Source organism: Abramis brama (genome assembly GCF_963993115.1).
Source record: "Abramis brama genome assembly, chromosome: 21".
Taxonomy (NCBI): domain Eukaryota; kingdom Metazoa; phylum Chordata; class Actinopteri; order Cypriniformes; family Leuciscidae; genus Abramis; species Abramis brama.
In genome coordinates this window covers 231,902-376,080 of record NC_139983.1, presented here as the reverse complement: position 1 = coordinate 376,080, position 144,179 = coordinate 231,902, and the positions used below count along the sequence as shown (strand labels likewise).

General features: G+C 45.1%; 2 protein-coding genes across 6 annotated transcripts in view; one reads left to right on the top strand and one right to left on the bottom strand.

Annotated features, from left to right (window-relative positions):
* Positions 1-22,382, top strand: part of LOC311072473 (uncharacterized protein) — a 30,725-nt gene extending 8,343 nt beyond the window's left edge. Inside the window, exons 2-6 of the mRNA XM_084097495.1 lie at positions 7,704-7,845; positions 12,293-12,419; positions 13,659-14,368; positions 14,463-15,718; positions 19,983-22,382. Of these exons, the coding sequence (XP_083953621.1) occupies positions 7,704-7,845; positions 12,293-12,419; positions 13,659-13,704 (315 nt within the window). The 3' untranslated portion in view covers positions 13,705-14,368; positions 14,463-15,718; positions 19,983-22,382. The remainder of the gene's footprint in view (positions 1-7,703; positions 7,846-12,292; positions 12,420-13,658; positions 14,369-14,462; positions 15,719-19,982) is intronic.
* A 4,835-nt stretch (positions 22,383-27,217) lies between these two features.
* On the bottom strand, positions 27,218-137,333 carry unc79 (unc-79 homolog, NALCN channel complex subunit). Of its 5 annotated transcripts, XM_084096586.1 has the most exons (51): positions 137,230-137,333; positions 130,462-130,582; positions 128,112-128,425; positions 122,065-122,235; positions 121,819-121,914; positions 121,657-121,712; positions 121,446-121,575; positions 119,729-119,793; positions 104,180-104,268; positions 102,450-102,490; positions 101,665-101,693; positions 100,363-100,592; positions 99,940-100,111; positions 77,956-78,186; positions 77,680-77,870; positions 76,962-77,085; positions 76,741-76,872; positions 76,147-76,362; positions 71,409-71,636; positions 70,238-70,373; positions 70,074-70,153; positions 69,080-69,228; positions 66,537-66,694; positions 60,482-60,663; positions 60,208-60,409; positions 59,956-60,135; positions 59,761-59,829; positions 55,327-55,616; positions 55,079-55,261; positions 53,348-53,513; positions 53,125-53,274; positions 50,656-51,735; positions 48,887-48,988; positions 48,380-48,496; positions 48,196-48,298; positions 47,982-48,122; positions 47,857-47,895; positions 43,219-43,331; positions 43,057-43,142; positions 42,361-42,534; positions 40,287-40,355; positions 40,067-40,177; positions 39,547-39,651; positions 38,743-38,820; positions 38,575-38,664; positions 35,380-35,555; positions 34,773-34,956; positions 34,494-34,694; positions 31,270-31,347; positions 31,100-31,141; positions 27,218-27,654 (listed from the first exon to the last, which is right to left on the bottom strand). In XM_084096586.1, the coding sequence occupies exons 1-51, from the start codon at positions 137,249-137,251 to the stop codon at positions 27,466-27,468; spliced, it is 7,881 nt and encodes a 2,626-aa protein (XP_083952712.1). In that variant the 5' UTR covers positions 137,252-137,333; the 3' UTR covers positions 27,218-27,465. The 5 variants fall into 5 exon arrangements, with proteins under 5 accessions (XP_083952712.1, XP_083952711.1, XP_083952713.1 ...); XM_084096585.1 differs by having other exon boundaries at positions 48,196-48,496; XM_084096587.1 differs by having other exon boundaries at positions 48,196-48,496; positions 128,112-128,266.
* Positions 137,334-144,179: the final 6,846 nt, after the last annotated feature.

Below are 144,179 nucleotides of genomic sequence, written 5' to 3'. Positions count from 1 at the left end.
TTCAATGAGCAAAAATTATCTGGTGACAATAGTGTTTCAGGCTGTTGAATCCACAGGTCACACCAAAGGGACGACAAGACAAGCGGTCACTAACAAAATCACTTAAGGTCTGCCTTCACAGGTGACAGCAGACAGGCTAGAACATACCTCTCCTGCCAACGTTGGAAAAAGACCATTTCAACAGCACACAAAGTGTCATATTGGTGAAGATGGAACGTCCATGAGGCAACGAGATGATCAACATATCTGGAGAAAATGTTGACCAATTAATGGTTGAAGAAAAGTTTTGCGATTTTATTTGATTGAATCAAATTAGGGCTTAGTATTGATATACATGAAGGGTATAACTGTTCTTGAATTAAGACTTGAATTAATTCTATTCTTAAAGATTTAATAGTAAAATGGGTTTGATTGATTTTAGAAAATAGAAATGAATTTTTATTATTTTATTGGTTATCAGAGAATGATAAACAGGGGGGAGATGTTAATGAAAAATTCATTGTTCTTGTGTCCATTCATTTAAACTTGTTGATTTCATTTGAGTGTGTGTAAAAGCATCTGACCATATATATTTCTGTGAGGGTTTTCTAACAGCTGAAGAAGGGACAGGAAGACAGGGTGATAAAACTTACACCTGAGCACGAGAAAGGATCCAGCCAGGAGAATACAGGGGTCGTTTAACAATAAACAAGGGGTCCCATGCCATCCCCTTAGGGGATAAAGAACAGCAGGAGGTCATCTAGATTGTAAATGAAGGCCTTTTGGCTTCTCAGGGATAAAGATTGTAAATAAAGGCCTTTTTGGCTTCTCAGGGACAAAGAACAGCATGACCTGCCCAGGGGGGGTAGAACCAGTCCATACTAGCTTGAGATATAAGATGTCTTTAAGGAAATTTACAGAAACTGGAAAGGAGGAGTCAAGAATGTCAGAAACCTGCATAAAATGTCTCTGTTTTATTATGTCAGTAGGCTTTCTGTTTCACATCTGGGTGGCTGCGGTTGCGAAAAGATTCCTCAAAGAATAAAGCCTTTTCTTCTTTATTACAATTTTGCCTTTTGAGTGTTCCTTAACCCTGTGATGCTGTTTTTCCCAGTGAGATAAAAATTGCTATTACACCCCGATCACCCGTGAGCTTCTCCTCCTGTCCATACGGTAATCTCTCTACTGTGCGACAGAGAGTCGCGTGGTTATGACGCAATCGTTAGCCTATTTTTACAAAAACGGCTTCTATGGGGCTATAACGTAAGATACAAGGTAATGGAGCCTTTTATACATTTTCGTGTTTCTTTAGAAATAAATAATGGACAAATGGAGTCTTTAAACGCCTCAGATGTTAAGTTATTCGCTGTCAAAGTGACGCCAAAATGAATGGGAGTCAATGGAATGCTAACAGCAGGTGATGGTCCGCTAATCAATGGCGCCGCCCGGGGAAGGTACGCTTTCCGGCTGATGGTTTACCCCCTTGCTCTGTACGCTATTGGATAGTCCTTCGACCAATCAGACGAACGATCTGGGTGACGTACTTTGCAGAGCGACACAAAAACTCCAGGCAGGAAATGTGTAACCAAACGTGTTGATCAGCAGTTTGCAGAAGCAGCAATGGCATCGAGCGATTTTTGCAGGTTTTGTAGTGATATTTACACCCACTCGAGCGATTTGTTTGCTAAAAAGAAACCATTGAGCATCATCGAGAGGTTAAAAGGAATTGGACAGAGCCGTCCCAGCTAACAAAAATAAGTTGTCAGAACATTTTGCTAACATTCCCATTAGGTTAGGAAAACATTATTTTGGAATGTTTTTCAAACATTGAAAACATCCAGTTTTTTTTAGTGTATAAAGAACTTTTTTTTTTGGTTAATGTGAACGTTACAGGAACATTCCATTCACTAATTTTGGAAATGTTCTGAAAACGTTATATTTTAAAGATTTATATTTTAAATCACCCTGAACGGGTGGGCCATCCATCAGACCGGCTTACACACTGACACTCGAGTATCGCTAACTCAAATACTGTCATTGTACAGTGATGCTTCAGGCTGTAGAGAGACCGTAGGCTAATGGTTGTCTGGAGACACTGGGTGTTTGGTGTAAAGATGGCATGGAATGGAGCGCTTGCGCACAGTTGTGAGTGATAGAAAGACAATGAGAGAATTTAGTTCAGAATCAGATGAAATGCTGTTACCAAATGGAAATTCAAAGTCCTGATTGATTAGTGTAATGCATTAGGTTCAATCCCAGCTAACAAAGAACCCAACAAACACAGAACTTCCCCCCTAACGTTCCCATTTGGTTATTGTTTTGGGAACCAAATAAGAACGTTCTATGGGGACCTAAAGAGAACTTTCTCAGGAACTTACTTTGCAGGTTATTTTTAGGTTTAATTTTATAACCCAAAGAAAACCTTCCCAGAACGTTCCCTGCAGGTTATTTTAAGGTTTTATTTTACGTTCACTAACGTTCATTAAAAGTTATGTATAAATGTTTGAACAAAATGTTCTTAAAACATTTTTAAAAAACTGTATGTTTTGAACGTTCAGAAAACATTAAAAAAATTATATTTTCTTAACATTTCCAAAATTATAAAACATTCTTAATACTTAAAAAAAAAAAACGGATGTTGTGAACATTAAGACAACATTCAGAAATAACGTTTTCCTAACATTCCCAAAATGATAGAATTGAATGTTCCTCTAATGGCGCTTTTCCACTGCATGGTACGGTACGGTACGGCTCGCTTCGGCTCGCTTTAAATGGTACCACCTCTGTTGAGGTTCCAAGCGTACCGTACCGATACTAAAATGTGACGTGAAAACACTGCAGATCACTGATTGGTCAGACAGAATCATCACTACCAGCGTCATTGTATTTACGACACGAGACACTAAACCCGCTAGATTTAAATAGCCAGTAGACAACAGCCAGCGCTGTAGCGCCTGTTTTAAAAGTATTTGCTTTAAAAAAACTTCAAAAAAAGAAATGGCTGAATCGTGGTCAGTGGACGAGGTGCACATTCCTCTCGTTGGTTGCCGAGGAGCGGATGGGGAAACACGGAATGAAAAATTCGCATTTAATATGATGATATCATGGCAGTAGAGACGGCAACTATAACGATCAGTCCCACCCACTTTGAAGCGGTACTAACTGCAGCGGAAAAGCAACCGAGCTAAAGCGAACCGAACCGTGCCGTACCGAGTCGAGTCGTACCACGCAGTGGAAAAGCGAAGCGAGCCGAACCGTTCCGCGCCGAGTCGAACCGTACCATGCAGTGGAAAAGCGCCATAACTTCACATAAACCAAGAAAATAACTTCTTAAAGGAACACTTCGACTTTTTGGGACTTTAGCTTATTCACCGTATCCCCCAGAGTTAGATAAGTCCATACATACCTTTTTCATCTCTGTGCGTGCTGTAACTCTGTCTGACGCCCCCACCGCTAGCCTAGCTTAGCACAAAGGCTGGAGGTAAACGGCTACAGCTAGCATACTGCTCCCAATAAGTGACAAAATAACACCAACGTTTTCCTATTTACATGTTGTGATTTGTATAGTCACAGCGTGCACGAATAACAAGGTCACATTAGACACAACCATCTTTTAACCGTATACATACTGGGAACTATATTCTCAGAAGACGAAGCACTGTTACTTCTGCGGAGTGATTTACTCCAATTCTGAGTGAACTCTGCTCCTCACCACGGGGCTTCTCAGGCGCTGCGAGCAAATCACTCCGCCCAAGTTAGCAGTGCTTTGCCTTCTGAGAATATGTGACCATGTTATTTGTACACGCTGTGACTATACAAATCACAACATGTAAATAGGAAAATGTTGGCGTTATTTTGTCACTTATTGGGAGCAGTCGGGTCAATTGTTTTTTTTTGTGTTTTTTTTTACAGATTGGGCTTTGGTCGGACTCGGGCTCATTTAGCTTTTCTCCTTTCATCGTGCCCATAATATACGTGCAGAGCGCAGGCTACTGTATAGAATATTGTTATATTGATAGGCTAATATTATAAATATGCAACGCAATATGCGATCACGCGAGTAACGCGACGCGCGTGCATTAGGTGACAGTTGACCATGCAGAGCATCAGGGAGAAGTTGGAGCGTAAGGAGTCACTAAAAGTTCCCAATACTTCAGGAAAAGCTGCATTTTGAAAGAGTTTTGATTTGATTTCTGAGCCTGAAGCCTTCAACAGTGGATGCTATTCTTTTTCTTCACAACGATCACAAATAAACAGTGAATGAACCTACTCAGTTCAACGGATTTTTTTTTTTCTTTATTATATTTTTATTATTATTTAACGTTAGCCAGTTGGCGAAGAGTTCTTTGAAACGTTGTTCTTCAGTAAAGTTACTTGACATCAAAAAAAGGTATGCCATAAATCTTTATTTACTGCTGGATCACATTTGGCTATATAATATTCTCTACTGCATGCTTATGCTTCTCTGTAATGGACAGTCTGTATTAATATTTGTGGGCATAATTGTAGGTGGTGGTAGTTATGTTTGAGGCCTATAATAAAATTTTACCTAGTAGCGTGTGTGTGTATGTGTGTGCGTCTTGTGTGTGCGTCTAGCAGAGACAGCGCACATCAGAGAGCGGTTCGAGCTGAAAAATTGCAGACTTTTTCGGGCTGGGGCCGGATTAGGGCTTGAACACCACGGGCCAGGTCTCGGTTAGGGCTGGATGTTTTGCCCCGTGCAGGGCTCTAGGCAGTAGGCTAGCTGTAGCCGTTTACCTCCAGTCTTTGTGCTAAGCTAGGCTAGCGGTGGGTGCGTCAGACAGAGTTACGGCACGCACGGAGATGAAAAAGGTATGTATGGACTTATCTAACTATGGGGGATACGAGGAATAAGCCAAAGTCACAAAAAGTCGAAGTGTTCCTTTAACGCCTTAAAAAAAAACAAAAAACGAATGTTTGGAATGTTCAGAAAACATTCAGAAATAAATAATGGGAATGTTAGAAAAACATTCTTAGAACATATAAGATATCTGGGAATGTTGTTCTAAGAACATTTTCTCTCAATATTATGAGAACATCAGAAAAGTACAAATAACATCACATGGACGTTCTAAAAACTGTTCCAAGTACGTTTTCACTCAACATTAGGGTTAGGGTTAGGGTTACCCTAACCCTTACGAGAATGTATTTTAACTCTATAAACATTATAAGAACGTTCCAGAAACATTATTTCAGGAAAGTTTTTAACTAACATTTACATAACCTTTACATAACGTTAGTGAAAGTTCCTGTTAGCTGGGGTAACGGCTCTGGAATTGGATTGGATTAAACCCGCCAATAGGTGGATAAGGATAAAGGAAGCAGCAGAGATAAATGTACAGGTGTCCGGCCTGAGCTTCAGGGCAGATCACGCTGGGTTTATCCAGTCTATCTCCGAGACGGATCTGAATCTGATCTTCAGGAGGAGGTCTGGCCACATTCCAGACGGAACTGGACAAGTGTAAATGCATCTGGTTGTTGAAACTGAAAATGTAAATGTTACTCCTCTCAACAAGGCTAAAATATAAACGTGTGAGAGCGTGTTATAGACTATATGTCATGTTATAGCCAGATATGACGGCGCTACTGCAACACGCACAACCACACATGAGCAGATGAGCACCTGAGCATATATTTAAGCAAGCGTGAAATCATTTGTGACTCTAATGAGAGCTGTCTCGGTACTATGGTACGGTCTAAATCCGGACGGGAAATCCTCACAGATATCATTTCTTTCTAGAAAGGAACATAGTTGTGAGGATACTGCCTTTTCTAGTATCTTTGACAGAAAAGGTAGATTCGAGATCGGCCTGTAATTGACTAATTCTGTACAATCAAGTTGTGTTTTTTAACAAGCGGTTTAATCATAGCCAGCTTAAAAGTTTTCTGTACATCTGTCACGTTTGGGGGTTTATTTAGTCATGTTTAGAGGTTATGTTTGAGTTTCTTTGTTACGCCGGTTTCACACCGCAAGCGTCAGCGGCGCGTGAGCAGCGCTTATTTTTTTCGGCGTCCATGTTATTCAATGAGTGCATTCACACCGCACGCAGAGGCGGCGCGGCAGTGCATAGCAGGAGCAGCAGTGCCGCGATCGTTTCGGCGCCTGGTCTATTTTTGCTGCGCCGCTTACGCTGAATTAAAGTGACAATGCATTGATCATGGCCAAAATACACCGCAGTTTTATCCAAAAAGTGCATTGATGATATCTATTGTAATTTAAACAGTCAATCAAATGACCAACAGCAATTTAAAAAGAAAACAAATGTCCAAAAACAAACTTGTTGCCAGAACAATAAAAACAAAGATGAACCAAAAGTTATATAAATTAAATTATTAATAAAATAAGCTTCTTGACAAGTACTTTATCTTAAATGTATTTGAAAACGAAATAAAGCAATGCCAACTTATCCATTATAGAGTACTCTGTCTGTACACAACCCGCGGTTCAGCCGTGCGTGACAAACGCTGCCAGTGTGAAAGCAAAACGCGCGTGTCCTGCTCCTGCTCACCATACGCACTGCTCCTGCGCTCTGCTAACGCGTGCAGTGTGAAACCGGCGTTAATCTTTTAGTCTGTTAATCAGTTCTCCTATGTTCCCTACCTGTTTGTCTCCTTGGTTACTGATTAGGTTCCTTGTTTCAGGTGTGTCGTTAATTAGTCTCATTAGTTCCTCTTGTTTTCCTGTGTATTTAAGCCCTGTGTTTTGTCCTGTTCAGTTGTCTGTCTTCGTTAATGTTAAGCTGGTTGTTCTGTCCTGTTTCTCAGTCTCCCGAGCGTTCCTTTAAGTTTATCGTTAATAAAGCCTGCTCTACAGAAATCCTGTTTCCTCGTTGCTGCAACCAAAAACCTAACAATATCCTAGTGTCAAAGATGAATTAATGATTTACATCAAAGAGCATCTCTTTCAGTAGCTTAGTCGGTATAGGGTCTAACATACATGTTGTCGATTTAGATGATTTAATGAGTTTAGTAAATTCTTCCTCTCCTATAGCAATGAATGAATCACATTGTTCCTCAGGGAGACTATAATGCACTGCCTGATGCGATACTGTAGTAGACGGTTGCATAGTCATAATTTTCTCTCTGATATTATCAATCTTATGAGTGAAGAAGTTCATAAAGTCATTACTGCTGTGTTGCTTGGAAACTTCTGGGCTTGAAGCTTTATTTTTTGTTAGTTTAGCCACTGTTTAAAATAAATACCTAGGATTATGTTTATTTTCTTCTAATAGGGTTGAAATATTAGCAGATCTAGCAGCTTTTAAAGCCTCTCTATAAGTAATCGAGCTCTCCTTCCATGAAATGCGAAATACCTCTAGTTTTGTTTTCTTCCAGTTGCGTTCCATTGTTCTGGCTGCTCTCTTAAGGGCCGAGTGTGCTCGTACCACAGCATTGGACTATTTCCTTCAATCTTCTTTAAGCGCAGAGGAGTAACTGTGTCTAAAGTGCTGGAAAAGAGAGAGTCACTGGTTTCTGTTGCAACATCGAGTTCTTCTAAGCTATTTGGGAAGCTAAACTGATCAAGAAGATTATTAATAAAGCAATCTTTAGTGTGAGAAGCGATAGTTCTGAAAGTTGGTTTTGCAGCCTTGGCTAAATGTAGTAAACATGAGACTAATTATCTGAAAGCCTGTAATGAGTTGATAAATGGCATCAGTGGCTGCAGTGGCTTCCTCTCATCTCTCTCTTCTCTTTTTTTATAGGCAGAGTTCCAGTCGTTTTGCTCACAGCATGACATGAACAGAGGAGGTGAAGGTCGCCAGTTGTTGTGCCACCGTCGGCTGTACCCGCCCCTGCCTCCTCCTCCTCCGCCTCCGCCTCCTCCACCTGCACTGCTCTCTATGGGTAAGGCACAGCACTCTCAGGGCTCTTCCTCCTCCTCCTCCTCCTCCGCCTCCTCCACCTGCACTGCTCTCTATGGGTAAGGCACAGCACTCTCAGGGCTCTTCCTCCTCCTCCTCCGCCTCCGCCTCCTCCACCTGCACTGCTCTCTATGGGTAAGGCACAGCACTCTCAGGGCTCTTCCTCCTCCTCCTCTTCCTCTTCCTCCTCCACCCGCACTGCTCTCTATGGGTAGGGCACAGCACTCTCAGGGCTCTTCCTCCTCCTCTTTCTCTTCCTCCTCCACCTGCACTGCTCTCTATGGGTAAGGCACAGCACTCTCAGGGCTCTTCCTCCACCTCCTCCTCCTCTTCCTCTTCCTCCTCCACCTGCACTGCTCTCTATGGGTAAGGCACAGCACTCTCAGGGCTCTTCCTCCACCTCCTCCTCCTCTTCCTCTTCCTCCTCCACCTGCACTGCTCTCTATGGGTAAGGCACAGCACTCTCAGGGCTCTTCCTCCACCTCCTCCTCCTCTTCCTCTTCCTCCTCCACCTGCACTGCTCTCTATGGGTAAGGCACAGCACTCTCAGGGCTCTTCCTCCACCTCCTCCTCCTCTTCCTCCTCCACCTGCACTGCTCTCTATGGGTAAGGCACAGCACTCTCAGGGCTCTTCCTCCTCCTCCTCTTCCTCTTCCTCCTCCACCTGCACTGCTCTCTATGGGTAAGGCACAGCACTCTCAGGGCTCTTCCTCCACCTCCTCTTCCTCCTCCTCCTCCACCTGCACTGCTCTCTATGGGTAAGGCACAGCACTCTCAGGGCTCTTCCTCCTCCTCCTCCTCCTCTTCCTCTTCCTCCTCCACCTGCACTGCTCTCTATGGGTAAGGCACAGCACTCTCGGGGCTCTTCCTCCTCCTCCTCCTCTTCCTCCTCCTCCACCTGCACTGCTCTCTATGGGTAAGGCACAGCACTCTCAGGGCTCTTCCTCCACCTCTTCCTCCTCCACCTCTTCCTCCTCCTCCTCCTCCTCCTCCTCCTCCTCCCGCACTGCTCTCTATGGGTAAGGCACAGCACTCTCAGGGCTCTTCCTCCTCCCCCTCTTCCTCCGCCTCCTCCTCCCGCACTGCTCTCTATGGGTAAGGCACAGCACTCTCAGGGCTCTTCCTCCTCCTCCTCCTCCTCCTCCACCTGCACTGCTCTTTATGGGTAAGGCACAGCACTCTTAGGGGTCTTCCTCCTCCTCCTCCTCCCGCACTGCTCTCTATGGGTAAGGCACAGCACTCTCAGGGCTCTTCCTCCTCCTCCTCCTCCTCCGCCTCCTCCACCCGCACTGCTCTCTATGGGTAAGGCACAGCACTCTCAGGGCTCTTCCTCCTCCTCCTCCTCCTCCACCTGCACTGCTCTTTATGGGTAAGGCACAGCACTCTCAGGGCTCTTCCTCCGCCTCCTCCTCCCGCACTGCTCTCTATGGGTAAGGCACAGCACTCTCAGGGCTCTTCCTCCTTCTCCTCCTCCTCCGCCTCCTCCACCTGCACTGCTCTCTATGGGTAATGCACAGCACTCTCAGGGCTCTTCCTCCACCTCTTCCTCCTCCACCTCTTCCTCCTCCTCCTCCTCCTCCTCCTCCTCCTCCTCCTCCTCCCGCACTGCTCTCTATGGGTAAGGCACAGCACTCTCAGGGCTCTTCCTCCTCCCCCTCTTCCTCCGCCTCCTCCTCCCGCACTGCTCTCTATGGGTAAGGCACAGCACTCTCAGGGCTCTTCCTCCTCCTCCTCCTCCTCCTCCACCTGCACTGCTCTTTATGGGTAAGGCACAGCACTCTTAGGGCTCTTCCTCCTCCTCCTCCTCCCGCACTGCTCTCTATGGGTAAGGCACAGCACTCTCAGGGCTCTTCCTCCTCCTCCTCCGCCTCCTCCACCCGCACTGCTCTCTATGGGTAAGGCACAGCACTCTCAGGGCTCTTCCTCCTCCTCCTCCTCCTCCACCTGCACTGCTCTTTATGGGTAAGGCACAGCACTCTCAGGGCTCTTCCTCCGCCTCCTCCTCCCGCACTGCTCTCTATGGGTAAGGCACAGCACTCTCAGGGCTCTTCCTCCTTCTCCTCCTCCTCCGCCTCCTCCACCTGCACTGCTCTCTATGGGTAATGCACAGCACTCTCAGGGCTCTTCCTCCACCTCCTCCTCCTCCTCCTCCACCCGCACTGCTCTCTATGGGTAAGGCACAGCACTCTCAGGGCTCTTCATCCTCCTCCTCCTCCTCCTCCGCCTCCTCCTCCTCCTCCCGCACTGCTCTCTATGGGTAAGACACAGCACTCTCGGGGCACTTCCTCCTCCTCCTTCTCCTCCTCCCTCCTCCTCCTGCCGCACTGCTCTCTATGGGTCAACACAGCACTCTCGGGGCACTTCCTCCTCCTCCTCCTTCTCCTCCTCCTCCTCCGCCCGCACTGCTCTCTGTGGGTAAGGCACAGCACTCTCAGGGCTCTTCCTCCTCCTCCTCCTCCACCCGCACTGCTCTCTATGGGTAAGACATAGCACTCTCAGGGCTCTTCCTCCTCTTCCTCCTCCTCCTCCTCCCGCACTGCTCTCTATGGGTAAGGCACAGCACTCTCAGGGCTCTTCCTCCACCTCCTCCTCCTCCTCCCGCACTGCTCTCTATGGGTAAGGCACAGCACTCTCGGGGCACTTCCTCCTCCTCCTTCTCCTCCTCCCTCCTCCTCCACCTGCACTGCTCTCTATGGGTAAGGCACAGCACTCTCAGGGCTCTTCCTCCACCTCCTCTTCCTCCTCCTCCTCCACCTGCACTGCTCTCTATGGGTAAGGCACAGCACTCTCAGGGCTCTTCCTCCTCCTCCTCCTCCTCTTCCTCTTCCTCCTCCACCTGCACTGCTCTCTATGGGTAAGGCACAGCACTCTTGGGGCTCTTCCTCCTCCTCCTCCTCTTCCTCCTCCTCCACCTGCACTGCTCTCTATGGGTAAGGCACAGCACTCTCAGGGCTCTTCCTCCACCTCTTCCTCCTCCACCTCTTCCTCCTCCTCCTCCTCCCGCACTGCTCTCTATGGGTAAGGCACAGCACTCTCAGGGCTCTTCCTCCTCCCCCTCTTCCTCCGCCTCCTCCTCCCGCACTGCTCTCTATGGGTAAGGCACAGCACTCTCAGGGCTCTTCCTCCTCCTCCTCCTCCTCCTCCACCTGCACTGCTCTTTATGGGTAAGGCACAGCACTCTTAGGGCTCTTCCTCCTCCTCCTCCTCCCGCACTGCTCTCTATGGGTAAGGCACAGCACTCTCAGGGCTCTTCCTCCTCCTCCTCCTCCTCCTCCGCCTCCTCCACCCGCACTGCTCTCTATGGGTAAGGCACAGCACTCTCAGGGCTCTTCCTCCTCCTCCTCCTCCTCCACCTGCACTGCTCTTTATGGGTAAGGCACAGCACTCTCAGGGCTCTTCCTCCGCCTCCTCCTCCCGCACTGCTCTCTATGGGTAAAGCACAGCACTCTCAGGGCTCTTCCTCCTTCTCCTCCTCCTCCGCCTCCTCCACCTGCACTGCTCTCTATGGGTAATGCACAGCACTCTCAGGGCTCTTCCTCCACCTCCTCCTCCTCCTCCACCCGCACTGCTCTCTATGGGTAAGGCACAGCACTCTCAGGGCTCTTCATCCTCCTCCTCCTCCTCCTCCTCCTCCGCCTCCTCCTCCTCCTCCCGCACTGCTCTCTATGGGTAAGACACAGCACTCTCGGGGCACTTCCTCCTCCTCCTTCTCCTCCTCCCTCCTCCTCCTGCCGCACTGCTCTCTATGGGTCAACACAGCACTCTCGGGGCACTTCCTCCTCCTCCTCCTTCTCCTCCTCCTCCTCCGCCCGCACTGCTCTCTGTGGGTAAGGCACAGCACTCTCAGGGCTCTTCCTCCTCCTCCTCCTCCACCCGCACTGCTCTCTATGGGTAAGACATAGCACTCTCAGGGCTCTTCCTCCTCTTCCTCCTCCTCCTCCTCCCGCACTTCTCTCTATGGGTAAGGCACAGCACTCTCAGGGCTCTTCCTCCACCTCCTCCTCCTCCTCCTCCTCCTGCACTGCTCTCTATGGGTAAGGCACAGCACTCTCAGGGCTCTTCCTCCTCTTCCTCCTCCTCCTCCTCCCGCACTGCTCTCTATGGGTAAGGCACAGCACTCTCAGGGCTCTTCCTCCTCTTCCTCCTCCTCCTCCTCCCGCACTGCTCTCTATGGGTAAGGCACAGCACTCTCGGGGCTCTGGACTCAGAGGATCTGTTTGCGGCAGTAAAACAAAACAGACCGTTACAGTCTTTATTTTTGCAGCCTTTTATAAAACTGTAGTTGTTAATTTTCTTATAGTATAATACTATATATACTATACTAATACTAAGTACAACGCATCATAAAATACATTACGTATGCCTTGCATAATAAATGCCTTAACGCACCATAGTGAATGATCCACACACTGCATGGATGTGTGTTTCAGCTCCTGAGTTTCCTGCTCCTCTGCTGAGCTCCTGGTGGATGGAGATCATCGTGGTCGGGTCGGCAGGGAGTGCTTTAACGGTCTTCCTTTTCCTAACGGTCTTTATCTTCTACAAGGCCATAAAGAGGTATGTGTATCGTGTTGAATAGTGCTCTTCTCCGAACTTAGATTGCATGGTTAAACATTGTTGTTTTGTATTTAGATGTTTACATGCACACTAATATGCTCATAACCACCAAACATCTGAGGCCTGCTGCGTGAAGCTCGTTGGGCTAAATCTGAGGAGGTTTAGAGATGACAAAACCATACAAATCCAACCTGGTTTAGATCAGGTTCAGCGTCTCACACCGCTTGGTGAAAACGTTCTCTGTCAGAGTTTGTGATTAAGCAGCTAAAGCGTCACATGTGCGGCAAACAGCCAATCACACGGAACACGGAGAGCGTCAGTACGATTAACTTCCTGCGTTTATTGACTTTAGCAGTGTTTGTTGCATCATATTCCACTGGTGACAGTTAAAAAATGGGAAAAAGCTCTTTGTATGCTTTTCCCCTTGAAAGTTTGCATGCCTGTAACCCAAGAATATTAAAATATATCTTAATATCCTTGTAGATTCTGGTTCTTAACAAAACTTTACTTTTGGTATCTTCATATTTAAGGTCCCGGAGACATGGAGATCTTAATGCAGCTCTATGTGCAAAATATCAGTGATAAAAAAACAAATGTGTGTCACTTTCATACAGCTGATACTTGTATTTAAAGTTGAATATCTGAAGAACAATTAATGTTGAAACTAGACATATCTCTTGAAACCCTCTATCAAACAGGTGCATAGAACATACACTACCTGGAAATGGTCAAGTTGAGGCACATTAACTAGCTCTCAATAGTGTATTCATTATTATTAATAATTATATTATTATCATTATTAGATTCTATATTTGAATCAGTTTCAGTAATATTTGTAAGAAGGTATTTTGTTTATTTGAACTGTTCAAATACGCAGTATCGTTTCGACATGATTCACGTCTCTTACGGCAGTGCTCTCTCCACACGCTTACAACGAGCCAAGATTTGCCTCTCATGAATTAAGTATTAGAATTTCCTCTTGTTATAAAATGTGAAGCATGATCTATTACGAGTGTTTGCATTGTTTGAGTAATTTGTTCACACCTGTTCTATGTTATGTTGATGTGTATTTAAGCCCTGTGTTTGTTCTGTTTATTGTCTGATCTCATGTATTAACGCTGTTCGTTTGCTTTGTTTAATATCCTGAAACTTATTTTGATTTAGTGTTAAACAAATGTTACTGCTGTGATGTTGCCTTCTCATCCTCGCTGCAACAGATTAAACCATCTTCTTTCATAGGGGAATCGCTTCCTCCAGGAGTACACAGGACTTCTTGGATCTCTAAGGGAAATGATTAAAAAAGCCTGCACACTCTATCAATGAAAAGAAGAGATAGAGTAGAAGAGAGAAAATCACTGTTTTAATGGCAAACGTTTCGGTCACATGTGACCTTTCTCAATGGCAAGTTGACAATAGGCTTGATGGACTTGAATCGAGCTGCCTGCTCTTTCATCGCTCTGGTGGTACTGTGATGTCATACCCCGATCATTTTGTGCAGCGCTGATTCAAGTCCAACCAGCCCAACGCTTAGTCCAGGAGCCATCTTAAGAAATTACATGATTACATGGATCACATGGTCAACCAAACTGGGGTATGTTAACAACCAAAAATATGTTCATTTTTAAACAGAATTTTACATAAAATGAACTCAATACACAATCAAGTGAATATTCAATGATGATACATTTTAAACAAGAAAGGAGAAAAAAAATAACAAAAGAATTAACAAAATAAACAAAACTAAAAAATAAACATGCTGGATCACAAAATATTGTGTTTCCTAACAGCCCATAGTAAAAAAAGAAGGGGATATAAACAATTACACAACATTTTTGTCTTTTAAAAGTCAAAAAAATAAATAGTCCTTTATTGATGGTGTGTGCAGGCTTTTTTTGAATAATTCCCTTGGAGTTCTTTGGTCTACGGACCTCATATGGACAGTGTTTAAGGTGTGGTGAGTTTTAAGCCATTTTTCAGTCTTCTTGGATCTCTACCATCTAGTCCGCTACGACAAAGACAGTCTGTGTGTGTTTTTCCGGGCAGGACTCAACATGGAACGAGAGGATGCCTGTCCGGAGACTGTCCTCGTGGGACGCTAATGAAGTTTATCAACTGGGTATAATCGCAGTGCGGATCCCCCTTCACCATCGGCGAGGAGGATTCATCAATATGATTCTTGACTGATCGCCCACCCCATCAGAACTAATACCAGAGCCCACCGCAGACTAGGAGCCAGAGCCTGCCACAATGCCCGAGCCACAGATCGTCCCGGAGCCGGAGCCCAGCAAACTGTTTGACCAGGTGTGTGAGCTGGCAACATCGTCCTTCCCCGTGGAAGTGTTGGTTGAATACGAGGGGATTCAGTGTCGGCTCTGCCTGGGTCTCTACCTCCATCAGCTCCACCTCAGTCAGCCGCCCCCCTGGCTTCACCATGGCCTCTCCCCCCCCCTGGCTCCGGCTCCTCCTGGCTCTCCCGCTCCGGCTCCTCCTGCCTTCATCTTCACCCTTGATTGAGTGTTACTGCTGCGATTAGAGGCACTGCTAAGGGGCGTATTTAATCACCTCAAGTGTTGAAACATTTCGGGCTTTCACACTTGCAATTTTTAACCCTGGGTTAAAAGCAGGGTTAGATCTATGATAACCCAGGGTCAAGCACAGTGCTTCATTCCTGATGACGTTCCTGAAGAACTGCCCAACATAAAGCAGTGGATGTCAAAAGTGCGGCTGAAGGGAGACCGTGGAGGATCCGAGCGGCTGAAGGGAGACCGTGGAGGAACTGGGTGGCTTAGGCAGAGGAGAAGGGAGAGGGACAACTTGGAACTGGACGGGGTCAGTGGAGACTGTAGACTATTAACGATTACATCATCTAGCTCATCAAATAATACTTCAGTGAGGACCAGCTCATTGATCGGCCCTCAGCAATGGGAGTGTGAGCGGGGCTCCAGTCGATCCCCTCGAACTCCACTAGTGATGCCTCGATGCTGCTGCCGGCTCATGCACCCGTTCAGTCTCCACAGTCGGCTCGGGCTCCGGGACGAAACTGACCTCTGGCAAATACTCTGGGTTTAGCCTCTTGGTGAGCTTCGAGTCTGTGTTGGGCTCTGGGCTTAAGATCTGGCTGAAGTCTGGCTGGGATCTCGGTCTCTCTGCTGGTAAATAAATAGAGCAAGATGAATCGCACTTTGGCAATTGTGTTTCTTATGTGCGTTGAAAAAAAGAGGATGAAGCGAAAGAGGAGAATATGGACGTGGCGAGGGAAGAGGCCGGCTTGGCATGACAACTTGCAAACAGAGCTTGAGGTAAGAAGTTTTAAGTTTTAATGCCATGTCACGTTGATCAATATGCCATTTCATGTTGCATTTTTATTGGCTAGTCAGTAGATGGAGGTCGTAGTAGCAAACACTACTGAGATGATCATGATTAACTTCGGACATTGACAGAAAATTATCACAGGCTATCTTTGGTCACAAGACGATCTTTGAGCCTCTCTCACTGTACGACACTGTGGGACCAGCGTTTAGAAGACATGACCACAGACATCCCCACGACTGATCATCTTTCGTCTGGGACAGGCCACAATCTTACACTGTGTGCCGCGCATAAATCCGTTCTGAGTTCTGTCACTGGTTGCATGTAGTAAAATCCACAATGATGATGAGAGATGCAGAATGAAGGTTAAAGAGAATTTCAATAAATAACAGAAACACACTACATAATAACCACTAACATTGTAGAACATAGATCTGAGGGAACAGATGGCTTTAATACACTGGGAATGATCATTAACGAAACAGGAAACAGGTGTGCACTAATCAGGAGAAACCATAGTAACCAACAATGAACTAGAACTCAGGCAAAGACAAAAGCCAGCACATAGAAAGTAAACAGAACAAGATAATGAAACTAAACATGACATGACCATGACAATTACTCCGTAAACATTCATCTATGGCTTCCTTCTTTATTTATATTTTTCTTTCGTTAGAAAGAATATTTTTTGCCAGGACCTTCTGGTTGACATGGAATGACCCAGTAGACCTTTGGGTGTCCATATGATTAAAAATGAAACTGATCTACAAAATCAAATGAAAGTGAAGTTAAAGTCTGCCTGGATTTGCAGCATGATTCCAGCATGAGCCGTCCTCTCGGTGTCCTCCAGCAGACTTCAAACGCTGCTCTCCAACAGCTGGGATATAAAAGATTGATTAAGTCTGTGAAGTGTTGTGTCACCACCTGCCACATCTATTATTGAGGAGCCCGGGCCCTGCCGAAACAGTGGGTCGTCCCGAGGGCTTCTGGGGACCCCAGGGTCATGTGACAGATCCAGGATCAATCTTAAAGCCAGAATTAGTGAAGCTGGTAATGCGTTAGAGAATATTCATAAATGCTCCGTTAACTCTCGGACTGCCTTGTGCAATTTAAGATTATTCATTGACTTCATTACGCTAAAACTAACTTTAAGATGTGTCCCCCAATATGTGATAAATGTCAGACAGAGGAAGCTCTAAGCTAATTCTATTCTGGACTAATATTTTTCAAATTCTGTCAGAAATATTAGATGTTGAATTAGAGCCTGATCCACTTGTGGTGATATCGGATCTCTCAGATCACCTCACTTCTTTTCAAAAATCTCAACAACAGTTGTTGTGCTATGGATTATTGCACAGAAACTAATACTAAACTATGGGAAGAACACCAAAGTCCCTACTGTTAAAATGTGGTTGGATGAAATGGTAAAGTTATTACATCTTGGGGGGAAAAAACTTTAAACAAACTGGATCAGTTTGATAAGATTTGGTCTCCCTTCTGCAATACTGTGATAGTGTAGTTTGAGTAGTGTGTGCTGAGTAATGTGGCGTCTGTCTTGTTCATTTTGTTTTGCTCTGTTTTTTCTATTTTATTATTATTTTTTGTATATATATAAAAATAAAAAAAATAATTAGCAAAGCCACGAAGTTCTAAATTAAACCATTCAAATGCTATTATTTTAATCACATTTTATCATTATTATTATACGCCACAATATTAACAAAAAAAACATGAAAACAAATAAAAGTATTGGCAGCATGTAATAAAAAATGTCAAACTTCAAATTCTCAGATTTGCTTTTTTTATTGGAAGGAAAGAACAAGAAAAAGCTTGCACATTTTTTGTGTTTTGATTATTTTGCTAAACATTTCTAAAGTCTTATCCAATCTGTACATGCAGGTGTTGTTCTTCATAAAGATCTGTTGCATGGCAGTCAGACGATAGGCTAGTTTTCAGTGGATTGTGGGTAAATACTCCACATTGTCCTGTGTGTATTGTGCTTTGTGTTCGCAGTAATCTCGCTCAGCCGAGGGTGCTGACGACAGGCATCTCATCTCTCACACCCACCAACACACTGTAGTCCCACATCTCCATGATTCCACATCTCCATGATCCCACATCTCCATGATTCCACATCTCCATGATGCAGCGCGTGAACGGTCCCAATGATGCACAACGAATCACTAACCCATTTACTAACTGGTTTGAGATTCACTGAACAAAACCCACTCAAGTGATTCATTCCCCAGTCATTTCAGTTCACAGAATTCAAAAAAGAAAACAGAAATTAAAATGCATAGAAACTGAAAAAGCAGACATGATCATCAAACATAGTTAAAGGATGAGTTCACCCCAGAATTAAAATTCTGTCATCAATTACTCACGTTCCAAACCTACTAGACTTCTGTTCGTCTTTGAAACACGAATGAAGATGTTTTTGAAAGTTTATTCACCCAAAACTCCTTTGCTTCATAAAGAGATGGTCCATAAGAATAGAGTGGATTAACCCAAGACTTCTGAAGAGACACGATCACTGAATAGACCTTCAGTGGAGGGACAGAAATCTCTCAGATTTCATAACATCTTAATTAGTGTTGATGAATGAAGATGAACGAAAGGCTTTTAAGGGTTTGTAACGACATGAGGGCGAGTAAATTATGACAGAATTTTCATTTTAGGGTGAATTATCTCTTTAAAAAGGTGATGATGCATGATGGGAAAAGGTTTGGCGTCCTTCATGTGTCCAACCTTGTTACACACCGGTCAACTAAACCACCTCGCTTAAGCCTTCTCACTGCCATCTTTACTCAGTCAAAACTGACAGCTAATTTACCACATTGCTAAATCAGTTGAGGCAGATGTTTTCTATGTTGGCTTGCACATATATTATCATATTCAAGGCTTTTGCTCTCAGCACACGCTAAACTTCGACAGCTGGTGAATAATGCCAGCTGTGGATCATCTCCCCAAACATCTGCTCCGACCCACCGGAGAGCTTCTCATTATCGCTAGCCGACACAAAATTTGCTCATGGACTTCTTATTTTCTAATGATTTTAGCTTATAATTGACATGAATGTTTTAGAGAAAGTGTGTATCTTCAGCAAATAGTTATTTTATCTCTCACTTAAAGGGATAGTTCACCCAAAAATGAAAATTAGCCCCTGATTTACTCTCCCTCAAGTCATCCTAGGTGTGTATGACATTCTTCTTTCAGACGAACACAGTCAGAGTTATATTAAAATTGTCCTGGCTCTTCCAAGCTTATAATGGCAGTGAATGGCTGTTTGTCTTTGGAAGTTCATTAAAGCGCATCGATGATTAGAGTGCTCCACACGGCTCTGCGAGGGTTAATAAAGGTCTTCTGAAGTGAAGCGATGCGCTTGTGCAAGAAAAATATCCACATTTAAACCTTTATCGACTAAAATAACTAATCCGATAAGCTTCCGTCAGACAGTCGAACGCACCGATTTATGCCAAAAGAGTAACATTTGAACTTGACGCACAGCGTGATGACGAACGCAGTTGCCCAGCGCTGTGTGTTTGATCCGCGAGAGGCGTCCAGTGCCGTCCTTACGTCATGCGTCAAGAGCCAGGACAGTTTTTAATATAACACTGATTGTATTCGTCTGTAAGAAGAATGCCATATACACCTAGGATGACTTCAGGGTGAGTAAATCAGGGGCTAATTTTCCTTTTTAGGTGAACTATCCCTTTAAAAAGAGCCGTAATAATGCTAAAGGAAGGAGTTAGTGCTGTTTAAATAGTTTAAGATGAAGTTTAGTGTCCCACTGCAGTGTTTCACAGTTCCTGCAGTTCTTCTGAACCCACAGAGGATGTTTAATTAGCAATAGCTCAAGGAAATGATATTCTGTCCAATGAAACTGCGCTGCTGTTTATGTAACGCTGTGTTTGATGGCCGTGTAATACGCTAGCATGGCTTTGATGTCATTCCATGCAGAACTGTGTGCTTTTCCTTCAGGGAGCGACTGTACAGAAATATTCAGGCTCACTGGAGAAACATAAAGACCACAGAGGCACTGAAACAGGACAGAAATAGGCCATGCTGAGAACCAGCATCATTTAGTGGAGGAACGCTCAATAACCAGCGGTGTAGAGAGCATCTGCAGAACGACTGAGGAACTGACTGCGTGTTCTCTGATACGGCTAGTTCTTTAGCATGCTTGTATTGTCTCAGGTCAGCGGCAGCAAATTCTAAAACTGTTCTGTACTTTTGTTTTATTGTCGTGTGCAGGACAGCACTGGAGAAAGAGAAGAGCAGGACAGTTGTGCAGAAGATGAGCTCCTTCATAAAGGCCAGTAAAGCTGTGGTCTAACCGTGTGGAAGAGCTCGAGGGATGCTGATCCTGGGCCTCCTCTCACTGGAATCATGATAGTCTGGCCAATCACACAAACACACTTATGACAAATGTCTGAATGGACTTCTTATATTCACTGGTTTTATGTCAGCATGTGCAGTGTTGGGTAAGTTACTCAAAAAAAGTAATCCACTACAAATTACTAATTACTGCTCTAAAATTGTAGTTTGATTACATTACTGATTACTGCATGTAAAAAGTAATCAGATTACTAATTACTTTACTTTCAAGTTACTTTGAAAACCTATTAAACCTACAAAAATACACTACAAAGTGAAACTCAGTTCTTTCTGTAATTTAAAATTGACTGAAAAATATTACAGAAATATGAAAACAGCAACTTGACTTAAAGATCCAATGCATTTGTAGAACTTAACATTCTTAACATAAACTTGCCTTATAATGAAAACTGTAGTATTTTTAAATGTGTCTACAGTATGTCTTATCTACAGTCGACAAGGGCAGCATTTCCTCCACCACATACGCTGCTACAGCTCTCTTCAACAAAAATGTTTATATTTCCACTTGCAGAAACAACCACCACACTTGTCTCCGTCTATTTTAGCAGCAGAGTTCTCCAGTAAATTTTATATATAAAAAACAATAATTTGACCCTTCGCAGGGAGCTTGATTGACAGGTGATCTGACCAATCATACTTCGCCATCCGCCATTTTGTCCGACAAAGCAGTCAGGAGAGTTAGTAGATTAACATGGGAGGATTTGAAATCGAAAATCGGAGTGTACTGACGCCTTTCCGTGGTTAAAACAACATTCCTTCTTATGTTTATTCATGTTTATTTGAGGCTATAAATTAACTAGAAGGAAGAGATGATCGGTTCACGAGCAGCTTTAACTGATGCTCTCTACAGCGATCTGTCACGACACATTAAAGAGCCACAAAACGGTATTTATTGTTTAAATTTCTTTTAAAAAATTACCAAATTTGAAAGGTGAGACTTTGTTTAATATGTTTAATATCAAACGTCACCGAAAAGTAACCTGGTCTGTCCTGTCTGTCAGCGTGTTGTCAGTCTCCTCTCTGCTCCGCGATGTATTTTTCACTGCGTGAGAACATGGTGTGGCGTGAGAGCAGCGTAGCTTGTCGGACATAGCGACAGTAACTAAGGGGGCGGGTCTTTGCGGCATGCTCAATAACTGACGCAGCCGCCCCAAAACGTTATTAAATTAGAAATGCATTTTAATTTATGTACTTTAATATTTTTTCTTAACAATACATTTGTAACGCAAGTAACTTAATTTTATTGACATCAGTAACTGTAATCAAATTACATTTATTTTAAATGTAATGAGTTACATTACTGCGTTGTCACGAAAAGTAATTAGAATACAGTAACGCGTTACTTTGTAATGTGTTATACCCAACTCTGAGCATGTGTTATGCAGGGGAGCACATGACTGTTTTAGTCTGGTTCTGAAGCTTGATGCACTTTACACGACACACTAACCCCACACGCTGCATACATGTAAAATAACACTGTAGAAATTAGATATAGGTTTATCTTTGTTAAAGCTGTAATTTTATTTTATTCTCATGTAAGAATTGATTTTCCTGCTAAGACAAAAGCTGAGATGAAACTCATCCTGCAATAAAGCCATAAAACGCACCCGGACAGAAGATCGCAAAGAAAGAGCAAAGAAAGAGCACAGGACATTGTCTTGTCCAAACTCTTCTCCTTCCTCATCTCTGCATCCCCCTCTCCCTCTCCCTCCTCCCTCCTCCCTCCTCCCCCTCCTTCCCTCTCGAGTCAAGTCAATAAAAGTTCACTGAGAATGTCTATATATCACATATGATGTATCTTGTGAATCTGTTTTTCCTTTTCATGTTTGGTATCATTTTAAATGCGATTGGTGAAATGGTCTTAGTTTGATTGCAGTCATTGGTATAATGAGAAAGATTGAGAACTTAGGAGAATCCTGTACTCCTCTTTGGATGATGTCTCTTCAAGATATCTGATAATTCTCCCCCGAAACCATGTGCTACCCCCTGGGGAACAGGAATAGACCCAACACAACTCTTCTGTTCTGGTCTGGGTATGGGAATTGGCAGAGCAGTCTTTGGGAATCTGTAACCAGGAAAACCCCATACAGTGCTGTGTCCGTGTTTTCCCGTCTGAACACACTCACACACCACTGTGTGTCTCTGTCAGGAATGCATTTCTTACGCTTAGAGTCATCTTTGAGTAATTGATGACATGTATTGTTTATTTCTGAATTGGCTTTTAATCATTTACTTGTGTAATTGGCATGATACATTTTTACCTGACAAATAAAATGTTATATTTGAATTATTCTGCATTATTCTGAAATCATTATTTCTAGTAGATTATGAGGAGGCTGATGCTACCGCAAATCTCTTCCAGGATAGATCAAACCATTGTAGCTCGCGACTATTAAATAACTTGCACCTTTTGTTATGAGTAAGCATAGGGTGACCACCTAAGGGTAAAATAGTTCGCACTGCATCCTCTGACTATTTCAGAACTGGCCAGTTTGCGACGTGATGTCTCAAGGCGATACCGGGTCCCTTAATGAATGAATAATTTAAAATATTGGATACTCAGAATAATCAAAGATCTAAATTAAATCATAATCAATATTTATGATTATTTTCTAATAAGAAACACAATCTAAATTTAATTATCATTTGAAACTGGAGTCAGATTAAGCGTAGAGCTAAAGTAATATTGAAACTAAATTCTAATAAATTAAGTGAACTTCACTGGAGCGCTGAGAAGACACACACGCATTATACCTTCACCCACACCGCTGGACTCCGTCGTTGGGCCGATGGGTGGCCTTTACAACATTAAAGACACAGACAACAGCAGGAATATTAGGCTGCTGTCACTTTAAGAACGACTGCACAGACCAGATAAACTGACGCATCCGGTTTCTTTCTCAACTGTTCACTTGTCACAGAACAGAGAGAATACTTGCTGAGACAGGTATTCAGACATCATTTTCATTCAAGCGCAAGTAAACACGAAAGAAGAATCAATTCGGTGTTTGAGCGCTATCTGAAATGGTTAAACTTAGCAGTTAATCCTTGAATTACACGCGTCGAACCGTGGGACAGCAGATCTTACCGCTATCTTACCGGATGGAGATCGCTATCTTCCCTCCACGCGTGCGCTCCAGTTCTGGACACCCCTGTTATGTGTGTTTAAGACTTATTTGACCATGTTTTATGCAACTTGGACTGTAAAGCCCATCGTGGAGCGAGTGAGTGTAGTGTTCACCGTTCTTCAGCTCCTGATGAGCAGATTCCAGTCTGTCGTCTCCCTCAAGGCTACAACACTAAATAAGCAACTAATATACCATGTAAACTATAGTAATTGAAGGCACAATGGACATTTGATCAGATCGAGCTCTTGGCTGTGATTACATGATAAAAGTATCCAGAAGTCAAAATGTATGAATAAATGATGAATGAGAAATCTGCCTTCATGACTGTTATTCACTCATATAGAGTCCTTGCATATGTTTCTAGAAAACGTCATTGTGTGTCATCTGTGAAAGGCTGTATGGTTAATGGAAATTAAGGAACTTACAATATTGAACACCATATCCAACAATCAATCCTATTCCTGGATAAATCGACTAATGAAGGGTTAATGAAGGCTTGTAAAAATATACGTTAGGGTCTAAAATGAACCTATTTCAGCTTTGAATTTGCACAAAATACTGAAAAACAATAAGTTGTGGCACAGTTATGAGCAGTCATCATGTTGTGTGGTGTAATTCAGTCATTTTAAGGTCAGTCCAGGTTTCTGTGCGTCTCATACCTCGTACTTCTCACTGACCTCACGCTGTCTTTACTCATTTCATTTGCCGAAACTTCCATTGTACAGGGTGGGCCATTTATATGGATACACCGTAATAACATGGGAATGGTTGGTGATATTAAAGTCCTGTTTGTGGCACATTAGTATATATTAGTACACACCACCCATCTTGAGGAGTTTGCCCCCTCACATATACTAATGTGCCACAAACAGGACTTTAATATCACCAACCATTCCCATGTTATTACGGTGTATCCATATAAATGGCCCACCCTGTACAATAACATTGTTACATGTCGATTTACATATTTGGGTTCCAATGTTGGGAATATGTTGTTTAAAAATGATTTGTTGTCATATGCAGACGGTGGATTAATTATTTTGAACAGATGTTACAGCTGAACAACCCTATGTTTCTTCACATTTTGTCATGTTGCAGCCTTATGCCAAATGTGATTACTTTGCAAATTTATTAAAAAGAAAAAAAGTTCCGAAGTAGCAGTTCTCCAGGCGGGAATGTGTGCACAGAGTCCTGGGCTATACCTGCGACATACCTTTCTTTCTTTCTTTCTTTCTTTCTTTCTAACTAATCTTTCTTTCTACCTAATCTTTCTTTCTTACCTATCTATCTATCTTTCTAACTAATCTTTCTTTCTTTTTTCTTTCTTTCTTTCTAACAAATCTTTCTTTCTAACTAATCTTCCTTTTTCTACCTAATCTTTCTTTCTTTCTATCTTTCTGATGGACTGTATTGCCTTCAAAATTTCTGGCTAGACTTTTTTCAAGCCAACTTTAAGTTTGTCTACGAACTTTACTATCTAGTTCCCTTTCAAAAGGGAACTCACACTGCGTCAGAGCGGTAGGGGAACGCCTCAGCGTGACTGATGACTGAAACACTGTATAATCACAACAATCGTATTGGCCGGCGTCAGCCATGACGTCATAGTCTAGCGCGACCAGGAAGTATAAAAGGGGCGCCTAGAGAACATGTCATCCTCTTTTCGTCTTCAGGGATTGTTTCACTGACACTGTGAGTTACGATTATAGCTGGAAACAAACGCTTTAGGAAGTGTGCCGACCCGTGTGAGAGGTAGCTCACACCTGGTGACACTCACGACCTATGTGTGCTTCGTCTGGGTGAAGAGCACGCACGCTCGGTCTTTGAGGGGACGGAGTGCGCAAATTGTGAGCGTTTCTCAATGAGAATGCTCCATTCTCGTCTGTCTCTCTTCTTGAGGGAGGAGGGACAGTCATCTCTGCCCTGCGGTTCGGGTCCCGCTCGTGCCGAGGCCGAGAGTTTGAGATTGGAGTGAATCTCTCACACTCGTCGGTGGGTGACGAGAACGAGCTGAGCTGTTGGGCAGGGATGCGCACTCTGATGCATCCTCTGGTCCAGCAGCCAGTGCTCTATTGGCTTCGAGCCTGGATGAGCAGGAGGGGGCTGAAGCGGGGGATGATACCGAAATGGCTGAACCTGCCCAGCCCCCCTGCCACACGTATGCGGAGTTGGTGGAGGTGATGGAGCGCGCCACCGCCAGGCTTGAGTTGCCATGGCAGCGCGCCATGGTGGCCACGGAGAGGCATCTGTGGGTAAACTTGGCAGGCATCGGGGAGAAAGAGAAGGATTTTCTCCTCGATGCCCCAGTTTCCCCCTCCTAGCTTTTTGGGACCTCCACTGAGGCGGTGGTCAGAAAGTTCAGGGAGGCGAAATCGCGCTCAGCGGCATACAGATCTTGCATACCGCGCCGGTCCAGGCCCACACCCAGACAGCCCTCTCGTTCTGAGGATCGTAGACGGGGCCAGTTAAAACTAACGTAGACAGGCAGTCCCTTTTTTTCAGGTCTCCTCTCATGCAAGAGTCATCATACTGAGGCCTCCGGCCTTAGAGCCCCATGCAGGCAGCCTGGCCCTGCTGCAGGTAGAGGTAGATAAGGGGTCGCTCTCTTAATGGCAGAGAGTTTTTTGGTCCTTTGCCTCTCGGGCTCTGAGCTGGATTTATCTAACCTAGTTGTTTTCTCACAAATAGAAAAACTAGTTTAAGACCACTTGGGTGTGAGTATGGCAGGCCTCCTCTTCTTAGAGTCTCTCTGCTAAGGCCCCTGCTCCCCATAGCCCCGTGGAGGCGGTATACATCTCTAAATTCGAGACAGTGGTCAAATCACCTCTCTGAGGATGACGTAGTATTCACCTAGTTAGCAGGGTATTTCTAGAGTGCTCCATCTCACGGATATCCGCCGAGTAAGCCTAGTACTCCCCTGGGTCGTTATGCAGAGTACTTCACCTCTGGTTGAGTTTCTAGCAGGCCCTCACAAAGTCTGGGCCTCTATATTCCCAGTAGGCAGGTGTGTTAAGGTGACAGGCTTCCAGTATTAGCCTCCCTTATACGGCCAGGCCGCCCCAAATGCAGACTCCACTACTCCTCTTAGTCTAGAATCATTAAGCTGAGTATGTCTCCAGTGGCCATATTTCGGAAAAAGCACATAAGGCACATCTCTCTCTAAAGGAGAGCAGTTAGGCCCCCTCGCTCCCTGAGCGCTGTAGCTGTACTCTAGCATGTGTCAGGTCAACGACTGTCGTGATTATACAATGTTTCAGTCATCAATCACGCTGAGGCATTCCCCTAGACGCAGTGTCTCGTTCCCTGTTCTCAGGGAATATAGGTTACAGTCGTAATCTGAGACGTTTTTTTATGTTGTTTTTTTTAATCCTGTCTGTTTGCTGTTCTTCCCCTGTTTTTGTTTTATTGGTCGGGCGTCCTGTATCCACAGTTTTCAGTGTTTTCAGCCATCGAGAATGAGAAAGAGTCCATATTCTCATTCAAGAGTGCATTTGCAAATATAATCTTTAAGCTAATCAGGTTAAGTGTATTTGGCAGAGGAGGGTCTCGAGGAGGCAGCTTCAGCTGGAGCTCAGATATACTGCACTACTAATGCTTGGATGATGAGTCTGGTGTAAGATGCCTGAATTATGTTGGTGGAGTTGGGGAGGTGGAGGGACACCAGAAAATCTGATGCCAGAGCAAGGTGAGCGTCTGCTTATATGATCCCACAGTTAACTGACAGATCGGATGGGTTCACGGTTCACTCCTCCCGAAATTATGCTTGTGAACTTTACTTACATTAGTCGCACACGTGATACTAGTACATCTGAAATTTAAACATGTTTAGTCAGTTTTGAATGCTTCAGATTTATTTTCTCATCACAAACTGTTTGAAGCATTTGATCAAGTTAGAGAATGCTTGTGAGCAAGTTAAAAGAATACTTGTGTTTCACTTTCAACACAAAGACAAAATTCAAGGTCCTGTTTTTAAAAAACTCTTGAATTGTTTATTTTGGTTTGAAATATGCATACTATTGATAATGCGAAAAACTCTTCCTGCTTGTCACAGACTAACATTCTTCTCTATACATGATTTCTGTAATGCATCTGATAAAGAGCAGTATGCAGTCACACACACATGATGAAGAGCAGTATGCAGTCACACACACACCCGGAAGACCACTGCGCTCAGTGAACGTTGAGCTGAAGCTCATGATGAAACACACAACAGGTCACATGGGGTAAAACTGGGACGCCGCCTCTGACGACTGGATCTCCACCTGGGCCATTTTAAACTGCGTGCACTGAAGCCACTTGCGCAGAGCGAGAGGAAAGGATCCAGGTCCGGGATTCTGGAGACACTGGTGGTTCACCCGGTTCTGAATGGCTTGCAGACGCAGCTGGAGACCCGCGGACAGATGCTGTAGACACACACGGAGCGGTTAGTGTCTAAAGGTCATGATACACAGGCCAACTTTTTGAGCAATGTTGCCGTTAACGGGCAACCAGGAGAGACACAGGGCCCATGACCGATTTTAAGTATCCAGATAGAAATTCGTTGCCCATTCTCAACAGGAAAGTGCCCGAGCAACATCGTTCAAAAAAGTTGCCCTGTGTATCATCACCTTCGCGGTGTGCTCACACTAGAGCCCTGGAGCGGTTGTCGCACCAAGCGTGCCGCACAAGTCCTGAATAGTGAAGCCAAAGCGTCCCGATAGCCCCCCGGTGACTGGACCCAGTATAGCTCATAAACCCAGAGTCTCGATAGCCCCCCGGTGACTGGACCCAGTATAGCTCATAAACCCAGAGTCTCGATTGCCCCCCGGTGACTGGTCCCAGTATAGCTCATAAACCCAGAGTCTCGATAGCCCCCCGGTGACTGGACCCAGTATAGCTCATAAACCCAGAGTCTCGATCGCCCCCCGGTGACTGGACCCAGTATAGCTCATAAACCCAGAGTCTCGATAGCCCCCCGGTGACTGGACCCAGTATAGCTCATAAACCCAGAGTCTCGATAGCCCCCCGGTGACTGGACCCAGTATAGCTCATAAACCCAGAGTCTCGATCGCCCCCCGGTGACTGGACCCAGTATAGCTCATAGACCTAGAGTCTCGATAGCCCCCCGGTGACTGGACCCAGTATAGCTCATAAACCCAGAGTCTCGATCGCCCCCCGGTGACTGGACCCAGTATAGCTCATAAACCCAGAGTCTCGATAGCCCCCCGGTGACTGGACCCAGTATAGCTCATAAACCCAGAGTCTCGATAGCCCCCCGGTGACTGGACCCAGTATAGCTCATAAACCCAGAGTCTCGATCGCCCCCCGGTGACTGGACCCAGTATAGCTCATAAACCCAGAGTCTCGATAGCCCCCCGGTGACTGGACCCAGTATAGCTCATAAACCCAGAGTCTCGATAGCCCCCCGGTGACTGGACCCAGTATAGCTCATAAACCCAGAGTCTCGATCGCCCCCCGGTGACTGGACCCAGTATAGCTCATAAACCCAGAGTCTCGATCGCCCCCCGGTGACTGGACCCAGTATAGCTCATAAACCCAGAGTCTCGATAGCCCCCCGGTGACTGGACCCAGTATAGCTCATAAACCCAGAGTCTCGATCACCCCCCGGTGACTGGACCCAGTATAGCTCATAAACCCAGAGTCTCGATAGCCCCCCGGTGACTGGACCCAGTATAGCTCATAAACCCAGAGTCTCGATAGCCCCCCGGTGACTGGACCCAGTATAGCTCATAAACCCAGAGTCTCGATCGCCCCCCGGTGACTGGTCCCAGTATAGCTCATAAACCCAGAGTCTCGATCGCCCCCCGGTGACTGGACCCAGTATAGCTCATAAACCCAGAGTCTCGATCGCCCCCCGGTGACTGGTCCCAGTATAGCTCATAAACCCAGAGTCTCGATCGCCCCTCGGTGGCTGGTCCCAGTATAGCTCATAGACCCCACCTCCCCATGTAGTCTAATGGGATGCGATTTAAACTAAACAATCATATTACACTTCAAATCATTTTTTTCCAAAGATGTTTACTTTCATTTTAGGTAGTTTTTATCACGCTGATGTAAGTTTAAGGGCCCTATCTTGCACCCAGCGCAATTGACTTTGTACACCGACGCATGTATCATTCCTATTTTGCACCCGCGCAAAGCGCGCTTTTCCCTCCACAAAAGCACGTCGCTAAACTAGGGAATGAACTTGCGCTCCCTGGGCGGTTCAGCGCAAAAAAGGAGGCGTGTTCCGGCGCAAACGTTCCTTCATGCTATTTTGCAGGTTTAGAAAACAATTGCGCCACTAACCAGGAAAAAAATAGTTTAAAGTCAGTGGCGGGTTGCGCATGTTATTCATATGCTATTTTAAGGGCGCATGCTTGGCCATAATCAATGTAGCGTGTGCACAACGCGCATACACTTTGATTCTCTCATCTACACAGAAGCAGCAGTTTTCATTTTTGCAAATCATATATTATTACGATAGATAGATAGATAGACAATTTATTATAAAAGCATACATCTAGCTTACACATTTACCCAAATTATCATACGCCTTTTTAACGGAAGTTAATTTGGGTGGGTTTCTCCATCCCCAACGTCCCTGACGAGAGCGTTGCTCTCCTTGGCTGTGAACCGCTCCTGGCGCGCGCCTGGCAAATACGCCGTTATAATAGGAATCCGCTTTAGAACAAAGCGCGCCTGCTCTTAAAGGGAATGTGAGATGTCGCTCTGATTGGTTTATTTCACGATACGCCCAAACCACACCTATGAATAATGAAGCTACTTCAGACCAACCCATTTTAGATTTGCGCCTGGCGCAAGAGTCATTTATCCCGCTGGGAAAATAGCAACAGCGCCAAGACCCGCCCACAAAGTTACTTGCGCTTTGCGCTTTGACACTTGCGTTTCAGATCGTTAAAATAGGGCCCTATGTGTTCATTTTTTTAAATAAGTCTGGTCTTAGTTATCTGATGCTATAAAAATGGAAGTGTGACATCATGATTGACAGCTGGGATTGACAGCTTCTCTAAGTCACTGAGGCACCAACAGACTTTTTTGGGGATTTTCAGATTGGAGCTTCAGTTTTAATTTCTTCATGTCCATGACTGTTTATTTCACACTGACATAATGAGTTGTGCTGCATAAACTGTACTAACGGTTTCTGCGGGAGTGTGTGTGTGTGTGAGCGGGACCTTGATATCGCGGCTCCACTTCACGTTCACTACTGCGCAGAATCAGGTCCCAAATCAGCGCAAGATGTCAGCGCCATATTCGGACTTTGGCGGCTTCACTTTTCACCAATGGAAGAGAGTGAAGGGGCGTCGTCCATCTTTTTTAGTCTATGGCCTGCACTCACATCACACTCAACATTCAGCGCCGGAGCTCGCGACCGTCATTCACCATGCAGCCTTTTGTTTTGAAGAAAAGCGCTTTCGCCAATAGACTGCCTAATCGTTTATGCTGTGCAGTGATGTTCACTTGATTGTGCTGCACGTATCAGGAGATTACTGCGGAGGCAGCTGACGCTGATGCAGGAGTTTGCAGCTTTTACTCGCAAACTACAATTCCTGTTCATCAATCAGACCCATTATAAACCTGAATATACTCGATTACATTAAATTAATTAAAAAGTGTACTTTCCGAGTAGTAATATAAGATGTTTGCTGTCGTAATGATGACAGTAGAAGCTGTTCTGTGCTCCGGCGCGGTTAGCGATCACACTAGCCAAACGAACTAGACTTTGGGGTCAAACGCTCACGCCTCGGTTCAGTGTGAGACACCCTAACAGGGAGATTTTGAAAGTTTACTCTAGAAAGAAAGCAAGAATCACTGCCTGACTTGATAATCAATATGATGAACACTTACATTTAAATTCGACTGGATCATTGGCAGCCACATGGGAATCAGCTAAACAGAGTGAAGAAGACATTAAAAATAATAAACACCTTAGACTGCATAATGTAGAAGTGCAAATACAGTTTCAAGCACTACAGACCCAATCAGTTTGAGCATGTGTGGTAATAAATCCCTCTTACTTTGACAAAGATGGTTGAGTTGCACTCCTGCAAGGCCTCCATTAGACTGATGACATGCAAACACACCATCTCCACCATCTGAAACACACACAAACACCTGCCGCGTCACACTTCTGTCAGTTATGATGGGTCATGATCAGGGTTTGAAATTAACTTTTTCATTCACTGGCCAATTTGGCTACTAAAGTTTTAAGTTACCAGCCATTCAGAACTTCTACTAGCCAAAAAAAGAAAAAAGAAAATGAACTAGATTAACTATGTCACAACATATATATAATCAAACAAAATCCTGTCATCCAGCATCTCCTCCCTTCCTCTCTCATCTTCATCCTTTTCACCAAAAATATGTTTTAGGTGAACAGATCAATACAGTACAAAGAACATCAAAAAAATGCAGGATGTTGGAAAATAACAATGTTTTTTCTGTTAACCCCCTGGGATCGGCTGTTGCCCCCGGTGCGGCGAACTCGCTTTTTTTCTTATCAGTGCAAAAGAGACTCAAAATACTCTGTTGATTTTGATCTTACATACAAGTGTTATACATCATTCGATCCTGTCTATTTTTTTTTTGTGTATACTCACAATAAAAACAAAGTGTTGTGCTTTTTGCCAAATAAAGAAAAATAAACATGATGCGAGTTCTGCCTTCTCTCTGTCAGTGTAGTCCATTCTGAAACACATCCGAAAATAAACTATAACTCAGTGAATACTCAGTCACACAGGAACGAGTGATATGTCTTTATAAAGCTTGAATTCTCTTCTTTTAAATTAAGTAATTTATATAAAAAACAAATATTCTCAGTATGAAAAGAGAGAGATGTCAGTCGTTCTCAGTTCAGCTCATTAACTGCTAATGCGCGCTATTCAAACACAAATGATCTGAGGCGATCCATGCAAACCTGTGAACGCCCACATCAGCTCGATAAAACACATCAAGTTTAATCAGACTCTTGTACTTTACATCGTCTTGCGATGCTGTGAGGAATAATACTATCATAATAACAATCCTGGGAAATTTACCTCAGAAGTGCTGGTTTAGTTTAGTTTCGAGCAGCAACGGATCCAGCTGAGGATTGTGAATAGTAAGTTCTTTATTCTTAAGTGCTTTGTTCTGATCGCGATATGGAATACTGTCTGTAAACCGCAAAAAGACTGTTTAAATATGAATCGCATGTCTGTGTGTGAATGAATGAACGGCACAGATGTTTACTACAGCTATAGTAGGCTAAACAACAGTGCGCATCTGTGCCATACATTAGTAAACACATGAACACATCTACTAGTTTAGCTTTTACCTAACTATATTGCTATACTGAGATGAGTAAAAATCAAATGAAATATGTTGAAATAAAATGTCTTTGTATAAGCAATGTATTAAACTGCAAATTAACATTTATATGCTAATATATCATAAAAATTGTTACAGACGAAATATGCATGTTTAGACAAGATTTGTCACATCAAATAAGCTTTTGTCCGCCAATTTCTGCTCGTTAAATATATAGTATGTGATGTTTTGTCAAAAATAAAGTAGGTATATTGAATTATCAGCTAAGATGTTATTATAGTGTTTGTTCCAATATTCAAACTAATGAATCCTTAACTTTGAAATACGTATGATAAAATGTATACTTTTTACAAAGAAAGATTACACTTGAAATATTGTTAAAATTGTAATTGTTGTTGTAATGTTAACCTTTTTAATAAAATAGCAAATAATATATTTACAAGGTAAATCTAAACAAATCTAAATCTAAATCGGTCAATATTATTGTGTTTTATTAGTGACAAATTTGGGGAAATTATATAATTTTTATATATTTATTTTGTCCTCGCATTCTTTCTTGTGGTTCTCTCAGTGTCACACCTGAATGAAAGGCTCATTATGCAGTTCATTATGATTGTTCATTATGATGCAGTTCATTATGCGGGTCATTGTCTTCTCAGGTGTGAATCACAGCATTATTCATGATCATTCACGCCCCTATGCACATTGCCTTTCCAAACAAAATGTGTCTTACAAAGTTTAAATCAATGTATTGTTTTATGTGAATGATTAGGCAGGATGATTTTCAGATCATTTTGAAGAAAAAACTCTAGGTTGACAACATCCATTAGTCAAAAGTATTGTGGACACATATTTAGTATGTGTTTTGTGGCCTTATTTCAGAAACTTTAATTTTTATTTTTTTCAATAACCGTGCATAAACATTATTCTCTCAAAAATACAAACATGTACATACATGTTGCTCACATATTATGGTAGCCCTGTTTGTACTAAATAGAGTGTAATTACACCTTTGCCATTAATATGTTTATAAGCAACTGAAAAAAGCACAAATGTCAGGGCATGTGTTACGACCCTGCGCTTTCTTTTCCCGCCTGCTGGTGGCGGTATGATTCAGGAGAGTGTGGAGGATTGTACACCCCTGCCGACTAATCTCCTTTGATTGCGGAGAGGATAAAACATGGGACTTATCCTCTAACCTTTACTTCATCCAGGGGATCGGCAGTCCTCAGGAGAAGTCACCTTTCGAACCCTATTGCTTTTTCATAGCCTAGCAACATTTTCTCCCCCATCTGGATTATTATTTTCCCCTTTGATTTAAACCCTAGACATTGTCATATTATTTTGTGTTGTATCATTTTGAGACCGAATAAAGATCTTGCAAGTCAAACCATCTCAGCAAGTGCATATTTTATGTTACGGTCGAGAACGAGCTGGCCGTGACAGCATGTCAAAACATCTCAAGGACCCCAAAAACACCTCTGACCCCAGAGGGTTACGCCTTTCATGGTTTTTCTACTTCACTATTGCTTCAATGCAAATGAACAAGCACGTTGTTATTTGTTGTGTAGTGACGTGTGTGTTCAAAAATGCCAGATATGAGCAGATTCTGCGCAATACGCTGTATTTAATATATCATGATGTCTCAAGAGTATTTGTGCTAACTCTGTGCAGATTTGTCTTACACGAACTTCCCCAGCAAAGTGAGTAAATATAATAACACGCCAAATTGGCTTGTGATTTGACAGCGTTACCCGCCACTGTTGATTTTACCCGCATTTGGCGGGTGTTAATTTGAAACCCTGGTCATGATTGATTGTCTTTGCTCATTAGCATGCAGCCTAAAATTAATTGCAAAAAGGAGTAATTTTATATCTAATAGTGTCGTATCAAGCCCATTGTACAGATGGTGTGTGTGTGTGAGAGAGAATCGTACCACTCTGTTGTGGGCCATGAGCTGCAGGATGCTGGGAGTCACGCGGCTCCAGAACTCCAGGCCTGTCAGGATGGCCCCCGAGCAGAACTCATTCTGGTTCTGGTTCTGGCTGGACGGGACGGCCGCCTGCTCACAGTAGATGGTCCACAGCTGGGCGAACATGAAGGCGTGGAACAGCGAACACATGTGCAGCACTGACGTCTGCACACACACACACACACAGAAGAGCTTCAGACTCACAGACCTGAAGATCCTGCAGCTCAACGATCCGCTTCATACCTTGGATTGCTCCGGGAACCCGATCAGGATGACGATCAGATGGTCCGCGATGTGAGACCCAGCGTCCAGAGGGATGGGCATACAGCACGAGGAGCCCTGCTGCAAAGCACTGTGGGTAAGAGAGCCCAGCAGCAGCCAGGACAGCTGACGGATGTGCGACACACACTCAATGAACTCTTTGGGTCTAAAGCAGCAGAAGAACAGAGTAAAAAGATGCCGATGCAAACACACACACACACACACACACACACACTCACACACTCACACACTCACGTCTAGTTCGCTATCTTTGTGGGGACTCTCCATAGACATAATGGTTTTCATACTGTACCAACTGTATATTCTGTCCCCTTACACTAACCCTACCACTAAACCTATCCATCAGACACAACGTTCTGCATTTTACATAAAAAAAACAAACATTTTATTATGTTTATTAATCATTAATTCAGCAAAATCATTAATCAGTTTATTAATCAATTTAATATTAATCAGCAAATAGTCCTCATAAAGTAGAGAATCTCAGGTTTTACTATCCTTGTGGGGACATTTGGTCCTCACAAGTATAGCTAAACATGCCCACACACACACACACACACAGGTTTACCCCTGCTGCATAGCAGAGGGTGGGTGGTAAAGCCAGGGCAAGTAGCGAGTCACTGCTTTGTTGTCTCTGTGGTTTCCTTTGCTGATCTCCATCGCCGTGATCTGAGCCAGACCGACCTTCAGATTCCCACCAAACGTGTCCTCGTGCAGCGGCTGGCAGCAGGCCTTCATGTGGCTCTGAGACACACACACAAACACACACATCATGCTTTCAGCATTTTACATTCAGGCAGTGGCACACACTTTTATCCCAGGAGATCTGAGACTTCTCACTAGCAGTTTTCGGGGTTCAGTTTGTGAGGCACATCTCTCTTTTCTCAACTCCATCCACGAAACATCAACTTCCAATCTGTCTGAAAACTTGTGTTCTGAAGAACTGAGAAGCAGCTGTTCGTTTGCACCCAGTCCAAAACATTTCCCATCAGCAAACACAAAACTACATAAAGGTTTACTTTGAATAAAGGTTTATTTTGTGGACTGTTTCAAAAGAGTTTAACTTGGATATTCTATAAGCTTTTCACTTGTATTTGGAGGGAGGGGCCATGGTGGAGCCGATGGAGGGAGGAGCCATGGTGGAGCCGATGAAGGGAGGAGCCATGGTGGAGCCGATGGAGGGAGGAGGAGCCCTGGTGGAGCCGATGGAGGGAGGAGCCATGGTGGAGCCGATGGAGGGAGGGGCCATGGTGGAGCCGATGGAGAGAAGGGCCATGGTGGAGCCGATGGAGGGAGGAGGAGTCATGGTGGAGCCGATGGAAGGAGGAGGAGTCATGGTGGAGCCGATGGAAGGAGGAGCCATGGTGGAGCCGATGAAGGGAGGGGCCATGGTGGAGCCGATGGAGAGAAGGGCCATGGAGGAGCCGATGGAGGGAGGAGGAGTCATGGTGGAGTCGATGGAAGGAGGAGGAGTCATGGTGGAGCCGATGGAAAGAGGAGCCATGGTGGAGCCGATGAAGGGAGGAGCCATGGTGGAGACGATGGAGGGAGGAGGAGCCCTGGTGGAGCCGATGGAGGGAGGAGCCATGGTGGAGCCGATGGAGGGAGGAGCCATGGTGGAGCCGATGGAGAGAAGGGCCATGGTGGAGCCGATGGAGGGAGGGGCCATGGTGGAGCCGATGGAGGGAGGGGCCATGGTGGAGCCAATGGAGGGAGGAGCTATGGTGGAGTCGATGGAGGGAGGAGGAGCCATGGTGGAGCCGATGGAGGGAGGAGCCATGGTGGAGCCGATGGAGGGAGGGGCCATGGTGGAGCCGATGGAGAGAAGGGCCATGGTGGAGCCGATGGAGGGAGGGGCCATGGTGGAGCCGATGGAGGGAGGGGCCATGGTGGAGCCGATGGAGGGAGGAGCTATGGTGGAGCCGATGGAGGGAGGAGGAGCCATGGTGGAGCCGATGGAGGGAGGAGGAGCCATGGTGGAGCCGATGGAGGGAGGAGCCATGGTGGAGCCGATGGAGGGAGGAGCCATGGTGGAGAAAGGGCTGACGACTCCAGGGGGCTGACTGACGGAGGTGGAGCAACTGGAAGAGGAGACGAGGGTGTAGAAGGAGAGCCGACGATGCGACCAATGCGATGCTGAGGATCCGGAAGGACATGGCGATGACGACAGCTCTGCAATCCAGAGGGCCATGGTGGAGTCGGAGAGACAGAGGACCACGGTGGAGCTGGAGGAGTGTAGTCCTGAGGCGAGGGCAGGTCGACGAACGACCAAGGCGGAGCCAGACGGACGAGGGAGCCTGGACTGATGGGCCACGGTGGAGATGAGGGAGGTGGGAGCCAAGGTGGAGTTAATGGACCGACGGGCCGAGGTGGAGACCGGGGATCCACCGACCATGATGGAGCTGGAGACTGGCAGACCCGCAGCAAGCCCACATCACTGATGGTGGAATGAGGGTGAGCTGAGGGGCTGATAGGAAGCAGCAGAGGCGGTGATGAGGAATAGATGATGATGATGGGAGGAGGTGGGAGAGGGAGGCTGGGTAGGAGTTTGGAGCTGACAGATAGTTCCGGGCAGACAGATAAAACATATGATGGAGGAAAACAGGGTATTTCAGTATCGAAATCTATTAAGTCCAATTCCTCTGGACTCTGGTCTAGGACAGGGACAGGAGACTCAGGCGCAGCGGCGGCCATCTTAGCTGAAGGCTCAGAAGCGGCAACTATTTTGGCAGAGGGCTCTGGCGTGGCGGTGACCATGACGGGACGAGACTCTGGAACGGCGGCCATGACAGGACGACACTCTGGAATGGACTCTGAGATGGGCTTGGTTCCAGACCGGGACCACACGCTCTCCAGACACCGAATCAAGGTTTCCCTCCAGCCCAGCCCTGTGGTGTCTGGGAGGTTAATGGGGTGATGGAAAGTCCCCGATCTGGAACAGGGTCCTCAGGGTGTCATTTTCGAGGGAGCTGGTGATGGCAAGCCGGAAGAATTCCCTCGAAAATTATAAAAGGTTGTGGCTCTCCTGAGCCACGGAGATGAACATTACCCGTTCATCCATTTGGGTTGGTCCGATCTTCTGTCACACTGTGGTTTCCTCAGGAACAGACTGAAGACTCCGATTATAGATACAAACTCAAACTTTTATAATAGTACTCTGGAACAAGCTGACAGGCAGGGAAGACACACATAAACCCAACAGAGACTGGATAAAGACTTAAGGGGTGCATCTTAAATAGCAAACAGAAATGAGATAATTAATCATACACAGCTGGGACAAATTAACTCATAGTGATAGTAACCATAGAAACAAAGGAGTGGCGGGAAAAGAACAAAGGAAAAGAGGAACCAATCAAAACACAAACTGAAACTGAAACTCCAAACATGAATTGACACGTGACAGTTGGTCACTGATAACTCTGAAAATTATTTCTTTGTACTTCTGTCAGTTAAATAAAGGTTAAAGAGAATGAACACATCACAGATTCTTGATTTTATTGGATTTTACAAAATGTCTCAACTTTTTCTGGATTTGGGGATGGACATCTTATATTTGTACATGATGACTGTGTGTAAACGGACATTTCTCAGGTGACTGACGAGAGACAGCGGAGGCGTAACGCTCTGTTTGAACTGAATTCACTTCTCACTGAAGCTGCAAACGCACATCACACACATTCACAATATCAAGCTGCATTATGAATTACATCATGATTCAGTCCATTACGACAGTGAATGTTTGAGCGCTTGTGTAGAGGAATACCTTTAGTTTAGTCAGCGTGTGCATGTCTGCGATGAAGTCCAGCAACTCGCTCAGATACTGCCTCAAACACTCCATGGCCGCGGTCGTACACTGCGGGACAGACATCCGTCACTAACACACACACACACACACACACACACGGCAGATGTGATGAGAGGCGAGGCTCACCCCGGGCAGAGCGGTGATCATGTGCTTCTGGATGATGGTGGACTCAGCCAGCCTCGTCCCGATGTCTGAACACACAAACTGAGGACAGCAGAGGACATTACTGACTCTCTCTCACACTGATCTCATCAGCCTGTGTATTTCTAATTTCTTTATTAGATTTTTCTGCAGGGAACATCAAATCAACAGATAATAACACTGATTTTATGAAATTATCTTTCCACACTGTTAATACCCCAATAAGAACCTCCCTCAAATAAACAACCTACAGCTTCCAGTAAGGAAAGAAAAGAAAAACAACAACGCAATACTGATATCTTAACAAACAAAACATTTTGCAAAATAAAAATAAAATAAATAAATGTTGGTTCTTCTAAGAACAGATTATATAATTATGCCACAGTTTGTCAAAGGTCCTTAAAGAACCAGTGAGTGACAATCTGATTCTTTCCAATTTAATGCAAGTGAACACTTCTTTCAGCCATGTATCAGAAGAAGGGGGTGAGGCTCAACAGCGTGTTTACAGATGTTCACACACCAGCACGTGACACCAGACCAAACACTCGTCTTTAACAAACAGTGTTTCTGGACATAATATGTGCAGCTGTCATATTAGTAGTGCTAGCAACAGAAAACTAGATATGCGCCCAAATGGCTTCATGGTTGTTTGCTCTACTGTGAGACGGGATAGATCTGAATCTTGTCTTCTGTAGAGCTGCTTATTGCTGAAATTGAATTCATTTCATAATCGCTGAACTTTCCATGAGCCCGTGCAGTGAATGGAGCTGTGACAGACGGGGGCTGTACCTGCACCAGCAGCAGCAGGTTCGTATCGGGAATAGAGGACTTGAACTTCAGAGCCTGAAGCAGCTCCAGGACCACGATACGCGACATGTAGAACTTGTCTCTTTCCTGCAGCAAACGGGGGAAAATGTCATTTTCAAAAACAGTTCAATTCACATTTATTTGTATAGCGCTTTTCACAGTACACATCGTTTCAAAGCAGCTTTACAGAAAATGCATGAGTCCACATTACAATTTAGAGTGATCTGTTATCAGAGGAGACTGTCTTAGTTATGTTTTCAGAAATGTACATATACAAAATCACAGCTAAAAATGTATAATTTTAAACAATGTCATAATTTAAGACAGAAACAATGAGCTCATTGAAGTAATGAAAACATGTTCGTTAACAAATGATTATGACAGAAAATTGTAGCATTGGTGCAACAAGCGATTGTAAAATCTCTGTAGGGCATAAAATCATGCTAGCGGACATCAGATCCTCTCTTGTGGAATAAACACTGACAAATAAAGGCTTGCTCACCTTGCTGAAGTTTTTGTAGCATAAACCACAGATCTCTACGAGATACGAGAGACTGAACACACCGTACTGGAGAACAAAGCTCAGCAGTTTGGAGAAGGGCTCCAGCAGACTCTGCAGGATGAACGGGAGAAGCAGTGAGATTTATGACCGTAACACACTTTCGGTTCATCCGAGGGGAACCTTAAACGACACACAGAGCCACAGAAATGTACGAGCTTACTCTTGTTGCGTTAGTGACGGGAATCTTCAACAAACAGATGATTATCCTCAGGCTTGAGTCCAGCGGACACTTCATAAAGGAGAGGAGAGAAACCGTGAGCACTGTGAGACTGATCATATACGGCTCAGAGAGACTGAAGCTCAGAGAGACTGAAGCTCAGAGAGACTGAAGCACAAATACCCCTTTTCCACCAAGGCGGTGCTGGTGCCGTGTCAGTGGAAAAATAAACAGGTTCTGAGAAGGTTCACAAGTTGAACCAACTTTGAACCAGCACCAGTTCCGAACCAGTTCTTTTTTGGTGGAAAAGGGGTAAGAGAGACTAAAGCTCAGAGACACTGAAGCTCAGAGAGACTGAAGTTCAGAGAAGCTCAGAGAGACTGAAGCTCAGAGACACTGAAGCTCAGATACACTGAAGCTCAGAGAGACTGAAGTTCAGAGAAGCTCAGATACACTGAAGCTCAGAGAGACTGAAGTTCAGAGAAGCTCAGAGAGACTGAAGCTCAGATACACTGAAGCTCAGAGAGACTGAAGTTCAGAGAAGCTCAGAGACACTGAAGCTCAGAGAGACTGAAGTTCAGAGAAGCTCAGAGACACTGAAGCTCAGAGAGACTGAAGTTCAGAGAAGCTCAGAGAGACTGAAGCTCAGATACACTGAAGCTCAGAGAGACTGAAGTTCAGAGAAGCTCAGAGACACTGAAGCTCAGAGAGACTGAAGTTCAGAGAAGCTCAGAGACACTGAAGCTCAGATACACTGAAGCTCAGAGAGACTGAAGTTCAGAGAAGCTCAGAGACACTGAAGCTCAGAGAGACTGAAGTTCAGAGAAGCTCAGAGACACTGAAGCTCAGAGAGACTGAAGTTCAGAGAAGCTCAGAGAGACTGAAGCTCAGATACACTGAAGCTCAGAGAGACTGAAGTTCAGAGAGACTGAAGTTCAGAGAAGCTCAGATACACTGAAGCTCAGAGAGACTGAAGTTCAGAGAAGCTCAGAGAGACTGAAGCTCAGATACACTGAAGCTCAGAGAGACTGAAGTTCAGAGAAGCTCAGAGAGACTGAAGCTCAGAGAGACTGAAGTTCAGAGAAGCTCAGAGACACTGAAGCTCAGAGAGACTGAAGTTCAGAGAAGCTCAGAGACACTGAAGCTCAGAGAGACTGAAGTTCAGAGAAGCTCAGAGACACTGAAGCTCAGAGAGACTGAAGTTCAGAGAAGCTCAGAGAGACTGAAGTTCAGAGAAGCTCAGAGAGACTGAAGTTCAGAGAAGCTCAGAGAGACTGAAGCTCAGATACACTGAAGCTCAGAGAGACTGAAGTTCAGAGAAGCTCAGAGACACTGAAGCTCAGAGAGACTGAAGTTCAGAGAAGCTCAGAGACACTGAAGCTCAGAGAGACTGAAGTTCAGAGAAGCTCAGAGACACTGAAGCTCAGAGAGACTGAAGTTCAGAGAAGCTCAGAGACACTGAAGCTCAGAGAGACTGAAGCTCAGATACACTGAAGCTCAGAGAGACTGAAGTTCAGAGAAGCTCAGAGACACTGAAGCTCAGAGAGACTGAAGTTCAGAGAAGCTCAGAGACACTGAAGCTCAGAGAGACTGAAGTTCAGAGAAGCTCAGAGACACTGAAGCTCAGAGAGACTGAAGTTCAGAGAAGCTCAGAGACACTGAAGCTCAGAGAGACTGAAGTTCAGAGAAGCTCAGAGACACTGAAGCTCAGAGAGACTGAAGCTCAGATACACTGAAGCTCAGAGAGACTGAAGCTCAGATACACTGAAGCTCAGAGAGACTGAAGTTCAGAGAAGCTCAGAGACACTGAAGCTCAGAGAGACTGAAGTTCAGAGAAGCTCAGAGACACTGAAGCTCAGAGAGACTGAAGTTCAGAGAAGCTCAGAGACACTGAAGCTCAGAGAGACTGAAGCTCAGAGACACTGAAGCTCAGAGACACTGAAGCTCAGAGACACTGAAGCTCAGAGAGACTGAAGCTCAGAGACACTGAAGCTCAGAGACACTGAAGCTCAGAGAGACTGAAGCTCAGAGACACTGAAGCTCAGAGAGACTGAAGCTCAGAGAGACTGGAGCGCACCTTGAGCGGCAGCACAGCCGGCAGTTTGGCCAGGAAGGTCTGGAACTGGTTGCAGATGGTGGTCCACAGGTTGCTGGGCGAGTCCATGGGAAGAGTCTCCATGAAGGTGGCGATGTTGTCCAGACAGTGCAGGATAGCGCCGCCTGCTGGCAGAGACTTCTTATTGTTCAGACCCTAGGACGACACCAGCAGCTTTACTGCAGTTACCCAGCAGCCACAATACAACCATAATACAACCATTCACAGCTCATGCACACACTATAAAGCAGAGAGTCTTAATAATGAAGGCTATGATGAATGTCCTGGTAATTAAGCTCTAATTGAGGAAAGCATGACTCTCCGTTACAAAGGAAAGTCAGAAGGCTTTAAGCAAAGCTTTCCAGACTGTCCTCTGCTGGAAGACGTGAGTGTGTGTGAGTGAGCAGGTGTGTGTGTGTGTGTGTGTGTATGTGTGTATGTGTGTGAGTCAGCAGACGTGTGTGTGTCTGTGTGTGTGTGTGTATGTATGTGTGTGAGTGAGCAGGTGTGTGTGTGTGTGTGTGTGTGTGTATATGTGTATGTGTGTATGTGTGTGAGTCAGCAGACGTGTGTGTGTGTGTGTGTGTGTGTGTATGTATGTGTGTGAGTCAGCATGTGTGTGTGTGTGTGTGTGTATGTGTATGTGTATGAGTCAGCAGGTGTGTGTGTGAGACGAACCTCCAGCAGCTGGCTCAGCGCGGCCACAGAGCTCAGCTCATTGAAATCCACCAGAGCCATGGCCAGTGTCCGCAGGAAGCTTCCGTCTGAAACCAGAGAGAGCAGTGCCAGTGAGCTCGAGTCTCTCTGTGTGTGTGTGTGTGTGTGAGCTGTGTCTCAGACCTTTAATGTTGCTCTGGAAGAGCTGTGGTAGGATGCCGTTGGGCGCGAGCTGATGGAGGACGCAGCGCAGGAACTGCTTGGCCACGCCAGCGACGTTCCCGGGAATCAGCATGCTACACACACACGCGCACACACACACACCCCAGTGACGGGAACGCCGGCTCCTTTTATGGAGCTGGATCGTTGGAGCCGGCTCTTTCGGCCCACAAATGGCTCTTCATTTACAGATTTTTACAATCTCTAGGACACATTTCTCAATACTCAGGTCACTTTATCAAACTCTTCATTGGCTGGTCCAGTGGTGTGGCACGACATCCGAGACGGGTGACGTCACCAACCAGGAAACTATAAAGCCTGCCCAAACTATGTAACGCTAGCCTCTGTGTCTTCAGCAAGCATTCTCTGTGAATCGTGTTTCTTATTTGGTGTTGTCTGTCTCATTATATATTATATATATCACTGTGGCGAGCAAACAAAGTTACAGGTTGTGTGTGCATCCCTGCCCTCGCTACATCACACAATCTGTGTGTTGTTTGTTTGTGAGTGGATGCACAGGCAGCGCTCGAGGGTGTGCAGACTATGAACGGCTTCCTCTCAGGCTCGCGTTCCTCACGCTTCGGGTCGATCCAGATCGTGGGGATCGCAGATGGATCTTTCAGAGGGTTTTGAGACGGGTCCAGTCTTATCTCAGCCCTCACCTGATCGATCCAGTGCCATTTCTTGGTGTCAGCAAGCACGCATTGCAGTTCCTTCCGCACCGGGTGAGGCACATCTATCCAGCTCTGAGGAGTTGGATGTAGAAAGCATCAAAGCAGAGGGTGATGACTCGCCATCTCACTCTCCTGCTTATGAGGAACTGGTGGAGGTTGTGTCTCGCGCTGTCGCCAAATTAAATATCGACTGGCCAGCAGAGAGGATGTTCGTCCTAAATCCAAGCTAAATGAACGTTTTCTGCCCTCGCAAGCACAGCTTCCGCACCGGGGTCTGCAGTTTTTTCCAGATCTCCACACCGAGGGGTCGCGATTGTGGAAGGAACCGGTCTCGTATAGAATTCATAGTGCACAAACCACCCACTATACATCTATAATAGGCCATAAAGAACATGGTTTTGGGGACTGCAGAACCGGTCAGAACAACGTCGGCATTGGTGGGCAAAGCTTAAGCTGCCTCTGGTCAGGCTGCAGCATGTCTCCACACTATGGGCGTGCTGCAGGCCCACCAGGCAGAAATGTAAGGAGACCTGACTGAGGACGGGGGAATTGGCCCGGACGCTGTAGCCGAGATGCGCCAGGCCACAGATCTTTCTCTCTGGGCCACCAAGAAGACATCAGAGCTGTTGGCCGTGCTATGGCAGCCCTAATGACCACAGAAAGACACTTATGGTTAAATATGAGCGCAATAAAAGAGAAAGATAGAGCTTTCTGATGGATGCCCCGCTTACACCTCCTGGCCTCTTTGGCGATGCTGTTATAACAGTCGTCGAGAGGTTTCAGGAGGCTAATAAGCAAGCGGCGGCGTTCAAGAAGCTGAGCGGGAGCAGCCCCAGGCAGCAAAACCCAGTTCCTCGTACCGAGCGGTACAAAAACAGAGCGTCACTACACGTACTCCCACCCAAATTTTTTTTACCTGTAATCCATTGCAGTTACGTCAAAAAACAAAGCAATCAGAATACAGTTACATTTAGTAAAATACTAAATCTGATAAAATACTAAATACTATCTGGATTACAATGGTTTAATTTAAATCCAAATAAATTGGTATTTTGACATAATAAAGCTATATTAATTGCTGCTTGAGCTTGATTATAGTTCCTGGTTCTGTTGCCAGTCATGACTCACGTGAGCCATCTGCTGGTGCACGCGCAAATAACATCTGTCCACAATCTACATCCGTCTACAATCATTCTCCTCAGACGCAGGTTGAGACGCAGCTAAGTTATTAATTATGATGCTTCCCACAGGGAAAACCGTTTTCATGTCTGGAAATCGCAAACCTTGCCTTTCAGCAATGAAAACACTTTCTTTATCAAAGGACTCAGCATCCAACTTAAACATTCACAGGTACGACTAGCACGGACATCGTAGCTAAAACTTAGTGTTTGTTAGTGATTTAAAATTCCATAGTTTATTTCTGATCGCAGTTGTAAGATTCTCGCGGAAAATGAAAAGAAAACTCCCACCACTAATGCGCAGGGTCAGTCAGTGAAATTAAGAAAGATCACAGCCTTGATCAACATGTATTTTAAAGTAGACTAATATGTAGATGGTGTAGACCAGTGGGTCGGCCAAAACTGGCCCGCTCCCGCAGCCAGATTATTCTGATAGCGGCTGGTTCTGAAATAGATCTGTCATGACAGCAACAGTTACTCACAATCACTTCGTCTTTAGTGATTTTGCCTTCAAAATAAAAGTACGAGAATGTTTTTGCAGCAATGTTTTATTTGAGATGAATTGAGAGCTTTTCATTTGAAAAGAAATAATTTAAAGAAATAATTTGCTTTGCCCAGTTAGGGCATTGGATGCTTACGTCCATAGTAGAGATGTGCGGTTGGCGTTTATAGCCGCGGATTCTGCGGACAAACCGCGGATCGAGCGGATAACGTGACTAAAAATAATATTTTAGTTAAATTCGGTCGGGTGGCGGTTGAACCAATCAATTGATTGTTAGGCCTGCTGGAATAAAATGAACTGCACTGTCTGCCTGAAAAAGACGCGCTCTCTTCCCATACAGTCAAAATGAACAGGAGTCTTCAGAACAGGCTCGTCCTCGTCGTCACCCTGACATGACAGAGTTAATTAGCCTATAATGTGAATGACTTGTTATTTTATTTGAGCTTTCTTTCTTTTTGCAAAAAAACAAAGTGCAATAGGCATTAATTAGTAGTAGGCTAAATAGCAGCATGTTGAAATTATGTGCCAAATTGCGTTTTTTATTACAATGATAAAATTGTACAGTTGTCTACTCAGGTAAGGTCAGGCTTGCCGATGTGCGTTTTATTTAGGCTATTTATTTATTTTTGTCCCTGTGCGCCGATCGGAGAAGGAGTTCACTGCTGATATTCTGGGGACACAACATAGCGAGTAGGCTGTACTGGTAGGGACTTTAGCCTTTAAATATCTTTGCTGCAGTGGATCAGTATCCTTTCTAGAACAGGCAAGAGCTTTCTAGCCTCGCGGCTCGCGTCAACAGCGCCTTGCATCGCCCATAGACCTTAACATCAGCGGATGGCGGGCGGGTGCGGCTTTGAAAATTGGTCAAAAAACGTTGGCGCGGCTGGATGGCGGACAGATGATGAGTTTTGTGAAGCGCTTGCGGATGAAATAATAGCCCATCCGTGCATCTCTAGTCCACAGAGCTGCCCTGTGGCGTAGATCAGAACAACTGTTCGTATGTTTTGGACCTCCGGATAAATGGTCACCAGCATCTAAGCAGAGAATGAGCAAATGGATAGTCGAGGCTATCTCGAAGACACCTAACCCCAGCTGCTCCCGACGAGCTGGATGGCGCCTTGCATGGCTGACACCGCCGTCGGTGTATGAATGAGTGAGTGAATGGGTGAATGTGAGGCTAAATGTAAAGCGCTTTGGTGGCCATAGGTCTGTGAAAGCGCTATATAAATGCAGTCCATCTCTCTTGCCTATGAATCGGCCGGACTGCCTGCCCCTTTGGTAGTACGGGCCCATTCGACTAGGAGTATAGTGGTCTTAGTGTCAGGAGTCCCACTTCAAGATGTTTGTGACGCGGCGGGCTGGTCCTCACCACACACATCATGAGGTTTTACGACAGACTTGGGCTCCACTCCCAGGGCTCAGGTGCTCTCGTCTAGTCAAGTGCTTTCTCGAGTCACACTAGACAGTCACTGGTCGTGTGGGTATAGATGTTCCCATAGCGTCAATCGACGCAACACGAGTTCCCTTGAAAGGAAACGCCTCGGTTATGACTGTAACCTCGGTTCCCTGAAGAGGGAACGAGACGTTGCGTCACCATGCCATACTCCCTGCATGCCTGTTGGCGACTGTTTGGCGTTACACTGTTTGGGCAGGCTTTATAGTGTCCTGGTTGGTGACGTCACCCGCCTCTGACGTCGTGTTACACCATTGGACTGATTTAATTTGCGCTTCATGACGCAATCAATCAGAGCGTTCCCACAGCATCAATCGATGCAACGTCTCGTTCCCTCTACAGGGAACCGAGGTTACAGTCGTAACCGAGGCGTTTTGGTAGTTTTAGTAAATGTGAAATGAACTGCTGTGAAGCTGAGAGTTAGTAAAGAGAACTGTGTGAAGTTTCGAAAAATGTAAAATATTGAGAAAATGATTGTAAAAAACTGCAAATTATTCAATGTAATTATACTAAACCTTTCCAGAATACCTTAGTTTTACATTATTTTTTTATATAAAATCTTTAATATTGAAAAAAAAAAAACATTACAGATAATCATCTCATGAACACACATCAACGCAACAGTCAGTACAAAAGTCATCCTTTTACTCGTAACAATTAGTCGTAATAATTCACAAAAACAAAAAGAGAAATCAGCTCTCAGACAGGAGACAATTTCCATTGTTCACGAACGACACAAGCTAACTCAGTCAGGAGAATAAGCCTCAGACGTACAGCTGTAAAACAGTAACTCACCTTTCAGCCTGACCTGTGAAATTGGAGCTCGAGGCCAACCTGCAGAATTAAAGCAGAAAACTGAAAGAAAGCCATAGAGATGGCAGTGAACGTGTCTGCAGTCAGCGGCTGTGATCCGAGCGTACCTGCCCACAGACTGCATGATCTCCAGCAGCAGCGGAGCCGCCAGATCGGGACTCAGGTGGATGAACATGGACAGAACCACCACGGCCAGAGCCAGAGTCTCCTCGTCATACTCCTCCAGAACGGCCCCGCAGTCCCGGCACCTGAGCAGACACACACACAGATGAGGCACACTAAACCCTGACGCTCGCTCTCGCTCTCGCTCGCTCTCCCCACCTGTCAGCCATGTTCGTGGGCTGCTCGTCACTGAAGTCTTCCGGCGCTGGAACAAACATACTGGCGGTGCTCGGAGCCGACAGCAGACTCGTCTTGGTAGGACCTGCAAGAGTGAGGTGTAGAGTTGGGGACAGACTCCAGCACACAGGACTGGTCATGATTAGTGGTGCTAAAGAAGACCGACCCGTGTCCCACGTGCTGATGTTCTGCGGCGCGCTGGACTGATGCTCGAGCTGCCGCTTCATCAGCTGACTCATGGTCACGGCACCCAGAGAGCCTCGCTTCACCTGGCGATACTGAGCTGGAGCAGGACACACACTTCAGTAGATGCTCATGCATGACAGACACTTCACATTCAGAAATACTATCAATTTGAACTGAAATGAGCTGAAGAATGACACTATGGTCTTCAGTAGAGCTGCTTTACAGCAGAATTAGTCTTATATTTGATGAAATTTGCATAATAGATTCTGTTATCTTCCTATTTATTACTGTGAAGATGCTTTGAATCATTCTGTATTGTATAAAGCGCTGTAGAAATAAAGCTGACTCGACTTGAATAAGCCCACATCTGGATCTGATCAAATCTCTCACTCTTACAGCACAAATGCAGCCTCATGAAGCAGAAGCAGTGGGCCGGGTTCATATTCACACAGTTTCAGTGGAGTTGAGTTAGTGTGAGGGGATTTACTGGACACTGAGGAGCGATGGCTGGTTTCGGGGACGGCCGCCTCCAGAGCCGGAGCCGAGGCCGATTCTCTGGGCTTCTCCAGGTTCGTCAGGGATTTCTCATCTGTGTGAATATCAAGACCTTCAGTCTCTGAACTTTGTGTGCAACCACTTCTGAACAACGGCAGAACACTGCAACATGAACACGTTCTCCAACAGGGCCGTCTCCAGTGGTCTGAATGTGCACTGTGCATTATGTGAACTAAATTAGTGCCAGGATAGTTAGTCTCACTGGTTTTCTTCTGAAAGTCTTCTTATTCAAATTCATATTGTGAAAGACTTATTATCAACTGAAACAGCACAAACTAGGGGTGTAACGGCACACAAACATGTCGGTACGAACCTTGGTTTTGAACTGGGTTCGTACAGATACTATAAAAAGATATTCCAGGACTTTCAAGGACTTTTGGTAAATAAAATGAATATATAAGCTAATATAACATGCTGTGGACAGTGAGTGACTTGCTTAAGGTAAATGTAGTTACGTGAGATATTATTCTTTAACTGTCTTTCTGCGCTTGAAACACTGTTTGAGAGATTACAAGTAAACATATCTAAGCATAGATCGGGTGTTTCTCAAACGAACAACTGTGTCCTTCCTAGTCCAGTCTTTCTGAGGCTTGAAGGCTAGTGTCCTCCTCAGCATCAAACGCTAGAATGAGACGCTCTAGTAAGACCGCATGGCTACATCACACATGTTCCCTGCCCCTGCGGTCACGGCACGAAAATACTATTAAAACTGTCTCCTAGTGGCTTATTATTGTCAGTTTAGTGTTAGCGATTAATTTACAGCAAAACAAAAGATAATAATCTATGCTTTTATGTCCGAAAACATTATTTTAATCTTACATTTCATAATAAACTCAGATGAGCTCAGTACGACTCGTTTTCCATCAGTTTATTTTAGTTAATTGGAATGTGTGCAAAGGATTGTGGGTGATTTAAGGCCACAAAGGATACATCCGATGCATCCTTCAAAACAGGCCGAATGAAGGACGCGAAACGAAGGCCGAGATATGCAGCCTTCCGTCTGAGAAACACCCATAGTGTGCTCTTCTTCTGCACTTTTCCTGTTGTGGCGGTTAGCAGCGTTCTGTGTGTGTGTGTGGTGTGTGTGTGGTGTGTGTGTGTGTGTGGGGGGGGGGGTTGCTAATACATTGCTAAATCAGATATATGTGCAATATATGTGTACAATAACATTACAATGTCCAGCAATCGATTTAAATAGTACATTGGATTTAATTTGTCGTTTAATGAAATCTAATGTTGTTAGTGCCGAGAACTTTTGCCAAGCGTATCAGTGGTTCTGGGTTCTAATCCGCACTAATTTTAATTTTAAAATTAATCACTTTTTTTTTTCTCATCAAAACCGAATATGTTCATCAGTGGTTGTATATCAAGCAGGCACATGTTTACCGGAACAAATAGAGTCTCCGCAGCGGATTGAAGCGCGTGTCCGAGTGAAGACTGTGCGCGAGCCACAAGGGAACACAGTATCCGCACCACTGATCGCAGCAGCAACGAGCACTTTGATCACTCGATTTTAAAAACAACACATTTCAGCGCACCTGCAAATGATGCCTATACCTGTGACTGACTGTATTCGTCATCTGACTGTATGACCGAACCGTGACGAATACATGTACTTTTACACCCCTAGTACACACACAAATCCACAAAGACGTAGCATAAAACGTATCATATAACGCTGTATAGCCCGAGCTGACTGACCTGACTCTGCAGTCGTCTCGCTCATCTTGTCCAGAGTGTTGAAGGTGATGTCCAGATATTCCCTCTGGATGGCGCTGACGGCGATCTTCCTCTCTTTGCGCTGGCGTGGCACGATCTGAATCTTGAATTCGGCTTCGTCACTCTCATCGTCGGGTTTGGGCTCGCTGTCTCTCTCATCGGTCTCCTCAGCGTCCTCGTCTCCTGCCCGTTCTAGAGACTCCATGGGGATGTGGTGCAGGACCGACCGGCTCGAGGGACTGGGACTCGTCCCACTGCTATCCTTCCTGCAGGAATCCTCCAGGGAAGCGTTTGGCATGTGCGAGGTCTTCCTGAAGAGATCCCTCTTCTGCTTCAGGGTCATGGTGCTCTCCTGCTGAGCCGTGGAGTCGGGCAGCTCCAGAGTCGCCGCTATCCGCTGGTCCCCGCTGCAGTCCTCGACGCTGACCTGCACCACAGGAGGAGAGCGGCCGGCCGGCGGGTCCTCAGCTCGGCTCAGCACTCCGCCGGGGAGCTTCAGCGCCTCGAACAGGTCCTCGTTGCTCTCCACAATGCGCAGGGGAGGCAGCGGCTCGAATATCAGCGAGTCGCTGTCGGAGAGCGAGAGGATGGAGCGCTTCTCAGGGATGGAGGTGCAGTCTGAGGAGAGGTCGATGAGATCCGGGTCGTCCTTGTCCAGTGGCGAGTCCAGGCCGGCGGGTTTGTCTTCAAAGGTCTCCATGCAGCTGAGCCGCACCTCGGGGATGATGGGCCTGACGCTGGAGCCGCTGCGGTCGATGACGGAGTGGCCATTGGAGGAGTCCTTCCCATGGTGCTGTGCTCTGTGCTGCTGCCGGCCGATGGAGGAGGACGAGGAGGGCTGGAGGGCCGGAGGACCCTGCAGGTCACAGCGGTCGATGCAGGACTTGCGCCGGTGCTCGTCCAAGTTAAAGAGGATGGAGTCGGTGTTGCCGATGTCCAGAGACTTCTGCTTGTGCATGGCCTGCAGTCTCTTCTTCCGGCTGCTGCCGTCCTCTCGCCCGGAGTACAGCAGCGTGTCCTGAAGCGCGCCGCCCTCTTTGTACTCCGCCAGCTCAATCTCACCTGAAGAAGAGGAGATGAGATGAAGATGAAGGCATGTGAGAGCACACGCATCAGTCCAGGCTAGAGATGAGCTGGTAACGAGGTGTGTTCAGGTGAACTGATGGTGCGTTGCTATTTTGAGGAACTGACATAGACTGCCTATAGGCGCACATTACTAACGCGCTCTTTAAATGCAAAAATTGCGCAATATATATATTTTTTTAAAGAGCGCGTTAGTAATGTGCGCCTATAGGCAGGTCCACAATGCGTGTACACTGTGGTTATTACACACGCTCTGCTTATTACACACACACAAACACACACACACACACAGGGATGCGCAGCAGCACACAAACATGCCAAATATTAAAAATAAACATATTACAATGTTCTGCTTGTGCTTTAACCAAGCGCACGAGCAGATCCGTTTCCTCGCTAGAGAAGCGTTCAGTCTTTCCGCCTGAATCCTCCATGGTGCGAGCGCAACTGGCTTTTAGAGGGAATGGGAGATGAGACTCTGATTGGTTTATTGCACGTTATGCCCAAAACACACCCAATTACTCATTAAGAGAATAGGGACGACCCTTTTAGACCATGCACCGGGAGCACCGACCATTTTACCCGTCGTTAAACTAGCAAAAGTGGATTCGGACACGCCCTAAGTGCACTTGCGCTTTAGACCATGAGCTTTGATCATTAAAATATTAAAATAGGGCCCATCACATTCACTCTCGGCTACTTCTACACTCATCTGGATCGGCATGGGCGAAATTACCAAAATCACGAAATTAGTCAATTTATTTCATGATAACGATATATATATATATATATATATATATATATATATATATTACCCTAACTAGGGTAAATAAAACTCACACTCAATGAAGACAAGTAAACAGTCAGAGATAAAATAAGACAAATAAACTAATAACAAACAACAGCACAGCAAACTACAATAAAACGAAGACACAAATGAAATAGACCTGACTGAAAAACTTAAGCACTAGAAATAAGAAATACTACATAAATTGAATAAAGTTATCAAATGTATAAAAAACACTGTAGTCTTTACAGTGTAAATTACAGTGTAGATTAATCCTTATTAAAGTTACAAAAGTTATTCAGTCAAGAGCAGTGAGTGATTCTCTCTTTTTCTTTTGTCCTTTGATTATCATTAATGACAGAAAGCCACAGGTTTATTATTAGGCTGCTGTCACTTTAAGAGCACAGTATACTCACACACATGCTTTTTCTTTCTCAACTGTTTACAATGTAATTTTTCTAGTCATATTTACATATTTTACTCAGAGATCAGTCCTCCAAATTAAAAATTTACAAAAAACGTTTTCCAATGTAACGTGGACTGAAATATGAATAATGACTCTGGAAGTGTGATGCGTCACTCACTCCGTTGAGCGCTGAGCTCCACAGGCTGATACTTGACAGACTTGCTGCCGCCGATCCTCTTGAGACGCGCGAAGAAGGTCTGCGACTCCTTACTGCCGGCTCCGGTCGGAGTGTCGTGGATGTCGGACTCGTCGAACACACTGTCCTCCTCTGCACGGGAAACACAGGGCATTAATGCAGCCGGACGGCGGGAGCGCTCAGACCTGAGCCGGCGGTCTCCTACCTTTCTCCTTCTCGCTGTAGCGGCTGATGTTGGAGTTGTCGCTGTACAGCGGGCCTGCGGACACATGCGACCTGCAGCTGTGGTACTGAGCGTTCAGCGTGTTGATGGTGATGTGGATCAGGTGGAGCACCACATCTTTACTCATGTCCATATCTCTGTACGGATACTGAAACACAGCAACACTGAGTAATGATGACTGACTCTGCGACTGAGCACAAGCACAGAAACACAAAACAACACTAAGCCGGTGTTAATGCTTTCAGGTGAATAAAATGCATGTTCTTTTCACGGGAGAGATCACTCATATTGCACTTATATTTAGGTTGAAGAGAAATCAACAGTTCTGCATTCGGCTCACTGTTTCCAGGAGGTTTCTAGATCTTGTCATGTGAGGAAATCGATTCCGGATGTGACCAAAACTAATGCATCATATTGAGTTGATTTCATGTCATGTTGTTTAGTGTGTGTCAGCAGGAGCGTCATTAACCAGCATTAATCGCCTCTGATTACTACTAATTATTAATCAAAACATCGATGTCTTTGGTGTCTCTCCTTAAACCGTACAATCCCTAAATAAATTTCACAAAATAATAGTGGTCAGTCCATTTATCTATTCTGAAAGGTCCCATTCGGTTTACAAAGCTACATGTGGGACTTTGAGAGGTTGGTTTCCTGTTATTTTTTTTTTGTTGTTAATTGTTATGAAGAAAAATGTGAATCCGCTGCTATAAATATGAGTGTGCAACACGGTAAGATCAGGCGTTTCCATAACTGATCTGGTGTCTGTCACCAGGTTAGCCGGACCGTCCCAGCGGCCGCAGTCACGATGAATGCAGGGCCTAAAACTGACTTCTTGCCACACCTACCAATGGCCGGTGACTTCAGAAAATGTGCCGGACATTAATATTTTTTACCGGCCATGAAACAAAAACATTGCAATTGGACACTGCAAAAACAGGCAGTTATGACACCAACATTTTAGATATCAGGGAAATTTCACATATCTCCATTCCAGTTTTGATACCACAGCTCAAACTATACTAGCCTAACTAATACAAATGTAATATATTATTATTAAAGACAAGTGAACAGTCAGTAATAAAACAAGAACAAATAATCAAATTAGAAGCAAAAGCACAAATAAATACAAAATAACAAAGATACCAATGAAATGAACAGTGCTTTTCAGGCACAGAAATGTAATAAAGTAAGCAATGTAATAAGCAATGTCTTTATTAATTCATCCTTATTAAAGTTACAAAAGTTATTCAGTCAAGGGCAGTGAGTGATTTTTCTCTGTCTTTTGTTGTTTGATTAACATTAAACACAGATCGAGCAGGAATATTAGGCTATGTTTACGTTCACTAAAGACGGTACTGACTATGTTTACTAGGATACTCGCTCTTTTCTGATATAATTTTGTGTGAATTTGTCTGCTCAAGCACAAGACGACATGAAAGAAAGCTCAGTATTCACGCGCTGTCTGAGATGCGGCGTTCTGTGTAATGGAAACGAGTGATGGAACGAGCCCCTGCTGCGTCTCCTTGCACTGCTTAAATTGTGCAGGATTAAACTCGTGATGATGCAGTGGTGTCAAGTCAGCTGTACCGCGCATCGTTACGTTACAACTCATAAAAATGTCACCTGCCATTTGGCGATTGACACCGTTTCATTTACTCACCAACGCCGATTTCTACTTGCATTTGATAAGTTCATGCCCTGGAAGCATACCTTGTAGAGGATGACGAGCAGGGCTTTGAGCCACATCTGGCGTATGTGCGGCTTGAGGGCCCAGAGCGAGCAGCGCGGCGGCTCCTGGAAGTTGGGCCTCAGCTGAGGACACGTGCAGTACTTCAGCACCTGCACCACCAGCGGCAGCAGCTGCTTCCCCAGGCCGATGTTGTAGTCCATGACCTGAGGAGACCAACACAAGCGTCAGACCCCCGGCCCGCTGGGAGCGCGCACACAGCCGAACTCACCTGAGCGATGCCGGCGATGAAGGCGTTGAAGCAGGTGGAGGAGCGCATCTTCTGCGGGGTGATCATGAAGCAGCCCATCTGCTGGTCGTATCCCAGCAGCACGTACAGGTGCCGCTTCACCGTGTTGAAGGCTTTGGCACTGCCGATGTCCGCCTCGGCACTGCTTTTGTCTTTGGCCATGAACTTCATGAGCACCATGATGAGCTGGTGGACGGTCTGGTGGTCGATCCCGGCGTCCTCTGGCAGCAGGTCTTTAATGATGGAGTCTTCCTCTAGAGGAGAGCTCTCCCCTGCAGGGCAACAGGAGGCGTTACGGTCTTCTGCAGAGACTGTGTGTGATGATTAACATTAGTGCTGTCAAACGATTAAAATATTTAATCGTGATTAATCGCATCAATGTCATAGTTAACTCTCAGTTAATCGCAATTAATCGCACATTTTTATCTATTCTAAATGTCCCTTGATTTCTTTTTGTCCCATTATTTTTTTCTCATTTTGCTCTTATCAACATGGAAAAGTGTATTGGCTTGCTTTGTGCAAATGTTTTTTTATTGAAAACCACATTGGCATATACTGTAGTGTTCAATTTCACACTAACATTCACACTCGAAGCAAATAATCGCATCAGAGAATTCGCATTCGCGTCATGTGGTGTTTCAGACTGGACGTGCTGCGATGATAGCTCAGTTCACAACGACAAAATCAAATCAAATCAAATCAAATCAAGTATATTTGTATAGCGCTTTTCACAATACAGATTGTATCAAAGCAGCTTCACAGTATTAAAATAAAATAATACAACAAAGTTTGTTTCTAGTGGAATTTATTGATTGATAGAATAAAATTAAATATCCCCAAAATATCCCCAACTGAGCAAGCCAAAGGCAACAGTGGCAAGGAACCGAAAAACTCCATCAAGTGACCTAATGGTGTCCTAAAACTCCATCAGGTGACCTAATGGAGAAAAAAAAACCTTGGGAGAACCCAGGCTCAGTCGGGGGCCAGTTCTCCTCTGGCATTTATGAACTAGAGGCCGGATTGTAGTTTGAAACTGTGAGATTAACAATATTATATGAATGCCTGGCTGAAAAGATGCGTCTTTAATCTAGTTTTAAACTGGGAGAGCGAGTCCGAGCAACGAACAGTATCAGGAAGGCTATTCCAGAGTTTTGGAGCCAAATGTGAAAATGCTCTCCCTCCTTTGGTTGATCTGGATATCCTAGGTATGACCAAAAGCCTTGAATTTATTGATCTTAAAGAGCGCGATGGATTATAGGGTGATAGAAGATCCGTTAAATAGACTGGAGCTAAGCCGTTTAGGGCTTTATAAGTCAGTAGCAATACCTTATAATTAATACGGAACTTTATAGGTAGCCAATGCAGTGATGATAAAATTGGTGTTATATGATCATATTTTCTTGATCTAGTAAGAACTCTAGCAGCGGCATTTTGGACTAACTGTAGCTTGTTTATTGAGGATGCAGGACAACCAGCTAATAAAGCATTACAGTAATCTAGTCTCGAGGTCATGAATGCATGAACTAACTTTTCTGCATCAGAAACTGATAGCATATTACGTAGCTTAGCAATGTTTCTAAGGTGGAAAAAGGCTGTTTTTGTAACATACGAAATATGATTTTCAAAAGACAGGTTACAATCGAGTATAACACCCAGGTCTTTTACTGTAGAGGATAAAGTAACAGGACATCCTACGATGTCAAAGTTGTATTGTGAGAGGTTCTGTGGGCGGTTTTTTGAACCGATAAGTATTACCTCTGTCTTGTCTGGATTTAATAAAAGAAAATTACGCGTCATCCAATCTTTTATATCTTTAACACACTCTGTCAATTTGGATAATTTAGCGTTTTCATCCGGCCGTGATGAAATATATATTTGAGTGTCATCAGCATAACAATGGAAACTAATTCCATGTTTCCTTATAATATTTCCAAGTGGTATCATATATATTGAGAATAACAGAGGGCCCGACACAGATCCCTGCGGCACTCCATAGTTTACTGGAATTATGATCGATTTTTCTCCATTTAAATAGACAAAATGGTAGCGGTCTGATAAGTATGATCTAAACCAGCTTAATGCTTGTCCTTGAACACCAGTATAATTTTGTAGTCGATCTAAGAGTATTGTGTGATCTATAGTATCGAACGCAGCACTTAGATCAAGTAAAACTAGTATTGAGAAACAGCCTTGGTCAGAAGCTAAGAGTAAATCATTTGTGATTTTAACGAGCGCAGTTTCAGTGCTATGATGCGGCCTGAATCCTGACTGAAACTTTTCATAGATATCATTTTCTTGCAAGAAAGAGCCCAGTTGAGTGGACACAACTTTTTCTAGTATTTTAGACATAAAAGGTAGATTTGAAATGGGTCTATAATTTGCTAGATTATTAAGATCTAATTGTGGTTTCTTAATGAGAGGTTTTATAACTGCCAGTTTAAATGTTCTTGGAACATGACCTAAAGATAAAGATGAGTTAATAATATTGAGGAGAGGCTCTTCCACTACAGGTAACACTTCTTTCAGTAGTTTAGTTGGTATAGGATCTAATAAACATGTTGTTGTTTTAGATGTAGTGATAAGTTTATTTAACTCTTTTTGTTCTATAGTTGTAAAGCACTGTAATTGTTCTTGCGGGGGGATAATTGAGGCTGAATTATAAGGTGCGATTGAGGATTGAACGTTTACAATTGTGGTTCTGATGTTTTCTATTTTCTCAGTGAAGAAGTTCATGAAATCATTACTACTAAACTGTAACGGGGTATTTTGTTCGGGTGACGTCTGTTTGTTTGTTAGTCTAGCCACGGTGTTAAATAAAAACCTAGGATTGTTTTGGTTGTTTTCTATTAGTTTGCGGAGGTGCTCAGCCCTGGCCGCTTTTAGGGCCTTTTTATAACGTGACATACTGTCTTTCCACGCGATTCTAAAGACCTCTAAATTAGTTTGTTTCCATTTACGCTCTAAATTACGGGTTTCTCTCTTTAGAACATGCGTAGTATTATTGTACCATGGTGCTTTAATTTTCTCTCTGACCTTTTTTAATCTAATGGGTGCAACAACATCCAATGTTCTAGAGAGAATGGTGCTCATAGTGCTAGTTAGTTCTTCTAGTTCATCTGTTTGTTTGGGTTCAGGCAGCAGCTGAGACAGATTAGATAAGCAATTTGAGAAATTATCTATGGTGGATGGAAGGATTGTTCTGCCTGGTCGATAACGCGGCACCGCATGACATATTACAGCAGTACGTAATATGCAAGTTACCAAGTAATGGTCAGTGACATCATCACTTTGTGGAATGATATCTATATCGGTTGGATCGGTTCCATATGATATAATTAAATCGAGTGTGCACACATATCACTTTGGTCTTGTCAATGGAACCATTTGCCAACTTTTTAAAAGTAAACTTTCCATTCAGAATCTTATTGGCATCCATTTCGGCGTCTCACGCTCGCCATCCACTCAAAACGTAGCGTTAAGGGGGTCGCACACTGGACGAGAAGCGCAGTCTAGGACAACTCGAGATATCGCACACCGGACGCACACTTTCTCAGTTTATGGCCAGCAATATTGTTATGTTTAAGGACATTATGGAATTAAGATAATGTCTGTACTATGTTATGATTGTACTGTACAATTAAATACAATCGTTGCTTAGTCTGCAGTCTGAACACTTTACCTCAGAGCGTCCGTTAACTGAATGATTTGAGAATATCTCCTGAAAATCCGATAACATCAGCAGTTTTCATCCACGCAGCTGATTTCTGTAAATTAATGTAAAACTAAATGTATATTGCAGCACAGGGTGAAGTCAGTATATAAATTAACGACGATTTGAGACAAATCAATGTAAATTTAATATAAAACTATGTAAATGGCGTTCTGTGTCGCAGGATTTTGAACAAGGTCCTGAGCCGTAGCCCGACCCCCTTTACCTACTACTCTTTGGCCGTGTGTGCGGCGTGCCTGTTGTTTCCGGTCTAGCTAGATCTAGTGTGGTGTTGTAGTTTTTCTAACGTTACTAGTTGTTGCAACTGCATGTGAAAAAAACTACAAAGTTTGGTAGGCCAAAAAGAACGTTAATCTCGCGATAAAAAAAATTAAGCCGTTAAAATGGGTTTGCGTTAATGCTGTTAATAACGCGTTTAACTGACAGCACTAATTAACATACAGCACGGTTACGGTCTTCTGCAGAGACTGTAACATACAGCACACGCTCAGTACTAATTAGTAACTATAGTAACTATTATACGACATATGTCATTGGTTTTCCTTTCTTCCGCTGCACTGCGTTGTGTTGAGTCGAGTCACTGTACACACATTCCTTGACCCACCAGATAGCATATCTGTGTCTGTGAGCCATGACTGACTGTCAGCGGTGTGTGTGTGTGTGTGTGTGTGTATGACATGCTCTACCTGTCAGCACTTTCTCCAGCATATTTCCCAATATGGGTGCCGACTGCTCCTGTCTCACGAGTCTTAGAGCTGGAAGAAGAGAAACAGGACTTCTGAATCCACAGACAAATACTTGAGCAAAACACTGATTCCACTGTTATTCTCTGTCAGTGAAGAGTGTGTGACAGACACTAACGGTCAGATTCATAAACTCACGCAGTTTGTTGCACAGCGTCTCCGGGAGTGAGAAAGCCCGTTTGGACTCGGCCGGACCCTTGACGCTGTCCCGTAGCGAGCGGACGCTCTTCTGCCGGTTGCGGGCGAAGCGAGCGCGGCGGATCTTCCACATGGCGGCGTCACTCAGGTTGGCCACGTTCGTCCTCACCGCAGTGATGGCTGACACAGGAGATCACACATGTGAGATCCATACACACGCTACGGATGCCTGACACGTCTCAACACACTCACTTGTAGGGAAAGGGAACTCCTTGTTGCAGTCCAGGTGCAGCTGCGCCTCCAGCGACAGCGTCTCGAAGCGGTTGACGAAGAACTCCCAGCTCAGAGCGGGAATCTCCGGCTTCAGCGAGTGCAGCAGCAGCAGCTTGCTGAGGATCACGGGACGGTCCCGCACCACAGTGTCGAACTGGAAGTCCAGGCACAGACACAGGCCCTGGTGGGGAGACACACACACACGTCTGGCTCTGTGAGGTCACATGACTCGAGGCGAGGCGTCGGTGCTCACCTGCAGCGCGGGCCTCTTGACGGTGTCCAGCAGCAGCCGGGCTCGGGTGGCCACGGCCGGGTTGACGTCCTCCACGCTGGCCAGGAAGCAGCAGAAGGCGTGCGCTAGAGAGTACTTCAGCACGTGGCTCTTCGTCACCGAGCCGATGTCCAGGAACCGGCACAGCACCGCCACCCGCTCCACTGAAAGACACGGACACGTCAGCAACATCTGCCTGATGCCGTCACTGAGGTTAGGCCTGTCACGATTATGAAATTTGGCTGACGATTAATTGTCTAAAAAATAATTGCGGTTATGCCGATTAATTGTCAGTTTTAGGGCTTTGACGATTAATTGTCTGTGTTAGGGCTTTGGCGATTATGCCGATTAATTGTCTGTTTTAGGGTTTTGTGCTTCATTCATTAAATAATTGTGATGAATTTAATCCTTTGTAAGTTATCATTTTGCAGTGCAAGATTACAGTTAACACTTTTAAATATTAAATAAATATATTCAATAGCTATGACAATTTGTTTATTAAACTTAGTGAGTGTATAAATCAGCAGCAAAAACAATTTTTGAAAACATCTGCACAGTAATTTAATAAAATCTAAACATGTTAATAAAAACAAATGTGCACAAACCATGATAATATGATACGCTTCAAAACAGAGCGGAACAAAGCGCGTATGCGCATCGCGGGTGCAGAATGATGTGCTTAATGCAGTGGTTCTCAAACTTTTTTGGTCGCGCCCCCCTTTAAACCTTTAAAAAAATCTGGGCCCCCCCTCCCAAAAAAATTAAATAATATATATATATATATATATATATATATATATATATAAGCGGAAAGTTTTTTTACAATGAAATATGTGCAATGATAAACTTACAAGTGATTTAGGAAATTATTGAAGGCCTGCTTTCTGTATTTCTCCTTGAAAAATAAAAAATTACAAAATAAAATAAAAACGTGCAATGAAAAACAGGAATAGTTTTAATTTGTCATGTCATTGAATCAACAGTAAGAGAGAATAATAAACCAGAACTTTAACTTTTAATTTATAATTAAAAGTTAATATATAGCAGCTTTGGAGAGTGCCTCACGAGCTCAGCTTCTGGTTGGTCTTCTCACCAGAGCGCGCACAGCAGCGGAGTGCCGCGTTCACAATAGCAGCTCGTGATTCGGTCCGCTGAAGAGGTTTTTTTCTTTGGCGAGCAACTTCTAGGTTGGGCTTGTTCCAACGGTCTGAAGAAGAACGATTCAGTGTAATTGCCGTTCGTTGCCGATTTATAAAAGAAAAGAACGATTCAGTGTAATTGCCGTTCGTTGCCGATTTATAAAAGAAGAGCGCTATCACTACCGCTTTCACGCACTTGAACGCCGTAGTAACGTAACGGCTGTATTTTTATTTTTTATTTTTTTGCAGATCTCCCGCGCCCCCCCTGCAGTAACTTTGCGCCCCACACTTTGAGAACCACTGGCTTAATGCAACATGGAGTCACAGTGCTTCAGCGAGTGCGCATTTAAAAGTTCACGGCACAAAGCGAAGAAATGTCGAGGGCACAAATCCTAGTGTATATCAGTCCAACAGTTTATTGATCATTTGTTTCTTCACAGTTTTAAACTCCAGTTATTGTGCGTCTGATGCCAATTCATAGTCCTTGTGCTGCACACGGTAGCAAGCGAGTCATTTAGAAACAGCAAAAAACTCAAGCAAAATAAAGTCATTTTATGCAAATCCACAGCCCTTTATCTACAGATCAAGCATTATAACGTCAATATCACATTGGAGAAAGTTTTACCGTGTATCCTGTCGTAACCGGACGACGCGGGCTGTATGAATGCTGAACGGAATGATTGACAGCTGCAGACGAGTTTGTGAACTTTAATTTAACAATGTAAATATACTACTGTCCCTCACATTAAGCTATGGAATGGCTTCAGATGACTTTGAATATATTGCTGGAAAACGTAATTAGTGCTTGTCTATTTATTTTGGTCCATGACTCCCCTTGTGCCGTAGGCCTATAAAAGAGCGTAATAATCGCGGTTGTCTGAAACAATCGCGGTTAGATCAAATAATCGCGATCAGACGGTTATTTAATTATCGTGACAGGCCTAACTGAGGTCATGAGCACTAGGGTGCTGCAGCCGCGGTTACTGAAGGAGGTGAAGTGAGGCAGGGTCGGGAAGGCCTCGGATCGCCCGAAGCACAGCTGCGCTACATGACGGAGCGCTGCTAAAGTGTTTTTGTGTGGTTATTATTGTGTTCTAGGTGTTTTCTGCATGTCTGGTTTCCAAGAGTCTCTGGCCCTGTTAACTTCTGGTGTTAAGAAGCGTTTTGGTCGATCGGATCACAAGTGGACGACACTAAATACAGGTGTAAACAGGGTCTAGTACGTTTTGAGCTTGTCCACTTTCGACCACTTCCAGAGGTCGTTGAAAACGTCCAGGTATGGTTATAACCTCGGTTCCCTGAGGGAGAAGAGTGAGACACTTCACTACGGTCATCCATGAAGCCCTATACAACCACGCCTGTCAGGCCAGCGCTACGGGGAGGCCCCAGCCCTTCCTATATAATATTCCTATATATATCATCATTTGAAGAATTAAGAAGTCTATATGAATGATGTAAAATGACAGAGACCTGCATGACATGTGGAAAATATTGTCTACTATCAGCCTATAGAAAATATCTCTCCTTTGCAATGCCAGTAATTTCATGCGGTCCTGCTCATTGCTCACTAAAAGTGGCACTGACTTATATGCTGGGTAAATTAGTAAATAAAATATAGCTAAATCTCAAACAGTGTAGCATTTATATTAGCAACATATTTCGTGATATGACCTATAACTGCTCAATATTAAAGCTTATACAATATGACCTTTTGTAAAGCTGCTTTGAATCGATGTGAATTCAGCGCTATACAAATAAATCTGACTATAAACAGCAGCGCTGGCCCAAAATGGCATACGTTTACAGCTCTTCAGAGCGGATGAATAATGAGCCCTCTGGTGAGATGTCTCCCTCATCTCCCTCAGAGAACCGAGGTTATAACCAGAACCGGATGTTCAACATCCCACTATGGGATATAGAAAACGCCCAATATGCAGGTATCACTTTTTACCACCTGTATTCAGGGTGCCTGCCTTTAGCAGGGTCAAAGCAGGCTCTCCCCCCTTTTTTATTATTTTTTTTTATAGCCGTGCTCCCAGCACTGCCTGTGTTAATGTGGACTTTGTGACATCCAGTTTATAGAATTTCACGAAATGTTTAATTCCTTTAAACAAAGCCCAGGAAGCAGCCATTCCCCTTGTGGAACGGGCTCTCAGATTTGCCAGTAATAGTTGACCCTTTAGTAAGTAAGACCCTCGAGTAAGCCCATTTGATACTCCACTATCCAGTGAGATAGCCGTTGTTTTGTAATCTACTTATGATAGGATGTCTAACTTCTGTTTCGCCTTTAACCCTCTGGGGTCTGCTGTGTTTATGGGCCCTGGAGGGGTTCTGACATGCTCTGACATGCGTTCTTATTTCTGTTACTCGTGACATTTTCATGGCTAAAGTCTGATTACACTGTATTCAGCACAAACTCTGCTACAATAATATGTCAGCGGCATGTATGTAAAAGTTTGTAGGTTTGAGATAATGACGTTTATGCGTGGTTTGTGAAAAAGAATAATTTTTCACTGAAATAATGTCATGAAACCCATACTGATTATTTCTTCACAAGACTTTTGAAAATTGTATCACGTAGCCTAGAATATTATAGAATATTGCTTCAAAACTATGTGAAACTCTCACTTGTCTGCTTACAAGCGATCAGTGTGTGTAACGCTGCTTGGGCATGTTCTAGGCCCAGACACGCCGGGATGTACACGCGGATGCCTAGCTGAAACAGTGAATCCGCATCCCCCAGGACAAGTGTGAGAAGGTGCACTAGATCTGTTAATCTATACAAATATAGGCCATATTCAACCGGTAAGTTGATCAATTTTATTTGCTTGGTAAGAGTTTCACTGTGCTTAATGCTTTACTCGGCTTGACGCCCTCTGACAAGTGGTAACTTGCCTTTCGGACAGTAAAGTCTCGCCACACTAACACTAAGAGCACTGAAAGAAAGGGTTCGAGTGAGGAGATTTAGGATGGCATGTCAGGCCAGCGCTGCTGTTTCTATAGGCAGGAGTGGGGCTTCCCCGGAGCGCTGGCCTGACAGGCGTGATTGTATAGGGCTTCATGGATGACAATCAACAATCAACGCAAGAAGCGTTTCTCATTGTGAGATGTCGAAGAGAACTCATTCGACCGGATTGCTTTCGTAGTGTAAACACTCATGTGGGTGAATGTGTTCAAACAGCCACAAACGACCGTCTTCTCTCCGTCTACTGACCCGACGCGTAAACATTATGGAAGCACACTGGCCAGACAGGACTCAAACTTTATCGGCTGAAGACCCAAGTCTGGTTTGAAGACTTGCATCGGCATTCCTGATTCCTCACACACACTCACAGCGTTCGGCTGATTCCTCACACACACTCACAGCGTTCGGCTGATTCCTCACACACACTCACAGCGTTCGGCTGATTCCTCACACACACTCACAGCGTTCGGCTGATTCCTCACACACACTCACAGCGTTCGGCTGATTCCTCACACACACTCACAGCGTTCGGCTGATTCCTCACACACACTCACAGCGTTTCTAACACACACTCACAGCGTTCGGCTGATTCCTCACACACACTCACAGCGTTCGGCTGATTCCTCACAAACACTCACAGCGTTCGGCTGATTCCTCACACACACACAGCGTTCGGCTGATTCCTCACACACTCACAGCGTTCGGCTGATTCCTCACACACTCACAGCGTTCGGCTGATTCCTCACACACTCACAGCGTTCGGCTGATTCCTCACACACACTCACAGCGTTCGGCTGATTCCTCACACACAAACAGCGTTCGGCTGATTCCTCACACACACTCACAGCGTTCGGCTGATTCCTCACACACACTCACAGCGTTGGGCTGATTCCTCACACACACTCACAGCGTTCGGCTGATTCCTCACACACACACACAGCGTTCGGCTGATTTCTAACACACACTCACAGCGTTCGGCTGATTTCTCACACACACTCACAGCGTTCGGCTGATTCCTCACACACACTCACAGCGTTCGTCTGGTCTTGTGTCTGTCAGAGCAGAAACTAAAGCTGCTGCTCTCCGTGTGTTTCTCCGTCTCCGGGCGTGTTCATATGTAAATTGCATGAGCTTATTTTGTATATTAGATCAACAGATCTGAAAAACCCCACAGATTAACCTGCTCACAGACCCTCACCTCGAAGAAATCAGGACAGAAGTGGTCGAAAGTGAACAAGAGACGGATTAAGACACCAGCTGTAAACGAGTGTGTGTGTGTGTGTGTGTCTCCCTCGTCCCCCTGTGCTCCACCTAACCCTAACCCTAACACCAGCTATAAACGAGTGTGTGTGTGTGTGTGTCTCCCTCGTCCCCCTGTGCTCCACCTAACCCTAACCCCAGCTGTAAACGAGTGTGTGTGTGTGTGTGTGTCTCCCTCGTCCCCCTGTGCTCCACCTAACCCTAACCCCAGCTGTAAACGAGTGTGTGTGTGTGTGTGTGTGTGTGTGTGTGCGTGTGTGTGTGTGTCTCCCTCGTCCCCCTGTGCTCCACCTAACCCTAACACCAGCTGTAAACGAGTCAGAGATCTTCTGGACTGCAGACCCGGCTCAGGTTGTCCCTGAATATAAGCACTAATAATGAGCACATGTCAGATCTAGTAGTTACTGTTGATTGTTAGTGATTCATTAATGAAAATGACACGTTAGGTTTAACGGCCAGACGTTCTCCATCTGGAGCTGATGTTGATAACAGCAGTTTAGCGATTAGCAAACACTAATCCTCTTTATCGGTGGTGTTTGTGTTAGTCGAAGCGCACAGGTCTGACTCCAGCTCAAGGTCACAGCGTCTGTCAATCACCATAAGAGGCTCCCACTAATCCTGAGGCGGGCGACAGTAACCGTGGCAACAGTGATTTGGGAGAGATCAGTCAGACCTGCTTGGAAGCGGATCTTCCAGTCCTGGCTGTTGAAGCTGCCGTCCACCAGCCTCCAGAAGATGTCGGCTCCGTGAGACAGAGTGAGCGCGTGCAGGAGCTGCGGGACGGCCAGAGACGCCAGCTGGCAGAACTCCGACCTCAGCATGGCCCACAGGCTGCACACACACACACACACACACACACATGTCTGGTTCGCTATATTTGTGGGGACTCTCCATAGGCATAATGATTTTTATACTGTACAAACTGTATATTCTATCTCCTTACACTAACCCGATCCCTAAACCTACCCATCACACACAACTTTCTGCATTTTTACATTTTCAAAAAAATATAATTTAGTATGTTTATTAACCCATTTCCCTCGTGGGGATCCACTGGCTGGTGCCCACAATGGAGGTGATCTCAGGTTTTACTATCCTTGTGGGGACATTTGGTTCCCACAATGTAATATAAACCACACACATACACACACACACACACACACAGCAGTGGATCAGACACAAACACACACACACACACACGAGCAGTGTATCAGACACACACACACACACGAGCACATACTCAGACACACACACACACACACACACACACACACACACACACACACAAGCAGTGGATCAGAGACACACACAGGCACACACACACACACACCACATGAGCAGTGTATCAGACACACACACACATCACACATCACACACACATCACACACACACGAGCAGTGGATCAGACACACACACACACACACATATATCACAACAGCAGTGGATCAGAGACACACACACACACACAAAAATGAGTTTTGAGAAATTATTGTAAAAAAAACTGTAAAATGTTTTTTTTTATGAAACGTACCCACATTCATAAAAAGAATGTATGAAGTTGCTAAAATAATTTATTATTTTTTTTTTAAGCAGAGGCTTTGTTATTTCTTTTGATATTTTGCATATTCAGATATTCACACAGAATATTCTAAGGGCCATGAAAGTTTTGTGAAAATGATCTGGGCTGGGTTTCCCGAAACCTTCTTAACGCTCCGTCGTTCTTAAGTTACACCTTAAGCTGTACCTTATCGATAATACGTGTTTCCCGAAACGTTCTTAGTTAAGTATACCTTCTGTAAGTCATACGTTGGGAAGGTTGGTCTGGACCACTCTTAGCTTTACCTTATCACTGTTGCAGGGCTACATGAATATCACTCTGAAGTTTTAATACATACAGTACAGACAGTGTTCAGTTAGGCTAATTCAACTGTTTTCATGCAAAGAATAAAATTGTCATTACACTGATTGTCGTTAGATTTTTAATTATATACTTCAAATCAGCTGGCAAACCATTAAAGGCTTAATAGTCTATTTAAAGGGAATGATTGTGGTGGGAGTTTGCTCAAACTATGGCAGCGATACAGCGAATAGTTGTGCTAAAAGACGCCGCCATCCGCGGAGCGCTTTCAAAGGCCAGTGAAAGCATAGGCTACTGTCAGTCAAGTCCTATTCGGACGCTAATTGTTTCTCATGGGCTCGTACGGTATTTTAAACATTTACAGGGGTAAGTGATTTTATTGCCGTCCGAATCTATAATATCAGTGTTTTTTCTCACCCAACCCACGTAAAAATCCCTGGCCAAATAGTTTTTTTGACAAACAGGTCGTGTGGGAATTTGATTGCCGTCTGAATCCACATCTCTGAGTTTACAAGAAGAGATTCAAAATTCACTGTTTAAATCCTTTTTGATCACTGCCAAGCACCGTATGTAAGATGTACACTTTTATTACTGAAATGCTGGAAAGTATTTACAAGAACCATATTTCATCGCAGCTCCACCTCAGCGAACAAAAATGGGAAAGTGAAGAAAGCACGTGAACATGTGAAATGGTTATTGTGGCAGCAATATATGTTACAAATTTAAAATATGTAGGCTAGGCTATTATAGGCTATTATAGTTTGGATTATTTTTTATAATATCCCATGAGTCCTAATAAATGCAATTTCAACTATTTCTGAAGTGCTTCTTTTATAAAGAACACCGCTTCCTCACATAAACAGCCCCTGCTCGAGAGAATAACTGATTCTCCAGCCGTCGATATCAGCAGATTCAGCAGCAGACAGACACGCGTCACACACAAGAAGGAATATCTTAAGCAGTTTCCTAAGGTATGGTTCGGGGAACACGCCTAGTAATGGTATACCTTTAGTTAAGTTATACCTTAAGAGTCTTCGTAGCGCGCTAAGAGACAACGTTATCGGGAAACGCAGCCCGAAAATGCTGGCGGGGAAAGAGTTCAGATCTGATCATGAGTCTTTAAAGCCCTCAGTAACCCGATGCCTCTGTATTCAGCTGATCTGATACTTGTAAAAGTTTGGTATGTTGATTGTATGTGTTGCTTTCCTGCAGATAGCTCAAATTTATTGCACAGCAGTTTGGTTGTTTTTTAACATGCTTTATAAATAATCATTGATAGATTAAATGCGACCCGATTATAATCAGTCATGATGTGCTTTTCCTCTGATGGCCGTTCAGTGAGTGGGATAAAGGGATACCTGGGAATGAGCATCTTCTCCTGTATGTAGGCCAGGAACTGGGGCTGGTCTTTCCTGGCGTGATACAGGCACTCTCCGTGCAGACACAGGATCTTCAGGACGCTCAGCATGTTGAAGAGGATATCCGGCTCTTCGAACTTACTCATCTCCTGTCAGAGAGGGAGAGCAGACTCGCGAGTCACAGGACGCAGCAAGCGCCCCTTGACCTCAACATGACCTTTACCACCCTGACCTCAGCATGACCTTTACCCCACTGACCCCAATGTGACCTTTACCACCCTGACCTCAGCGTGACCTTTACCACCCTGACCTCAGCATGACCTTTACCCCACTGACCCCAATGTGACCTTTACAACCCTGACCTCAGCGTGACCTTTACCACCCTGACCTCAGCATGACCTTTACCCCACTGACCCCAACGTGACCTTTACCCCACTGACCCCAGCGTGACCTTTACCCCCTGACCCCAACATGACCTTTACCCCACTGACCCCAACGTGACCTTTACCCCACTGACCTCAGCGTGACCTTTACCACCCTGACCTCAGCATGACCTTTACCCCACTGACCCCAACATGACCTTTACCCCACTGACCCCGTGACCTTTACCCCACTGACCCCGTGACCTTTACCACCCTGACCTCAGCGTGACCTTTACCCCCTGACCCTAATGTGACATTTACTCCCTGACCTCAGTGTGACCTTTACCCCCTGACCCTAATGTGACATTTACCCCCTGACCTCAACGTGACCTTTACCCCCTGACCCTAATGTGACCTTTACCACCCTGACCCCAACGTGACATTTACCCCCTGACCCTAATGTGACCTTTACCACCCTGACCCCAGCGTGACCTTTACCCCCCTGACCCCAGTGTGACTTTTACCCTCTGACCTGTGTGACATTTACCCCCTGACCCCAGCGTGACCTTTACCAGCTGCCGCCCCCTGACCCCAGCGTGACCTTTACCCCCTGACCCCAGCGTGACCTTTACCTGCAGCACGGTGTACAGAAGCTTGAGGGAAACAGGAAGCTGCAGGTACGAGAACTTCCTGTCTGCACAGTTCTTCAGCGCTAGGGAACAGAACACACTGATGCTCAGAAACACAGATCTGTGAGTGTGTGAGTGTGTGATGAAGGGAACGATGAGACACGTACGAGGGATCTCAGGAGAGGGATTGTGGCTGCCGGGGTTTTCCGAGGGGGCGTCTCCTTCATCGGCTCCGTTCTCAGACCGCAGACTGAAATCAGCTCGAGGGAAAACCAAGCTGTCCTCCAGACACTCGGAGGGTTCCTGTCGAACACACACACATGCTGAAACACCTACACCATCCTCTCACACTCAGGAGAGTGATGTGATGTCTGGCAGGATCAGTCTTTTCCTGACCTCATGATGAAGATCTCACACTAAACTAGAGAACATGCTCTCTGCCTAGTTAAGAGGCGATCTGATTGGCTGGCTTACAGCTCTGCCTGGAGGAGGAGCACGTGTTTGACAGTGGCTCTGGAAGCTAAGGCTGCGCTCCACTCACCCATCAGCAGAAGAGCAGGGCACTGCACAGGGCACATGCACACACACTGTTCCTCAGGTAACTCTAGCTCTGAGTACAGTATAAACTACAGCACGGCAGAAGAACTACATAGTGTACGTAAGTAAATAGTTTACTTTTAGTTTGACTTTTTATTCTTCTCCCAGTTCACCGGCCACTTACTTTCATGTCATGGAGAAGTGAATGAATTTGCGTGTTGTGAATCCGACAACGCTGAAGAGCAAACTATTACATGGCGGCGCCGATCACCCGTTATCATCTATTATGATGATTATAAAAGTGTTAAAAAAGGCAAAATACAATCAATAACACATATTTGAGAATCAGAATATCAGATTATCAGAATATCCTATTTCACAATAAGAAGACAATTGTTCAAGCTAAAACCAAGAGGTTTATTTTCTCATAGCTAAATGGACAAATGTAATTTTGAATATTGAAGACAATGGACAAAATGAAGACTCTTGATTAATCCAAAACCAAGAAGGTTTATATCTAAAAGCTTAAGGGAGCGAGTACCAAAGTGTAGACAAATGTTTATGCAGTTTAAAGTAAAATAAATATATTTTTTAAATCTCTCACTAATTCAATATTGTGTACTGTTGTGCAATTCAGAGTAAAATATTACGTGATGTTGGGGTGGCCTGAGATCCTGACTTTGCCTGGGTGTGTGTGTGTGAGAGAGAGAGAGAGAGAGTGTGAGAGTGTGAGTGAGTGAGTGAGTGTGTGTGTGTGTGTGTGTGTGTGTGTGTGTGTGTGTGTGTGTGTGTGTGTCTCACCACCAGGCGGATCTCCTCGCGCGGGGTCAGTCTCTGCAGAAGGTCACAGGCCAGCTGGTAGCAGAGGATGCTGGACTGGCACAGGCTGCACTCCAGAGCCTTCTCGTCCTTCTGACAGGTGTGTGAGCCGCCCCACGGGGCCTGAAGAACACTGTTGATGATGCCCACCACGTCCCGGCCCAGACTGCTCTCCAGGCCCGGCGTCAGCGTGTCCTCCTGCAGCTCCATCTGCACACATGTGCAATGCATTGGGATTGGCATTTAAAGACATTCTGAACTCAATTGGAGTTAGACAACTCGTGTCAGGACTGACTCATTGTCGTAATCATACTCTAGTTCTAATATTATCACACGCAATCAATGTTGATGCCGTTGAAATTCTCAGCAAAGCGATGACATCCCAGATCATTATCTAGTCTCGTGTATACTTCATTTAGCCAAGGCTGCAAAGCCGACTCCGTGTTTTAAATATGTTAGACCTATCACTTCTGCCACTAAAGATTGCTTTATCAATAATCTTCCTGATCAGTTTCATCATCTCTGCATCCCAGATAGCTTAGAAGAACTCGATATTGCAACAGAAACTTTTAACTCTCTCTTTTCCAGCACTTTAGACACAGTTGCTCCGTTGCGCTTAAAGAAGATTAAAGAAAATAGTCCAACGCCGTGGTACAACGAGCACACTCAGGCCCTTAAGAGAGCAGCCAGAAAAATGGAGCGCAACTGGAAGAAAACAAAACTAGAGGTATTTCGCATTTCATGGAAAGAGAGCCTGATTGCTTACAGAGAGGCCTTAAAAGCTGCTAGATCTGCTTATTTTACAACCCTATTAGAAGAAAATAAACATAATCCTAGGTATTTATTTGAAACAGTGGCTAAACTAACGAAAAAGAAAGCTTCAAGCACCGAAGTTTCCAAGCAGCACAGCAGTAATGACTTTATGAACTTCTTCACTCATAAGATTGATAATATCAAAGAGAAAATTATAACTATGCAACCGTCTACTACAGTATCGCATCAGGCAGTGCATTGTAGTCTCCCTGAGGAAAAATTAGATTCATTTATTGCTATAGGAGAGGAAGAATTTACTAAACTCGTTAAATCATCTAAATCGACAACATGTATGTTAGACCCTATACCGACTAAGCTACTGAAAGAGATGCTCCCAGAGGTCATAGATCCTCTTCTTACTATCATTAATTCATCTTTGTCTCTAGGATACGTACCGAAAACTTTTAAGCTGGCTATGATTAAACCGCTTCTTAAAAAAACGCAACTTGATCCTACAGAATTAGTCAATTACAGGCCGATCTCGAATCTCCAAATGTCAAAGATACTAGAAAAGGCAGTATCCTCACAACTGGGTTCCTTTTTAGAAAGAAATGATATCTGAGGATTTCCAGTCCGGGTTTAGACCGTACCATAGTACTGAGACTGCTCTCATTAGAGTTACAAATGATTTGCTCTTATCATCCGATCGTGGTTGTATCTCTCTATTAGTGTTACTCGATCTTAGTGCTGCATTTGACACTATCGACCACAACATTCTTTTAAATAGACTAGAAAACTATATTGGCATTAGTGGAATTGCACTAGCATGGTTTAAATCACACTTATCTGACTGTTATCAGTTTGTAGCAGTAAATGAAGAGATATCTCATCGATCACAAGTTCAGTATGGCGTACCACAAGGCTCAGTACTAGGACCGCTGCTGTTCACTCTGTACATGCTACCCTCACACACACACACACACACACACACACACTCTGTACATGCAACCCTTAGGAGATATCATTAGGAAACATGGCATTAGCTTTCACTGTTATGCTGATGATACTCAGCTCTATATTTCTTCAACGCCCTGACAAAACTTACCAATTCACTAAATTAACTGAATGCATAGCTGATATAAAAACTGGATGACTAGTAATTTCCTACAACTAAACTGAAAAAATAGAGATTCTAATTATTGGACAAAAAACGTCCTCACGTAATAACCTAGAATACTGTCTAACACTTGATGGCTGCTCTGTTAAGTCTTCGTCGTCGGTTAGGAACCTGGGTGTGCTCTTTGATACCAATCTTTCATTTGAAAGTCACGTCTCTAGTATCTATAAAACTGCATTTTTCCATCTTAAAAATATATCTAAATTACGTCATATGCTCTCATTGACAAATGCGGAACAGTTAGTTCATGTGTTCATGACCTCAAGGCTAGATTACTGTAATGCTCTACTGGGTGGTTGCCCTGCACGCTTAATAAACAAACTACAGCTGGTCCAAAACTCAGCAGCTCGAGTTCTTACCAGAACCAGGAAGTATGACCATATTAGCCCAGTTCTGTCAACACTGCATTGGCTGCCTATTAAACATCATATACATTTTTAAACATTGCTGATTACTTACAAAGCACTAAATGGTTTAGCTCCGCAGTACTTGAGCGAGCTCTTAACGCATTATAGTCCTTCACGTGGCCTTTGGCTTGCTCAGTTGGGGATATTTGGGGATATTTAATTTAATTAATCAATCAACAATACTATTGATCAGCATTACCAAACGTGGACGTTTTCCACTAGAAACAAGCATTGATGTATTATTGTAATTTAATACTGTGAAGCTACTTTGATACAATCTGTATTGTGAAAAGTGCTATATAAATAAACTTGACTTGACTTGACTTGACGTCTATTGCGATCTCAAAATTCCGGCCAGTTGATAATACCTAGAATATCAAAATCGACTGCTGGCGGTAGATCCTTTTCCTATTTAGCACCAAAACTTTGGAACAGTCTTCCTAACATTGTCCGGGAAGCAGACACACTCTGTCAGTTCAAAGCTAGACTAAAGACACATCTCTTTGACCTAGCATTCACATAACACATTATAGACTTCTATAATTCAATGTTAGGCTGCATAGATTAGGTCAGCCGGAACCGGGAACACTTCCCATAAATCCTACAATTTTATCAAACAGAATCAAAGCACAAACATTTGCTTGACCAGCAGCAACAGCAGCACATTGCAAAATTATTTATTTTCCCCGAACTCTCTTTGCAGAACACAATCCTTGCTCCCCTCGTCTCTCCAAACACTTCCTCCTGCATAATCTTTTTTTTTTCTCCTTTTCACTGCAAATCAGTGCACAGAAAATTTGGATCGCAATCTTCTTGCAGGCTATCATTTTTAATAACAATTTCAGGCGTGATCTTGGATGATCTCTTCTCACGTGTGTTTGGTTGTTAAAAGTAGTTTGCGGACCAGGCAGAAGTTGTCGGCGATTCTTTCTTTTGTAAAGTCATGCAGTGTGAAACCCCCTGTCGCCGATCCATCATGCAGTGTGCACACACCAGCAACTGATGTTACCCCGGATAGTCACGCAGTGTGAAAAGAACAGTGACCCGACTACTTAGAAAATCGTGCAGTGTGAACTCGGCATAAGTTAATAACTAATGATCTTTGCAACGGAAGTGAATCAATCAAAACTAACTTTATCTGGACAATAACTTTATTCTAGAGCTGCTGTGAAGTAACAATCTGTTACTGTAATTTTCTATTATCACTGTAAAGCTACTTTGAAACAATCTACATTGTTAAAAGCGCTATATAAATGAAGGTGACTTGACACACACACGCCAGAGATCTCCGTCTGCCTCAGTGTCACACACACACACACATACACACAGAGGTGGGCACAAATACATCAAAAACTATTTTGTTACAAACTACAAATACTGGCTCATGAAATGTAACAAAATAAAATACAAAATACTGATGTGAAAAATGTATTTAAATAAAATACAAGTAATTAGTATTTTGAAAATACAAAATACTCCCACAATAATCTTAAAGGGTTAGTTCACCTAAAAATGAAAATTCTGTCAGTAATTACTCTCCCTCATGTTGTTCCAACCCCGTAAGACCTTCGTTCATCTTCGGAACACAAATTAAGATTTTTTGATTAAATCTGAGAGTTGTCTCACTCCTCCATAGGCTTCTAAGACACTATAACTTGCTGGCCAAGAAAATGTATTAAAGACATCGTTAATATAGTCCAAGTGACTCCAGTGGCTCAATCTTAAGTTTATAAAGCGACAAGAATACTTTTTGTGCGCAAAAAAAACAACACAAAAATAACGACTTTATTCCACTATTCATTTCCTTCTCTCTGGGCCTCGAGTTAGTTCACGTAGTGTTTTAGCGCAGCGCGTCTGTGTTACATGTCACCACGCATCACACACATGACCAGCGTCGGCCAATAGTGAGCCTACGTGTGACGTACAACACAGACGCGCTGCGCTAAAACACTACGTGAACCAACTCGAGGCCCAGAGAGAAGGAAATGAATAGTGGAATAAAGTCGTTATTTTTTTATTTATTTTTTGCGCACAAATCTTTGTGCATCCTGGACATTGCCATTGCCAACATCAGACCGAAAATATGGCAAAATCATTTACTATGGTGATAAGCATATGGTGATTTTTCTTAAGTATTTAAGTATTTGAAATACTCTTAATACACTCCCTCAAAATATTTTGTTACAAACTACATTTTATTTTTTCCACAACTGCAAAATACAAATTACAAAATATACTAAAGTAATTAAATACGTATTTAAAATACATTTAATTGAAATACTGCCCATGTCTGCATACACACACGTCAGAGATCTCCGTCTGCCTCAGTATCACACACAAACACACGTCAGAGATCTGCCTGAGCATGTGTGAGTGACGTCACCTGTTTGAGCACCAAGTCAAACATGAGGATGAAGCAGCCCAGGTTCATGTCGTCATCATCACAGTCCAGGTCCAGGGCACAGTTCCCGGCGGCGTGGCCCAGGTTCCTGAAGGGGCTGCAGCGCAGAGGGCTCCGGAACGGGCTCCGGAACGGGCTGGGGAACGGGCTCAGGTTATTGTGCTGCCCTCGTCTGCCGGGGTCTGAAACCACACTGACCTGCGGGGAAACAGTCAGCTGAACAGGTGAGTTCTTAAGAAGAAAGAAAATATCACACACACCAATCCAACACACATCTGAGAAAACGGCTGCCTTTCTACTCATTAGGCCACATGTACTGCTTCATGTAGCTTTCAGCTTTCTGCCGTAACAACCGTCTTTACTTGGTGATGAATTTCTCCAAATATAGTTCACATGTAAAGTCTGTCATCAGTTACCTATGCTCACGTCAGAACACAAATGAAGATATTCTTTATAAAATCTGAGAGATTCCTGTCCCTACATTAAAAGTCTGTTCACCCAAACCTGAGCGTGTGTAACTGATGCCAGAACTGAATGTTTGTCTGAACTGTCCTTTTAAGGAGAGGCGTCTCTCACCCTGCGGGGTCCTGACAAGTCTGCAGCACGAGCTCTTCTCTGATTGGCCAGTTCCTTCAGTGAGTTCACACCGTCAGAGAACATGCCGATGAGAAGCTGCAGAGGAACCACGATATCCAGCTCCGACAGAACCTGCAGAACACGGATACAGCACCAGCTCACACTCCACAGACCAACACAGACGTGTGTGTGTGTGAGTGTGTGAGTGTGTGTGTGCTCACATGAAGCCACAGCAGCGCTTGCTCTTGCACTGATGCTGGATATCCAGTGAATCTACAGCTGATGAATCCAAACATCTCCTCCATGGAAAAGGGCAGCGGACACAACTCAATATCAAACATCTTACTGCAAAGAGAAACAAAACCACGAGATCAGATGATAAAGCTGTCCCTCCTCAAATACCCACAAGCCTCTCCTCTCAGAAGATATCAGTGAAACCGGTTTGACTAGAAACTCAGCAGGACATAAAATTAACAGAAACAATTGTGATCAAACACAGTGATAATGAAGCTCAGTGTAATCAACGTCCACTGGAGGCAAGTGTGAAGAACCCAAGTGCAGTTTAATTATACTCAAACATGATCAAACATTAAACAAAGACTTGGCTTGGCTTTTTCATGGCTTGAAAAACATGGACTTGAACATAAACATGATCTTACCCAACAGTGGTTACATATAACAACACTTGACCGAGACACACAGCAAACACGAGGGCTTAAATGCAAACAAGGACTAATGACTAAACAACATGAGAAAAGAGACTAGGGAAGCACATGGCAGGATCACATGAGGGCAAGGGAATCACAAGACAGAAAACATGACTGACATGAAACATGAACCAAAAACCAAACCAACCTGTGACACTCAGATGGAGATTATGGAGACACAGACAGGTGTCACTAGTGTGTTTGCATGGAGCAGTAACATGTGCGTCTGTACCTGAGGACCTCACGAAACTCTTTGAGCTGCTGGTCAGGAACTTCAGTGCGAATGGCCTCCAACCACTCAGGCATGAAACACTCCCACAGCGGCTGACTGATCACGTTATAGGGAATCAGACACAGGATGCGATTCAGTCCTTCCTTCAGCTGCGTCACCGTGCTGCACGACTTATCCCAGTATCCTCCCACCTGCACACACACACACACACGCTGAAACCACAGAGCGCATCAATCATGGCAGTGTGTTTGTAACACAGGCGCTCAGTTCACTCACCCTGGCAAACTCCACTGGTTTGGGCAGAAGGCACATGACCATGACGTCAAAGCGCACGTCACACACCGTCTTCAGCCACTTGGTGACAAACTGAGGCTTGAGCTTCTCCACCAGGCTCCCCACCTCATCGTCCATCATGTAGGCGGTGGAGTGGAACCACTGGAAGACCATGCTGACCAGCCGCGCCAGGCTCTCGGTGGGCGTGTTCTCGCTGGGCGTGCACAGACTCACCTGCGCCAGCAGATATACATCTATCAACTATCACAGTTAAATCATATTTGTTCTGTATTTATCTTTATCTGAGTTGTGAATGTGAGTTTGCGGACCGAACAGATTGTGATGAGATACAAAGAACTGCATAATAAAACAAACATTCAGCATGAGCAGTCTGAACACAGACACATGAACAAATCACTCTAATGAGCCGAAGCTTTGAATGATTCGAGCTGAATCGCTCAAAAAGACACCTCAATTCAGGAGTTACTGGCTTGAATCTTCCACAGAATTAACTGAAATTAAAATTCCTATAGAGTAGGTTCACTTGGTACAACACGCGACTATGGGATATTTGCTGAAGAAACCTTTATTCACGCCTGAAGGCCAATGGCACACGACGATGTGGGCCAGGCTCCTGCCCACAGCATTTGTATTCCCTTTGTTCTTCAGCTCCTCATCATACTGCTAGAACACCATCACGCCACATTCACAAGAAAACAAATGGCTAATAATCTTTTTCATGAGAAATATCCGAGTATAAGTTATCGCCCCATGATGTAGTCAGCCGGATCCGGGCCGTATCCAGATCAGATGGAGGACCTGCGCTTAGACACGACCACAACGCATGATGTAGTCAGTTGGATCCGGGCCGTATCCAGATCAGATGGAGGACCTGCGCTTAGACACGACCACAACGCATGATGTAGTCAGTCGGATCCGGGCCGTATCCAGATCAGATGGAGGACCTGCACCTAGACACGACCACAACGCATGATGTAGTCAGTCGGATCCGGGCCGTATCCAGATCAGATGGTGGACCTGCGCTTAGACACGACCACAACGCATGATGTAGTCAGTCGGATCCGGGCCGTATCCAGATCAGATGGTGGACCTGCTCCTAGACACGACCACAACGCATGATGTAGTCAGTCGGATCCGGGCCGTATCCAGATCAGATGGAGGACCTGCGCTTAGACACGACCACAACGCATGATGTAGTCAGCCGTATCCGGGCCGTATCCAGATCAGATGGAGGACCTGCGCTTAGACACGACCACAACGCATGATGTAGTCAGCCGGATCCGGGCCGTATCCAGATCAGATGGAGGACCTGCGCTTAGACACGACCACAACGCATGATGTTGTCATTCGGTCTAAATGAGTCTACTCCATCAGGATACTCCTATAAGCACGAACCCCGTCTGATTGGTCGTGGCGGCGGTGTTGCAGCGGTCTATAGAGATATTCTCAATGTTACTCAGAAAACGGGTTATAAGTTTATTTCGTCTGAAATACTTGTACTAAATGTTACGCTCTTAGATGTTAGAAAAAAATCCATATTATCTCTAGCCTTGGCTACCGTATATAGACCGCCTGGGCCTTACGCTGATTTCCTAAAAGAGTTTGCAGATTTTCTCTCAGATCTATTGGTCAATGTAGATAAAGCATTAATTGTTGGAGATTTTAACATACACGTAGATAATTCAAATGATGCGTTAGGGGCTGCGTTTATAGATTTATTAAATTCATTTGGGGTCAAGCAAAACGTCACCGGACCAACTCATCGTCTTAATCATACACTCGATTTAATTATATCATATGGAACCGATCCAACCGATATAGATATCATTCCACAAAGTGATGATGTCACTGACCATTACTTGGTAACTTGCATATTACGTACTGCTGTAATATGTCATGCGGCGCCGCGTTATCGACCAGGCAGAACAATCCTTCCATCCACCATAGATAATTTCTCAAATTGCTTATCTAATCTGTCTCAGCTGCTGCCTGAACCCAAACAAACAGATGAACTAGAAGAACTAACTAGCACTATGAGCACCATTCTCTCTAGAACATTGGATGTTGTTGCACCCATTAGATTAAAAAAGGTCAGAGAGAAAAGTAAAGCACCATGGTACAATAATACTACGCATGTTCTAAAGAGAGAAACCCGTAATTTAGAGCGTAAATGGAAACAAACTAATTTAGAGGTCTTTAGAATCGCGTGGAAAGACAGTATGTCACGTTATAAAAAGGCCCTAAAAGCGGCCAGGGCTGAGCACCTCCGCAAACTAATAGAAAACAACCAAAACAATCCTAGGTTTTTATTTAACACCGTGGCTAGACTAACAAATAAACAGACGTCACCCGAACAAAATATCCCGTTACAGTTTAGTAGTAATGATTTCATTAACTTCTTCACTGAGAAAATAGAAAACATCAGAACCACAATTGTAAACGTTCAATCCTCAATCGCACCTTATAATTCAGCCTCAATTATCCCCCCGCAAGAACAATTACAGTGCTTTACAACTATAGAACAAAAAGAGTTAAATAAACTTATCACTTCATCTAAAACAACAACATGTTTATTAGATCCTATACCAACTAAACTACTGAAGGAAGTGTTACCTGTAGTGGAAGAGCCTCTCCTCAATATTATTAACTCGTCTTTATCTTTAGGTCATGTTCCAAGAACATTTAAACTGGCAGTTATAAAACCTCTCATTAAGAAACCACAATTAGATCTTAATAATCTAGCAAATTATAGACCCATTTCAAATCTACCTTTTATGTCTAAAATACTAGAAAAAGTTGTGTCCACTCAACTGGGCTCTTTCTTGCAAGAAAATGATATCTATGAAAAGTTTCAGTCAGGATTCAGACCGAATCATAGCACTGAAACTGCGCTCGTTAAAATCACAAATGATTTACTCTTAGCTTCTGACCAAGGCTGCATCTCAATACTAGTTTTACTTGATCTAAGTGCTGCGTTCGATACTATAGATCATACAATACTCTTAGATCGACTACAAAATTATACTGGTGTTCAAGGACAAGCATTAAGCTGGTTTAGATCATACTTATCAGACCGCTACCATTTTGTCTATTTAAATGGAGAAAAATCGATCATAACTCCAGTAAACTATGGAGTGCCGCAGGGATCTGTGTTGGGCCCTCTGTTATTCTCAATATATATGCTGCCACTTGGAAATATTATAAGGAAACATGGAATTAGTTTCCATTGTTATGCTGATGACACTCAAATATATATTTCATCACGGCCGGATGAAAACGCTAAATTATCCAAATTGACAGAGTGTGTTAAAGATATAAAAGATTGGATGACGCGTAATTTTCTTTTAGTAAATCCAGACAAGACAGAGGTAATACTTATCGGTTCAAAAAACCGCCCACAGAACCTCTCACAATACAACTTTGACATCGTAGGATGTCCTGTTACTTTATCCTCTACAGTAAAAGACCTGGGTGTTATACTCGATTGTAACCTGTCTTTTGAAAATCATATTTCATATGTTACAAAAACAGCCTTTTTCCACCTTAGAAACATTGCTAAGCTACGTAATATGCTATCAGTTTCTGATGCAGAAAAGTTAGTTCATGCATTCATGACCTCGAGACTAGATTACTGTAATGCTTTATTAGCCGGTTGTCCTGCATCCTCAATAAACAAGCTACAGTTAGTCCAAAATGCCGCTGCTAGAGTTCTTACTAGATCAAGAAAATATGATCATATAACACCGATTTTATCATCACTACATTGGCTACCTATAAAGTTCCGTATTAATTATAAGGTATTGCTACTGACTTATAAAGCCCTAAACGGCTTAGCTCCAGTCTATTTAACGGATCTTCTATCACCCTATAATCCATCGCGCTCTTTAAGATCAATAAATTCAAGGCTTTTGGTCATACCTAGGATATCCAGATCAACCAAAGGAGGGAGAGCATTTTCACATTTGGCTCCAAAACTCTGGAATAGCCTTCCTGATACTGTTCGTTGCTCGGACTCACTCTCCCAGTTTAAAACTAGATTAAAGACGCATCTTTTCAGCCAGGCATTCATATAATATTGTTAATCTCACAGTTTCAAACTACAATCCGGCCTCTAGTTCATAAATGCCAGAGGAGAACTGGCCCCCGACTGAGCCTGGGTTCTCCCAAGGTTTTTTTTTCTCCATTAGGTCACCTGATGGAGTTTTAGGACACCATTAGGTCACTTGATGGAGTTTTTCGGTTCCTTGCCACTGTTGCCTTTGGCTTGCTCAGTTGGGGATATTTTGGGGATATTTAATTTTATTCTATCAATCAATAAATTCCACTAGAAACAAACTTTGTTGAATTATTTTATTTTAATACTGTGAAGCTGCTTTGATACAATCTGTATTGTGAAAAGCGCTATACAAATATACTTGATTTGATTTGATTTGATGATGTAGTCAGCCGGATCCGGGCCGTATCCAGATCAGATGGTGGACCTGCGCTTAGACACGACCACAACGCATGATGTAGTCAGTCGGATCCGGGCCGTATCCAGATCAGATGGTGTACCTGCGCTTAGACACGACCACAACGCATGATGTAGTCAGTCGGATCTGGGCCGTATCCAGATCAGATGGTGGACCTGCTCCTAGACACGACCACAACGCATGATGTAGTCAGCCGGATCCGGGCCGTATCCAGATCAGATGGTGGACCTGCTCCTAGACACGACCACAACGCATGATGTAGTCAGCCGGATCCGGGCCGTATCCAGATCAGATGGAGGACCTGCGCTTAGACACGACCACAACGCATGATGTAGTCAGCCGTATCCGGGCCGTATCCAGATCAGATGGAGGACCTGCGCTTAGACACGACCACAACGCATGATGTAGTCAGCCGGATCCGGGCCGTATCCAGATCAGATGGAGGACCTGCGCTTAGACACGACCACAACGCATGATGTAGTCAGCCGGATCCGGGCCGTATCCAGATCAGATGGTGGACCTGCTCCTAGACACGACCACAACGCATCCCTGAAGTGTCAGCAGAGATTGTATCAACTACACTATCCCCTGTGAAGGCCTCATCGACGCGACAGCCATCAGCACTGATCCTCAACAATCCTCAGCACTGATCCTCCCTTGAGTTCCTTTCAAGGGAACTCAAGCTGTGTCGAGACGCGGTGCGTGAATGCCTCTGTGTGATTGCGTAGTGAAGCACGTGTATAATCAGTCCAATGGAAAGACGAGACATCATAGGCGGGTGACGTCATCGACCAGGAAACTATAAAGCACACCTGAAAACTGACCGTGTTAGCTTCTGTGCCTTCAGCAAGCACTCTCTGTATACTGAACCTGTCTATTTATTGTTGTCTGTCATTCCAAGCACACCCATACACAAAAGAAATATATTTTCAAAATATATTTTTGGAATAATCCAGTCGTATGTTTTAACTTTTGCAAATTGTTTCATTTGAAATATATTTTGAAATTTAAAAAGTTAACATTTTCACAAACAAACAACACATTTTTTAATTTATTTTTGGCGTGGATGCCGTGGATGTGGGCATGGGAGAGCAGTGCTCTACCACTTCCCCCGCCCACATTTTTCCTACTAGTCGGGGATCGAACCGGCAACCCTTCAGTTACAAGCCCGAAGCCCGAAGCCCTAACCAGTAGGCCACGGCTGCCCCTTTACTGACTTTATTGGCCTAAAATGACAATTTTATGTAGGAAATAACACACAGAATGTTTTTTTTCCCTATTTTTACAGAATTGAATAGTTATTTAATAGTGTGTGTATGCAGTGTTAGACACTGAGTTCTATCTATTGTTTAAGTGCACTTCACTGTTGGAGTGTCACTGTTATACTTGCATCATAAATATTGTGCATATTTTCAATATTTAAATGACTTCAGGAAAGATGTCAATAAAACAACAATAAATCTAATAATTGCACTTAGTGTTAGGTACGTGCCACCTAATATGGCCTAATAGTCCTAGGAAAGCAACTATCTGTCATTTTACATTGCAGTCATTTAAATGTAAGTACAGTATTTATTATAGCTGTGTGTCATAATACAGTAGTGAAATATGGTAGCCTACTGTTGTGTATAGGGGAAAAGGTAGAGGAATTACTATGATCAAAATACATTTTCGACCCTTCTTTAGCAAGCTAAACATTTTATGACCATATATTTTGTCATATATTTTACATTACATGTTATAAATGTAAATATATTTCACACTTAACATCATATATTTTTGTTATATTTCAGAATATATTTCAAAATGATAAATATAAGTGAACAACAATGCAAATATATTTCAATGTATTTGGAATATATGCCACATATATTTTTGACACTTTAAAATATATTTCAATAATTTTTTTTTTCTGTATGGGCAATATTTCACACAGATATATATATATATATATATATATATATATATATATATATATATATATATATATATAATTATTATGACGAGCAAGCAAGAGTTCAAGCGATGTGTTGTTCCCTGCCCTCGTTTCGTCACGGGTGGAGACACACATCAGCTTTGTGTTGCTTGTTTGGGAGTGGAGCATACCCAGTCAGTCCTCGAGGGGGCCAGTCAAATTAAATATTGAGTTTGGTTCTCGGACCTGGTGTCCCTTCTGACGGCTCTCCCATGGAGATTCCGATCAGGAGGGACCTGCTGTCCCAAGCAGGGGGCACGATTTATCACCCTCACCCGGAGTTGTGGAAACTATGGGCTTGGCCCCTGAGGGTATTCTATGGCCCCAGCTCATAGAATCAGGTCTCTTACTCCAATCTAGAGCTCCCTCCACGAGAAGACTGTATGCATTGAAATGGAAACTGTTCTCTGCCTGGTGCGGAGAACGCCAACTGAATTCTGTTATCTGCCCTGTTGGTACAGTACTTGATTATCTGCAAGAATGTTTCTCTGCAGGGTTATCTCCTTCCACCTTAAAGGTGTATGTGGTGGCTATATCTGCTTCCCACACTCCTCTGGGTGGTGCATCATTGGGGAGAGATCCTCTCATTACTTGTTTTCTTCGTGGCACCCTGAGGCAGAGGCCTGCACTGCGCAACAGAGCACCGCTTGGGATTTGGCCATTGTACTAAAGGGCCTGGCTTTGGCTCCCTTCGAGCCCATTGAAGAGGTTTCAGAAAAGTGACTATGACGCTATTTTCTTACTTTGTTGCAAAACAAACTTTGTTGCATTATTTTCCTGTTTCAGTCAGGACCAATTTGCCAAGTATATAAATTTATTACAATTATAGCATACAGTTAGCTATGCCTGGCCAGAGCGGGGAGAGCAAGTCAAACCCCCCTGGGGTACAGAACAGAACCAGTATATGCATACATAATTACAATTCTCAATTACATGAGTTGTAAAAATACAAAAACATGATAGAAAGCTTACAATGTATGACTGTACAGGAAAAACAAAAAGACAGAATGATTAAAGGTTCGGTTGGGTGGAGTTGGGGTTGGAGGAGGGAGTTTAAATGCGAGCAGAGATGCTATGGTGGAAATGCTGAATGAATGGGAGTTTATATGTGCCGCTGTGATAGATGTCGACACTGGATTGGAACATGTCATGAACAGCTGGCTATCAGCTAATGCGAACTTGGCTGACGTGGTCTGCCTGAACTAATGCGATGCTTGATTATCACTGTAAAGCTGCTTTGTATTGTATGTATTGTAAAAAGCGCTATATAAATAAAGGTGACTACTTGACTTACAAACACATGCACTTGTTTTCCATTTATAAACTCTGGGATTCCAAATAAATTTCAAAACAGGCTGTTATAACTCAATCTGGATTCAGAGCTGAACAGAGGGCAGAGGATTTTTGTGGCTGTCTGACTCAGTTTTGGCTGGGGAGAGAAGCACGTTTTCTTCTTACAGTACTGAGACTGCTGGGACTTATGGCCTCGATAATAGTAGTACGACTGGATTCTCCTCTTTGTGGGTACACGTTCTGGCGCTGACCACTCGTTACCTTGCTGTACATTTAAGCAGACAGGGGTGGACTGGGGCAAAAATTCAGCCCTGGCACTGTAGCCACACCAGCCCACATTACCCCCCAACCCATATTAATGAATATTAATGAATCTATTTATTAATTAATTTATCTGAGGTGCTGGAACACAGTTCCGGACCATTCTGGCCCACTTTATCCCTTGGGCGCGTGCACACTTGAATAGTGGTGAAGATCTGGGATCAGTTTCTGCAGGATCTTTTCACGTCTGCAGAAAACACACTGCCCACTGTTTTCTTGATTGTGGACAGGAGCCCCGCTGGGGGTGGATGCCCTGTCGCAGGTATAGCCCAGGACTCTGCTGTATGCATTCCCGCCTGGAGAACTGCTACAGCCCCCCCATGACAGGGTGCGGCAGAAAGGGTATATCAGTGATTTTGGTCGCGTTTTGCTGGCCAGGGAAGACCCGGTGTGCGAGCATAATGGCATTGCTGTTAAGGACACAGCGGTGTCTTACCCTATGCAGGGACCCAGATTCTGCACCCTCAGCCAGCACTGTGGTCTCTAGGGGCCGACCTGTTGAGGGAGGGAGAATCTGATTGGAGCAACAATACAGAGCGCTTGCATTTTGAAGTGCATTGTGTTAAGTTGAAATAGAGCGTATTTGAAGCTTGGTGCAAGCCAAGGCTTTGAAGCCTTTCAAAGTATACTCCTTTGGGTGAAAAGACGCATTCAGGTTGCGCACTTGCTACAATTGCTAGTGGACTTTGTTCCCAAGCGATCAAGTCACTTGCACATGCACTGAAGTATACTTTGGGCTTTAAGGGGCTCTGAGTTTTAGGCTTGTTACAAAATGTAATGGTGCCGTCATGACCTGATGGTACTGTGTGAACATCCGTTTGAGCCTTTAGAACCCTTGAATATAAGGATGCTGGCCTGTCGTTGGAACTGGCATCAGCGAAGCGCGTCTCTTTTGCATCGATGGACTGCATTTATTTAAATAGCACTTTCAACAGACCCATTGCCTCCAAAGCGCTTTACACATTGCCTCACATTCACCCATTCATTCATACACCGACAGCGGTGTCTTGCTCATGGACACCTCGACACTTGGTCAGGTGGAACGGGGGATTGAACCACCAACCTTCTGGTTTGTAGACAACCTACCTGAACCACTGACACCTTGGCCATTTTGCATCCAATTTGCTTTTGGTGGTGTTGCGTTCGAACGCAGTGTATACACCTGAAGTCATGTCGGGAGTGTGTCGGGAGTGTGGGGGGTGTATATGGAGTGTGTCGGGGGGGTGTCGGGAGTGTGTTGGAAGGGTGTTGGAAGGGTGTCGGGAGTGTGTCGAGAGTGTGTTAGGGTGTGTTTGGAGTGTGTCGGGAATGTGTCGGGGTGTGTTGGAGTGTGTCGGGAGTGTGTCTGGAATGTGTCTGGAGTGTGTCTGGAGTGTGTCGGGAGTGTGACAAAAGTGTGTCGGGAGTGTGGGGGGTGTGTCTGGAGTGTGTCGGGAGTGTGTCTGGAGTGTGTCGGGAGTGTGATGGGAGTGTGTCGAAAGTGTGTCGGGAGTGTGGGGGGTGTGTCTGGAGTGTGTCGGGGTGTGTTTGGAGTGTGGCGGGAGTGTGTCGGGAGTGTGTCTGGAGTGTGTCTGGAGTGTGCTGGGAGTGTGTCTGGAGTGTGTCTGGAGTGTGTCGGGGGTGTGTCGGGGGTGTGTCGGGAGTGTGTCTGGAGTGTGTCGGGAGTGTGCTGGGAGTGTGTCGAAAGTGTGTCGGGAGTGTGGGGGGTGTGTCTGAAGTGTGTCAGGGTGTGTTTGGAGTGTGGCGGGAGTGTGTCGGGAGTGTGTCTGGAGTGTGTCGGGGGTGTGTCTGGAGTGTGTCGGGAGTGTGCTGGGAGTGTGTCGGGAGTGTGTCGGGGGTGTGTCTGGAGTGTGTTGGGAGTGTGCTGGGAGTGTGTGGGAGGTGTGTCTGGAGTGTGTCGGGGTGTGTTTGGAGAGTGGCGGGAGTGTGTCGGGAGTGTGTCTGGAGTGTGTCGGGAGTGTGCTGGGAGTGTGTCGAAAGTGTGTCGGGAGTGTGGGGGGTGTGTCTGAAGTGTGTCGGGGTGTGTTTGGAGTGTGGCGGGAGTGTGTCGGGAGTGTGTCTGGAGTGTGTCGGGGGTGTGTCTGGAGTGTGTCGGGAGTGTGCTGGGAGTGTGTCAAAAGTGTGTCGGGAGTGTGGGGGGTGTGTCTGGAGTGTGTCGGGAGTGTGTCGGGGGTGTGTCGGGAGTGTGTCGGAAGGATGTCGGGAGTGTGTCGGGAGTGCATCGGGAGTGTGTAAGGGTGTGTTTGGAGTGTGTCTGGAGTGTGTCAGGAGTGTGTCGGGAGTGTGTCAGGAGTGTGTCGGGAGTGTGTCAGGAGTGTGTCGGGAGTGTGTCAGGAGTGTGTAAGGGTGTGTCGGGAGTGTGTCAGGAGTGTGTAAGGGTGTGTCTGGAGTGTGTCGGGAGTGTGTCAGGAGTGTGTAAGGGTGTGTTTGGAGTGTGTCGGGAGTGTGTCGGGAGTGTGTCTGGAGTGTGTCGGGAGTGTGTAAGGGTGTGTTTGGAGTGTGTCGGGAGTGTGTCGGGAGTGTGTCAGGGTGTGTTTGGAGTGTGTCGGGAGTGTGTCGGGAGTGTGTCAGGGTGTGTCGGGAGTATGTCGGGAGTGTGTCTGGAGTGTGTCGGGAGTGTGTCTGGAATGTGTCTGGAGTGTGTCGGGAGTGTGACGAAAGTGTGTCGGGAGTGTGGGGGGTGTGTCTGGAGTGTGTTGGGAGTGTGCTGGAGTGTGTCGGGGGTGTGTCGGGAGTGTGTTGTGAGTGTGTTAGGGTGTGTTTGGAGTGTGTCGGGAGTGTGTTGGGGTGTGTCTGAAGTGTGTCGGGGTGTGTCTGGAGTGTGGCGGGAGTGTGTCTGGAGTGTGTCGGGGGTGTGTCTGGAGTGTGTCAGGGGTGTGTCTGGAGTGTGTCTGGAGTGTGTTGGGTGTGTGCTGGGAGTGTGTCTGGAGTGTGTCGGGGGTGTGTCGGGAGTGTGTCGGAAGGATGTCGGGAGTGTGTTGGGAGTATGTCGGGAGTGCGTCGGGAGTGTGTAAGGGTGTGTTTGGAGTGTGTCGGGAGTGTGTCTGGAGTGTGTCGGGAGTGTGTCGGGAGTGTGTCAGGAGTGTGTAAGGGTGTGACGGGAGTGTGTCGGGAGTGTGTCTGGAGTGTGTCGGGAGTGTGTTGGGAGTGTGTAAGGGTGTGTTTGGAGTGTGTCGGGAGTGTTTCGGGAGTGTGTCAGGGTGTGTTTGGAGTGTGTCAGGGTGTGTTTGGAGTGTGTCGGGAGTGTGTCAGGGTGTGTCGGGAGTGTGTCGGGAGTGTGTTGGGAGTGTGTCTGGAATGTGTCTGGAGTGTGACGAAAGTGTGTCGGGAGTGTGGGGGGGTGTGTCTGGAGTGTGTTGGGAGTGTGTCGGGGGTGTGTCGGGAGTGTGTTGTGAGTGTGTTAGGGTGTGTTTGGAGTGTGTCGGGAGTGTGTTGGGGTGTGTCTGGAGTGTGGCGGGAGTGTGTCTGGAGTGTGTCGGGGGTGTGTCTGGAGTGTGTGAGGGGTGTGTCTGGAGTGTGTCTGGATTGTGTTGGGAGTGTGCTGGGAGTGTGTCTGGAGTGTGTCGGGGGTGTGTCGGGAGTGTGTCGGAAGGATGTCGGGAGTGTGTTGGGAGTATGTCGGGAGTGCGTCGGGAGTGTGTAAGGGTGTGTTTGGAGTGTATCGGGAGTGTGTCTGGAGTGTGTCGGGAGTGTGTCAGGAGTGTGTAAGGGTGTGACAGGAGTGTGTCGGGAGTGTGTCTGGAGTGTGTCGGGAGTGTGTTGGGAGTGTGTAAGGGTGTGTTTGGAGTGTGTCGGGAGTGTGTCTGGAGTGTGGAGTGTGTCTGGAGAGTGTCGGGAGTGTGTCTGGAGTGTGGAGTGTGTCTGGAGAGTGTCGGGAGTGTGTCGGGAGTGTGTCTGGAGCGTGTCGGGAGTGTGTCGGGAGTGTGTCGGGAGTGTGTCTGGAGTGTGTAAGGGTGTGTCGGGAGTGTGTAAGGGTGTGTTTGGAGTATGTCGGGAGTGTGTCTGGAGTGTGTCAGGAGTGTGTCGGGAGTGTGTCAGGAGTGTGTAAGGGTGTGTAGGGAGTGTGTCGGGAGTGTGTCGGGAGTGTGTAAGGGTGTGTTTGGAGTGTGTCGGGAGTGTGTCAGGAGTGTGTAAGGGTGTGTTTGGAGTGTGTCGGGAGTGTGTCGGGAGTGTGTCTGGAGTGTGTCGGGAGTGTGTAAGGGTGTGTTTGGAGTGTGTCTGGAGTGTGTCGGGAGTGTGTCGGGAGTGTGTCAGGGTGTGTTTGGAGTGTGTCGGGAGTGTGTCGGGAGTGTGTCTGGAGTGTGTCAGGAGTGTGTCTGGAATGTTTCTGGAGTGTGTCGGGAGTGTGACGAAAGTGTGTCGGGAGTGTGGGGGGTGTGTCTGGAGTGTGTTGGGAGTGTGCTGGAGTGTGTCGGGGGTGTGTCGGGAGTGTGTTGTGAGTGTGTTAGGGTGTGTTTGGAGTGTGTTGGGAGTGTGTTGGGGTGTGTCTGAAGTGTGTCGGGGTGTGTCTGGAGTGTGGCGGGAGTGTGTCTGGAGTGTGTCGGGGGTGTGTCTGGAGTGTGTCAGGGGTGTGTCTGGAGTGTGTCTGGAGTGTGTCGAAAGTGTGTCGGGAGTGTGGGGGGTGTGTCTGGAGTGTGTCGGGGGTGTGACGGGAGTGTGTCGGGAGTGTGTCTGGAGTGTGTCGGGAGTGTGTTGGGAGTGTGTAAGGGTGTGTTTGGAGTGTGTCGGGAGTGTGTCAGGAGTGTGTAAGGGTGTGTTTGGAGTGTGTCGGGAGTGTGTCGGGAGTGTGTCTGGAGTGTGGAGTGTGTCTGGAGAGTGTCGGGAGTGTGTCTGGAGTGTGGAGTGTGTCTGGAGAGTGTCGGGAGTGTGTCGGGAGTGTGTCGGGAGTGTGTCTGGAGTGTGTCTGGAGCGTGTCGGGAGTGTGTCGGGAGTGTGTCTGGAGTGTGTCTGGAGTGTGTCTGGAGTGTGTCGGGAGTGTGTCAGGAGTGTGTAAGGGTGTGTCGGGAGTGTGTCGGGAGTGTGTCTGTAGTGTGTTGGGAGTGTGTCGGGAGTGTGTAAGGGTGTGTCGGGAGTGTGTCTGGAGTGTGTCGGGAGTGTGTCAGGAGTGTGTAAGGGTGTGTTTGGAGTGTGTCGGGAGTGTGTCGGGAGTGTGTCTGGAGTGTGTCTGGAGAGTGTCTGGAGAGTGTAAGGAGTGTGTCGGGAGTGTGTCGGGAGTGTGTCTGGAGTGTGTCTTGAGCGTGTCGGGAGTGTGTCGGGAGTGTGTCGGGGGTGTGTCGGGGGTGTGTCGGGGGAGTGTCGGGAGTGTTTTGGGAGAGTGTCGGGAGTGTGTCTGGAGTGTGTTGGGAGTGTGTCTGGAGTGTTTTGGGAGAGTGTCGGGAGTGTGTCGGGAGTGTTTTGGGAGTGTGTCTGGAGTGTGTCGGGAGTGTGTCGGGAGTGTGTCGGGAGTGTGTCTGGAGTGTGTCGGGAGTGTGTCTGGAGAGCAGGGTGGGAATTATACCGCGGCCATGGCCGCCGTTGCCCTACACTTTGGCCTTCATGCCCCGTGAAAAAAAAATCATCGTACGGCCACAGTGGCCTGTGTGCCCTGGCCCTGTCCAAGTTCCACCCAAGTAGTCTCTGAACTTCAATTAGTTTGTGGATTCGCGCAGGTGCAGTGTCATAATCACATCGATGATCTCACGCATCAAAACAGCAGTGCAAGAAGCATGTAACGTCAGCACCAACAGAAGAACGACACTCTGTTGTCTACACTGGTGCATAGATATATACACTAGATTTCGCCTTGGCTACGGCATTCGTTCATGAACTGCCGTAGACAAGGCGAAATCTATATGTCTATCTATGCACCAGTCTGCGCACACGTCACACAGCAGGAAGCGCGGGCGCCCTCAGATCACTTGGACGTCGCTGTGTTATAAGAGGTAAAAACGATATAAATACTGTTCGTTTTCTCACACAAACCGCTCGTTTCGTGTCTTAGGCCATCAATGTGTACTTACGATGGGGAATTGTTTTAATTTGGACTCTGTGGATGGCTGCTCTTTGAGACCGTGACCATAGACCTGCATTATATGACTGACAGACAAGAACGGTTTGACCTAAAAATATCAAAATCTATTTGCTAGTAGATAAGTGCCCTTTTCAGAAAAGGGCCCTATGCAAGGTTCCAGAGGTAACGGCGTCGGCGCACTAAAGCGTTTTTTTTTTTAATAGTTCAAAGTTACTATAAGATTTAATGTTATTACCTTGACAAACTATAACTTACATCATTAAAAAGATATAAGACTCACGTTTCAGTATTTGACCACTATTGTATTCTGAGAAATTTATATTGACAGTTATGTCTTAATTTGTGTCAGGAGTTATGAAATGCAAAAATGAGTCGATACCTTTAATATGAATTATGAGCGTCAGATGCTCCCATTCATAAAAAACTCCTGTGCTGTCGTCATGAAAGCGATTCACAAAACAACGTCCCTCACGGCTCTTAGCTCAAAAGTGTGCAGATTTGGAGAAATATTGATATATTCTCAGTTTACATCAGATTTCTATTGACAGGAATAATATTTTATTGAATTTATAGCCAAATGCGTCGATGTAATCATTATGAGCGCTGTATACTGATGTGCTGTGTTTTCAATTCATACCAGCAGCCTGAGGGCGCTCTACTGAACATTATAGTCCATATTTGAAACGCATGAAGAAGAGCGTTCGACAATGCAGGAAATTATTAATTTATCGGCATTTGTGTTGTTTCTGAATGCTTTTATTGGCATTTGTGTTGTTTCTGAATGCTTTTATTGGCATTTGTGGTGTTTCTGAATGCTTTTATTGGCATTTATGTTGTTTCTATTGTTGTGTGAGGGTGTATACCTTCTGGATGTAATGGCGTTCTCTCTATCTCTCATTAAAAAATGTTTTTTTTTATTAAAAAAGTCATAATCCATGTCTTATTCCAAATTAGGATGTTATGGTATCAATCTGAATGGGAAAACCATCGAATTGTACGATGGCCTTTGTGCCCTGTCATATGGCCTTGGTGCCCCTAAAAAAAAAAAAAAGGTGGAGGCCAAATGGCCTTGCCCCTAAAATTACATAATTCCCACCCTGCTGGAGAGTGTCGGGAGTGTGTCTGGAGAGTGTCGGGAGTGTGTCGGGAGTGTTTTGGGAGAGTGTAGGGAGTGTGTCGGGAGTGTGTCGGGAGTGTGTCTGGACTGTGTCAGGAGTGTGTCTGGAGTGTGTCGGGAGTGTGTCGGGAGTGTGTCTGGACTGTGTCAGGAGTGTGTCTGGAGTGTGTCGGGAGTGTGTCTGGAGTGTTTTGGGAGAGTGTCGGGAGTGTGTCGGGAGTGTGTCGGGAGTGTTTTGGGAGTGTGTCTGGAGTGTGTCGGGAGTGTGTCTGGAGTGTGTCGGGAGTGTGTCGGGAGTGTGTCTGGAGTGTGTCGGGAGTGTGTCTGGAGAGTGTCGGGAGTGTGTCGGGAGTGTGTCGGGAGTGTGTCGGGAGTGTTTTGGGAGAGTGTCGGGAGTGTGTCAGGAGTGTGTCAGGAGTGTGTCGGGAGTGTGTCTGGAGTGTGTCGGGAGTGTGTCTGGAGAGTGTCGGGAGTGTGTCTGGAGTGTGTCGGGAGTGTGTCGGGAGAGTGTCGGGAGTGTGTCTGGAGTGTGTAAGGGTGTGTTTGGAGTGTGTTTGGAGTGTGTCTGGAGTGTGTTTGGAGTGTGTCGGGAGTGTGTCAGGAGTGTGTCGGGAGTGTGCAAGCACACTTGGCAATAAAGCTCTTTCTGATTCTGATTCTGATTCTGAGTGTGTCGTGAGTGTGTCTGGAGTGTGTCGGGAGTGTGTAAGGGTGTGTTTGGAGTGTGTCGGGAGTGTGTCTGGAGTGTGTTTGGAGTGTGTCGGGAGTGTGTCAGGAGTGTGTCAGGAGTGTGTCGGGAGTGTGTCGGGAGTGTGTAAGGGTGTGTCGGGAGTGTGTCTGGAGTGTGTCGGGAGTGTGTCGGGGTGTGTTTAGAGTGTGTCGGGAGTATGTTGGGGTGTGTCGGGAGTGTGTCTGGAGTGTGTCGGGGGGGTTTCGGGAGTGTTTTGGGAGTGTCTCTGGAGTGTGTCTGGACTGTGTCGGAAGTGTGTCTGGAGAGTGTCAGGAGTGTGTCTGGAGTGTGGAGTGTGTCTGGAGAGTGTCGGGAGTGTGTCTGGAGTGTGTCAGGAGTGTGTCTGGAGTGTGTTGGGAGCGTGTCTGGAGTGTGTCGGGGGTGTGTCGGGGGTGTTTTGGGAGAGTGTCGGGAGTGTGTCTGGAGTGTGTTGGGAGTGTGTCGGGAGTGTGTAAGGGTGTGTTTGGAGTGTGTCGGGAGTGTCAAGTCAAGTCAAGTCAAGTGTATTTATATAGCGCTTTTCACAATACAGATTGCATCAAAGCAGCTTCACAGCATTAAACCAAAATAACACAACAAGGTTGTTTCTAGTGTAAATTTATTGATTGATAAAATTAAATTAATATCCCCAAAATATCCCCAACTGAGCAAGCCAAAGGCAACAGTGGCAAGGAACCGAAAACTCCATCAAGTGACCTAATGGTGTCCTAAAACTCCATCAGGTGACCCAATGGAGAAAAAAAAAACCTTGGGAGAACCCAGGCTCAGTCGGGGGCCAGTTCTCCTCTGGCATTTATGAACTTGAGGCCAGGTTGTAGTTTGAACAGTAAGATTTAAAATGTTATATGAATGCCTGGCTGAAGAGATGCGTCTTTAATCTAGTTTTAAACTGGGAGAGCGAGTCTGAGCAACGAACAGTATCAGGAAGGCTATTCCAGAGTTTCGGAGCTAACTGTGAAAATGCTCTCCCTCCTTTGGTGGATCTGGATATCCTAGGTATGACCAAAAGCCTCGAATTTAGTGATCTTACAGAGCGCGATGGATTATAGGGCGATAGAAGATCCGTTAAATAGACTGGAGCTAAGCCGTTTAGGGCTTTATAAGTCAGTAGCAATACCTTGTAATTGATACGGAACTTTATAGGTAACCAATGCAGTGATGATAAAATCGGTGTTATATGATCATATTTTCTTGATCTAGTAAGAACTCTAGCGGCTGCATTTTGGACTAACTGTAGCTTGTTTATTGAGGATGCAGGACAACCAGCTAATAAAGCATTACAGTAATCTAGTCTCGAGGTCATGAATGCATGAACTAACTTTTCTGCATCGGAAACTGATAGCATATTACGTAGCTTAGCAGTGTTTCTAAGGTGGAAAAAGGCTGTTCTTGTAACATATGAAATATGATTTTCAAAAGACAGGTTGCAATCGAGTATAACACCCAGGTCTTTTACTGTAGAGGATAAAGTAACAGGACATCCTACGATGTTAAAATTGTATTGTGAGAGGTTCTGTGGGCGGTTTTTTGAACCGATGATTAGTACCTCTGTCTTGTCTGGATTTAATAAAAGAAAATTACGCGTCATCCAATCTTTGATATCTTTAACACATTCTGTCAATTTGGATAATTTAGCGTTTTCATCCGGCCGTGATGAAATATATATTTGAGTGTCATCAGCATAACAATGGAAACTAATTCCATGTTTCCTTATAATATTTCCAAGTGGCAGCATATATATTGAGAATAACAGAGGGCCCAACACAGATCCCTGCGGCACTCCATAGTTTACTGGAGTTATGATCGATTTTTCTCCATTTAAAGAGACAAAATGGTAGCGGTCAGATAGGTATGATTTGAACCAGCTTAATGCTTGTCCTTGAACACCAGTATAATTTTGTAGTCGATCTAAGAGTATTGTGTGATCTATAGTATCGAATGCAGCACTTAGATCAAGTAAAACTAGTATTGAGAAACAGCCTTGGTCAGAAGCTAAAAGTAAATCATTTGTGATTTTAACGAGCGCAGTTTCAGTGCTATGATGCGGCCTGAATCCAGACTGAAACTTTTCATAGATATCATTTTCTTGTAAGAAAGAGCCCAGTTGAGCGGACACAACTTTTTCTAATATTTTAGACATAAATGGAAGATTTGAAATGGGTCTATAATTTGCTAGATTATGCGGGTCTAATTGTGGTTTCTTAATGAGAGGTTTTATAACTGCCAGTTTAAATGTTCTAGGAACATGACCTAAAGATAAAGATGAGTTAATAATATTGAGGAGAGGCTCTTCCACTACAGGTAACACTTCTTTCAGTAATTTAGTTGGTATAGGATCTAATAAACATGTTGTTGTTTTAGATGTAGTGATAAGTTTATTTAACTCTTTTTGTTCTATAGTTGTAAAGCACTGTAATTGTTCTTGAGGGGTGATAATTGAGGCTGAATTATAAGGCGCAATTGAAGATTGAACGTTTACAATTGTGGTTCTGATGCTTTCTATTTTCTCAGTGAAGAAGTTCATGAAATCATTACTACTGAACTGTAACGGGATATTTTGTTTGGGTGACTTCTGTTTATTTGTTAGTCTAGCCACGGTATTAAATAAAAACCTAGGATTATTTTCTATTAGTTTGCGGAGGTGCTCAGCCCTGGCCGCTTTTAGGGCCTTTTTATAACGTGACATACTGTCTTTCCACGCGATTCTAAAGACCTCTAAATTAGTTTTTTTTTCCATTTACGCTCTAAATTACGGGTTTCTCTCTTTAGAACATGCGTAGTATTGTTGTACCATGGTGCTTTAATTTTCTCTCTGACCTTTTTTTATTTAATAGGTGCAACAACATCCAATGTTCTAGAGAGAATGGTGCTCATAGTGCTAGTTAGTTCTTCTAGTTCATCTGTTTGTTTGGGTTCAGGCAGCAGATGAGACAGATTAGATAAGCAATTTGAGAAATTATCTATGGTGGATGGAAGGATTGTTCTGCCTGGTCGATAACGCGGCGCAGCATGACATATTACAGCAGTACGTAATATGCAAGTTACCATGTAATGGTCAGTGACATCATCACTTTGTGGAATGATATCTATATCAGTTGGATCGGTTCCATATGATATAATTAAATCGAGTGTGTGATTAAGACGATGAGTTGGTCCGGTGACGTTTTGCTTGACCCCAAAGGAGTTTAATAAATCTGTAAACGCAGCCCCTAACGCATCATTTGGATTGTCTACATGTATGTTAAAATCTCCAACAATTAATGCTTTATCGACATTGACTAATAGGTCTGAGAGAAAATCTGCAAACTCTTTTAGGAAATCAGCGTAAGGCCCAGGCGGTCTATATACGGTAGCCAAGGCTAGAGATAATAGGGATGTTTTTCTAACATCTAAGAGCGTAACATTTAATACAAGTACTTCAAACGAAATAAACTTATAACCCGTTTTCTGAGTAACATTGAGAATATCTCTATAGATTGTTGCAACACCGCCGCCACGACCAATCAGACGGGGCTTGTGCTTATAGGAGTATCCAGATGGAGTAGACTCATTTAGACCGAAATAATCATTTGGTTTAAGCCAGGTTTCAGTAAGGCAAAGTACATCGAAGCTATTATCTGTGACTATTTCATTTACAATAACTGCCTTAGATGTGAGTGATCTAATGTTTAGAAGACCTAGCTTTAAAAATTGTTTTTGTTTACTAATAGCAACATTTTCTGGATTAATAACAATTAGATTGTTCCTAGATCCTGCAGTAGATTTATTATTTGGTCTCACTAAACGAGGAATAGACACAGTTTCTATGCAATGTTCAACACTAGTATTTATATCAGTTAAATTGGTGCAGCAGAGACTATGATTTGGACTTTTGGTTACTAGTCAAAAGGTATTTAACATTTTGGAGATGTTATCCAACAAAAGATCTGCTCCGAATCTGCTTGGGTGTAAGCCATCAGCACGGAAAAGCCTAGGACGCTCCGTGTCGGGGGTGTGTCAGGAGTGTGTAAGGGTGTGTTTGGAGTGTGTTGGGAGTGTGTCGGGAGTGTGTCTGGAGTGTGTCGGGAGTGTGTCTGGAGTGTGTCTGGAGAGTGTCAGGAGTGTGTCAGGAGTGTGGAGTGTGTCTGGAGAGTGTCAGGAGTGTGTCTGGAGTGTGTCTGGAGAGTGTCGGGAGTGTGTCGGGAGTGTGTCTGGAGTGTGTCAGGAGTGTGTCTGGAGTGTGTTGGGAGCGTGTCTGGAGTGTGTCGGGGGTGTGTCAGGAGTGTGTCTGGAGTGTGTTGGGAGTGTGTCTGGAGTGTGTCAGGGGTGTTTTGGGAGAGTGTCGGGAGTGTGTTGGGAGCGTGTCTGGAGTGTGTCGGGGGTGTGTCTGGAGTGTGTCTGGACTTTGTAAAGAGTGTGTCTGGAGTGTGTCGGGGGTGTGTCGGGAGTGTTTTGGGAGAGTGTCGGGAGAGTGTCGGGAGTGTGTCGGGAGTGTGTCTGGAGTGTGTCTGGAGAGTGTCAGGAGTGTGTCTGGAGTGTGGAGTGTGTCTGGAGAGTGTCGGGAGTGTGTCTGGAGTGTGTCAGGAGTGTGTCTGGAGTGTGTCGGGAGCGTGTCTGGAGTGTGTCGGGGGTGTGTCAGGGGTGTTTTGGGAGAGTGTCGGGAGTGTGTGTGGAGTGTGTTGGGAGCGTGTCTGGAGTGTGTCGGGGGTGTGTCTGGAGTGTGTCTGGACTTTGTCGGGAGTGTGTCTGGAGTGTGTCGGGGGTGTGTCGGGAGTGTTTTGGGAGAGTGTCGGGAGAGTGTCGGGAGTGTGTCGGGAGTGTGTCGGGAGTGTGTCTGGAGTGTGTCGGAAGTGTGTCTGGAGTGTGTCGGGAGTGTCTCTGGATTGTGTCGGGAGTGTGTCTGGAGTGTGTCGGGAGTGTGTCGGGGGTGTCGGGAGTGTTTTGGGAGAGTGTCGGGAGTGTTTTGGGAGAGTGTCGGGAGTGTGTCTGGAGTGTGTCGGGAGTGTTTTGGGAGAGTGTCTGGAGTGTGTTGGGAGAGTGTCTGGAGAGTGTCTGAAGTGTGTTGGGAGTGTGTCTGGAGTGTGTCGGGAGTGTGTCGGGAGTGTGTCTGGAGTGTGTCGGGAGTGTGTCGGGGTGTGTCTGGAGTGTGTCGGGAGTGTGTCGGGAGTGTGTCTGGAGTGTGTCTGGAGTGTGTCTGGAGTGTGTCTGGAGAGTGTTGACGAGGGACACGGAAACTCAACGAGGGACATAGAAACGTCATGGGAAGTGTCACTGCGCGCCGGTGCCGATGCAGCGATGGTAGCTGAGTTCGTGCTCAGCACAGGGGTTCTTTAACCCGAGGCCGTCGCTCCCTTGAAAGATAGGTATGTGGCAATGCTGGTCCCTTGAGTTTAACCGGGCTGGTCTCGCCCACGAAGTCATGCGTCATTGGCCTTTCAGGCATGAATAAAGGTGTCTTCAGCAGATGGCGCAAGAGTGCGATCTCATAGTAGACAACACACTCCCATAGTGTTGTACCGACTAAATGGGAACAGTAGTTATATGCACAACTCAATATTTTCATGGTTTTCACTCAATAAGAAGCAGGTGTAATAGATGTGATGGTGCAGAAGCAGCTTGTGTGAAGGATGGGAGGTCAAAATAATAGTCATTAATAGAATTATCCTTATATTCTATTAAATCAGGTCTTAAATTCTGGAATCAGCAGTTGAAATAATTTCAGAAAATTCTGAAATTAGAATACAACTACACTAATGTCTAATGTTAACACACTTGTAAGAAAAGGGATGATTCAAAATCATAAATGATTATGTATGTTAAAAATAATTGTTCTGAACAACAGCAGGAGACTGAATGAAAATCCAAGCGCGCTTATGGAACAGCAGAAATAAAAGTACATTTTCATCAAATTTGTGTCTACTGATACTTTGGAAATGAGTATAAAGACTATTCGTTTTTTGAGTACTAATTATGATGTATATGGTTGTGTTATTAGCTGTGATGAGAGCGTAGAGAGGGTGTTTTGAAGTGAGTGTGTGCAGAAACACATGTATGTAACGTGTCACACACCAGGAACCAGATGCCGAACTGACTGAGCAGTCTCTGGTCATGCTGGTCGTCCTCTTTGTTGTCAAACTCCAGGTTGTCCAGGGAATGATGGGAAGAAGACAGACCCATCTGACGCCGGCGGTTCAGCTCAAACTCCCGCAGCTCCGCGTGGATCTCAGCCTCTTTCAGCAAACTGCCAACATGCATCAGATCACTCTCATTTATGCTTGTTTTATATCAAAAAGTATTTCAGACATGCAGTGGAAATGTGTCTTAAAATAATGTGTCTTATTCACAATCAAGCAAACTGAAATATATTAATCAAGAGTATTATTACTGCAGCTTTAGACCTGGTGATACTTAGTTTGCTAACAGCTCTGTAGCTGTATGAAATAAAGAAAGGCCTGAGTGAAAGTGCTCTCAGTGACAGGAGCATGTGATGACCTGATGACGGCCTCCACGGTGCACACCAGCTCCTCCGCGCCGCACTCGCGCGTGTTGATGGGCGGAGGTGACGTCTGGTACAGGTGAGTCTCCGCCGACGCCCCCACCTCACTGCTGTGGTGGTTCACATGGCAACGCTTGCAGTAGCGCACCGGCCGGTTGCCATGGCGACCGCAGCAGCCTGCCGAGAAGCAGGTGACGACAGCGCGCCGGACGTGAGAGCTGCAGTTCTGAGAGGGAGAGAGGGAGAGAGGGAGATCTAGTCATGTCCCTTGTGAGTATACTGTAGGCACAGATGTTTTATATTGACCTTCCCTATGTCTAGGGCTGGGCGATATATCGCATGACATTGTTAGGCGCATCTCATCAGCAAAGCCGGTTCCTTGATTAGTAGTAAATCGCCATCACCTGCTTTCAAATGGAGCGGCATTTACTACACAGAGCCGTAGTTAACTGACAAGCTGAGCCATATCGCATTAATTATCGCAGAATTATCTTTAACATGAGTCCAAGTATACTGACGCTGAGTAATATGAAAAAGCCTCCAAACATCACATAAATCATTCGTCTCAATTAATTTAACAAGACAGTTCTTGCTGGCCTCATGTGGTTCTGGTGCTGTCTGTCTAGAGCTGCATTTTCAGTACATTAAAATCACAGTATTTAGAGTGTTTAAAAAGACCTTTCTGTGCCTACAGATGGAGCATACACACTGATGAAAGTCATTTTTACACTTTCGAATTATACATTTAATTTCTTAACTTTAAACCAACTGAAAAGGGAAACTCTCTTCGCATCCTCTCTGGCACCAGCTTTATGTCATACATATCAAATGTTAATTTGCATTTAAACAAAACAGAGAGGTTAACACAAAACACAAAAACAAAAGACACAAAGGCCTGAATGTTGGTGAGAGAGTAATCACTCTCTACATCTGTGTATCCACTAACATCACCTCAGCCTCAGTGCTCATCAGCCCATCATCTGACGGAGAACAGCTCAGAGGACTCAACTTTGACTTTTGTAACTTGATCAGTGTTTGATTTATTTTCTGGATATTTTGTCTTGGTTGGTAATTTGGAAACGTCTTGAAAACATCTTCCTCATTAAACAACACTGACTCGGCTCCTCTAGAGTTCATCTGGTCAGCCAGAGTCGAACAGCTCTTTGCTTGGGTCTATATTGCTTTAAAAACGTGAGATGATGCAGTGATTGACAGATGAGCTGATAGTGATGACCCCCCTCTCACGGACACACACACACACACACACACACACACACACACACACACACACCTCTTACCTTCTTCTGGCATATAGCAGAGATCTCCGCTGTGAAAGCATGAGCACATCGTTAAGATACACGAGCAGAAAAAGATATGTTCACTTTCACATCAACTAACAATCACAGCATTTATTAATCTATTTCCTACACATCCTAATACATTCAAACATGAACAGTTCACATCCTAATGAACGAACATGAATTAACAATGATTTATAAATTAACATTAACCGTCCTAGATCAATAAATGATGTAAAAATGTGTTTTTGATTGACAGTTCATAAAACTAAAGTGATGTATTGGGAAGCGTAACGCAAGACTGCCGTGAGAAACATGCAGACTGATGTATTTCTCTGTAGATTTGAGCGTTGGGTTTATAGAAATACAAGAAGTCTATGACATATCCTCGTTTTAGACTAAACTGATCATTCTGTTCATTTTCATTTTCCTGTGTGACTTTCTTTCTTTTAACACAAACAAAAATGAAGATATTTTGAAGAATGTCTCAGCCAGCGAAACTGTTCCTAACATTCCTCCAAGTATCTTCCCATGTTCCACAGAAGAGAGAGCTCACACTGGCTCTATATGACGGAGGACTGATGTTCAGATGAGTGTGTGTGTGCAGTGTAGTGTGTAGTGTGTGTGCAGTGTAGTGTGTAGTGTGTGTGTGTGTGCAGTGTGTGTGTGCAGTGTAGTGTGTAGTGTGTGTGTGTGTGTGTGTGTGCAGTGTGTGTGTGTGCAGTGTGTGTGCAGTGTGTGTGTGTGTAGTGTGTAGTGTGTGTAGTGTGTGTTCTGACACTGACCTTGCGGCAGGAGCACGTCCACGAGCCACTCGGCATGATCGCTGTGAACATCAACAGAGCTTCAGGAACCTTCATACACACATTCTCTCATTCTCTTCCTTCTCTGACGCTGATCATCTAATCTGAGCTGAAAACACACTCTTCTCTTTCCACGGCGGATAAAAAGACATACAGAATCAAATATTGCCTGATCTTTTGGAGTTCATTATTCTAGAGCATCATGAGGGCTCAGAAGGGCTTCATTCCCTGCTGCAGATCGTCTTGTTCTCTAGTGCGCTCCTGTGCCGTCTCAGCGTTACAGTGCATTACCCCTAATCTCCACCAACTGTGGATCGGCTGCGGATCTGCTCCAGAACAGCGGCGGAGTCAATAGGTTTCCATTAAAGTCAATGTGTGTATTTTCACTGACTGCGGAACGGCTGCGATCCCCAGCCCTCCGGAGCAGATACGCAGAGCTTCTGTTTTTGCCGGATGCCGGAGAGGATACCGGAGAGGATGCCGGAGAGGATGCCGGAGAGGATGCCGGAGAGGATGCCGGAGGGGATGCCGGAGGTGATGCCGGAGGGGATGCCGGAGGGGATGCCGGAGGGGATGCCGGAGAGGATGCCGGAGGGGATGCCGGAGAGGATGCCGGAGGGGATGCCGGAGGGGATGCCGGAGAGGATGCCGGAGGGGATGCCGGAGAGGATGCCGGAGGGGATGCCGGAGGGGATGCCGGAGGTGATGCCGGAGGGGATGCCGGAGGGGATGCCGGAGGGGATGCCGGAGAGGATGCCGGAGGTGATGCCGGAGGTGATGCCGGAGGGGATGCCGGAGGGGATGCCGGAGGGGATGCCGGAGAGGATGCCGGAGGGGATGCCGGAGGGGATGCCGGAGGGGATGCCGGAGAGGATGCCGGAGGGGATGCCGGAGAGGATGCCGGAGGGGATGCCGGAGAGGAGGGGATGCCGGAGAGGAGGGGATGCCGGAGAGGATGCCGGAGGGGATGCCGGAGGGGATGCCGGAGGGGATGCCGGAGAGGAGGGGATGCCGGAGAGGAGGGGATGCCGGAGAGGATGCCGGAGGGGATGCCGGAGGGGATGCCGGAGGGGATGCCGGAGAGGAGGGGATGCCGGAGAGGATGCCGGAGGGGATGCCGGAGAGGAGGGGATGCCGGAGGGGATGCCGGAGGGGATGCCGGAGGGGATGCCGGAGAGGAGGGGATGCCGGAGGGGATGCCGGAGGGGATGCCGGAGAGGATGCCGGAGAGGATGCCGGAGGGGATGCCGGAGGGGATGCCGGAGGGGATGCCGGAGGGGATGCCGGAGGGGATGCCGGAGGGGATGCCGGAGAGCTCCGCATAAAGTCAGCACTTATATCGCACCATCATACGAGAATTCGCGAGATCTCACGTGGGTCCTCGTGACCTCAGCTGTCAGTCATGGCCGCAGCCGTGCCGCAACAAATCCGGACCTGGTGGGTACTGAAGGACGGCGGACGCGGAGCCGACACGCAGCCGTTCCACAGTTTGTGGAGATCCGGGGTGAGTGTTACGCTGTCCGATCAACTGCTGCTATTGTGTATTATACTTCAAGTTAAACATCCCTGACATACAGATCAAAAGTGATTGAGTTACCCAGTCCTGTCTCTCTGACACTGTGCTATCTAAACCTATTTTCTACAGTAATTTGACCCCATGACCCCTGTAATTTGACCCCATGACCCATGACCCTGTGATGAGGACGGCTCACCCGGCGATCCTCTGGCTGCACTCCTCACAGATGTAGAGCGGCGGGGGCTTGTCTCCCAGCGCGACCGAGAGCGTCGGGTCAATGCACATCTGGAAGACACACACACACCGTCAACACACACCACACACTAGAGCACACACACACCGTCAGCGCACACTACAACACACACACACTAGAGCACACACTACACACTAGAGCACACACACACCGTCAACACACACCACACACTACAGCACACACACTAGAGCACACACACACCATCAACACACACCACACACTACAGCACACACACTAGAGCACACACACTACACACTACACACTACAGCACACACACTACACACTACAGCACACACACTAGAGCACACACACTACACACTAGAGCACACACACACCGTCAACACACACCGCACACTAGAGCACACACACACCGTCAGCGCACACTAGAGCACACACACACCGCACACTAGAGCACACACACACACCGCACACTAGAGCACACACACACACCGCACACTAGAGCACACACACACACCGCACACTAGAGCACACACACACACACACACACACCGCACACTAGAGCACACACACACCGCACACTAGAGCACACTAGAGCACACACACCACACACTAGAGCACACACACACACCACACACTAGAGCACACACACACCAGAGCACACACACACCGCACACTAGAGCACACACACACCGCACACTAGAGCACACACACACCGCACACTAGAGCACACTAGAGCACACACACACCACACACTAGAGCACACACACACCATACACTAGAGCACACACACACACACACCAGAGCACACACACACCGCACACTAGAGCACACACACACCACACACTAGAGCACACACACACCGCACACTAGAGCACACACACCGCACACTAGAGCACACACACACCGCACACTAGAGCGCACACACACACCGCACACTAGAGCACACACACACCGCACACTAGAGCACACTAGAGCACACACACACCACACACTAGAGCACACACACACCAGAGCACACACACACCGCACACTAGAGCACACACACACCGCACACTAGAGCACACACACACCGCACACTAGAGCACACACACACCACACACTAGAGCACACACACACACACACACACCAGAGCACACACACACACTGCACACTAGAGCACACACACACCACACACTACAGCACACACACACCGCACACTAGAGCGCACACACACACCGCACACTAGAGCACACACACACCGCACACTAGAGCACACTAGAGCGCACACACACACCGCACACTAGAGCACACACACACACTAGAGCACACACACACACCACACACTAGAGCACACTAGAGCGCACACACACACCACACACATGAGCACACACACACCGCACACTAGAGCGCACACACACACCGCACACTAGAGCACACACACACCGCACACTAGAGCGCACACACACACCGCACACTAGAGCACACACACACACCACACACTAGAGCGCACTAGAGCACACACACACACCACACACTAGAGCACACACACACCGCACACTAGAGCACACACACACACCACACACTAGAGCACACACACACCACACACTAGAGCACACTAGAGCGCACACACACACCACACACTAGAGCACACACACACACCGCACACTAGAGCACACACACACACCACACACTAGAGCGCACTAGAGCACACACACACACCACACACTAGAGCACACACACACCGCACACTAGAGCACACACACACACCACACACTGGAGCACACACACACCGCACACTAAAGCACACACACACACCGCACACTAGAGCGCACACACACACCGCACACTAGAGCACACACACACCGCACACTAGAGCACACACACACCGCACACTAGAGCACACTAGAGCACACACACACCACACACTAGAGCACACACACACCGCACACTAGAGCACACACACACCGCACACTAGAGCACACACACACCACACACTAGAGCACACACACACCACACACTAGAGCACACACACACCGCACACTAGAGCACACACACACACCGCACACTAGAGCACACTAGAGCACACACACACCACACACTAGAGCACACACACACCAGAGCACACACACACCGCACACTAGAGCACACACACACCGCACACTAGAGCACACACACACCACACACTAGAGCACTCACACACCACACACTAGAGCACACACACACCGCACACTAGAGCACACACACACCACACACTAGAGCACACACACACACACACACACACACACACCAGAGCACACACACCAGAGCACACACACACACTGCACACTAGAGCACACACACACCACACACTACAGCACACACACACCGCACACTAGAGCACACTAGAGCGCACACACACACCGCACACTAGAGCACACACACACCGCACACTAGAGCACACACACACACACACCACACACTGGAGCACACACACACCGCACACTAAAGCACACACACACACCGCACACTAGAGCGCACACACACACCGCACACTAGAGCACACACACACCGCACACTAGAGCACACACACACCGCACACTAGAGCACACTAGAGCACACACACACCACACACTAGAGCACACACACACCAGAGCACACACACACCGCACACTAGAGCACACACACACCGCACACTAGAGCACACTAGAGCACACACACACCACACACTAGAGCACACACACACCAGAGCACACACACCGCACACTAGAGCACACACACACCGCACACTAGAGCACACACACACCACACACTAGAGCACACACACACACACACACACACACACACACACCAGAGCACACACACACACTGCACACTAGAGCACACACACACCACAGCACACACACACCGCACACTAGAGCACACTAGAGCGCACACACACACCGCACACTAGAGCACACACCGCACACTAGAGCACACACACACCACACACTAGAGCACACTAGAGCGCACACACACACCACACACTAGAGCACACACACACCGCACACTAGAGCACACACACACCACACACTAGAGCACACTAGAGCGCACACACACACCACACACTAGAGCACACACACACCACACACTAGAGCACACACACACCGCACACTAGAGCACACACACACCACACACTAGAGCACACACACACCACACACTAGAGCACACACACACCGCACACTAGAGCACACACACACCGCACACTAGAGCACACTAGAGCACACACACACCACACACTAGAGCACACACACACCGCACACTAGAGCACACACACACACCGCACACTAGAGCACACTAGAGCACACACACACCACACACTAGAGCACACACACACCGCACACTAGAGCACACACACACCACACACTAGAGCACACACACACCACACACTAGAGCACACACACACCGCACACTAGAGCACACACACACCACACACTAGAGCACTCAAACAGGTACACACATCTTTGTGGGGACTCTCCATAGACTTAATGGTTTTTATACTGTACAAACTGTATATTCTATCTCTTTACACTAACCCGATCATCACACACAACTTTCTGCATTTTTACATTTTCAAAAAAATATAATTTAGTATGTTTATTAACCCAGGGGTTCCCAAACTTTTCCATGCCAAGGCCCCCCAAATACCACTAGGTTCTGGCCAAGGCCCCCCTTTTGCAGGATGTGTTATTGAACCCATCGACAATACGGCACGTGTAGAAATAAATAAATAAAACATCTAGGTGAACAACAGATTATGTGATGGTGTTTTAAAGATTATAGAGATGCACCGATTACAATTTTCAAGGCAGATTCCGATTTTTCATTGAGTTTAACCTGCCGATACAGATTTTAGCCGATTCTGATTTGATTTTTTCTAACCACTTTACAGCACACACAAATATTTTATATACTGTATATATATATATATATATATATATATATATATATTTATACTACAGGGCCGTTGAATGCTTGAATCTGATTGGTTGACGAACGTTCTAAGGTGTGCATTATTTTCAGGGAAACGCACGGCTAAAGTAGTTCCAGGCAGGTCTTGACCGCATTACAGCTCCATATCACTTCGCGTAGTTAACTGTAATAACGGAAAATAGGATACAATTCATAACAAGAAAAAACATGCAGCCTCATGCGCTTGATCTGCAATTTTCAACGTCTAGCTTCACAATCAATGGAAACATGCAGTTTAATTTTAATAAAGTATATAGGCCTAGGCTATCTATAATCAGTAGAAAATTAAACTGAATATAGGCTAAATAAATAAATAAATGGATAGTCCTGCAGCACGGATTTTTATTGCAGATAATATATAACAAATAAATAGTTATTGATAGGCCTACTTGTTAAAATGGCTTTGTGTTTAATTTATTTGGTTTAATTAATTAATTTATTTATGTGTTTTATAACATCTGTCAATAATAGAAAAAAGAATGAACAAATTAATTATAACGAATTGAATTAATAAATAAATAATAATATTGACGCACATGCTTGTCTCATTATTGCAACATATCTCTCTAATTACTGCATTAATAACTGCATAAAGCCGGGGACACACTTTAAGGCCGGTTATGAATGTTATTTGATTCTTATGACTGATCATGACCAAACGCGTGTTCAGCGCATTCAGTCTGTGTTCAAAGTCGGTGTTTAAAATCTGCTGCAGCGATGAAAACAGTCAGAGAATGTGTCAGCTAGTCGTGTGTCTCCAGCTTTAGTCTGCTATCAGAGGCTCAAACCTCCGTTACTAACTCTAAAATGACGTTTTGGACTTAGCAACGGAGACACTGGATTAGATGCGTAAGAAATTAGTCCTACATACAAGAGCGTTTTAATGACAACAACTTTACAAACGTCTTGAAATACATAATCTGAACAATGTTTCGATGTGTGGCAACTGTAGTATAAGCGGAATAATTGACTTCAGGCCGTTGAATTATTAGAAAAATAATGCACACCGAGGTGTAACGGCCACTCCGCTTCGCGTCGTGACCGCATTACCACCTCGGGTGTGCATTATTTTTCTAATAATTCAACGGCCTGTCGTCAATTATTCCTTACATATATATATATATATATATATATATATATATATATATATAATACAACACCACTTTTACCCAAACTGATTAATAAAAACAAGTTTAAATGGATACACTTTCTATAAATATTTTTGTCTTCATTTTCTTTAGTAGGCTATGTCAGAAAAGAAAATGAAGACAAAAATCCTACTCCAGTTCTTGTTCAAACACACTATACATGCAAATTATGTGCATTTTAGGTACTTTTTGTGTGAAATCATATTTATTTTGTCCATCAAAAGTGTGCTTTCACTTTAATTGAGCGTGAGCAGCGCAGCAAAAATAGACTCGGCGCCGAAACCCTCCGCTTCACTGCTGCTCATGCGACGCTCCTGCTTGACGCTCACGCGCTGCTCCTGCTCGCGGTGTGAATGCACTCACTGAACATGCACGCCGAAAAAAATCGCGGTGCTCACGCGCCGCTCGCGATCTGAAACGGCCGTAATTCACAAGGTTTCCACATGTGCGTTCTGTGTGCATGTGTGATGCTGATGTTGCGCGATGTTATTCATGCGGCGCCCGAGTGCATTTGAATCGGCATATGTCAGACTGAAAATCACGTGAAAATCGGCCAATTCTTGTCACTAGCCGATCAATCAGTTCATCTCTAAAAGATTAACATTAAAAGTATAATGTTCAGATAGGCTATGCAACAAATTATTATAATGTTATTTCATAACAATACTCATATTAGCAAATATTTAATATTTTATATAAATATAATTTTTTTTAAACTTTTTTCCGCTTTTTTTTCCAACTTGCTGCGGCCCCCCTGGCGGCCCCCACTTTGAAAACCCCTGTATTAACCCATTTCCCTCATGGGGATCCACTGGCTGGTGCCCACAATGGAGGTGATCTCAGGTTTTACTATCCTTGTGGGGACATTTGGTTCCCACAATGTAATATAAACCAAAACACACACACACACCACACACTAGAGCACACACACTAGAGCACACTAGAGCACACACACTAGAGCACACTAGAGCACACACACTAGAGCACACACGCACCACACACTAGAGCACACACACTAGAGCACACACACTAGAGCACACTAGAGCACACACACTAGAGCACACACACTAGAGCACACACGCACCACACACTAGAGCACACTAGAGCACACACACTAGAGCACACACACTAGAGCACACACGCACCACACACTAGAGCACACACACACCGCACACTAGAGCACACACACACCACACACTAGAGCACACACACACTGCTCACAACACACACACACCACACACTAGAGCACACACACCACACACTAGAGCACACACACACCGCACACTAGAGTACACACACTAGAGCACACTAGAGCACACACACTAGAGCACACTAGAGCACACACACTAGAGCACACACGCACCACACACTAGAGCACACACACTAGAGCACACTAGAGCACACACACTAGAGCACACACACTAGAGCACACTAGAGCACACACACTAGAGCACACACACTAGAGCACACACGCACCACACACTAGAGCACACACACACCGCACACTAGAGCACACACACACCACACACTAGAGCACACACACACTGCTCACAACACACACACACACCACACACTAGAGCACACACACCACACACTAGAGCACACACACACCGCACACTAGAGCACACACACACACCGCACACTAGAGCACACACACACCACACACTAGAGCGCACTAGAGCACACACACACCGCACACTAGAGCACACACACACACCACACACTAGAGCACACACACACCACACACTAGAGCGCACTAGAGCGCACACACACACCACACACTAGAGCACACACACCACACACTAGAGCACACACACACCACACACTAGAGCAGGGGTTTTCAAAGTGGGGGTTTTCAAAGCCGCCAGGGGGCGCCAGGGGGGCCGCAGCAAGTTGAACAAAAAAAAAGTTAAAAAACGTTAAAAAATAAATATTTGCTAATATGAGTATTGTTATGAAAAAACATTATAATTATTTGTTGCATAGCCTATCTGATATCTGATTGATCGGCTAATGACAAGAATTGGCCGATTTTCACATGATTTTCAGTCTGACATATGCTGATTCAAATGCACTCGGGCGGCGCATGAATAACATCGCGCAACATCAACATCGGCGTGCATGTTCAGTGAGTGCATTCACACCGCGAGCAGGAGCAGCGCGTGAGCGTCAAGCAGGAGCGTCGCATGAGCAGCAGTGAAGCAGAGGGTTTCGACGCCGAGTCTATTTTTGTAGCGCTGCTCACGCTCAGTTAAAGTGAAAGCACACTTTTGATGGACAAAATAAATATGATTTCACTCAAAAAAATGCACATAATTTGCATGTATAGTGTGTTTTAACAAGGAGTAGGCTATGTCAGAAAAGAAAATGAAGACAAAAATATTTATAGAGAATGTATCCATTTAAACTTGTTTTTATTAACCAGTTTGGGTAAAAGTGGTGTTTATTATATATATATATATATCATTATATAAAAAAAAAATATTTGTTTGTGCTGTAAAGTGGTTAGAAAAAATGAAATCAGAATCGGCTTAAATCTGTATTGGCAGGTCAAACTCAATGAAAAATCGGAATCTGCCTTGAAAATTGTAATCGGTGCATCTCATCTTTCTGATTGGCTGGTATCAAACACCATCACATAATCTGATGTTCACCTAGATGTTTTATTTATTTATTTCTACATGTGCCGTGCCGTAGTATTGTCGATGGGTTCAATACGGGGGGCCTTGGCCAGAACCTAGTGGTATTTGGGGGGCCTTGGCATGGAAAAGTTTGGGAACCCCTGCACTAGAGCACACACACACCGCACACTAGAGCGCACACACACACCACACACTAGAGCACACACACACCGCACACTAGAGCGCACACACACACCACACACTAGAGCACACACACACCACACACTAGAGCACACACACACCGCACACTAGAGCACACACACACCGCACACTAGAGCACACACACACCACACACTAGAGCACACACACACCGCACACTAGAGCACACACACACCGCACACTAGAGCACACACACACCGCACACTAGAGCACACACACACCACACACTAGAGCGCACACACACACCACACACTAGAGCGCACACACACACCACACACTAGAGCACACACACACCACACACTAGAGCACACACACACCACACACTAGAGCACACACACACCGCACACTAGAGCACACACACACACCGCACACTAGAGCACACACACACACCACACACTAGAGCACACACACACCGCACACTAGAGCACACACACACCGCACACTAGAGCACACACACACCGCACACTAGAGCACACACACACCACACACTAGAGCGCACACACACACCACACACTAGAGCGCACACACACACCACACACTAGAGCACACACACACCACACACTAGAGCACACACACACCGCACACTAGAGCACACACACACCACACACTAGAGCACACACACACCGCACACTAGAGCACACACACACCGCACACTAGAGCACACACACACCGCACACTAGAGCACACACACACCGCACACTAGAGCACACACACACCACACACTAGAGCGCACACACACACCACACACTAGAGCGCACACACACACCACACACTAGAGCACACACACACCACACACTAGAGCACACACACACCACACACTAGAGCACACACACACCGCACACTAGAGCACACACACACCGCACACTAGAGCACACACACACCACACACTAGAGCGCACACACACACCACACACTAGAGCGCACACACACACCACACACTAGAGCGCACACACACCGCACACTAGAGCACACACACACACCGCACACTAGAGCACACACACACACCGCACACTAGAGCGCACACACACACCACACACTAGAGCACACACACACCGCACACTAGAGCACACACACACACCACACACTAGAGCGCACACACACACCGCACACTAGAGCACACACACACACCGCACACTAGAGCACACACACACACCGCACACTAGAGCGCACACACACACCACACACTAGAGCACACACACACCGCACACTAGAGAGCACACACACACCGCACACTAGAGCGCACACACACACCACACACTAGAGCGCACACACACCGCACACTAGAGCACACACACACACCGCACACTAGAGCACACACACACACCGCACACTAGAGCGCACACACACACCACACACTAGAGCACACACACACCGCACACTAGAGCACACACACACACCACACACTAGAGCGCACACACACACCGCACACTAGAGCACACACACACACCGCACACTAGAGCACACACACACACCGCACACTAGAGCGCACACACACACCACACACTAGAGCACACACACACCGCACACTAGAGAGCACACACACACCGCACACTAGAGCGCACACACACACCACACACTAGAGCGCACACACACCGCACACTAGAGCACACACACACACCGCACACTAGAGCACACACACACACCGCACACTAGAGCGCACACACACACCACACACTAGAGCACACACACACCGCACACTAGAGCACACACACACACCACACACTAGAGCGCACACACACACCGCACACTAGAGCGCACACACACACCACACACTAGAGCACACACACACCGCACACTAGAGCGCACACACACCGCACACACTAGAGCACACACACACCGCACACTAGAGCGCACACACACACCACACACTAGAGCACACACACACCGCACACTAGAGCGCACACACACACCACACACTAGAGCACACACACACCACAGACTAGAGCACACACACACACCGCACACTAGAGCACACACACACACCGCACACTAGAGCGCACACACACACCACACACTAGAGCACACACACACCACAGACTAGAGCACACACACACACCGCACACTAGAGCACACACACACACCGCACACTAGAGCGCACACACACACCACACACTAGAGCACACACACACACCGCACACTAGAGCGCACACACACACCACACACTAGAGCACACACACACCGCACACTAGAGCGCACACACACACCACACACTAGAGCACACACACACCGCACACTAGAGCGCACACACACCGCACACACTAGAGCACACACACACCGCACACTAGAGCACACACACACCGCACACTAGAGCACACACACACCGCACACTAGAGCGCACACACACACCACACACTAGAGCACACACACACCACAGACTAGAGCACACACACACCACACACTAGAGCACACACACTAGAGCACACACTAGAGCACACACTAGAGCACACACACACCGCACACTAGAGCACACACACACCGCACACTAGAGCACACACTAGAGCACACACACACCGCACACTAGAGCACACACACACCGCACACTAGAGCACACACCACACACTAGAGCACACATTAGAGCACACACCACACACTAGAGGACACACACTAGAGCACACACACACCGCACACTAGAGCACACACACCGCACACTAGAGCACACACACACCACACACTAGAGCACACACACACACCACACACTAGAACACTCACACACCACACACTAGAGCACACACACACCACACACTAGAGCACACACACACCACACACTAGAGCACACACACACACCAGAGCACACACACACCACACACTAGAACACTCACACACCACACACTAGAGCACACACACACCACACACTAGAGCACACACACTAGAGCACACACTAGAGCACACACTAGAGCACACACACACCGCACACTAGAGCACACACACACCACACACTAGAGCACACATTAGAGCACACACCACACACTAGAGCACACACACACACCACACACTAGAACACACACACACACCACACACTAGAGCACACACACCGTCAGCGCACACTAGAGCACACACACACACCGCACACTAGAGCACACACACACACCACACACTAGAGCACACACCACACACTAGAGCACACACACACACCACACACTAGAGCACACACCACACACTAGAGCACACACACACCACACACTAGAGCACACACACACCACACACTAGAGCACACACACACCACACACTAGAGCACACACACACCACACACTAGAGCACACACACACCACACACTAGAGCACACACCACACACTAGAGCACACACACACCACACACTAGAGCACACACCACACACTAGAGCACACACACACCACACACTAGAGCACACACCACACACTAGAACACTCACACACCACACACTAGAGCACACACACACCACACACTAGAGCACACACACACCACACACTAGAGCACACACACACACCAGAGCACACACACACCACACACTAGAACACTCACACACCACACACTAGAGCACACACACACCACACACTAGAGCACACACACTAGAGCACACACTAGAGCACACACTAGAGCACACACACACCGCACACTAGAGCACACACACACTAGAGCACACACACTAGAGCACACACACACTAGAGCACACACACTAGAGCACACACACACTAGAGCACACACACTAGAGCACACACACACCGCACACTAGAGCACACACACACTAGAGCACACACACTAGAGCACACACACTAGAGCACACACTAGAGCACACACTAGAGCACACACACACCACACACTAGAGCACACATTAGAGCACACACCACACACTAGAGCACACACACTAGAGCACACACACACCGCACACTAGAGCACACACACCGCACACTAGAGCACACACACACCACACACTAGAGCACACACACACCACACACTAGAGCACACACACACACCACACACTAGAACACACACACACACCACACACTAGAGCACACACACCGTCAGCGCACACTAGAGCACACACACACACCGCACACTAGAGCACACACACACACCACACACTAGAGCACACACCACACACTAGAGCACACACACACACCACACACTAGAGCACACACCACACACTAGAGCACACACACACCACACACTAGAGCACACACACACCACACACTAGAGCACACACACACCACACACTAGAGCACACACCACACCACACACTAGAGCACACACACACCACACACTAGAGCACACACCACACCACACACTAGAGCACACACCACACCACACACTAGAGCACACACACACCACACACTAGAGCACACACACACCACACACTAGAGCACACACCACACCACACACTAGAGCACACACACACCACACACTAGAGCACACACACACCACACACTAGAGCACACACCACACCACACACTAGAGCACACACACACCACACACTAGAGCACACACACACCACACACTAGAGCACACACACACCACACACTAGAGCACACACCACACCACACACTAGAGCACACACCACACCACACACTAGAGCACACACCACACCACACACTAGAGCACACACACACCACACACTAGAGCACACACACACCACACACTAGAGCACACACCACACCACACACTAGAGCACACACACACCACACACTAGAGCACACACACACCACACACTAGAGCACACACACACCACACACTAGAGCACACACCACACCACACACTAGAGCACACACCACACCACACACTAGAGCACACACCACACCACACACTAGAGCACACACACACCACACACTAGAGCACACACACACCACACACTAGAGCACACACCACACCACACACTAGAGCACACACACACCACACACTAGAGCACACACCACACCACACACTAGAGCACACACCACACCACACACTAGAGCACACACACACCACACACTAGAGCACACACACACCACACACTAGAGCACACACCACACCACACACTAGAGCACACACACACCACACACTAGAGCACACACACACCACACACTAGAGCACACACACACCACACACTAGAGCACACACCACACCACACACTAGAGCACACACCACACCACACACTAGAGCACACACCACACCACACACTAGAGCACACACACACCACACACTAGAGCACACACACACCACACACTAGAGCACACACCACACCACACACTAGAGCACACACACACCACACACTAGAGCACACACACACTGTACATCTTGTGTTTCGCACAGTTTGCTGCTTCAGTTGTTGTGTTGATTCACATGATTTCTTGATTGTTGTGATCAGATACAATGTTAACCCTCTGGGGACCAAAAACGCGCCCGCGCGTTTTGCTCGTTTTTTTTTTTTAGCAATGAAAATAAACACTAAATGCTCTGTTAATTTTGATCTTTCATTTTCGTGTAATACATCAATCGATCCTGTTCAGTTTCTATTTTTTTTCTGTATACTCACAATAAAAATAAAGTGTTTTGCTTTTTGACAAATAAAGAAAAAATAAGATGATGCGATTTCTGCCTTCTCTCTGTCAGTAAACTCCCATTTGAAACGCGTTCGAAAATGATCTATAACTCCGCGAAAATTCAGTCAAACAGGCAAACAGACCCACGGGCATAAAGCTTGAGATCGCAGCTTTTAATTGAAGTCATTTATATAAAAAACAAATATTCTTAGTTTCTGTAATCTGTATACAAAGAGAGCGACTCCAGTCGACCTCATTACGAGATGATTCACAGTAATTTGACCACTCCCCGGAGAGCGCGCGCTATTCAAATGCAAATTCTGAGAACCATTTCAGTCTGTGAAACGCCCCCACATCAGCTGTAAACAAAGCGCGTCGCGAGCATGGTCGCGAGTGAGACATTATAGCCTTTATGGAGAAAAGATTCCTCAGTGCTGATGAGGCGAAATATCTCCTGATATGAGCAGCAGATCGCGCTGAGGAGTGAGGTAGGCTGTTTTCTTTTCTCAAGTGTGGAATAACGTTATAACGTTAGTGTAGGCCTGTAAACCGCAAAAAGATGAATCGCATTTCTATAATATGACTCGCGTTTCTGTGAGATGAATGAAGGGTACATATTTGTAAAGAGTGTTTAGCCTAAATATGAATCGCGTGTCTGTGTGTGAAAGAATAAACTGCTTTGCCATAGCCTACTGAGATGAAATAAAATGTATTTGTATAAGCAACGTAAATTAACATTTATATGCCCTGATATTTCAATAAAACAACGTTAGTCAGGCGTTAGTCACACTATTTTTGTCAAAAATAAAGTCATAGACTAAGATGTTAGATGTTCCAATGTTGGCTATATTCAAACTAATGAATACATATGATAAAATGTAGGCCTATAATCTTTTTTTTCTTTCTTTTTTTTTTTTTTACAAAGAAAGAGTACACTTGAAATATTGTTGAAATTGTAATTATTGTTGTAATTGTAACATTTTTAATAAAATAGCTAAACATATTTACAAGATAGATGTAAGCGAAATCTTAAATGGTCAATATAAGTATTCTTCTATATAGGCATTGTCCTTGCATTGTGGCTCAGTCAGTGTCACACCTGAATGAATGGCTAATTATGCAGAGTCATTATGCAGAGTGGGTGGGACAACCCAGGTGTAAACTACTCCTTCACGCCCCCCTCGCATATTGGCTTTCCAAGCAAAACCTGTTTTACACCATTTAAATCAATGTATTTTTTTTTGTGAACGATAAAGCAAGACTATTTTCACATAATTTTGAAGCCAGTACTCAAAGGTACAACATCAATTAGACAAAAGTCTTGTGGACACATATTTAATATGTGTTTTGTGGTCTTAATTCAGCCACTTTCATTTTTATTTTTTCCAATAACCACGCATAAACATTATTCTCTTAAAAATACAAACATCTACATACACGTTGCCCGCATATTTTGGTAGCCCTGTTTGTGCTATATAGAGTGATTTTACACCTTTGCCATTAACATGTTTATAAATAACTGAAAAAAGCACAAATTTCAAGGCATGTCAGAACATCTCAAGGGCTCCAAAAACACCTTGGTCCCCAGAGGGTTAATAACTGCAAAAAGCTTCATTGGCCAAAACAATTAACTTTATCCCAGAAACCCAAATTTCACTGTTTTTTGGGATCGTTTCACTGATCACATCTGTTGACTGTTGATTTGCAGGATCTTGTGAAGTGTGTCTCTGTGAAGGATGATGGTTATGGGAACGGTAAACGAGTTACAGCTCGGCTCTTCCGGCTCTACTTCTGTGTTTGACCGGGGACAGTCTATCCACCCTTTCCTGGGAGCATTAGTGTACTGATTCTGGGATGTTCCTGCTTTTACTTTGAGGTTCTTGTTTCTAGCTCATGTTGTGTCTTTGTTCATTTAAAGCCCTCATGTTTTCCCAGGCTGCGTCTCAATCAAAGTCTTGGCCATTTTAAGGGCCGTCTCATTCACACAGTCCTTCCCTAATAAACACACAATCCCACTAAACCCTCAATATATCAGACTATATTACAGTAAGCCACAGCCGTGGTCAGAGGAGAGGAGCCACAGTACCTTCACCGCCGGCTTGTTGATGGAGTTCTGGCACTCGATGTGCTGGCAGTGAATGGGGTTCCAGGCTGAAACACACACATAATGTCTAGATGTCAGGAGAAGGTCTCGAGCCACTGGAGCAGTGACGTCTGCAAACAAGACATGCTTCAGGACGGCTATTATCTGGGAATCTTTGATCAGAGGAGACAGCGGAGTCAGTGAACCGGTCTCTCCAACACATCCGACTCACAGAAATGTGATCTAGAGCTGCTTCTGCAAACTCTGCTTTGGACACACAGTTCTGATTCATAACCCGACCTCTCTCGAGCAGTGCTCGGCTCAACAGTACACTGACCTGAGAACAGTCTCGTGTCTGAAGCGCAGAGGAGAGTCCTAATCTATTGGCCAAATGGTAAAACTTAATCAAGACCTAATCAATATTAGTTATTCACATTTCCTGATGACAATAAAATGATGACGGCCCAAATTCAGATATCTGAGCAACAGGAAAACCCCAGAATAACTGTAAATTAGAGATGCACCGATGTATCGTCAATAATCGGTCTCGGCTGATAAAAGCTATTATTTTCGCTATCGGCTATCACTAAGAAAATCTCTCGTGTTGAATTTAGGGCGTTAATTAAGTTGAATTAAGTTAATGCGACAATAAGGCTTTAACAGTTAAAAACAGCTACATAAAAGTAGGCTTTATTTGACCCTATGCATCACCCGTAGTTCAGGCCAGGGTCTGCAGTTTTTCCCTATATTAAACATTATTTGTAGCGCCTCTCATCCAATAATCGCAAAGAGCTCTGTGCTCGGTTACTTCTGAAGAGAAACAAAGTGTCATCTTTCAAATTCTGTCCTTTTTATCACGAAATTCAAACAATAACAGGCGTTTTGACGCTCTTAAATGTGTCGTGAGATCGCTGTAGTGCCTCAGCTCAAGCAGCAGCGTGGAGCGCAAGTGTTTTCTTCCACTTTAATACATATTATATCTAGAAAAACATGCATGAATACCAGAAGATATGTTGAGAGATATAGTACAACTTAACGAAATCCATATCATGTCTCATTTATTATCTCAATCAGTGTTTCAGCCGTGGAAAGATGCCAATAAAACAGCTTGAGAACAATTATCACTTAAGGTGGTATTTACCTCAGGAAAGTCACCCGTTTGTTAGTTAGCTATAGAAAAACACTAGAGTAGAGCTTATTTACTGTTAATTATATATGAATGTTTGAAAAAATTTGCCATGAAGACAAGTGCTTATGAAAACAAACTTATATGTGCAACTGAGTTGTATACAAACATTTAAGCTTTTATTTGGGTGTAATTATTATATCTATTATTTATAATATTACATATAATACCTCTGTTGTTAATTGCAACCAATATTACAGTGTACCAAATGAGAGGGTTTATAGTTCCCTGTATAGTTTGCAGCATTATTTGGGAGAGTTTTTTAAAAAAATCATTTTTCATTTTTTTCATTTTCATTTTTTCATTGATTTTTTTCATCATTCATTTTTTTTCATCTCGGCATCAGCTGATATCATTCAGAATAATGGGCTATCGGTACTGGCTGAGAAATGTAATATCGGTGCATCTCTATTCTCAATACAGGTGCGTTCCTGCGTATGGCTTTGCCTGAGTTTGTTTGAGCACGTAAACCGTTATGCCGAGACGTTGAACTCGACGGCACTGAGCCGAACTGCGGCGAGTGTGGCGTCTCACCTGTGTACTGCAGGCCTCGGTACTCACTGATGGCACCTGGAGGCTTGAGGTTGGGCCAGTAATGGAAGAGCATCTGAACCGCCGGAGGTTTGACTTGGGACGGGCCGTACGAGATGACGTACAGAAGATCCTTTAAAAACACAGCCATCTCTAAGTCAGTGGGAAGTGCTCTTGGAGAAATCTCCAGAAAGACATGAAGAACCGATCATACCTTCCACACTTCCTGCTTGTATTTCATGAGACACTCCAGAAGCTGACAGTGGTACACTGGAGACAAGCAGAGGAACATGCACAACATTAGAGCCCAGAAACCATCCTGAAACTGCACTGGGGCAGAGACGGCGAGCCCTGAGGCTGAGCGGGGCGCATGTACCTGGGTTTGAAGTGTACTGCATGGCGATCATCAGCATGGAGGAGGCGGACAGATTGACATACGCTGGAACGCCGGCCTCTCTTCGAGTCGAACCCACTGCAACACACAACGCATTTCCTCACTTCAAAGTGCACGGGTGTCACATGATGCTGCATGTATTGGTGCTTACTGCTTATCAAATACGTCTTTCAAACGCAGCTCTAATACTCTTCTCTGAAGAAAGCTCTCTCGGTCAGATATACTCACGTATGGCCATGGGCAGGAAGGATGTGCTCAGGTACTCTATGATGTCTTTGTGCAGGAAGGGAGGGAAGGTGGCTAACGTGGAGATCATGGTGTAGGGTAAAGTGCTGAGAATATCATCACTAAGGAAAGGCAGAAGGCATGTTGTGGTGTAAAATATGGCCTGCCCCAGATCTGAAAGACAAGCAGATGAGCAAATGAGCAGCACGTCCTCCACAACCGCAAACCAAGATCCATGCAGCTTCACAAACGCCCGTCTCCGATGTCACGATGGCATTTACAGCTTTGGGTTTTCTCCAAAACGCATCTAAAGTCTATATAATGAAACACTAGCAAACACATCTTTAGCTGTTTCTACTGTACGAGCTGTTATCCAGTCAAAGCTCTGCGCTGACTGACAGAAGACTGAGATAGAAGAAAGCCAAGCTCAGACTCCAGTGTTTCGATCAGAAAAGGAATTGTAATTGTAAAATGAAAGCAATCGATGGCAGAGTTTGAGTTTAGATATGACTCCAGGAACTAGAGATCAAACTGTCTGAAAGCAGCTTTTATTGGCAATGTCACTAGATGGAACGACCGATTTCTGCTGATAATCTCAAAATGGTCAAATATTGGCTGATTAATTAGCCAGGGGTGTTTCCAGTACAACGCCGTAACTCGCTGCCTAACTACCGTCGTACGATGTATTGTGGAAGAAATCAACTAGCTAGTCACGACTGTTTCCCGAAACCACGTTGTCGCAAATTGGTCGTTCAACCACGTTGGTTAATGATGTCACGCAGATGTAGGAGTAATTACTTCTTTTAACGAATCTGTTTGAGATGGAATTAACGCTAGATGTTTTGCTATAAATTAGACATGGCATCTGAGGACTATTTCTCATTTTTCTCAGTTATTTTGCTTTATTTCCAGATTCAATCAGTCTCGTTCTTATGTACTAGAGCACTTACGCACATGCGCACTCTTCAAAAACAACGCTTTAAATCCCTTGACAAACTAAAAGACGTAAATTAAATTTGTATGTATTCTAAATAAAAGATACAGATCGTACTGATTGTACTGTACTGATGTCAGCTTGTTTATTTGGCTCAAGATCAGGATTTATTGAGCCCACATGTCATGCAAACAAGAAACTCTTCTTCTAACCGCAGGCCGAGATCTGTCGCTCCAAACACACAGCTTTGCGATGCTGTTTGCGAATGTTCGTTGGAACTATGTTTTCTGGAAACATTGACTCGTTGAACTGTTATTTTCATTTCCTGAGAAACAAACCGAGGAACTTAAACAGACAACACACCGAAAAACTATCATTCTGCCATCATTTACTCGCTCTCAATGTGGCTCCAAACCTGTAGGGCTTTATTTCTTCTGTGGAGCATAAAAGAAGATATTTTGAAGAATGTTGGCAACCAAACATGACAAACCATGACTGTGAGTAAATGATGACAGAAAAATGATTCTTGGGTGAAAAGGGCCTTTAACTCTTTCTCCGCCATCGTTTACAAACAACAATAAGTTGAGAAAATAGTGTTTTTTTCAAAGCTTTCATCCGGATCAGATTCAGAACGATGATCAAAATACAGATGGTATGGACAGAGTTATTATTTATATGCTGTTTAATGACCACATTATTTTACATGTGCGTCAGCAATGCTTTGCTCCGTCTCATTTCAGAGGCTGCATCCTCCGGAAGGCACATTTGGAGGTTGCAAACGGAAAGTATTCACAGCGCTTCACTTTTTCCACATTTTGTTATGTTACAGCCTTATTCTAAAATGGATTACATTCATTATTTTCCTCAAAATTCTACAAACAATAGCCCATAATGACAACGTGAGAAGTCTGTTTGAAATCTTTGCAAATTTATATAAAAAAAAAAAAAATCACATGTGCATAAGTATTTACAGCCTTTGCTCAATACTTTGTTGAAGCACCTTTGGCACCAATTACAGCCTTTAGTCTTTTTGAGTATGATGCTGCAAGCTTGGCACACCTGTTTTTGGGGCAGTTTCTCCCATTCTTCTTTGCAGAACCTCTAAAGCTCCATCAGGTTGGATGGGGAGCGTCGGTGCACAGCCATTTTCAGATCTCTCCAGAGATGCTCAATCGGGTTCCAGACTGGGCTCTGGTGGGCCACTCAAGGACATTCACAGGGCTATCCCGGAGCCACTCCGGTGTTATCTTGACTGTGTGCTGAGGGTCGTTGTCCTGTTGGAAGATGAACCGTCGCCCCAGTCTGAGGTCCATCAAGGATGTCTCTGTACATTGCTGCATTCATCTTTCCCTCGATCCTGACTAGTCTCCCAGTCCCTGCTGCTGTTAAACACCCCCACACCAGCACGCTTCACTGTAGGGATGGTATTGTCCAGGTGATGAGCGGTGCCTGGTTTCCTCCAGACATGACACTTGCCATTCACGCCATAGAGTTAAATCTTTGTTTCATCAAACCAGAGAATTGTGTTTCTCCTCTCTCCACAGAGAAACACTGGAGCTCTGTCAGAGTGACCATCGGGTTCTGGGTCTCCTCCCTGACTGAGGCCCTTCTGCCCCGATCGCTCAGCTCTAGGAAGAGTCCTGCTGGTTCCACACTTCTTCCATTTACGGATGATGGAGGCCACTGTGCTCATTGGGATCTTCAGTGCTGCAGAAATTGTTCTGTACCCTTCCCCAGATCTGAGCCTCGACACAATCCTGTCTCAGAGGTCTACAGACAATTGCTTGGACTCCATGGCTTGGTTTGTGCTCTGACATGCACTGTTTACTGTGGGACCTTATATAAACAGGTGTGTGCCTTTCCAAAGCATGTCCAATCAACTGAATTTAACACAGGTGGACTCCAATCCAGTTGTAGAAACACCTCAAGGATGATCAGTGGAAACAGGATGCACCTGAGCTCAGTGTTTCATGACAAAGGTTGTGAATACTTGTGTACATGTGATTTATTTCGTTTCTTATTTTTAATAAATTAGCAAAGATTTCCAACAAACTTCTTTCACATTGTCATTATGGGCTATTGTTTGTAGAATTCTGAGGAAAATAATGCATTTAATCCATTTTGGAATAAGGCTGTAACATAGCAAAATGTGGAAAAAGTGAAGCGATGTGAATACTTTCACGATGCACTGTACATCATCAAGGTGGTCTCATTTAAGAAAAGTAACCACTAGATTGAAAAGTAAGAAAGAAATTACAGTATTTTTCACCTCACAAGGAATAATAGTCAATTTTATTACGGTTACTTTTCTTAAATAAGAAAAAAAAAAAAATCCTTGATGACGTATGCACCCTTCAAATGCGCCCTCCGGAGGACGCAGCCTCCGAAATGAGACGCAGCTCTTTTATGGCCCTGTCCCAAATGGCACCCCAAGCGGCACCCCAAGCACTCACGGTCTTCCTACGAGTCTGCACTTTCTTGACGCAACGCCGCTTTGACTGTTGGGAAGAAGTCTGATGCGGAGATCGCATCAGTGCAGGCTCAGCAAAAGTGCGAATCGAGGGAGCATATCGACCGCAAAAGGGGCCGTTCGCGAGCACCCATCTGAAACCTAAAATGACAAATGGAACACCCCATGGTCTCTGGGACTTAACGGACACGTGCACGCAGCAGCCATTGTAAGTTCACAAGACCGAAAGTGCATATGAAGTGTGCCATTTGGGACAGGGCCTTTATCTCTTGTTTCTTTTTATTATTCTTTGCCTTACACTCTTTCAGAATTGCAAAACAGCGACCCCTACCGTATAACAGTAAAACATGGATTGACGAGAAATTCAGTGAATGGCGGAGGAAGAGTTAACAGCAGCCACCAGTTCTTAGAGCGCTGAGCGTATTTGTTTGGCTCGAAAGCTCCGCCCATCTAGTTGTAATCTTATTAACACACGTTAAACTGGATCTCACTCTCAGAGACGAGGCCAGGAGCACTTGAGGATTAATCTGGATCTCACTCTCAGAGACAAGGCCAGGAGCACCTGAGGATTATCTGGATCTCACTCTCAGAGACGAGGCCAGGAGCACCTGAGGATTATCTGGATCTCACTCTCAGAGACGAGGCCAGGAGCACCTGAGGATTATCTGGATCTCACTCTCAGAGACGAGGCCAGGAGCACCTGAGGATTATCTGGATCTCGCTCTGAGAGACGAGGCCAGGAGAATCTGAGGATTAAACTGGATCTCGCTCTCAGAGACGAGGCCAGAAGCACCTGAGGATTAAACTGGATCTCGCTCTCAGAGACGAGGCCAGGAGCACCTGAGGATTATCTGGATCTCGCTCTCAGAGACGAGGCCAGAAGCACCTGAGGATTAAACTGGATCTCGCTCTCAGAGACGAGGCCAGGAGAATCTGAGGATTAAACTGGATGTCGCTCTCAGAGACGAGGCCAGAAGCACCTGAGGATTAAACTGGATCTCGCTCTCAGAGACGAGGCCAGAAGCACCTGAAGATTAAATGGATCTCGCTCTCAGAGACGAGGCCAGAAGCACCTGAGGATTAAATGGATCTCGCTGTCAGAGACGAGGCCAGAAGCACCTGAGGATTAAATGGATCTCGCTCTCAGAGACGAGGCCAGAAGCACCTGAGGATTATCTGGATCTCACTCTGAGAGACGAGGCCAGGAGCACCTGAAGATTAAATGGATCTCGCTCTCAGAGACGAGGCCAGAAGCACCTGAGGATTATCTGGATCTCACTCTGAGAGAAGAGGCCAGGAGCACCTGAAGATTAAACTGGATCTCGCTCTCAGAGACGAGGCCAGGAGCACCTGAGGATTAAACTGGATCTCGCTCTGAGAGACGTGACCAGGAGCACCTGAGGATTAAACTGGATCTCGCTCTGAGAGACGTGACCAGGAGAACCTGAGGATTATCTGGATCTCACTCTCAGAGACGAGGCCAGGAGCACCTGAGGATTAAACTGGATCTCGCTCTGAGAGACGAGGCCAGGAGAATCTGAGGATTAAACTGGATCTCGCTCTCAGAGACGAGGCCAGAAGCACCTGAGGATTAAACTGGATCTCGCTCTGAGAGACGAGGCCAGGAGAATCTGAGGATTAAACTGGATCTCGCTCTCAGAGACGAGGCCAGAAGCACCTGAGGATTAAACTGGATCTCGCTCTGAGAGAAGAGGACAGGAGCACCTGAGGATTAAACTGGATCTCGCTCTGAGAGACGAGGCCAGAAGCACCTGAGGATTAAACTGGATCTCGCTCTGAGAGACGAGGCCAGGATAACCTGAGGATTAAACTGGATCTCGCTCTGAGAGAAGAGGACAGGAGCACCTGAGAATTAAACTGGATCTTGCTCTCAGAGACGAGGCCAGGAGCACCTGAGGATTAAACTGGATCTCGCTCTGAGAGACGTGACCAGGAGCACCTGAGGATTAAACTGGATCTCGCTCTGAGAGACGTGACCAGGAGCACCTGAGGATTAAACTGGATCTCGCTCTGAGAGAAGAGGCCAGGAGCACCTGAGAATTAAACTGGATCTTGCTCTCAGAGACGAGGCCAGGAGCACCTGAGAATTAAACTGGATCTTGCTCTCAGAGACGAGGACAGGAGCACCTGAGAATTAAACTGGATCTTGCTCTCAGAGACGAGGCCAGGAGCACCTGAGGATTAAACTGGATCTCGCTCTGAGAGAAGAGGCCAGGAGCACCTGAGAATTAAACTGGATCTTGCTCTCAGAGACGAGGCCAGGAGCACCTGAGAATTAAACTGGATCTTGCTCTCAGAGACGAGGACAGGAGCACCTGAGAATTAAACTGAATCTTGCTCTCAGAGATGTGACCAGGAGCACCTGAGGATTAAGCTGGATCTCGCTCTCAGAGACAAAGCCAGAAGCACCTGAAGATTAATTTGGATCTCACTCTGAGAGACGTGACCAGGAGCACCTGAGGATTAAACTGGATCTCGCTCTCAGAGACAAAGCCAGAAGCACCTGAAGATTAAACTGGATCTCACTCTGAGAGACAAAGCCAGAAGCACCTGAAGATTAATTTGGATCTCACTCTGAGAGACGTGGCCAGGAGCACCTGAGGGTGGGAAGCGGCGTGGACTCACCGTGCTGACCGTGCTGTAGCAGGGGCACCAGGTCAAGCAAGGTGACGAGGGTGGCATAGAGCCCCTGATAGTCCAGTGAGGGGTAATCTGAGAGCTGAACCTCCCGACTCTGCTGGGGGGCGCCAGCCCGGTCGGCCGGGGCGTCCCGCAGAACGCTGTAAAGGAGGGATCGAGTAACTGTAGGGTTGATGGAACTGACTTGTGGTCTTAGAGATGGGGTGAGTGGGAATGGCACAGGAAAAAGACACATGGTCATGGGCACGGCCAAATTGGAAGCTTCCTGGCTCTCCTTTCTGCCTGTACGGGACAGGATGCTGCTCCGAGGGAGGGTGGGGGAGGGAGGGGAACAGGGGAAAAAAAGAGACAACAAAGACACAAAGAAACAGCACATTACATTGAAATGGCTCTACAGAGACAGCGTAAGTAGAAAAGAACCAAAGCCAGATATTTCCCACATAGGATGCAGTGTCTCCACAGACTTTTGGATGTGCCAGAATCATCTTTGCACTTGAAATTTGGTTTTGGTTCAGATCGAAACTCAAGCAGCCACCAAACGGGCGCTTGGCAAATACGCACCGATCACTGCATCTCATGCGTATCTGGTGACAAGGAGCAAAACTATAAAAAATGGCATGTTTTCAGTGGCAGCCCCGTACTTCGCCTTTGACGCGCACGCAACGCGCCCTCCGAGCGGCCAATCCCCGGAGGACGAGCGGCGCGGGCCGGTCAGCCGTAGGGAAATACTGAGCAATGGAGGGGCTGTCAGAGATGAGAGCAATCTCGAAATAATTAGTTTTGAGGACGATACAGAGATGACACTTCAGAAACATGCTTCAGCCAGTAATAAACATGTATGTGAGGTTAGACTAAAAGCTCCCTGGTCACAACACATGTTTATTGCACCGTCAAAAAGAATGTCTGTATGTAAATACATTATGATACTGCCTCAGTATCATTTCAGGGAAGAGAAATAATGGTTCGACAGGCATATGGATTTCAATTCTAACAGAAATGTAGCTAGTCTAGGGCTGGGGAAAACTGTAATGGAAAAGGAATACACTGGTTTCGAAAGCAATGTGTCATGTTTGTGGAGGGATGTGGAGGGTGTTTGTGTCTGCTGTCCCCTGTCAACTTCTACCTCTGCAGAAATTTGGTCTGTGATGGTCTTGGAGGGAGAGGAGAGGAGAGCGTAGTTTGATGTGCGTTACATAAAACAGGATGGTGTACTATTTCTCTGATCAAAGCTAAAGGCCCTGTCTGTCAGGGAATGAGAGGTGGTTCGACTTCAGAATGCTACATGAAGAACAGCTTCTTGACATTTTAAACCCACTGAAAACTATGGAAATCAGTCCCTGCATACTCACAGACATACACTCATTATTAACTCTTTATGACAGATACTTTAACACACAAACACTGATAAAAACACAACAGGAATCACATACAAATACTGTATGCGCAACTACACAATGTTCTCAGATGCTAAACTTTCTCTACAATATTGAGCACGTCTTCTAGTGTCAACGCATGCTCCTTCATTAACTCTTTCCCCGCCATTGACAGAGTTTTCCGGCTTTCCGTGTTTTCACTGTTATACGGTAGGGGGCACTATTACTATTGCACTATTCTGAAAGAGTACAGAATCTCCAGATCAAAACACAGGAGAAGAAGAAATAAGCAATAAAAGCACTGCTTATGCACATTGTAGTCTTTGTGCTTTTTTATCAAAATTTTGCTTTTTTTATAAATAAAACTTACCCACATTCAAGTGTTGCTAAAAACGATTGCATGAAGTTGCTAAAATATAATGTTTTTTGTTTAAAAGAAAAAGTTTGGTTCTTTCTTTTGATATATTGCATGGTTAGAAATTCATACCACAAATATTCTAGAGGCCATGAAAGTTTTGTGAAAATTATCCAAAATACTGGCGGCGGCTGGACACTTAAATAAAAAACGCTGGCGAGGAAAGAGTTAATTGTTTTAATTGATATGTGAACAATAAACATGAAAAAGTGCTTCTACACATAGGCCTAAATAACATGAACTCGTGAGTATAACTATAATTCAGTAGTAGCCAATATTATAGTTTAAAAGCTTTGACATTTAAAAGACAAAAATTAAGGACAAACAAAACAATACTCGAGTCAAGACTTCCTTGACTGAACTGGAAAACAAGTTGTTGTTTGTCTCTCTTCTTGAACAGTTTGTTTACAATGTGTCCTTTGCATAACTTTTGCCATGATGTCCCTGCATATCGAATGTCTCTGTGGCGGCTGAAACCCTGACTCTATCGTTACTGTTAGAGCGAATGCAGTGTGTGTTTGCCCTATCTCCAGTGTAGTGCACTTACCTGAGCAGCGTCTGGGAAAAGTATTTCAGAGTGTTTGCAATGTCTGTTCCCGATGGCACTGGGTAAATATTGTGAAGCACACGGTTGTGATACTCTTGCAAGTATCGAATCTTAGAGCCAACTAAACAAATAAAGAGCAAAGTGACACATAATTAACATTCAGCAATGTTCAACAATCCACTGGCTTTGACTGAACAGTAAATCAGTAAATCAGTCCATCTTTCTGAAGCATTCAGGTCTGTATTTCTACACCGTTACAGCTGAACGAGACATGTTTTCTAACTTGCTGCCATTTGAAGTTTGTTTTCCACATCAGATAGTTCGGGACGTCGAATGAACACCGTGAACAGAGATCAACAACACACTTCTGAAGGGGTGATTCTGGAATCCACTGCTGCTTCAATGTATATCTAATGAGTAAGGGATAATGTATAGCGAGGCGGTTGTTATAGCGAATAACAACCCCGACAGGAGAGAAGCGGAGGGGTCTTGAATCAGCCTGAAGGGGTTGTTATTCACTATAACAACCACCTCGCTATACATTATCCCGCTTATTACATGGCTACCTACAAAATAAATCAATAATTTGATACAAAATATTGATTTAAAAAGGAGTTTATTGATTTAAAAACGATTGTATTGCTTCCGCTAAAGAAAATAGTCCATTCCGCGTCCATAGCAACGCTCTGTTTTTCATGGCAACGGTGTGTTATACTTCGCAGTGGCTGTTATCAAGAAATAACACACCGCATTCTACATTGGAATTCAACCAAGCCATGTAATAAGTGATTATAATTAAGGTATTAATCAATATTTTTCTTTCTAAATAGTTGAATGACTTCTCTAAGCTTATGAGATTTTACTTTGTTATAGAAGTTAGCAGTGTGATTACTGAAATGTTCTTTCATTTTATTATTCTCTAATGTCTGTTTTAAATATCTGATACCCCTTTTCCACCAAAAAAGAACTGGTTCGGAACTGGTGCTGGGTCAAAGTTGGTTCAACTTGCGAACCTTCTCAGAACATGTTTGTTTTTGCACTGACTAGAGAGCCCAGCGAACGAGGTCGTTACGTCACTGTGTACGTCAGTGCCATACGTCTTAGCTTTCAACTTCAAGCATAACAATTACAATGTTGGACTACATCGTCTTTCTGCAGCTGTTTCTCCTGGCTTTGCGATCCTATACTGGGGTCAGAAGAAGACGTTTAGAACACATTTGTGCTGCTCGTCTGGATTACTATAGACGGAGGTTACGTTCGAGAAGAAGTTCGACAATAACCCACCCCCAACCCCCGACGTAAGCATGACGTGGTAAAAGAACGGTTCTAGTCCAGCAAAGAGTTGGTGCCGCTTTGGAACCAATTTTCCTGGCCGAGAACCGGTTCTTTGGCTGTCGAAACACAAAGAACCGGCACCAGCACCGCCTTGGTGGAAAAGGGGTATGAGAGGTGACTGAAGGGTCTGGCCCATGCTAGGAATGCAGTAACAGTGCTTGCTCATTTAGGCCGGCTTCCAGAGATGAAATATGGACTCGTTTTGTTGAGAAAGGTCTTCAACATGTGTGAAAACTGTATGTGTAAAACATGTGTGAATATATCTGCTCTTCTAGCTCACCATGACAACTATAGGTCACAGGGGTCATTGGAACCAATAGTTTCAGTGACCATTTCTTAGCATTTACTTTACTGTTCTATATTAAAGTGTCCTCTCATTGAGAGAAAGAACAATGTCCTGTTTATAGTTAGAGCCCGACCAAATCCAACCTTGAAGAAGTTGTTTGTCTGTGTGTGTGTTAGTGTTCTTGGTTACAGGTTAAGGAACAAGTGGCATTATTGGAGATTGACTGACTTGTTTTCTTCGACATGCTGGCGCCCGGACACACAGTCTTGTGACCTCGAGGACCACTGGTGCCTAACTCAGGGTCCTGGGGGCAGCCGTACAGACTATGGAGATGTGCTACTGCCTATCTGTCCATGTGTTTATCTATTTCTTAGCCAATCAGAATCATTCAACCTGACGCAAGGATGTAGCTTAGACCTTGGTGAAGGGTATAGCTGATGTGATCTTTGTAACTGTAAGCGGGGCGGCCTACGAACTGCTTGAGTCTTGAAGCTGACTTCTGCTGATGAAACTGCAAACTATCTTCAGTAAAATTGTTCTTCAATTTGTTATAATTCTGACTCATGTCTTAAATCCTGAAAGAGTCATAACTGTAGTTCAATCTCAATCTATATTCCACGTTCCCTTTCGATACGGTTCACTCACACTGAGTGAGAGATTTCCTCTCTCTGGCTGTGGGGAAACTCCGCTTCTCATAACACTAAAGCCTGACTGGTTCACGTCTGTGAATTTCAGACAAATCAGACATTTCACCTTTCAGCCCGCCATTCTTCCTCTTCAGCTTCCCTCACCACGGCTGTGGAGAAAAGGGCTATATGGAGCGACCCGCAGTGGAAGAAGCTGTCGCCGCACATCTGTGCCCGCTCACGGCCCACGGCTGGAAGACCACGGCTTCCCATCGGCCCAGGCCGTGCAGGACGGCGTCTGCGCTCGAGGGCACAGCGTTTGCTGTGAGCGGCCAGGCTGGCTCCACCCTCCACACGAGTAAACCAGGCCAAGCTCCTCGTGGACGAGCACGCCAAATCCGGCGGCCTTCAGAGTAGTGCTGGGTGGTATACCGGTTCATACCGAGTACCGGTGTTTATTTTTGTTATGATGTGAATTTTTAATTTTTGGTCATACCGGCCAGCACTACTTCAGAGATCTGCGCTACTAAAGCCACAGCAGTCGGGCGCACCATGGCCAGTCTGGTGACATCGAGCGCCAACTTTGGCTCAGCTTGACGGAGATCAAGGACGCTGACCACACAGCTTTCGGCGTTCCCCCTCAGGCTTGTTCGGTCTTGCAGTGGACGACTTCACAGCAGCGCAGAACACATCGCAGGCCATGCAGCATTTTCTGCCCGAGAGCGAGTTCCTCAGCGGCTTCCAGTCGCCCAGCAGCGAGCCAGCGCTCACGCCAGCAGAGGGCAGGACCCGTTTCCCAAGCGCCAGGACCGCCCTGAGCTAGAGCTGGACCCTGAGCCACGCAAGCCGCCGGATGTTTCGGGAACAAGGAGAAGGATAACTCCCGCCGAGGCCGGACCGCCTCCAAAGAGACCATGTGATCTTCTCCAAACCCCGTTCACTTCAGGCGTGGGAGGCGGTGTGTTTGCTGCCAGTACTGGAGCCCAGACCTCTTTACACTGTTATAGCGAATCAAATAAATACCAGACAACTCACGAAAAGAGCATTTCTCCTCCGTTCCATGCAGCAGCCAGAGTCACAGACGTCATCCAATCAGGCTTCACAATTCACAGGAAATGGAGTTTCCCATAGGGCGAGAGAGGAAATCTCAGGGAACCGAGGGTACGTCAGTAACAAAAGCATTTTGAAGTTAGCTAAGATAACTTAAGTTAAAGCTACAATATGCTACACTTGCACAGTGTGAAATATTTCCTGCAGTTCTGCACTTAAAATATTCCAAAAGATCCCAAAGATTTTTAATTTCAGAGAAATTCCAATTTTAAATAATGGCTCGTCCCTGACTCCCTGTTCACTTGTCGCCTGTCAATGATGTAATATCCGCGTTATCCCTGGTTTCCGCTCGTACTGCCGTAGTAACCATGGCGACAGACGTGGACAACTGTGTTACGTCTAGCGCATGCTCACGCTGTTGTTGTTTCGTTCAAACATTATGGACCATGGCAAGCAGACTTTGGGACAAAAGGAGAACTAAAACGAGGATCAATATCAGAGTGGCGTTTTCAAGATGCCGAGAGCTAGCGTCCGCGACTAACTTCCACTTGACAGACACGTAGAGACAGAGACAAATGTAGAGGTGAGCAAATGTACATTAAACTAATCAATGTTATATAGCTCAACATGATGAAATGTTAGAATATGATCAGTGTGTTATGCTAATGTTGATCTTGCTCACTGCTAGTCTCATACAGACAAACTAACACACAGAATAACATTATAACTTTAACACACTCAAATGCAGTTTAGTGTGATAGTGTAGAGCAAGTGGAGCAGCGCTGCGTTCCCTCACACGTTTCATTAATCTAATAAACTGATCAGTGTGAGTATTATTCAGCACTTGAGGGTAAGTTAGTTCGGCAGAATGAAATGTCCTTATTCCTTTATATCCGCAGGACTCGCGTGTGGCGCTGAGATCTGTCTCTCATTAGCACTCGCGCTCTGCTTCACACCACAGTCATGCTAAAAAACATCAGTGTATTCACTCATAAACTGTATAAACATTATTAACGTTAGATCCATCGGCATGACGACAACTTCCGTGATTCCACGCTCATTTACAGCGTCACCAATCTACGCCTTTGTTGTTGTAAGAGGTTAGCGACCCCTAGCGGCGAAAGAAATTACATATTGCAGCTTTAAGAGTTACACTGAGAGGAGTGGACAGATTCACCTCTGTCTGGAACAGGTTAGGAACATGATAAAGACTCAAATCTGTCAAACGACATAACATGGCACTGTGCTTCCGTGGCTCATTATGAAAGAAAAGAATATGGACTACTGTAGAGGAATGCAAAAGGCTTTCTTGTATATTTTGTTTCCATATTACATTTTTCATAAAAAGTGTTTTGTTGAGTTCAAAATGTAATACATTATTCATAATTATAATAACCTGTTATATTATGCAATTAGATTTTTACAGGATGCACATGGCATTTTGAGAAAAGTATTACATAATGAACATTTATTGCATTTAACTTAGATTATGCAGTTACGAAATTATGCTTTATTATTAAATTGAGTTACTATAATGAGTCAAAAACTTTACATAATATGCTCACAATTTTGTTACATTTTGAGAAAATGATTACAATATGAACAATTATTATATAATTTGTTAACAAACATGTTCATTACTTCAATTAGCTCATTGTATCTGCCTTAAATTAATATATTTTTTAAATGAATCATTATTAGCTAACTGAATGATTTGTGTACTTTTCTGAAATGCAGAGCTTAGCCGGTCTCCTCTGATAACAGATCACTGTAACTGTAAAGTGGACTCATGCACTTTCTGTTCAGATGTGTTTGTGAAAAGCACTAGACAAATAAATGTGAATTGAATTGAATTATTACAGTCAACTTCTATATTTATGTATATAGTGTTTACATGATGAGTTGCAGCAGATCTCTTTATCTCAGGACAGATTCTCCAGCCCATATTCAGCTCACACAGACCCAGAGTCCTGTATATACACTCCTCATGTCTGCTAAGATTATAGAGTAAATGCTTATATAACAGGGTAAATTAAGGGTAAGATGACCCTCCTTAATTATGTCTCCTGACCATTCAGTAGATGATGCAAACTCTCATCTCATCACTCTTGATGAATATGCTATTTTTAATTTTGTCATTTCATCTGGATATCAACATTTGTGAGATTTAGTCAGCCGAAACAGTTTTGAGGTTAATTTGTATAATTTTGTGTCTCTGGAAAATAAAATAGAGATGTATGACCTTAAATTATGTTGAATAACAAAGTTTTTTTTGTGTGTCTGCTTGTTAATGAGGGATTTGTGGACACATCAATGTTTTATTGTGAGGTAAAAAAGATTAAATTAGACCCTTGGGGTAAGATGGGCCATCCAGAATTGGCACAGAAGGTCCTGAGTGTCATGATGTTACAAGCGTTTTATTTTTTTTACATTTAATAATTATTGTAATTAATTGGGTTATTAGGCTATTTAATATTTCCATGAATTATATGTACAGACATCTTCATTTTCATTCAAACCTACAGGTTCATTGAGTGAAATCGTTAAATGTGCATACCTATTGTTGCTATTATGACAAATGTTCAATTAAAATATGGAAATTTCAATGAGTAGGCTAAATATTCATATACACAACATAAGTAATAGAATAATTTTACATTTCCGGTGAATCTCTTTTACAGTGATTCTGCTTTCATTGGTTATTCAATCATTATCAACTAAATTATCCAAATTTAAGTTTTAAAATAGAATAGTTAATTTAGTATTTTACATTAACACTTTAAAAAAAATATAAATATTAATAAGAATATCAAAAGTCATACATTCTGTAATAACACATTGGCTGATGAATCACCATCCTGCACATACTAAACTTCAAATATCTAGATATGTTACAATTTATTGCCATTTATGTGCAGAAGTAAATGCACTTGTTCTTCCCCTATCTAAGCCTGGTTCATCGGTTATGAGTCTTCTCTGTGAGACTGGGTTAGATGTGTGTGAGCCCAGATCATGAGTCTAAGCTCAGTCTGCAGGTCTAGTGTTTATGATGGAGGAAAGCAGATGGCGCCCCGACCGACCAGCTGATCTTCATCATCATCATCATCATCATCTGTTTCGCCACAATAACACTTCAGATGTGATCAGATGAACAAACACACGCAGGTGATCTGCGTTTAAAACCCCTCGAGCCTCTGCTTTACTGCAGTGATGATCTGATTACTCGACCTTGACTGAAACACACCGCATCTTCTGCATGATCTATACTCTCCGACACTGTAATCGTGTTTTACTGTATGTATTTAAGCCATATGTTCGTCATCATTTGCCCTCGCGCTCGTTCAGACTGTTGCCTTGACAACGTCGCTCCCATCGCGCGCGCGCGCGCACACACACACACCCTTATTAAAACATTATATTATCTGCTATTACATCTATATATGAGAAAACAGCGAGCTTGATGATACTTACATTGCTCTGCCTTCGTAGACATGATAGCGCGTCTCCGGGTTCACGGAGCAGATCTGACGCGGTCACGCGCAGAAGCGGATGAGGTGTTCAGGTGAAACCACTGAAGAGAAGCTCAGGAGAGATCACCTCGAACATCTGCATTACACACAACCTCGAACATCTGCATTAAACCCGCTTCAGTGAGCATCTGCACATGATTAAACCCCTCTTCACTAATGCATCACGAGTCCAGGTTTAGCGCCCGAACAGGCTTTCTCCTGTGCACTGAATAATGGACTCTCCCGCGAGCAGATCAATGTTGACTATCCGCCTTTACACCTATTCCTTTAAATCAATCGTCTCTGTGCTTGATATTTCTGCAACAGTTGGCTTGAACTGGTGTCTATTTGATCTAGATCTTTTCCATGAGATCTTAATCTTAAACATATATTAAACATATTTAGAAAAAACAAAATCACGATTTCCCTTCCAGACCCCATTTGACACTTTTCATTGTTTGTTCAGTGTTTTTGCCTCTTTGGGATGAATCTATTGTTGTTCTCCTCGTTTGTAATCTGCTTTGGATAAAAGCGTCTGCTAATGAATGAATGCAAAAATAAACATTCTCTCTTTGACTTTTAATCTTCATCACTAAACATGGATTTTAAAAAGAAAGATTAATTGTTTTATTTCCTCAGATCAGATCATCACTGAACATGTCAAGATCCTTCATCCCTCATGAAACATAAACGACAACATCAGTATTTATTGGATCAACGGAAAAATAAGCAGAACTTCACTGACATCTTGTTTCTCATTGGAAAGAGATTAAAACAATATGGAAAAGAGAACAAAGTAAAGAAAATAAGTGATTAAATATAGCAGCAAGCAGCCATTAATGGGCCAAGCACAAAGAACACGATCATGCAATCATGGCTGGCATCAGACTAACTGCAGAATGAGGAATTAAAGACACTAGTGCAAAGTGCCCGACTGCCCGTGCAAAATCAGTTTTTGTGTGTGTTTTTAGTAATTGTTGGTTTGGTGTGTTTGAGTGCTCATTGTTACAATTGCACAGCAAAAGTTCAGTGACATTTTTATTTGTGCATAGAAAGCAAATACTGATACTGACATAATGACATAGGCCTACAATAAATGTGGAACATTGAACTACACGATTCAGGGAGCAGATACACAGGGAACTCCGACTTAAGCTCCGCTGCTTTCTTCCACCCTCTCTGTGAGCGGCAAAAGCCAGTGTGTGCTTCTTTTACCGATATATATTTACCGATATCTTTTGCATTTCTCATCCAAACAACGTCAAACTTGGCACTGCACTTACTCGTGCCCGTAGCGAGACACCTGTCAAGTTTGAAATCCATCGGACTAACGGTTCGAGAGATATGTGAATAACACACACACACACACACAATGAAAAGACGTTCCCGTAATTTATAGATAGGCTACACAGTGAACTCCGAAAAAATGCTACGCTTGAGCAAACAGTTTGTGAATAGGTTACTTACTACAAATGATGGCCGTGAATAAAATATAATATTCAGAAGTAAACAGTGTAGCTGACAGAGTGTTTATATCAGAATGTTTATTTTTAAACCACAACCTTCTTAAGTGCTTCTTTTACTGGTATATATTTACCGATATCTTTTGCATTTCTCATCCAAACAACATCAAACTTGGCACTGCACTTACTCATGCCCGTAGCGAGACACCTGTCAAGTATGAAATCCATCGGACTAACGGTTCGAGAGATATGTGAATAACACACACACACACACACACACACACACACACACACACACACAGACAGACAGACGTTTCTGTAATTTATAGAGAGATATTAAGATGATTTTAGGCAAAATGGCTGAAAAATCATAAATACAGTCACTATGATTTAAAGGTTTATCACTTTCGACCAATAGGTGGCGCTGTGACAGTGGCTACGTGTTCATGCACAACTTCTGTTTCAGTCGGACTGAATTCGCTCTGTTTGATGAATCTGAAGTGTTTACATGAACACTGAACATGTGATCGGGTTGATGTGTGTGTTTATGTCACAGGCTTCAAACCGTAATATATTGTCTGACATGCGCTCACTGCACACATACACAGAGTTTCCGCTGTTTGTGCAGAACAACTGTTCTCCTACAGTTCTTTATTGGTTTTATCCATTTCTGGTCATAGTTTGGAGACAGTGATCATATGAGTCGGTGTGCCGCTGCTTATACTGATCACGCAGTAAAACTGCCCAGACCCAGTCGTGTGTGTGTGTGAGCGTCTGAAGCAGCGCTGGAGGTGTGTGTGTGAGCGTCTGAAGCAGCTGGTGGCCATCGTCCCGCTCCACTCCACACACGCAGGGTTAACTCCTGCTCCACAACAGGAGGATTACAAAAGCACGGGACACTCGTTTATAAGACACTTTATTCATCGGGAACAACAGCTCGTTCCGCACGTCATTACGCTATTTCTACGTCATTACGCTATTTCTACGTCATTGCGCTATTTCTACGTCATTGCGCTATTTCAACGTCATTACGCTATTTCTACGTCATCGCGCTATTTCTACGTCATTGCGCTATTTCAACGTCATTGCGCTATTTCTACGTCATTACGCTATTTCTACGTCATTGCGCTATTTCTACGTCATCGCGCTATTTCTACGTCATCGCGCTATTTCTACGTCATCGCGCTATTTCTACGTCATTGCGCTATTTCAACGTCATTGCGCTATTTCTACGTCATTGCGCTATTTCTACGTCATTGCGCTATGTCTACGTCATTGCGCTATTTCTACGTCATTACGCTATTTATACGTCATTGCGCTATTTCAACGTCATTACGTTATTTCTACGTCATCGCGCTATTTCTACGTCTTTGCGCTATTTCAACATCATTACGCTATTTCTACGTCATTACGCTATTTCTACGTCTACGTCATTACGCTATTTCTACGTCATTACGCTATTTCTACGTCATTGCGCTATTTCAACGTCATTACGCTATTTCTACGTCATTACGCTATTTCTACGTCATTGCGCTATTTCTACGTCATTGCGCTATTTCTACGTCATTGCGCTATTTCAACGTCATTGCGCTATTTCTACGTCATTGCGCTATTTCTACGTCATTGCACTGTCTACGTCATTACGCTATTTCTACGTCATTACGCTATTTCTACGTCATTACGCTATTTCTACGTCATTGCGCTATGTCTACGTCATTACGCTATTTCTACGTCATTACGCTATTTCTACGTCATTACGCTATTTCTACGTCATTGCGCTATGTCTACGTCATTACGCTATTTCTACGTCATTACGCTATTTCTACGTCATTGCGCTATTTCTACGTCATTGCGCTATTTCTACGTCATTGCGCTATTTCTACGTCATTGCGCTATTTCTACGTCATTACGCTATTTCTACGTCATTGCGCTATTTCTACGTCATTACGCTATTTCTACGTCATTGCGCTATTTCTACATCATCACACATGCGCAGTCTTTCAGTTTCGGTTTTCAGTCTGATCAAGTGTTCACATGTTCTCTGGATCGGATTAGAAAAGGAATAAACCAATTCAGTCCGATCGTAATCTCATTGGGGTCGAGCTCAGTCGGATCCATTATGGTGTTTTACACGAAGGCTTTTCAGTGCGACTGAGCCGTCAGTAACGGATGATTTGGTTGCATGTAAAGGTAGCCAGTGACACATGTGAAGTGTATTATCCGTACGCCTCAGAGTTTTGGCATCATGCCATGTGTTGACGCACTCTATGAAAATGTTTTCGTAAACTTTTATATATAACTGTTTGTCGCGCGGTCTGAAGATGAGTCGAGTTTGGTGGAAATCGGATAAACAGTCTAGGAGAAGATTGAAAAAGTAGGTTTTAAAAGAAAACAAATTGGTGGACAGGAAGTTTGACCGAATATGGTCAAAATATGCATTTTACGGCAAAATTTTAATGACCGGTGCCAAAAATGGCAGATATGGGAAAAGTGTGTATTGTTTGACTCGGCATGCCACACCGAATCTAAAGAGATCAGTTTTGTGATTTTTGGCCAAACCTTTCAGAAGTGAAGCAAAAATGTAAATTTTTCATACCTCCTGACCACTAGGTGGCACTGCACTGAAACTGCTCAGCTAGCCTCAGGTCACGGGCGTCATAACACACACCAAGTTTGGTCAGAATACGCTAAGCATTGTGGAGATATAGCCTCATGTCCATTTTGGCACACTCTTCGCCACATTCAGGAAGAGTTTGACGAATCAAAGTGAATTCCATTACTTTTTGTCAGCATGATCTGAAGATAGTCTTGTTCAAAACATCATATGGTGCAAGCAAGGAATCAGAGGAAATATTATTTGTTTCTCACCCTTATAGTTGAAAAGTTATTAGCATAAACAAGTCAAAATGTGGACAGTTGGTGGCGCTAGAGGGACTGAGATAGAGATGGTGATATTTTTGGGGTTTATTTTAATAACCTACAGAGAACGTCATCAGAGGTTATTCAAGCCTAACTCTAGTCGTGTTTAACACACGTGTTCACAACCGATCAAACAAAGATGTTTTCTTTGAACAGAACCTGCAGGTTATTTTGGTGTTTTATTTTAAAACCATGTAAACTAATTAAAACGTTGCAGATGATACCAATAGGCTACAGATATTATCCTAATGCTGAAATGTGTAATTTATTTATAAACAAACTATATTATGCTCGGACACACTCGGCCTCTGCAGTCCGCGCCTCATAAACACACACACACACACACACACACACACACACACACACACACACACACACACACAGACACAAAAAACACACACCAGAGCGGAGAGAGAGCCGATCGGATGAAGACCGCTTCAATGAGCTCAAGCGTTTATTGTCAGTAACGGTAACGGCGTTGTAACGGGGGAAACAGTCATTCGTTTGATTACTCGTTACTGAAAAAATAACGCCGTTAGTAATGGCGTTTATTTATACCGCCGCTATACCATCACTACCATCACTGAAACTAACACATGTACATAATGGCTGCCATTATATTATAACCCACTGCTGGATTCTCAAGCATTTCCTCCATCTAATGGACTTTTTTTTTACTCTTCTCCTTTGTCTTGAACACGATAAGAGGACTGAAGACATTCTGTGATGTTCTTGTATGAGTATTATTGGCATCGCTTTCAATTAACTTTTTAGTTAAAGTGCTTTGGGGTGGGTGTAACAGATGATTATATCTGACACGCAAACAGCTCAGTTACTGAACATCCATCTATTTTTATTCTCCCCTACACAACTCTCTCTATAACCTTCACTGAGCCGGAGTGCCCTCTGGTGTCCAGTTGGTTACACTACATCCTTTAGTCTCAACATCACTACATCCTTTAGTCTCAACATCTCTTATTACTATTCTGCATACCTCATCAGGATCACATCAGCTGGAAACACCAAGGGTTCACTCTAAGCATGCATGCGAGTCCGCTTTAGCTATTATGCTGGAACAGCTTCCAGAGGAGATCAGATGTGCTCCTACAGTCACATTCACATCCAGACTCAAAACACTTCTGTTTCACATCCGGACTCAAAACACTTCTGTTTCACATCCAGACTCAAAACACTTCTGTTTCCATCCAGACTCAAAACACTTCTGTTTCACATCCGGACTCAAAACACTTCTGTTTCACATCCGGACTCAAAACACTTCTGTTTCACATCCGGACTCAAAACACTTCTGTTTCACATCCGGACTCAAAACACTTCTGTTTCACATCCGGACTCAAAACACTTCTGTTTCACATCCGGACTCAGAACACTTCTGTTTCACATCCGGACTCAAAACACTTCTGTTTCACATCCGGACTCAGAACACTTCTGTTTCACATCCAGACTCAAAACACTTCTGTTTCACATCCGGACTCAAAACACTTCTGTTTCACATCCGGACTCAAAACACTTCTGTTTCACATCCGGACTCAAAACACTTCTGTTTCACATCCGGACTCAAAACACTTCTGTTTCACATCCGGACTCAAAACACTTCTGTTTCACATCCGGACTCAAAACACTTCTGTTTCACATCCGGACTCAAAACACTTCTGTTTCACATCCGGACTCAGAACACTTCTGTTTCACATCCAGACTCAAAACACTTCTGTTTCACATCCAGACTCAGAACACTTCTGTTTCACATCCAGACTCAGAACACTTCTGTTCAGCTGTGCATTACTGAATGAGCGCTGTGCCACTGTGTGTCCGGCTGATTACACTGTATTTTATTTTGCATCCTCCTTTTATTCTAAACTGAACTCAGTTGGCACTGAGAACTGTGTCAGAGATGAAGCCCTGCGGACGGCCTGGGTCTGTGGTGGAGTGGTGAGCTTGACGAGGTTAACTCCAGGTTCTGTGGGGTGCGGACTGATGGGTTAGTGAACCCGAGGTTACCCCGCGAGTCCTAGAGCTCCTCCTGTCCGGGTCCATCGGAAAAGTCCAGTAGAGTTCTCAGGCGTGCCGAAAGAACAGTGTGATCACCATGGGGAAATCTCAGAGTAAAAGTGCGAGTTGTGAAATATGATACACCGGTGTTTTGCCAGATGAGAAGTTTATCTATGTATCATCTTTTTACTCTTTTAATTAGTTTTATAACTGTATCATATATCTCTTTTAATTTCTTTTATAACTCTTTTAATTTTCCTTGCTTTTACTTTGTGATTATTTTAGTTATTTTCTGCAAAGCACTTTGGACTGCCATAAGTATATGAAATGTGCTAATATAAATTAACTTGCCTTGCCTTATATTCCCATGGTTGCATATTTTCTTTTCTCAGGGAACAAACATCTCAATAAGATATAATATTGAATTCCTTTCCTGAGCGGGAAGCCTGGACATCCCTGACTCCAGCAGGTCTTCCCATGCTAATTCAGCTTACAAGTCCATTCTTGCTGGTGGACGGGAAAT

Excerpts from the sequence above, each read along its gene's own strand:
- unc79 (XM_084096585.1), bottom strand. The coding sequence starts at position 137,251 with ATGTCTACGAAGGCAGAGCAAT. Across the intron at positions 60,410-60,481 it reads TCAAGAGGCCCGCGCTGCAG|GGCCTGTGTCTGTGCCTGGA; the intron begins GTGAGCACCGAC and ends TCTCCCCACCAG. Across the intron at positions 39,652-40,066 it reads GCTACAAAAACTTCAGCAAG|GAAAGAGACAAGTTCTACAT; the intron begins GTGAGCAAGCCT and ends CGTTTGCTGCAG.